Source organism: Ascaphus truei, chromosome 4, assembly GCF_040206685.1.
Source record: "Ascaphus truei isolate aAscTru1 chromosome 4, aAscTru1.hap1, whole genome shotgun sequence".
Classification (NCBI taxonomy): Eukaryota; Metazoa; Chordata; class Amphibia; order Anura; family Ascaphidae; genus Ascaphus; species Ascaphus truei.
This window is the reverse complement of record NC_134486.1, coordinates 28,089,833-28,209,437: the sequence shown is the minus strand read 5'-3', so window position 1 is coordinate 28,209,437 and position 119,605 is coordinate 28,089,833. Positions and strand designations below refer to the sequence as shown.

Genomic DNA, 119,605 nt, shown 5'->3' with positions numbered 1-119,605 from the left:
GCTTCCCATTTAGACTAATGGTGCAGCGCAATGGAAAGATGCTCACAATTAAACATCAAGAAGATATGGAGCACTTTGCTAAAGCACTAAACCTCACCCCTCCTGCCAGCTGGAGAAACGAAGGACCCAGACAAGAAGAGCCCCCAACCAGAGCCTCGGAAAGGCTGGCGGGACAGAGGGGTCAGAGGATTAAGTAGAAGAACTCAACCCCACACTCTCAGCACATACAAAGGCACCATCCTCAAGAATGACACAAAGACCCCATATTACCAGCACTGCAGGGAGAGGATGAGCACTGCCGGAGATGACTACACCGACCCACCGGGAGAGGAGAGACAGCTGACGAGGGAACAGCACCGCTCTCAAATCTTCACAACCGCTTGCAACACCCACTTCACTTACCTGAGAAGTGAGACGGGGCTCCGATCGGCGGGAGATGGAGGGACCAGCATTCTGCGGTGGAGGGGAGGGGGGGGGCGCCGCCCCCCCCCCCCCCTTTTTTCCCCTTTTTTATTTTTTACTATATTTTTTTTCCTCCCTCTTTCTCGCCATGTCCCCGTCCTCTTGTTGGCTACCTGCGGCCTTTCGGCTTCTTTTGGCCCCCGACCCTCCCCGTGTGGGGTCCCTGGAGGTGGAGAGCCGGACCTTCCCGGCCTTATGATCCCCCGAGCCCAGGGCGAACTGCTCCGGCAACCGTGAGTAATCCCTAAAAAATCCCTGCAGAGATTGACGGTGCCGGACGGGTTGGGGGGGCGACGCACAGAGGCTACGCCTCACTGGCTGGATGTTAGCGGGTGGCCCAGCCCCGCGGCCTGGAAGACCCTTGGTCTGGCCTTGCGGCTGGGAGATGGGGTCGGGGATCTCCGTGGACTGGTTCTGCTGAGGAGAGCGGATCCCCCCCCCCTCTCCCTATCCACCCCCCCTTTACCCCCCTCCCCCTCCTCCCCCCCTACCCCCCCCTCCCTCCCCCCCTCTACCTCCTCCCCCTCCCTCCCCCCCCCCTCCCTCCCCCTCCCTCCCCCCCCCTCCCTCCCCCCCCTCCCCCCCCCCTCCCTCCCCCCCCTCCCTCCCCCCTCCCTCCCCCCTCCCCCTCCCCCTCTCTCCCTCCCCCCCCTCCCTCCCCCCCTCTACCCTCCTCCCCCTCCCCTCCCTCCCCCCCTCTACCCTCCTCCCCCCCTCTCCCCCCTCTCTCCCCCCTCCCCCCCCCCCTCTCCCCCCCTTCCCCCTCTCCCCCCCCCTCCCCCCTCTCCCCCCCCCCTCCCCCCTCCCCCCCCCCCTCCCCCCCCTCTCCCCCCCCCTCCCCCCCCCCTCCCCCCCCTCCCCCCTCCCCATAGTCCCGCCTGTCCCCCCCTCCCTCCGCCCCCACACGGAGACCCCCTTCCCTCACACCGCCCCGGCACACTACCGGCCATCCCATCGACCCCCCCCCCCTCTCCCTACCTCTAAGAAGCGCCCAGCCACCCCTAGGACAGACTAAGAGAACTTCCCCCCACCACACACTTAGACACAACTACAACACCCCACCCAAAGAGCACATAGTACACAACCTAGAAAAAGAGCTAACATAAATTACACTCTGTTTACACAAGGCGGTGAGGCAAAACAAAACATCAGGACAATGTTAAAGTCTGCTTCAAACTGGTTTAGAATGTTATCTAGCACTAGATGATGCTATGTTGCGTGAAATGTTGTTGAGTTATGTTATGATAAGTTAAATTATGTTATATTATGCCAAAAATGTAAGATCCACTAGGGGAGTGTCTCTCCCAGACAAAAATGTGATGATACCCTGGATATATGATATATGACTGCTCATGTAACAGGTACTTAATAAAACTAACACCATAGACTCCCCCCCCCTCCCTTTTCCCTCCCTCGCCCCCCCTCCCCCCCCTCCCTTCCCCTCCCTCCCCCTCACCCCCCCTCCCTTCCCTTCCGTGCTTACATCCTTCACCCCACCAACCCCCCCCCCCTAGACAGCCATATAACGCTTTCCCCCCCCCCTCCTCTCGCCCCCCCCCTCCCCCCCCTCCCCGCCCCCCCTCTCCCCCCCTAAAGTCCGGTCTTTCCCCCCCCTTCCCCCCCTCCCTCCGCCCCCACACGGAGACCCCCTTCCCTCACACCACCCCGGCACACTACCGGCCAGCCCCTCGACCCCCCCCCCTCTCCCTACCTCTAAGAAGCGCCCAGCCACCCATAGGACAGACTAAGAGAACCTCCCCCCACCACACACTTAGACACAACTACAACCCCCCACCCAAAGAGCACATAGTACACAACCTAGAAAAAGAGCTAACATATAAAATACACTCTGTTTACACAAGGCGTGAGGCAAAACAAAACATCAGGACAATGTTAAAGTCTGCTTCAAACTGGTCTAGAATGTTATCTAGCACTAGATGATGCTATGTTATGTGAAATGTTGTTGAGTTATGTTAGGATAAGTTAAATTATGTTATATTAAGCCAAAAATGTGAGATCCACTAGGGGAGCCTCTCTCCTAGACAAAAATGTGATGATACCCTGGATATATGATATATGACTGCTCATGTAACAGGTACTTAATAAAACCAACACCATAGACTCCCCCCCCCTCTCTTTTTTCCTCCCTCCCACCCCCCCCCCCTCCCTTTTCCCTCCCTCCCCCTCACCCCCCCCTCCCTTCCCCTCCCTCCCCCTCACCCCCCCTCCCTCCCCCTCCCTTCCCTTCCGTGCTTACATCCTTCCCCCCACCAGCCCCCCCCCCCTAGACAGCCATATAATGCTTCCCCCGGCCCCCCCCCCTGTGTCCCCTCCCCCCCTCCCCCATCTAGTTACCAGCAAATATAATAATTGGCGGGGTTCTAAAATTGAATAAAGGTGACGAATGGGAAAGGAGCCACACAACAGTAGCTAAGGGTCTGGCCCCCCTCTGTTGCGACCCAACCGTCGGATCCAGACACACCCCAGAAGGGCGCCCAAGCCCAAACGCCGGTCGTCCAAAGACCAGGCGAAACCATTTCAGGACCAAAACTGGCCCTACTTCTATCTTTTCTCCACCTGCTGGTCCTGTCCCAGCAGATCTTTACCCCCCCTCCCCCTCCTCTCCACCCCTCTCCCCCTCCCCAAAGGCAAACCCAGCACACCCCCCCTAGAAGGAGGCCCAGCCCAATAGGCGACCTCAATCATACAGGGTCTTTAGAATATAAAAACAAGGTCTCCCCTAGTGGGAAAGGAGGGACCCCAAGACCCCGAACAACTAGAAACCAACAATGGCCACTAAGGCCCCAATTAAAATCCGTTCCTTGAACGTTAAAGGACTACAGAATAATCGAAAAAGAAGGCTAGCTTTCATGGACATGAAAAAATCAGGGGGAGACATTATATTCTTGCAGGAGTCCCACTTCACATCACAAGACCCCCCAAATTTATTCAAAAAATTCTTCCCAATGTGCTTTTTTGCATCATTTAGTAGCAAGAAAAGGGGTGTAGCTATCCTGATCAGACAAGGCACCCCATTTAATCATGTCAAAACAACGGCGGACCCAGAGGGTAGATTTCTAATGGTATATGGCTCCCTTGCGGGCTCAGCAATCGTTCTAATCAATGTGTACGCCCCAAACGAGAACCAAACAGAATTCCTACAAACTGTTCTCGAGGGCGTTGACCCGGGATACCTGTCATCGATAATAGTGGGAGGAGACCTAAACATGGTCTTAAACCCCTCCGAGGACAGATCAACCACAGTGGGCCCCTCCCGTACAACCCACTCCCAGATCAAGGGGAAAAGGTTTAGGGACATCATGAGCGAATTCTCGTTAGTGGACATTTGGAGAACCCAACATCAGGGCCAGAGGGACTATACTTTTTACTCAGCGCCTCACCAGACTTACTCTCGAATAGACCACTTTTTGACCACCAAAAATGTGTTGGCGGCAGCCATAGAATCAGACATTGGCTCAATCACATGGTCAGACCATGCCCCGATCACCCTGACACTGTCAATCCCCTTTGAAAAAACAACAACCTATGCATGGAGACTGAATGATTCACTACTTAATCACCCAGAGATTGAGAGAGAGATAAGATCCTCACTTATGGACTATTTCTCCCTCAACGTGGGAACAGTCTCCTCTCCAGCAATCCTATGGGAAGCCCATAAGGCAACTATCAGAGGGAAATTTATTTCCATCGCATCCCACAGGAAAAAAGCCCGCCAAACGCTAATTAAAGAACTCACAGATAATATAAAAGTAATAGAGCAAGCTCATAAAGCAAATCCATCAAAAAAAGTATACAAAACATTAATAGAAGCTAGAACAAAACTTAGACAAACCCAGCTGGAAGACGTTGAAAAGGCCCTCAAATGGACCAATCAACAATATTATGACAAAGGGAACAAAGCTGACAGACTATTAGCCAGTAAATTAAGAGGGATACAAAAAAGATCCCAGATAACGGCGATCAAGAGTAGGTCTGGTGAAATCCAATATAGTGAAAGCAAAATAGCAGCAGAATTTACTAAATACTACACAGAACTATACAACCTAAGAACTAAAAACGGCCGACCCGAACCGATAGCGTCAGAAATTATAACTCAATATTTAAATAAATGTCAACTCCCCTCACTGACGGAGGAGGAAAACACAGTCCTTAATGCTGAGATTTCAAAAGAGGAACTGGAAGAGGCGGTCAAATCACTAAAGCTCACTAAGTCTCCTGGCCCTGACGGTTTCACAAATGTCTACTATAAAAGATTCTTGCCGACCCTATCCACGCATCTGCTAAAAACATTCAACCATTTCATGGAAGGGAACCAAATCCCTCCAACAATGTCTCTAGCCAATTTGGCAATAATACATAAGGAAGGCAGAGACCCGATGCAATGTGGAAGCTACCGTCCAATCTCCCTCCTCAACAGTGATCTCAAGCTGTATAGCAAAATTTTAGCAAACAGATTAAACCCAATATTACCGAGGTTAATTAACATTGATCAGGTAGGATTTGTTACGGGGAGACAAGCCTCTGACAACACCCGAAAAATAATCGACATTATCGATCATGTCCACCTCACAGGCACCAAAGCACTACTGTTAAGCTTAGACGCAGAGAAGGCGTTCGATAGAATATACTGGCAATTTCTGGACCAGACTATGTGTAAATTTGGCTTTAAAGACACATACCTAGAGGGGGTCCGTAGACTATACCAAAATCCATCAGCAACGGTAAAACTACCAGGGGGGACTAACCAAAGATTCGAGATAACTAATGGGACTCGACAGGGGTGCCCCCTATCTCCTCTCCTCTTTGCGCTAACGATAGAACCACTGGCTTCAGCAATACGACTCAATAAAGACATCCAGGGAATAGATATTGGAAATAGGCAGCATAAAATTTCTCTATTCGCAGATGATGTCATCTTAACCCTCTCCAAACCCCAAACCTCATTACCCAACCTTCAAAAAGAACTCCGAGACTTTGGAAAAATCTCAGGATATAAGATAAATAATGACAAATCAGAAGCCCTGAACTTAAGTCTGCCAGAGCCAGAGGTGAAACTCCTCAAACTAAACTTTAATTACCGTTGGAGTTCCTCTTGTATCAAATACTTGGGAGTTAAGATATCGAGGACCTACCAATCACTATATAAACATAACTATCCGACCTTGTTCCATAAAATCAAACAAGATTTGGAAAAATGGGGAGGATATCAAATATCATGGATCGGGAGAATGATCTCGGTCAAAATGAATATACTCCCTAGATTATTATATTACTTCCAGACTCTCCCGGTCCACATCCCTGGCTCAGAATTGAAAAATATTCAAAAATCAATCTTCCATTTTATTTGGCAAGGTAAAAAACCTAGAGTCCCCAGGTCAGTTCTCTTGGCTTCAAGGGGGAGAGGAGGACTGGGAGTTCCAGACATTACGAAATACTATCTGGCCGCACAATTGAGACAGGTGGTAGTCTGGAACGCAAGCCCAAATCAATATTGCTGGCTGGATATAGAAACGCAATATGCCGGAACGCCTTCACTGCCGGCTTGCCTATGGTCCCTGAGCAGGGAGGACATGCAAAATAACAAATTCAAATTAGGCCCAATGAGACACACTTGGGAGACCTGGACGAAAAGCAAACTCAAGTACAAGCTCACATCGCCACAATCCCAACTCATACCAATCCACAGAAATCCGAAATTTCCACCTGGCTGTGAGCCCAGACAATTTGACCAATTTCAAACCAAAAACATTAAAACGATTGCCGACCTCCTGAGCCTCGGGAAGTTCCTGAGCTACCAAAATCTACAAACCAAGTATGACATACTAGGACTGAACGTGTTCAAGTACCTACAAATTCGGCACTTTCTCCAAACATTATCCCCAACATTGGAATTTCCCCCTCTCACAGGTTTCGAGCGACTTTGCAGCGAAACAGATCACCAGAAAGGTCTAATAACACAAATTTGCACAGAGCTAGGAGGGACTACAGAAGTCCCCACGCATGACTACATGCTGCATTGGGCAGCAGAATTGGATATAGTTATAGACCGAGAGGACTGGGAAAGTATTTGGGAAAATGCCTCAGGAACTTCCATATGTACCACAATCAAAGAAAACATCTACAAAATACTGTTCCGCTGGTATCTCACTCCAGTCAGAATAAATCAAATTTACCCTCTGGCATCCGATCTATGTTGGAGAGGCTGCGGTCAAAAGGGGGACATGGCCCACATTTGGTGGACATGTCCGGAAATTCAGAAATACTGGGAAACAACACAAAAATTAATAGAGGAGGTCACAGACCTCAAAATACCTGTTGAACCGCTGACCTACCTGTTGGCCAGGCCCCTAGACTATCTGGACCGACCAACAGGAAAATTAGTCTCCTTCATCCTCACGGCGGCTAGGTGTGCGGTGGCAGCCGCCTGGAAGAAAGTGTCTCCCCCCTCGAAACAAACAATAATAAGAAGGGTGCAAGAAGTAATGGACATGGAGAGATTGTCTGCTTTCCTTAAGAGGTCTTCTACCTCATTTACAGCAATTTGGGACCCATGGTACACCTATTTGGCGCATATAAGACGAAACGCCCCCTAACAAACTAGAAGCCCAATCCACATTAAAGCCCAAACCAAAATCACCAAGGTTCTGGGGATCATGACCACCCCCCGCTATACCCTTTGTACCCTCTCCACCCTCCCCCCCCCCCCCACACCCTGCCCCCCCTTCTCTACTCCCTCTCTGTTTCCATACTCGCGCCTCCCTGATGGACTTCATGAGATCAGGGAGGCGTTGAGCCTTTTCTTTTCTCTTTTCTCTCAAGAAAAAGAAAAAAATGTACATTAGGCTGACATATTGTTTATACCGTACCTAGCATGTAATTGTTTAACTGCCTAATAAAAATTTTGGAAAAAAAAAAAAAAAAAATCACCAAACCAGATAGGGTGGAAGAATTCTGTATGTATTCGTACTTGTCAATAATATACTCATAGGTCTCTGATAGAGTTGCCTTCTTATCTTTCCCGACTTCAATTGAGAAATATGTCATACTGTATATGCAAAGCTACAAGCTGGTCTTTGACTGCACAGAGATGCCATCATGTGCCCTCCATTACCACACTCAGAAATTAAGTTAATGTAAAATACATACTGGTTTTTAATCAAATTTGAAACACTGACATCACAGTAAATACAGTATTGACAGTACAAGGTAATTTAACAAAGAAACATACACACATTTTATCTGGGCTTTTATATACTTGCTTTCAGACATTGAGCTTTACTGTCCAGTAGCATTCAGAGTCCCAATAGGCAAAGGCATTCAGTTTGCCATCTGCCGGACACACACTGAACTGTAACCACACAAATAATAATTCCGTCTGACCACTAAATAAATTCACTACAGTACACACTACTACCCCCTCAAAATATATATATATATATATATATATATATATATACACACACACACACACACACACACACACACACACACACACACACACACACACACACACACACACACACACACACACACACACACACACACACACACACACACACTACCCACCTAAATACAGACACACTCACTACTACCCCCCTAAATACACACACTCACTACTACCCCCCTAAATACACACAAACACACACTTACCTTGGACCTGCCTCTCTCTTCACTGTCCTGGGTTGCCGTTCCCCAGCTGCTGCTTCTATCCTCACTGTGCTGCTCTTGACTGCGGGGATCCTGGCCGGCGTAGGTTGGGCCTCTTGTATCCACCGCCCGGCATTTCCCCAGCTGCTGGCATGCCTCCTACACTGTTCCACGCCAGGCCACTCTGTGACATCAGCGCGTGCTGGAAGTTGCGATGCGCACTTCCGGTATGCGCCGGCCTCAGAGAGGCCCAGCGTGGAATAGTGCAGGAGGTATGCTAGCAGCTGGGGAAATGCCAGGTGGGCGGACACAAGAGGCCCAACCAGCGCCGGCCGGGCCCCCCAGCAGCCAAGCCCAGCACAGTGAGGGAGAGAGGCAGCAGCGGGGGAGCGGCAACCTGCAAACGGAGGAGAGCAGTCTGTAGGTGCTGAAAGAGCCGCAGGTTGCCGACCCCTGGTATAGGGGATGGGTCTTTGATGTGTTTTATCAGACTTGGGTTATAAAGGTAAACATGTTGCAATAGTCTTAACTTCAGGGAAGGTCAATTGTTTATAGACCTTATTCAAATCAAATCAAATCAGCTTAATTGGCATGACGGAAGAACATTTCCATATTGGCCAAGCAATAGCTCCCTGCAGCTGTATTTGTCTGTAGCTTGTTAATATAATCTTGCTGACCTTCTTCAAACTAACACTATTCTGCATTCAACCTTCAACCCATCCCTTGCTGGTTCATGCTTGCACAGTTTCATCATATTAATCAGTCTTCTGGTGGTCTGTTTTGGGGGTCCTATAGTTCAAAATCCAACACCGCGGAACCCCGGTTGAAAAACACTGCATTAGACACCCTCCTCCCACCCTCCTCTACTTACAATCACCCTCCTAATCTCTGCTCACTACGGATTAAAAAAAGAAGCAGCTAGACATGTTTCATTCTCTTCCAGGGCCACTCACACCCAGAATGGACAACATGGTTCCCTTAAAATACATGACACCATTAGAAGATTGAAGCCGTCTGCATTACTAAACTTCAAATATTTCTATAGCTAAGAGAAAAAGAACCCAACTTAGGCACTCAGGCTCACCCTCTGGTGATTTGTGTATGAATTAAAACTTAATCTTTATTATGAGCAACCAATTAAAATAAAGGGTGTTAAAATGACAGACTGAAGGTACATTAATGATCCCAATGCTGACAGCCGTATAGGTTCAGGATCTAGAAGTATATGTGTGCTAATAGAGAAATGCTACAACATACTAGATACCGTCCTCGTAAGGATCTACATAGGGGTGGATACGTACAGAAATTACATATGCAAGATAGCCAACACGGTATATCACTAAAGCAAAGGACCTCAAAGAAGGATATTAGGATATACAGTTGCCGGTGGGTAATATTGGTGTTACAATTATGTTAAAAGATACACCATAGAACTGCCGGCCGGAATGAAGAGTGATCATAGTGGACTGAGTGCTTTCTGTAAAGCTGGACGGAATGGTTGGATAATTCTATACCATTGCTGTAAAGGACTTGACCTCAGGTAACCCCTAGTGGTTCTGCAGCAGTGCTCAAGAGGGTGTACACAAGTTGTGCAGGTGAGTACTTAAGGTCAATATTGCTATACAAGGTCCCTATAGTAGCAGAAACCTAAGTGTAGATTGATGTATCAGTATGACTGACATCAGTACTGCAGCTATAAATGAGCTTAATAGTGGACCATATATAGATAGAGACCATATATAGAGGATGACCTCTATTAACCCTGGTAGTATGGAGTCATAGAGGTAGGGGTGCTTGAGAGTCAGAATCAGCTTGGTAACACACAGTAAGTGGAAGATTCACTGCTCACACAACTAGTTCAAGATGTGCTGATGTGTGATCAAGAGATACCACTGACAGGAGGGACTCTTGTATCAGGGACGTGATGTGAGGATATGTTGTCAGATGAGACTCTATTAGTCATGTACAGGCACAGTCAGTAAACCTGACTATTAGAGGTGACACTGATCATCAGCACAAATATGTATCTTGTTCAGGAGGGTATAGTAACCCTGTACGTTATAAAGGAGGTTCGTGGTGTCCGTCGGGGCACACACAGAACCTGTATAGTGCATGTACACAGAGCCGCACCGGCTCGCGATGCGAGATAGTCTGATGCGGTTGAAGTCAGAACTGTGCACGTCTGTAAACGGAGCCGACGCGCGCGTTTCGCGAGAGACGCTTTCTCAAGGCGAAGTGGTGAGTACTGGTAAGGGACCCTGCATGCTGGCAGGTATATAAAGGCCCTTCAGAAAATGACGTCATAGTTAACCCTTATGTTGCCAGCGCATGTACTGGATTCTGTGCTTGCATGCACAGCTATGGAATCCTGTATATGTGTACACGCCTGCACACAAGGAAAAGGGGAATAAATGTCTGACTGTTACAGAAATAAAGAATTGTTATGCAAAGTCTGGTGTATTTATTAAGTCAGATGACACAGAGTGGAATAAATTAATTCATTTCCTGTGATCCTTTTAGGGGTAACATGAATCAATGTTGCTACATAATGCCAATTAAGCACATCTTGGTCCCATGGTATATTAACATTGGGAATAGGGTCCAGAGATGCCCTAAAGTGGACTCATGTCCAAATTTGAGAAAAAGGGGTTTGAATGTCTTAGCATATGGTTAGTCACTGACAACAAGGTGACATAGGAGATGGTAGGGGGGGGGATGTTTAAAATGAAACATTCAGTGGAGAATGATAAAACATGATAAAGGGGAGGTAATCACACTGCCCTAAATGGAGGGCTAGAGGGGTCACAGAAATTGAGTGAACATGTATCCCTCATTGAGACCCCTAGGTGCTAAATTTCCAAGTGTATAAATCCACTTGGATTCTTTTTGGAGGAGGACTTGGTCCCAGTCCCCCTTCCTTTGGCCTCTTGTGAACTGGTCAATCTCACAGAATTTTACAGCTTTAATATCTCCTCCATGACACAGATTCACGTGTCTGGACAGAGGTTTATCAGCCGTATTTCTTATTGTGCCTATATGCTCCAGGACTCTCTGTTTAAGGCACCGTTTGGTCTTCCCAACGTAGATTTTTCTGCACACGCAGATGCCTTGGTAGATGACGCCTGTGCTGAGGCAGTTGATGAAGGTACGGATCTGATATGTCTTTGTGTTGTTCCAATTGGTGAATTGTTTGGTGATCCTCATATGTTGGCATGCCTTGCATCTCTGGCATGTGTACGATCCTGTGGGTTTGGGTGGTAGTCATGTCCTAGGCGTCTTTTCTGTGAAATGGCTGTGAACAAGTAGATCACGTAAATTACGTGCCCGTCTACTGGTCATAGATGGATAGTCCTTGGTAACCCCTGTTAGTAATTCATCTGCTCTCAAGATATGCCAATGTTTTTGGAGAATGGCTCGTGCCTGTGGCCATGCTCTGTTGAATGTGCCTATAAAGCGTATCACTTTATCTTGGTGGTCGGATGGTTTATCCATTAAAAGTGATCTGCGGGTGGTGTATTTAGCCCTTTTGTATGCCATCTTGATGCTCTTTTTGCTCTATCCTCTCTGCAGAAAGCGTTCGGTCATGCTCCGTGATTGTGTTTCAAATTCCCAATATCCCAAGAAGAGAGGGAAGCCCCCGAGGTATTAAATAACTGCAAAATGCAGATTGTCAATCTGTCTGATATTGTCCTGAATGAACAGCACTATAAACTCCTCAGTAAAGGCCTATCATACTCACCCACAGCTAGTATGGACTTATTTGAATGGGTAAAGGACACTAATTTGTTCGGCAGAAAACTCAAACTCCATAAGTTTTTCCGTATGAGGGAAATTAGAACTGCCAACTCCCTTGAAGTCCCACCTATGGATACCCAAGACTTGGAGATATACCAGAATTTAGAAGCCCTACTAGAGGAGAGCACCAGGGGAAGGCCCTTACACTCTCTGTACATGACTTTTTTCTCTCTCACTCTCTGCTCCTATTTGCTATAACTGAGACCTGGCTCACTCAGTCTGACTCTGCTATGGAAGCTGCCCTCTCCTATGGTGGCCTTTCCTTCTCCCACACTGCGCGCACTGATGGCAGGGGTGGAGGTGGGGCTCCTGCTCTCCTCTCTCTGTCGTTACCGAACCCTTCCTATTCCTCCCTCTCTTGCTTTTCCCTCCTTTGAGGCTCACACTGTCCAGATTTGCTCTCCTCTCCCTGTGCATGTGGCGGTCATCTATCGCCCACCTAACTCTACTCATCCCCCTTCTGCCTTTCTCTCTCACTTTGAATCATGACTCTCTTTCTTCCTCTCCTCAGACTCCCTTGTTCTTTTCCTTGGGGACTTCAATTGCCACATTGATGACCCCTCTCTCCCTTGGGCTTCCCGCTTTCTTTCTCTAACCTCTTCTTTTGGCCTTCAACAGTGAACTGCAGCCAGCACCCACAAGGATGGCCACTACTTAGACCTGGTTTTCACTAAGAACTTCTCTCTCTCTGATTTCTCCATTTCCCCTTTTCCTCTCTCTGACCATCATCTCATCTCATTCTCTCTATCTCGCTTCTTTCCTTCTCCACCTCCATCTACCCCCCGGTTCTGCAGAAACCTGCGCTCTATTCACTTAACTGACTTTGAGTCCACTTTACGCTCCTCCCTCTCCTCTCTCAGCTCTGCTACAGACCCTGACAACCTGGTCAGGAACTACAACTCTGTCTTGTCCTCGTCTCTTGATCTACATGCTCTGCTTTCTCTCTGCCACACTCGCCACTCTAACCCTAGACCCTGGCTAAATTCCCACACACGCATGCTGCGTTCCTCCACTCGTTCCTCTGAATGCCTCTGGAGGAAGTCTCACACTCTCGCAGACTTCCTTCGCTACAAATTTATGCTGTCCTGTTTCAACTCTGCCCTCTCGCAAGCTAAACAAGCCTACTTTTCTGCACTAATCAACATGCACAAGTCTAACCCACGCCGACTGTTCTCTGTCTTTGATACTCTACTCAAACCACCCTCAGCTGCCTCTCCTTCCTCCATCTCTACTCAGGACTTTGCTGACTATTTTAAGGAAAAAGTGGAATCCATACGGCAGAACATCCCCTCAGTTTCTTCCTCCCATCCTACACCTCTTCCTAACTCTCCTCCTGCCTTCCTTGACTCTTTTTCCACTGTCTCAGAGGAGTATGTGTCACTGTTGATCGCCTCTTCTCCCTCTACCACTTGCCCTCTTGACCCCATTCCCTCCCATCTCCTAAAACCTCTTGCTCCTACTATAATCCCTACGCTCACACACATTTTTAACTCCTCCCTCTGCTCTGGAACCTTTCCATCCTCCTTCAAACATGCAACAGTCATACCATTACTCAAAAACAGCAAGCTTGACCCTACCTGTCTTTCTAACTATCGACCTGTCTCCCTCCTGCTTTTTGCCTCTAAACTCCTTGAACGTGTTGTATTCTCCCGCTTGCTCCATTTTCTCAACACCTATTCTCTCCTAGACCCTCTACAATCTGGCTTCCGCACTGCTCACTCCACGGAAACAGCCCTCACTAAAATAACTGACGACCTCCATGCTGCCAAAGACAGAGGTCATTACACTCTGCTCATATTACTCGACCTCTCTGCAGCATTTGACACCGTGGACCACCCTCTTCTCCTTCATATTCTCCATACTCTTAGTATTCGAAACAAAGCTCTATCCTGGATCTCATCCTACCTCTCCCATCGTACTTTCAGTGTCTCTTCTGCTAACATCTCCTCCTCCTCTATTGATCTCTCTGTGGGGGTACACCAGGGCTCTGTCCTGGGACCTCTTCTCTTTTCTCTGTACACACTCTCTCTAGGTGACCTAATAACATCATTTGGGTTTAAATATCACCTCTATGCTGACGACACACAAATGTACTTTTCAACACCTGACCTTACACCTGCTGTACAAACCAAAGTTTCTGAATGTCTCTCTGCTATATCATCCTGGATGGCCCTCCACCGCCTTAAACTCAACATGGCTAAAACAGAGCTCCTCATACTTCCTCCCAAACCTGGCCCTACTACCTCCTTCCACATTACTGTTAGAGCTACGATCATTCACCCAGTAGCCCAAGCATGCTGCCTAGGGGTCACACTCGACTCCTCTCTCACATTCGCCCCTCACATTCAAAACATTTCTAAAACTTGTCGCTTTTTCCTCCGCAATATAACAAAGAACGCCCATTCCTCTGTTGCTCGACTGCTAAAACTCTAACTCAGGCCCTCATTCTCTCCCGTCTTGATTACTGTAACCTCCTGCTGTCCGGCCTTCCTGCCTCTCACCTGTCTCCCCTAATATCTATCCTAAATGCTGCTGCCAGAATCACTCTACTCTTTCCTAGATCTGTCTCGGCATCTCCCCTCTTGAAATCCCTCTCCTGGCTTCCGATCAAATCCCGCATCTCACACTCCATTCTTCTCCTCACTTTTAAAGCTTTACACTCTTCTGCCGCTCCTTACATCTCAGCCCTAATTTCTCGCTGTGCACCATCCCGACTCTTGCGTTCTGTTCAAGGATGTCTTCTTTCTACCCCCTTTGTATCTAAAGCCCTCTCCCACCTTAAACCTTTTTCACTGACTGCCCCACACCTCTGGAATGCCCTTCCCCTCAGTACCCGACTAGCACCCTCTCTATCCACCTTTAAGACCCACCTTAAGACACACTTGCTTAAAGAAGCATATGAATAGCATTGTGAATATTCTGAACACATGATACATAAAGCTTGGCCCCCTGCAGATGCACTTACCAGAACTCCCTCCTACTATCTCTGTGCGTTCTCCCTACCTACCAATTAGACTGTAAGCTCCTCGGGGCAGGGACTCCTCTTCCTTAATGTTACGTTTATGTCTAAAGCACTTATTCCCATGATCTGTTATTTATATTATCTGTTATTTATTTGATTACCACGTGTATTACTGCTGTGACGCGCTATGTACATTAATGGCGCTATATAAATAAAGACATACAATACAATAAAATACACTGATTTACACCCTAAATCCAAATTCATACCATTCAGTGAACAGTTTGCCAACATTGATGTGTTCATAGACTTGGTCACAAAAGACCTGGAATACGTACATTTTGGCCACATACCAGACAATCTATCAGTATCTGAAAGAAAAGCTCTCAAAGAATTAGTTACAAATGAAGACATAGTTATCAACCTTCAGATAAAGGAGGGAATCTAATGATTCAACGTAGCTGTGACTACAAAAGAGAAAATTTGAGATTGCTGGCAGACCCTAGCTGCTATGAAACACTGGAAGGAGACCCTACTTTGACCTATAACAACGAACTGAACATCATCCTTCAGAGAGGACTTTCAGAAAAGGTCATAAGTTAAAATGAGTGTGACTAAAGCTGGGTGAAAACCCCCAAGATTGCCACATTTTACAGTTTGCCAAAGCTTCATAAGAATAAGTTTCCAGCCCCCCCCCCCCCCTCGGCAGACCAATTGTGTCGGGGATAGGGAACCTTACTGAACGGGCGAGCTCTTACATTGATAAGGTACTCAGACCTTATGTTACATCATTACCCTCGCATCTTAAAGATATGAAAGACATTCTCAAAAGGTTAGAGGATGTCCACATTAGTGAAGATACCATCCTTGTAAGTTTAGATGTTGAGGGACAGTACACTAGTATAGACCACGAATATGGTCTGAAAGCAATCTCTCATTTCTTAAACACAAGAGGCAGATGCCATGCGAAACATAACATCTTCACTATGGATTTGCTCAAATTCATGCTAACAAGAAACTATTTCCTCTTCAACAATAAGCTATACCATCAGTTTAGGGGCACTGCGATGGGCACCAAATGTGCCCCTACATATGCGAATCTCTACCTGGGATGGTGGGAATCCCAGGTAGCCTTTACAGAAGAGATGGAGGAATACACAGAGCACATTGACCTCTGGGTCCGCTACATCGACGATGTGTTCGTTCTGTGGCGGGGCCCGGAGGGAACTCTTAAAAAATTCATTGGAATACTGAACACCAATGTGTTTAACCTTCATCTCACTCTGGAATTTGACACATATTTCATGTGTTTGTCCCTGGAGAAGCTCCTTTGCTGGAGGGAAACGCGCGTTGGACGCGCAATGTTGTCAGTCTCCTACTTGGAGCTGTTTTAATGTAGTGTCTGTAGTCTCCTGGTTCTAACTTTGCAGACCCTAGCAGCTAGTCGTTTATTTATTCAATTCCACTGTTTGTGTGCCTGCCTTCCTTGCACTCTATGAGAGGTGTTTTCCCAGTTATTTCTGTGCTATTCACCCCAGCACTGCTGTGTCTGGTGGATTTAAGTTGCAGTGTTTGTATTTTTACTACACTGTATGTGCTAGCTTTACTGCCCAGGCACTTTGTACTTTAACACACTATAGCCTCTTTGCAGTGTGCAGTGCTGGTCCATCTAGCAAGGAAGCTCAATTTGTTGGCCACTTACTTATGAACAACTATATATATTCTCACTACTGGGTCTCATCGTTGCTCCAGAGGGGTTAACACCCTGACTCCTAGCATCCCCTGTCTTTTGTATCACTCTAATATCAAGTGGACATCTGGGATAGCACGATTCAATAATTAAAGACATGGATGCCAGATATTTCTGATTGAATACATTTTTAATCCACATTACACATTACTTTGGTAATATATGTTTTAAGTAATTTATTAAAAGTTAATTTTTACACTAGTTTGGTGTGCATATAAGTGAATTCTTTTAGGGTACACATTCACTTTGTGTTTCCCTTCCCCCCTTTCTGATATTTCATGTGTTTCCTAGATTTACGCATCTCAAGGGGTTTAGATGGCATACTCAACACCACGGTGTACAGAAAAGCCACCGCCACTAATAATCTCTTGGAAGCCAGTAGCCACCATCCGCGAACACAGGTGAACGGCATACCTATCGGCCAATTCGTGAGAATACGGCGTAACTGTAGCACTGACACCGAATTTGAAGCACAATCACATCTGAAGGGCCTTTATATACCTGCCAGCATGCAGGGTTCCCTTACCAGTACTCACCACTTCGCCTTGAGAAAGCGTCTCTCGCGAAACGTGCGCGTCGGCTCCGTTTACAGACGTGCACGTGGACAGTTCTGACTTAAACCGCATCAGACTATCTCGCATCGCGAGCCGGTGCGGCTCTGTGTACATGCACTATACAGGTTCTGTGTGTGCCCCGACGGACACCACGAACCTCCTTTATAACGTACAGGGTTACTATACCCTCCTGAACAAGATACATATTTGTGCTGATGATCAGTGTCACCTCTAATAGTCAGGTTTACTGACTGTGCCTGTACATGACTAATAGAGTCTCATCTGACAACATATCCTCACATCACGTCCCTGATACAAGCGTCCCTCCTGTCAGTGGTATCTCTTGATCACACATCAGCACATCTTGAACTAGTTGTGTGAACAGTGAATCTTCCACTTACAGTGTGTTACCAAGCTGATTCTGACTCTCAAGCACCCCTACCGCTATGACTCCATACTACCAGGGTTAATAGAGGTCATCCTCTATATATGGTCTCTATCTATATATGGTCCACTATTAAGCTCATTTATAGCTGCAGTACTGATGTCAGTCATACTGATACATCAATCTACACTTAGGTTTCTGCTCCTATAGGGACCTTGTATAGCAATATTGACCTTAAGTACTCACCTGCACAACTTGTGTACACCCTCTTGAGCACTGCTGCAGAACCACTAGGGGTTACCTGAGGTCAAGCCCTTTACAGCAATGGTATAGAATTATCCTACCATTCCGTCCAGCTTTACAGAAAGCACTCAGTCCACTATGATCACACTTCATTCCGGCCGGCAGTTCTATGGTGTACAGTATCTTTATAACATAACTAGCTGATATACTAGGGAGGGGGGGCGTGAAAGGCAGGGGGGCGTGAAAGGCAGGGGGGGCGTGAAAGGCAGGGGGGGGCGTGAAAGGCAGGGGGGGGCGGGGGCGGGGCGTGAAAAGGCAGGGGGTGGCGGTGTGAAAGGCAGGGGGGGGCGGGGTGTGAAAGGCAGGGGAGGGGCGGGGGTGTGAAAGGCAGGGGGGGCGTGAAAGGCAGGGGGGGGCGACAAAAACACACACATACACCGTGTCACACACACACACAGTGTCACACACACACAGAGTCACACACACACACACAGTGACACACACACACACACACAGTGTCACACACACACACACACACACACAGTGTCACACACACACACACACACACACACACACACACACACACACACACACACACACACACACACACACACACACACACACACACACACACAGTGTCACACACACAGTGTCACACACACACACACACACACACGCACGCACGCACACACACACACACACACACACACACATACACACACACACATCACCTAGAGCAACACACACGCGACACCTAACTCTACTTCCGGCAGGGGGGGCGACACACACACACAGTGTCACACACACACAGTGTCACACACACAGTGTCACACACACAGTGACACACACACAGTGTCACACACACACACACATCACCTAGAGCGACACACACGCGACATCTACCTCTACTTCCGGCCGCTGCCATCTTCTCACTCGGCGCCGCGAGGGAGGAAGGGGGTCCTTCCGGGCGCCGCCATCTTAGGCGCCGCGAGGCAGCAGCAGCCTGCCTGGCCACTGCTTGTTCCCCCGCTGGGGAGGGAGATGAGCGGTGTGCCGGGAGGGAGAGATGAGCGGAGCGCCGGGAGGGAGAGGTGAGTGGAGCGCCGGGAGGTAGAGGTGAGTGGAGCGCCGGGAGGGAGAGGTGAGTGGAGCGTCGGGAGGGAGAGGTGAGTGGAGCGCCGGGAGGGAGAGATGAGCGGAGTGCCGGGAGGGAGAGATGAGCGCAGGGAGGGAGGGAGAGATGAGCGCCGGGAGGGAGGGATAGATGAGCGCCGGGAGGGAGAGGTGAGTGGAGCGCCGGGAGGGAGAGATGAGTGGAGCGCCGGGAGGGAGAGGAGTGGAGCGCCGGGAGGGAGAGATGAGCGGAGCGCCGGGAGGGAGGGAGAGATGAGCGGAGCGCCGGGAGGGAGAGATGAGCGGAGCACCGGGAGGGAGAGATGAGCGCCGGGAGGGAGGGAAAGATGAGCGGAGCACCGGGAGGGAGAGAGGAGCGCCGGGAGGGAGAGATGAGCAGAGCGCCGGGAGGGAGAGATGAGCGCCGGGAGGGAGAGATGAGCGCCAGGAGGGAGAGATGAGCGCCGGGAGGGGAGAGATGAGCGCCGGGAGGGAGGGAGAGATGAGCGCCGGGAGAGAGAGAGGTGTGTGTGTGTGTATGTGTGTGTTTGGGGCGCCAAGGGGGAAGAGAGTGGCAGTTGGGTGACGTCAGACCCACCAATCTGATTGGCCAGAGGCTGAGGACCAATCAGATTCACCGCAGATAGCACTAACCATTCAATTTTATATATTAAGATTGTAACACCAATATTACCCACCAGCAACTGTATATCCTAATATCCTTCTTTGAGGTCCTTTGCTTTAGTGATATACAGTGTTGGCTATCTTGCATATGTAATCTCTGTACATATCCACCCCTATATAGATCCTTATGAGGACTGTATCTAGTATGCTAGTAGCATGTCTCTATTAGCACACATATACTTCTAGATCCTGAACCTATACGGCTGTCAGCATTGGGATCATTAATGTACCTTCAGTCTGTCATTTTAACACCCTTTATTTTAATTGGTTGCTCATAATAAAGATTAAGTTTTAATTCATACACAAATCACCAGAGGGCGAGCCTGAGTGCCTAAGTTGGGTTCTTTTTCTCTTAGCTATATACTCATTATTACCCAACAGCACCGCTCACCATTACTACTATCATGGCAGTAGCAGGGGCTCCCCTTTTGTCTCCTTCAAATATTTCTGTAATTTTCTATTCTGGCATTAAATTCTTTTTCTCTGATTTCTACATCTTCTATACTGTAAGGCACCTTATGATCCATTCATTTGAATTGGGCCTAGATCATCTATCCTTTAATTTCTAAATTGGTTAGCATCATTTTCTATCCTGAACCAATTACCGGAGGATTTGTAGTCCATATTAAATGTAGTGATTGAAACACTTTGGTTTAGTTAATTATGCAGACAAAAGATGTCATGCTCAGAGGCATCTAGGCATATTATTTCTGAGACCCTACATATAGAAGTTGGAGGGGCAATTTAAACCAACCTCTGTAGAAATTTGGTATAAAATCTAGTGCAGATCGCTTACCAGAGTCTGATCAGCGGGGCTGAGGTACAGTGTAAAACCACAACTCTACCACATTTTCAGCACGTTTCGTGAGAAGGAGGATGCAGAGATGCTCTGTAATAAGGGTCTTCAAGTTTGTTGCTTATTTTATGGTACAGCTGCTACTCATAAAACCCCAGCAGCCAGGGCAAATGTAAATAGCAGGTTTGGACAGGGGATCCCTGCAAGCTTGTGCGAGTTTGTAGGTTCCCCAGTGTGACTCGTAATAACCCTTACAAATATTGGGGTTTATTGGATGAATCCATTTTTTGTAGTAATAAATATAAAATGGTTAATGATATTGTAATGCAGGCTTTATCCAGCCTTTGAATAGAATGTACACTGGCGACACACTTTATTCGAGCTCGGCTAGTCCCACGAATTCGGGTATACCCGGGTGTATTGAGGTTTGTGACTGTTTTCTGCCCGAGTGCATTGAGGTATTTTCCAGGCAGGGATTTAAGCATTTTATTCCTGCTGGCTGCAATACTGCACAGTATATATATATATACTGCATTACAATTCATGAATTTATGCCATCTGGTAGACACGCGAAGCATTGCAGCCTATTAAATCCTAATCATTATCATTTAACAGATCAGCCGCCCGTCAGCCAGGCATGAACCCAGGCTGGGAAGGCAAACGCAACGGGGCTTGTCAGAGGTGAGGAGCGGCGCATTCCAGGTATCTGCCAGGTACATACCGGGTATTTGCTCGAATAAAGTGTGTCGGTGCAGTAGGTATAATATACGAAAGGCTTAATTGATTGATTAAGTGTAAGACACTTTGGGATGTAGAGATGTGTATTGGTATTAATAAATATATATATATATATATTTATATATATATATATAATCAAAAAATAAATAGATGACACCGTTCTGTGGCTAACGAAATGCTTTTATTTGTGCGAGCTTTCGAGATACACTGATCTCTTCTTCCGGCGATGTTACAATGAATGATGCTTCATTCATTGTAACATCGCCGGAAGAAGAGATCAGTGTATCTCGAAAGCTCGCACAAATAAAAGCATTTCGTTAGCCACAGAATGGTATCATCTATTTATTTTTTGATTATTGAAGCTCGGCTAACACGGTACTGATACCTCTACATGTATATATATATATATATACATATATATATATATATATATATATATATAATCAAAAAATAAATAGATGACACCGTTCTGTGGCTAACGAATATATATATATATATATATATATATATATATATATATATAAACGTTTGCTCTTATAGATCCGACCAACAGCACGCCCTCAAAAATTGATGAGGTTGACACTAGTACAAGATGAGCTTGCCAAAATATGCAAGTTTCTAGCTTTGTCGACAAAACTCTGCCCTGTAAATGCAAATACAGAACTGATTTCCATCACATCATTGGCTGTGAACGGGAGTTGTTATTCCTCCCCACGTACTTGTTTACATCATGTCGGAGTTTTGGAAGGTTACTGATTTATTGATGACCCCAAACGGAGTCCGAGAGTTCATATTAATGCTTATATCTTCTACTTACTGTAGTGCAGGGGGAATTTGGAGCAGTAGTTACTGGAAAGCTGAATCAAGCAACAATGAATTCAGAAAAGTCTACTGATCAATTGATTTTTTTCGTGAATGGGAAGAAGGTATAGTAATACAGACCATGTCTTTTTATTTATGTTTTTTTTTTGTAACTTCAATCTTATTGAAATTTGAGATATACATAATAGATGGTGTCAAGTCATACATACAATTTCTCCTGAATATTGATCTTGAATAACACGTATAACGTCCGGAATAGAGATTTATCTAACACAGCACCTGTATATCTTGTCACACTAAAAGAATACCAGTAAATTAAAATCAATTAGGTGAATTAACTTAACCAAGGAATAAGGGGGACGGGAAAGGAAAGGCGAGGGGGGGAGGGAGGGGCGCGTGTTTTATTTATGTTATTGGATAATCGTATAACTTGCATTGCTGATGGTTGATTTATCCTGAATGCCATGTTTTTCAATCTCATTAGATAAAATTAATGGACCTTTAATACCTTTATGCAATAATTCAACACAAGTTTAATACAGCATACGTCATCTGTTTGAAACAGTTGTAGCTTGTTAATAATAATAATAATAATAATAATAATAATAATAATAATAATAATAATATAATATAGGAGTTGCCATGTATATGACCATTTCAAGAATGTGCTTGTGGTAGGGGGTATCTGGTTTGCTTTATTCTTGACTAATGCCATTGTTTAATGGTATCCCCTGAGCTGATGTATGCCCCCCACTCCTGGAGTGTAAAGTAAAGCATTGCAGAACAATGCTGCTGGACTTTAGTATTAAAGAAAAATAGAAAGTGTATACAAATTAAACATAGAAACGGATGATAAAGTAGAAAAGGGCCATTTGGTGTACATACGGTGCCCTCTTTTATACATGGATGCTAAAGTATGGATTCTATTAGTTAAACCACCTTAATAAATTAGTTTTTAACTCTGTGTGTGATATTGAAATCTTGGGCTGTCTACTTGTTCTTTTTTAGTGAAATATCATGGTTAAAGTTTACTAATTGACGTACTGTACTTGTAAAGTTTACTAATTTATTTATTTATTTATAAAATATTTTACCAGGAGGTAATACATTGAGAGTTACCTCTCGTTTTCAAGTATGTCCTGGGACGTACCATCACACATAGTCATGATATCTTATGACTATATTATGCGGAATCTTCATGTATTCAAGAACGATGGTCACTGTGAAGCATGATCTGAGTTACTTCAAGAAATTATATAGGGGCTGGTTGTAAAGAATATTAGAAGAAGTTAGATAAGGGGCTTCCTAGCATATGGTATTGTGACAGAAACCAGGAAGAGGTGTTAAATAGGATATATAGGGCTTCCTAGATAGATTTTGTCTGGTTTGGACGATACAGCCCCAGGGAAATGTTCTCTGTTTATGAGCTTATGCTACATTTACTTGTGTGACAGGTTTCCCCCACCCTCTGAGAGATTACTCGATTACACGTTGTCATGTGCTGGGTTCCTGCTGGTTCACAGAAGCTATGATGTTCCACTGATGTTATTGGGAAAAACAGGACAGGCTTTTGGAGAGATAGCTGGTGCTCTCACTTGTGCGGTGCCTCCATCTCTTGCAGGCCCTGGGAGTGCTGGAGACCATCCCTGCATGAAAACCCTCTGATACTCCCCTTGATTGATTGCAGACTCAGGCAGGAGTATATTATAAAACAGGAACGGGTTATTGTATAACTGTACACAGAATACAGTCTTGAACTGATTCCCTGGCCTCTTACTTCCTCCAGACGGTCCCTGGAATTAACCCCCAGGCAAGGGCCTAGCTCTTCCTCTACTCCTTGGTGGAGTAGGAGGTACATAGTCCTCATTCCCACTCACTTAAAGGAGGGGATGGAAGGTGGCCAGAGCCCTGCACACACACTTTCGTGGGACAGTCTCTCTCAGGGGAAAGACACTGACTAAATTTGGGGTTGCAGCCCCTTGATGTACCCAGAAGGAGGGTTCAAGGTCTGAGCCCAGGATTGGGCAGAACACAGGCCTCGTCCGGCCCACCTGTCACTCAGGGGAGCTGCTTACTGCAGAGGAAAACCCGGATTGGGCCTAACACTGCCTGTACTGATAACAGGGCATATGTGTAAGGGAGGGTAGATTAGTAGTCAAAAAGGAATACTTGGCTACACTTGCACAGTGTGTGTTAAGGTGTCCCTGGGCTGGAGTATACAGTGAGCAGGGTGGGCCGATGCTCCAGTCCGCAGTTTCAGGATAAGTGAAACTAGTGGATAAGAAATCCAGGCCAAGGTTTAAGATGCGCTCTGGTTTCGCTCTGATTCTAGAGCCTGGTGATTGGGCTGAGTTCAGAGACATAGATGGAGAGCCTGAATGAAGTTTGTTATGTGTGACTGCATAAGGGTGACTTGTTTGTTGGTGTAAATAGGCAATGTAATATAGTCAGGAACAATTTACATTACTAAGGAAGGGCCTATCTTTTTCACCCACATCTGATTTTAATCTCTTTGAGTGGGTGAAATCTTTTTGGACAGCGACTACTGTTGCATAAATATCATTTGAAAAAAAGAAATGAGAATCCAGATGAGCTGGATGCAGCAGATAGATGCCATCTGGCAAACCTAGAAGCATTGCTAGAACAAACTGAAGACACAGGGAGTTACAATCAAAGCCCCTTCACAGACCTTAAGAATAAAAGTAATTTCACACCCCTTATGTCCATATGCCCGGCTGTTGATCTATTTGTCACTTGTGTAACCAGAGATCTGGAAGCACAACCGGCTAGAGTACAGTCTAGTGACAACTTGACACGTTCAGAGAGGATAGGGCTCAAGAAATTAATGTCTAATACACTATGCGCTATCAAACCTTCAGATAAAGGAGGCAACGTAGTGATTCAAGATACCATTAAATATGTTGCTGAGAATAAATGACTGTTGAGTGATAAGAAAGGTTACCAGCTACTTGAAAGTAGCCCTACAGTTCAATATAAAAACAAACTTATGATCATACTTCAGAAAGGCTTGGACATGAAACTGCCAAACAAAAACGAGTATGACTTTGTCTCCGAAGGCACCCACTGTAGCTACTTTCTACACTCTCCCAAAAATCCATAAAAACAGCCTAAATCCACCGGGAAGACCGATTGTGTCTGGGAACAACAGTCTTACAGAACATTCGAGTATTTATTTGGATAACGTCCTTCAGACTTTTGTGACGAGTTTACATCATTCGTCCAAGATACGACATATACTCTAAATAGATTGAATGGAATCGATGTCACCACAGACACATTCCTTGCGACCCTGGACGTGGAATAGCTTTAAATGACCATCAGACATAATGACAGACTTAACGCCTGAACCCATTTTTTGAGTACACGAGACAGTAGATTTTCCACACACCAGTTCATTATAGATCTTTTAAGATTTGTACTCACCCATAACTACTTTGTATTCGATGGACGTTATTACCACCAGAGCCAGGGATCGGCTATGGGCATCTTCTGTGCCCCAGACATATGCCAACCTTTACCTGGGCTGGTGGGAAGATGTGCATGTCTTCAACCCTAAGTCATCAAGGTATACTGACCATATTGAATTATGGATCAGATATATAGATGATATTCTGGCCCTATGGAATGGCAGTTTGCCATTATTTCATCAATTTGTAGCTAGCCTCAATGATAACAACTTGAATTTAAACTCACTGCCGAAATCAGCCGACAAGCAATCACATTTTTAGACCTACAGATTGATAAAGATGTGTCAGGCAATATAGTGAGTAAGGTCTTTAGAAAAAAGATGGTAACCAACAGACTTTTACAAGCACAGAACCAACATCCAACTAGCCTCATCCAGGGGATACCAACTGGCCAATACCTTAGATTACGGTGTAATTGCTCGACACAGTCTGACTTCATACTACAAGCTAAAGACCTTCAACAGATGTTTTTACAAGAGGCTACAGCTCTAAAAATCTATACAGAGCCTACAATAGGGCACTTCATAGTGACCATGACACATTGTTATCTACCAAGCATGTTTAGGCAAGGACATACAAACCAATAAGATGTTTTGGTACCAACAATATAAGGTGGTGGCACATTAAATGTGTCTTCAACAGACATTGACATCTGCTATAGGCTGATGCTGACTTGAAGGAAGTTGTGGGACCTACAACCTCAATAACTATTAGACAATCTAAAAATGTGAAGGTCCATCATGTGTGAAGTCACTGTTCCAGAGCTAAACCATCAAGCTGGCTATCAACACCCACGATAGGCATGTTCAAATGCCATGGGTGTAAAGCCTGTGAATTTGTCAACCCTTTGAAAACATTCCCTAATCAAGATAATAGTACTGTACACACTATCGACAGTTTCATTAACTGCAGAACTCCCAATGTTATATATCGTTATCATTTGACGATGTGGCACCACCCACCAGAGAGCTGCGTCGATGCATACTGGAATATGTCAACTCAGTCAGACATGAGTTGGACACACCAGTGGCACGACAAGTTAATTCACATCACCATGGTGATATTAAATGCCTATCATTTATTGACATCTATCATTTACGTGGGATGATAAGAGTAGGGGATGTTGACAGCCGACTTCTACAAATAGAGGCCAAATGGATCTATAAACCGAATGGCCTCAATGTGGGATTTACTTTCACTCCCTTTATTTGAGCTACATCCCGTACATTGGAGGAATATCAGTATTTCCCTGCTAACACTGTGTTTGGTTATCTCCGCAATCTGTCTAGAATTTGAGTAGTATTTGCTGCATTAATCTCTGCATTATTTACAGTAACTATTTATGAACCCTTTTCAAACTGTGTTCTTTTAATACAACTCGTATTCTTAGAAAAAAAAAAGAGAGAAAAAGTCCTTGGCTCACTACCAGGTATAATTAACCTGATGGGTAAGTTCCCAGTTCTCTAAATGAAGGAACAGTTCGTACATTTCACAGATGATCTTCCAGAAATTCTTTGCTGGTGAATGTGTATCTGAAATCAGACAAAACAAAAGGACCATTGCGCAATACTCTCTGATACTGGAGATCACACCCACGCAGCTGCTAACTACTTACATGAAAGTAGATAGCAAAAAGGCCTTGAAAGGTATCTTGAGCTGGTGCTCTGGTGTATGAGACTGGATAGCAGTGGGTCTTCAGGTGGTTATAATTACCCTCTCCACATGGATCAATCACAGTCACGGAAGATACATAAAAATAATAAAAAATGCCAATGGTGTAGTACCGTAACAAAATTTAATAAAACAATTAAGATCAACAGCAAATGCACTCACATGCTATACGACCTTGCAAGTGGATTACAACGTGCCTCCGAAGGCTTGAGAAGATGGCTGTGCGGTGTGTATAGAGGCTTGGTCCCGCGTCTATCTCCTACTCGTGGCCGCGACTCGGAGCTCCAGGTCTACCTCAGATGACGTCACTAATACACCGCCGCTCCTCTCCTCAGCCGGCTCACTCACGCAGTACCACGTACAGTCTAAGCTCCACCCTACTCGTGTTTCGTGACTACTGACGTCACTTCCTCAGGGGTAATCAGGTTTATTATACCTGGTAGTGCGCCAAGGACTTTTTCTCTCGTTTTTTGCTAATTTGTCTCTAGCCTCATGGATAGGCTTGTTGTATATTCCTAGGCAGCCACCCCCCCATTCACTCTTGGTGGCTGTGGGGTCTCTTTGCATTATTGGTTTATACTTGCACCATTAGGGTTAATCAATCGCACGATTTATCTGTTATCATTACACTGATCTGCATTTATTTTTGTTGAGTATCACATATATGTAAATAGGTTGAGCGCTTAGTATATGTTTTAGGTTCTCCTTTCTTTCGTATTCTTAGGTTTATTGACGTTGCCCGCTCATGGACTTTTCAATTTTTAAATTGAGTACTTTACCACTCTAAATTGTACTATAGGGACCAGCTAGCTTATGCTAGTCAGTCTAGCGTTGAGGCATTAGCATTATTGTGTATCGGCAACTTGTATCTCCATTCCGTGATCGCATGGTCACATGACTCAATGTTCTAAACACAGAATTAGTCTTCGCAAACCAGCGTGTGTACCAGCTAGCGGGGATTATATACGATCACCTCGCACAGTAATTGCTGGCACCGTTGTGTGTACTTGAAGGCAGAACCGCCCTAAATTTAATAGTGTCCTTCCCCAACTAAGGAAAGCAGGTCACACAACTGGAAGCCTGGGATTGGGGCCTTTCCTTGTGCTCTTCCCTCCGAGGAAGAGTGATTGTGGACCATACCTCTGCCTCTATTAGGGAGGTGGGGAAGAGCTAAGATGGCTGTGGGTGCCCTTGTCCTGTAGTGATGGTCCAGGGACCATCCTTCAGTGAGAGCTGAGAGCACTGCATCGGGCAGAAGCCTGCCGTGTAACTGTGCTGTACTGAAGACAATAAACCGTTCCTGTTATGTATTTTAAATGTATATTGCTTCTTTGATTTTAAATTTGTATGCTATTTATATTGCATATTGATGTAGTGTTCAAGAATTTTTGCTGGTGTTTTAAATAGTTTATTTCTGGCTTTTGATTGGTGTTTGCTTTTTAATGTTGGATTATTTTTTGACTTTTGATTTTGAATGATGCAGTTTATTTAGATATTTATTTTATTTATTCATGGTTTTGTTTTGGTGTGTTAATTATTTATTCTTGTCTTTATTTTGGATTTGATAATTGATTGGTGGTAATTTTGTTCGGTTTACTTCTTTATTTGTTTTTAGTTTGAGATTGTTTTGAATGCATTGGATCTTCTTTTTGATTGTTTAGGTTGACCATTGACTGGCATAGTGTGAAATCATGCCCATATTATATGGGCATGATGAACCCACTGTGCATTCAATTGTTTGATTGGCATTAGTAATATGTTCATTTTGCAATGTAATGTTTTATTTGGGCCTGTTTTTTTATTCCTTCCCCATTTCTTGCTATAGTGGTAAATAATGCCCATATTATATGAGCATGATGTACCCACTGTACCAATGAATGGTGGGGGTAGTTGCCTGGGGATGGCAGTTAAGCCTCCTGGGTGGGTAGTGGGGGAGGGTGGGTTAACCCAGGGGAGCACAAACTTTTCCTGCTGTGCCCCCTATCTGGCCTGCTCCGGATTCACGCCCCCCCCGCTACCTGCCGCCGTGTCAGATGATCCTCCGGGGTCACGTGACATCAGGTCACGTGACCCGCGGGTCATTTGACGCCTGTGACATCACATGACCCCACACAGTGGTTTCCCACACAGAGGACAGTGTTTCATAATCAGTGTAATACACCCTAACTGAAGTAATGCAGGCTTCTTAATTGTTCTAAAAACAACAAATAAATGATATATAAAGACATTTTTAATGAGACATACAGATTGTCTCTGCATGTTCTCCCTGGGGAAATACAGGTTAAATTGCGCAATGTTTGGATCACACATACACGCACAGGCTGGTCATACTACAGTATGTGCTCGTATAGCCAATGTTGATGTTCAGACACTGTACGACTCTCAGACCAAACTATTGGCTGGCCATGTCACCTGACCTTATAGCCTGCAATTAGTTTAGTTGCTATAGCAACATAGACGCTATATAATGTCTGAGAATTGAGATCCATGTACTCACCTACCCTGATGAAGCTCCGGCTGGAGAGAAATGCGTAGGGCATAGTGACGCAGTGACGTCACATCACATGGTGCATGCAGATCCAGTCTGCTGCTGTGTGAAGAGATCTCTGCCTCCAGACCTCCAGATACTACATTGTAGTCAAGTATACCGCTGTTATACATGCACACTGACACTAATGTTGCTGGTGGGATAACTTTGATCATTCTATGAGTATATGGTAAAGTTATGCAGTGATGCTAGAGCAGCCCTGTTTAAAGAAACAGCATTTATATGGTAGTGTAGACAATTTTTGTGTTGTCCCACTATACACACGTGCACATTGGTATAATTGATGCTGCAATCGAGTAAGCAATTCAAAAGAAAAACTTGATGCTGTGGGCAAAAGTAAAGGCAGGAGACTCTATGATCAAAAACTGCAGCGTTCTATGTGATAAGTCATCAGTGTTCAAACTATGTATAGGATACAGAGCGAACTTCATGCGGCTCATCTGATCTATGATACAGCATTATCAAACACTATGGGGCCTATGCACTAAGCGTTCATAAGCCACTTATCGAGCACATATCGCCCCAAATGCCTATTCTGTAAGCTTTAAGAACTATATACAGAATAATATGTCCAATATGCCCCAGTTTCATGAACTTGTGCACAAGCACATTTCTATTCATAAGCAACAGAGGAATGTATAATGCTGCAGAGCAATTAACCTTCCCAGACGGGGTACATACACTAACACGTCACACGTGCACATTCTGGTTTAACAAAGAGGGGAACGATTTGACCACAAAGCAAAATCTCTTATGTCCAGCTGCTGTTTTTGTTACTTTTTATTTTTTTTCTGTGGCTCTCTTTGATAACCAATGGTATAAATATAACCTTCCTATTTTCCTTGTGTTTAATTGAAGCAAAAAGTAATAAATATCAAACATAACAAATATATACAATGCAAAAAGCAATGGTCTGCTGCTCCATTTGAGTAATGTATTTTGCCAGTTGGAGATCTAGAACTTTAGTAAGAGGCCAGTGAAAGTTGTAATATAATTCCTGTATAGTTATGTGCTATCACAGGGGTGCGCAAACGTCTTGAGCTGCGTCCCCCTGCCAGGGAGCCACAGCGTTCGCGCTCCCCCTCCCAATGACTCTGTGTCAAATGACGTTGCGGGTCATGTGATGTCACGTGACCCCGCCGCATCATTTGACGTGTGTTGCCATCGTCACATGACCCGTGGCATCATTTGATGCCGCGTTGACGTGTCGCCGAAGACCCGGCAGAGAGCAGGTAAGTGAGTTACAGAGGCCTCACACTTCCCCCAGCATTTAATTTAAATGTCGTGGGGGAGAGTGTGGAGCCTCTGTAACCGCCGCGCCCCCCAAAAAATTCTCCCGCCCCCCACTGGGGGACGCGCCCACTAGTTTTCGTACCGCTGTACTATCACACAAGTGAATTCTCTGTAGCTTGTCATGGAGAAGGATAATTGTCTCTCCTCTACGACTGAACTGAAATGATTTGCTGCCTCCAAGGTCAGTATGGTGTAGCTGGGGTGCCCCAGTTGACTGAATTATTTACACAATTGCTGGAAGTATTTTATCTTGAAATAGTTTACTAATAAGCAATTAATATGCAGGGTTCCCTGTGACGGTCAAAATCAAACTGCAGATATTGTTTAGAGAACAATTTCAAGTCCTATAATATTTGTATTTTTATTTTGTTTGCAGGTCACGGAGAAAAATGCAGATCCTGAAATGACTCTGTTGACCTATCTTCGAAGGAAATGTATCCAATGTGTGGTGTCTGTAGTGTTGAGGTGCAGAGTGTCTGAAAAATCATATCTAATGTAACACCCCTATCCATTCGGGCAGGATATATATGGTTAGGAGATGTTATTGGTGCTCACCTGTTGGTAAATCTGGAGCCTGAACCTCCGCGTATAGAGAGCTGGTGCACAGCGCCTCCTCCTGTATAGCTAGGTCCCCAGTGCAGCCGGCAGCGCGTGCGGCCATGCACATGCCTCTCACCAGCCCCTTACCTGCTCCCTGGTTGTCCCCAGTCCCTCCTCGCTCCCAGGCTCACTGCGCACTGTGACGCGTCAGCCAGCAGGGGCTACAACCAGTCTGTGTTCCCAAGCGGCAAAGCGTCACATGGGGTGGCAGGGAGCCAATCAGAGAGGCGGGGGAGTGGGAGCAAGGGGGGGAGAGCGAGAGGTGGGGGGGAGGAGTCTGCTGAGCTCCTTATATGTCACAGTAGCCTGTGTGTGTGTGTGTAGGGGGGCATGCTTTTTTATTTTTCTGTTTTGACCATGCCCCCCACGCCTTAGAATGCCGCCTTCAGATCGCGGTATAGCGCTCTGCACGTGCCGCCAGGTCGCAAGGCGGGCGTGCAGGCGCGTGCAGTGGGGCCTCAGCCTAAGGCCCAGCCAGATGCAGGAACCCACCCTCACAGGAACTTGCAGTAAAAGGAATCACCTCAGAGTGCCAGGAACGGTAAAACTGAACATGTTTATTGGTTTGCAATATCATCAGCAGGTAGTACTCACATAAAGCTTCCTTCTGGCAAGAGAAATATCCACCTTCCCTGGTCCCTACATAACCCAGTGAGAGAATACCTCGTAACTTAATTCAGGAAACTATTATTGCCTGGGTCTCTTACCCTTCTTTTGCCAAAAGAACATCTACTCCTACCTGGGAAGATGCAAGGTTCAGCAGGAACTGGTACCTAAGGTAATTATCCTCACCCTTCCCTTGGGCAGGTAGGCCTCTGCTGGAACTGGATAGCCTCAGTCTGTAGTGTCCTCACCAAGGGATCTCATCCACCCCCTAGGTAGGACAGGACTCAGGAGAAGTCACACTTGCCCCATACTCATCTGGAGTCAGGACAGCACCAGCTCCCATCCAAGGGACTGCTAGCACACACGCCATGCCAATTTGCATGGGATCCCACTTTTATACCGGGGGAGTGGCTAGCTTCTCTGGCCAAGTAACTGGGCAGACTTTTCTGTTGCAAGCCCTCACCCAGGCATGTGACTCCAACTGTTTTCAGGCATGCTGCCTGAAAACTGAAACAAAGTATACCTCTAGAGGAACTAACTCACATGCAGGGCCATGTGCTAGGGGTTTAACTCTAGCACTGCCTGGTATTACTAGGCCATGGCAATATAGCAGGGTGCTACAGTAACAATTGCACAATCGGGGCTAGGTTTCGGGAATAAGTTAGGATGAGGCGAATTTCTGGCAAAATGACAAAATTACCTAGTTTCAATGCCTTAGAAAAATCTTGTAATCTATAATCTTAGCACTATATGATTGAGACCATATTTGTGCGGATAATATGGGAAATAAAAAAACTATACAAAACTTGATCATGTCCCAAAATATTATTTTATATGAATATTTCACCAAAATTATACTGGAGGATTTCACAAAAAAAGGACAAGTTAAAAATTAAGACGGAAATCACACCTTTAAAATAAGAATATGAATTGATTACTTGTTCCATATCTACTTCTTCTTTTTCTTAGCACCAAAATGCCAGTGATGCTCCATTAAGGATGTAGGGCAATATTTACTAAACAGTGCTAAGTTTTAAGACACCTACTGTAATGCTGCCTGACGACAACTTACAGTCCATTCACATGAATCTGCAAATATGGGCCGTGTGGTTTGTCAACTACAACACAGCATTGTTGTCAACAGTGTTTTGACCAAATGGAACTTTCAGACTATAAAATATAGTGCCATGCTGTTAATCATTGTTGTACACTTGGGACAAGGTACAGAAGTCTGCTTAATTTAACATTGCATCGTTGCTTTGTTTCACTGCCTTGAATGTTCTCATATTTTCCCTAACACTCACTCCTTCAGTGGGTTTACCTGGAACCAAGCTGGGCTGTGGAGAAGGAGGCTGCGGTGCATGCACTGTGATGATCTCCAGGGTTGACCCCTTCCAGGAGAAGATCGTGTATCCTTTTAAAAGGCCACGTGGACAATGCAAAATGACCCATTTCTCAAGGATCTGTCACATGGTGCATTGATTTGACCACCTCAATGCTGCAGTGACTAGCTTTCTAGATCTCTCCAACAAAACTACTTTCTAATATACAGTAACCGGAGACGGCCAATATAGAACCAAGAGGCGATAAACAAAGACCCTTCTTTAGTGCACTCGATACCCGAGTTTAAATGATGTTAGGGGTACATCTAGAAAGCAGAGTTTTTAACAATATTATTTTGTTCTAAGTATTTTCCCTTGAGTGCACCTGTTTTCCGTAGGTTGAGCGAGAAGCTTCTAATTTTACGATTTACTATAGAAGCAAGAGCAGTAGATTACACACAGGGGCAGTTGAACAAAAACAGGGATACTGTATGTGTGTTAAAAATCTGTCTTATCTATCAATTAAATTACTATTTCTGTGCGTCAATTTCATTAACATTACGTTATTTAACACATAATTAATAAGTTAAATCTGGGATATATATGGGATGGGAACACAAAGGGACCCCTCAGGGCCTTAATTAAATACTATATTTACAAAAGGGTTCCCCACACTCACTTTATAAACAGATTGAAGTAATAAATTCAAAATTATCATTACAGAAAAATATATAATCTTTACTTGAACTAGTGAAATTTTTTGGAACATAAATACAGACAGAATATACAAACCGTATGTAAACAGACTCTGTGGGTCACAGGGACCAATTGTCTATTAAAGATGCATGGTCTCAGTGATGGTAGCAGTGAGCTGCTGTATCGCACTTGAAATATTAAAGACGAGCAAAACTGCGTGGTAATGAAAAAGCAAAATACTTATCCGATATAGTAAAGAAACAGACAAAGTGATGGTCCGGTGTGTCTGCAGGATTCACAAGAACTATAGTGTGTCTGTTACAAGATCTACAACACATCAAACGAAAAATAATGCTGCCAGAGCACTCATATAGGGAAATGTCAAATATCTGCGCTAAATGGTTAAAGAAAGGGGGGCAACGTTTTGGGGGTAAGTACCCCCTTCAGGCCCGTTCCCACCCTAGATAAACGTGGTACTTCCCTTATGTGCTCAAGCAACAAGGCATAACATAGAAAACAGCTGGTTTGGAATATAAAAAGTGACTTGGCGTGTATCCTTGGTGGCTGACGGGTGGTTCTTTAACCATTTAGCTCAGACATTTGTCATTTCCGTAAATGAGTCAGTTCCATATATGGTAGTTTACTCGGTGCCACAACACACCAACTGTAAATTCCCTGCATTTATCTGCAATCTACTGTTCCTCCGCGGCCACCGAGTATCATGGGCGAAGAAATTCAGTGCGCCACCTGCTGGCCACACTTACTGGACTGTACTTGCCTGTCATGGGAGACCACTACTTTTAACACCTTTACCATCTGGGATCATTCACTAGACAAAACAAGGTAGTGGAATAAAATGATGTTTTTTCTGGTGAGACCAGCAGACATACAAATGGTACACAAAAGACAGAGAATATACACGTACTGGGTGTCTTGGGGGAGACACTAGCCTAACTAGGTGCAGGGCGCCTGCTTCAGAAGGTTTACCCTGTCTGCTCCTGGTCCAGAAACTTCACGGTACCTTCCTCCAGGAAGATACCAGGCCATATCCACTAGCCACGAGCAAAGCGGAAAATAGAACTTGGCCGCAAAATGCAGGACTTGGTCTAAGCTAGGCCCTCCCGCACCTCCCCGACCTAAGCCTGAAATGGTCTGGTTCTCGGATTGGCCAGTCCTCTTACATAGACCTCTGTGTTCTATGTCTAACATGGAGCAGGGGCTGGCGACCAATCAGAGAACGGATCGTAATTCAGCCAATCAGAATGGGAGCTCATCTGGCTGCTGACGACAGAGGAGGGGGTGTGTCGAGCTGGCTCAAAAAAAAACAGGTGAGCGTGAAATATAAATTGGCCAATGGGAATCATGCCTACGAGCAGCAGCTTCCCCCAGCCAACCCATTGCTTCCCATTAGGCAGGCTACACCAGGTCTGGCAGTCCAAGTGTCTTCCCTGTGGGAAGCCCTTGTTCTCTGGACCCAGTACACTGCCTTTCCCCGCTCATCAAACTGTTCTGACACCTCTGGATTTCCCTTCTCCCCTTTGATCCACGATCTCTATGCACACATCCCGGCACCTATGTAGATGCCCAGGCTGACTGTATCGAGATTAATACATACAGTATAAAACATAATACACTGTTTTATTAAACTTATTACTCTTGGGGAATATTATACATATGGGGGAAATGGGTCTAGGATACTTGGGGCCAAAAACCAGGATTCTGGGAGACAATGTGTAGTCCCGGTGCAATTCACCTCCCGTACCCGCAAATCCTGCCTGCACGTCGGGGGGAATTATGGGACTACCGGTAACTGTCGCCCCCGAACTTCTACACAGAATCTAAACACACTTTGACCCAAATATCCCCCTTGAAACTCCCACTCCCGAAATCCCATGTTTTTTGTACAACAGGAACAGGTAAAACACATAACAGGACAGGGTTTAAGTATACATACAGTGTCCCTGGCTTTTGGTGCTACTTAGCTACCAGGGACCTACGGTTTTCAGGGGTAACCAGTCAGGCTTCACCTTTATTATGAAGACTGGCTACCCCCTACCGTGACATGCCTAATTATAATTATTACAGATAACCGCAGCCAAGCCTCAAACCAGATGCGGACCAAGTTTTCAGGCATTTGTCATCTCACACCTTCTCACAGTCACGGGAAGTGCAAGTCTTGCTACAGATGCAAATGCCGGTTTTGACCCAGCGTGAGGAAAATTCACAAGCATCCCGCAAACACTCTGCAGCATAGTCCATAGACGCTGTAATGGCCCATCGGATTAACACTGCGGGGATCCCTGTCTTTGAATGGGACTCATCGCTCGGTAGGATTCACACAGCATGAGTCCCATTCATACGCAGGGACCCCCGCTGTGTTAATCCGATGGGCCATTACAACATCTATGGACTATGCTGAGGATTTCCCCCGACATGTTCATGGAATTCCTCAGAATCTGGGCCAAAACCATATGCAGAGAGACAATGCATCAAACCAATACGGAAATCTGAACATTTTCAGAATTCAAATATCTTCGTATCCGAGGCATTGAAATATCGTGTAAATGATGTGAAACAAAAGTAATATGGTGGCATGTTTGTATTTCCCATGATAATAGTCTTGTCAAAGCAAACATTCTCAATCCAAATATATAGTATGCCTCCCTTCTATTGCTTACCTTATTAATAATTTGAGTCTTGTTTGGATTATCAATGTAATAATATAGAAAAAAAACACTGCAGCACACACAATTGCAGATAAGGGAATGTTGATCAAGTGACTAGTGAATATAAATCAATAACTATGTGAAACAGTGAAACAACAACCACATATGAAACCATATACAAGTGCCATAACGCTCAGCATAGCAATGCCTTTATCTCTGTATTTTTCCAAGTTCTGCCCCTGCGATCTGCTTGCAGTCTGTAAGAGCTGAACTGATGAAAAGGAGGTCCAAAGCACTGCGGATTTGCTGGATAGGAAATGGCGCAATACATTTTCCTATTCAGCAAATCCGCAGTGCGTTGGATCTCCTTTTCATCAGTTCCGTTTTGGATTACCATGACAGGTACCTATTGAACCAGCAGCACTGGTAATATTGAATGTATTATTATTCTCATGGTGTGCAGCACATCGCTCTTGTTTAGTTTGTAAGAGCTGCACAGAGAGAACTGCACAGAGAGAGCTGCATATTCCTGCACAGCTCTTACAGGCGATCACACTGTTTTTATTTTATTTTAATAACACATTATTGAAGCCGGGGGTCTCGGGAGTTGAACCGCATTCATTTCAGCCTCGGGAACCCCCTCCTTCCTGAGTTACAGGCCTTGCTTTGGGGAACCGATGTCTCTGCAAAGTTTAAATGTCCCGGTCACGTGACGTGAGATTTAAACAATGCAGGGAGATGCCAGCACCCCATACCTGGGCCTGTAACTCGGGGAGCAGGGGGTCCCCGGAGACCCCCTGCTTAAATACTGTGTTTTTTAAATCAAATAAAAACAGCATCATTACATTTAGCGGCTAGCCGCTAAGGTAATGAAGGGGTTAAACCAGAGTACCTGGTTTGTTGGGGGTAGGGGAGGTGGGTGAAGAGGGTAGTGGCCCCAGAGTGGGTGGTTAGACCTACCAGGTCTGTGGGAGGGGTTAAGCCCTTCATTACTTTAGCAGATACTACCGCTAAGGTAATGAAGGGGTTAACCCCTCCCGCTACCCACCTGAGAGTAAAACAAAAATATGGAAGCACAGATAAAATCAACAATAAGTGAATTCTACTCAGTGCTGCTATTGTGAAATGGTCTCGAGAACTGTGCAAATACAGTGAAAAAACAAACAAAGTGCAAATGGGTGAATATCGCACAGTCAAAATAAATTGAACTTAGAATTGTGTTAAACAAAGTGTGTTACCATGAAGTGTAACAATGGAAGTGCGTGACAGCCTCTCCTTGCTGTGCCTCTGTCAGCCGCAGATGCCTCCGATGTCGGCGCCGGGGTCTTAGGCATGTGCGCGTGCACTTCAACGGTGTCTCACTGGAGTCAGGATGGCTTCTACGGTGTCCAGGAACGATTAAGAATCCTGACGCATTTCGCCTTGAACTTGGCAAAATGGCTTCCTCAGGGTTACCCCCAGATTGGAGTGTTGCCTTGTCCTGAGAGGTCTTAGTGTGCCTAAACACACTTACTGCTTGACAAAACTGGGAATATGTGTGTTTGTCACTAATGGTTTTTTCCCCATATCTTAATGTATTAAAACGTTATTATGCTACAGTATGTTACTTCTTTTTTCCTTTTCCACTTTCAGGATTTCTCTTGGTTGAATAACCTTCCTAGGACATCCTCCAGTGAGTTGATTACTTCCATTGTTACACTTCATGGTAGCACACTTTGTTTAACAGAATTCTACGTTCAGTTTATTTTGACTGTTCAATATTCACCGATTTGCGCTTTGTTTTTTCACCTACCCGAGAGGCCTAAAAATCCACCAAGGGGCAACTACTGCCCTTTACACCCCCCCTCTACCCGCAAAAAAACATAAAAATACAATACAACAACAAATACTATCCAATACACAAATTTATTGCAGTGTGCCCCAATGGCAATGAATTGGCACCCTACTACGCTCCTCCTCTACCCCCAACAACACCCCCCCCCCAACACATATAGTACAGTCATGTGCAAAATCCCTATTATCCAGATCTGGATAATAGCGCATTTGCCCATTAAAAATAAAACAGAACCCAGCCAACATATAGTAAATTAAAGTTGTACTTACCCCTGGCCGGATGAAGGCTGCCTCGTCCTCTTCTCCGTCCTCCGCCAACCGCTATAGAAATTAAGGGGGTTTACCCTGCCCGCTACCCACACGGGAGGCCTACCCACCCTCCCCAGGGAAACTACCTCCTCTACCCCCATCACCACACACATATATGGACAAAAGCACTAGTAGCCAAAATTGGCTAATAGCCCATTTGCCCATTTGTTTGCAAAACAAAGGAAATGCACAATTAAATAACATTGACGTAACGGTACAATATATTACACAGTAGCCAATAAATCCATTGATTGTGATTGTGGTAAACAATGCCCACAAAATGGGCATGGATTCCCACAATGTCAATTAATGGTCAACCAAAAAAAACCACACCAAATAAAATACATGCCATTTAAATAAAAACAAACATTTGCCAAAAAATGCATTGATTGTCAATGTGTTAATCTGTTCCATGAAAGGGGCATAGATAGACACATTGCAAGTCAATGGGCATCCTAAAAAAATACACAATGAAACAAAATACAATCAATGCGTTTCTTACCTTTGCCGGGATAAACATTCATCCTCCTCATCCAACTGCAGCACCAACTTTTGCCCCACGACGCAATGATCCTCATCAGCATGATGTTAAGAAGGCCATGATCCTCAGTTGCTTGAAGATGAGGCCTGTTCTTCTGCAACAGGTCTAGGAGATGTTGTTCTGATGTCTTCTTGGGCTCAAACGAGACATGACAGACCTTATATAAGGCCTGTGATGTCCTATTTGACAGACAAATGGTACATCCACCAATCACATTGGTGGATGTACCATGTATCGGCTTCTATTTTTTAATGATGTGACATCATCTTAAAGGAGGGAAGCCAGCCCATCATGTAGCATATGCTTCCCTCCTTTTAAGATGACATCACTATAGCTAAATAAAAATGGATGCAATCACATGGTACACCCACTAATCGGATTTAATTGTGTATTTTTTTTAGGATGTCCATTGACTGGCAATGTGTTTATCTATGCCCCTTCAGGTTATACATAACCACATTGACAATCAATGCATTTTTTGGCGAATGTTTGTTTTTATTTAAATGTCATGTATTTTATTTGGTATATTGTTTTTTTTTAGGTTGCCCATTCATTGCCATTGTTGCAATCCCTGCCCATAATATGGGCATGGTTTACCACAGTCACAATCAATGGGTTTATTGGCTACTGTGTAATGTATTGTACTGTTATGTAAATGTTATTTTATTCTGTATGTATTTTGTTTTTAAAACAAATGGGCAATTAGCCATTTTGGGCTACTAGTGGTTTTGGCCTTTTGTATATGTTGTGAAGGTGGTAGAGGGGGTTGGGTGTGGGGGGTAGAGGGTGTTGGGTGTGGGGGTAGAGGGGGTTGGATATGGGGATAGTTTCCCTGGGAAAGGTGGTTAGGCCTCCTGGGGGAAGGGGGGGGGAAGGAAATCAGGGGGGTAACCCTTTAATTACCATTGATTAAGGAGTTAGTGGCCAGTATTTCGATTTAAAAAAAACTTATGTTGCTGCCCACGAGGACGAGGAGGACGAAGATTAGGATGAGGGCGGCCTTCATACTGGCGGGGTTAAGTACAACTTTAATTTACTATATTCTAGCTGGGTAATGTTTTATTTATAATGGGCAAATTGGGATATTATGCCCGATACTGTACTGTATGTGTTGGGGGGGGGGTTGTTGGGGGTAATGTGGGTGGGTACTAGGGTGCCCAGTCATTGCCATTGGGGTTATCTTTGCTCCCATTGAGAGCATAACTAACCACACTGGCAAGCAATGGGTGTATTGGATAGTATTGATTGTTGTATTGTATTTTAATGTTTATTGGGGGTAGAGGGGGTGTTTGAAGCTGGTATTTGGCCTGTGGTGGGTGTTTAGGCATACCAGGTGGGTAGCAGGAGGGTTTAACCCCTTCCTTACTTTAGCAGGGGTAACCACTAAGGTAATGAAGCGGTTAACTCCTTCCGCAACCCTCCCGGTAGGCCTAAAGACCCACCCTGGGCAACTCCAACTTTGACCCAACCCCCTCTACCCCCCAAAAAATGGACAATGGTATTTAATGCCTTCATTACCCTAGCGGTTAGCCCCTAAGGTAATGAACCTGCCTTTAGATTTATTTTTATTACATAAGATTGAAGCAGAGGGTCTCCTGAGCTGATATTATTGAGTGTCAGTTCCGGAGACACCCGGCTGCAATCCGATGTAGTAAAAATAATTTTTTTCTTCGGAGTCACATCACGGATCCCATCTCGCCAACCCTTCAGGTGACGAGATGAGAATGTGGAAGTTGCAGCGGCAGTGTCAATCTCGCAGCTACCTGAATAGCTCGATTTCTCAAAAATGGGAGTTTGAGCATTTTTTGAGCTCCCACTCGGTTTTTCTGGGTGGGAGAGCTATCGATCGGGAAAAAGCGGGTCTCGAGCGAGTTTGCCATATTATCGGAGCTTTCTGAATAGCTACACATGAAAACTCGTATGAGACGTGCCCTGTAACTCACTTATCGAAGCTACTAGAATAGGCCCCAAAGAGTGAAACGTGAAAGGATACAAATATATATATATATATGTGTGTATGTATGTATATATACACACACACATACATATATACACACACACACACATACATATATACACACATACATATATACACAAACACACAAAGTATTAAGTAAAAAATGCTTCCCTTGTCAGCTGGGGACTGAACACAACCCGAGAGGTCTCTGCTCAAAATACGCAAAGGCTCAACTCCACAACATTGGAAACAAGTACAAACACAGAAGAGCGCACAACTCTCATAGTGTATTACTGTATTACAGATAAAAACCTCAAAACGCACGTACAAAATAAATGATATGCCTATTTTTATCGCATATACTGATCACTGTAGCACTGGAAACTGTTGCCTCTCCCCATATCGATGTCTGCATGACTGTGGAGACATACATCATCGATGTATCGAAGGTAGCAGGACACGTCTGCCCTAGATGTTTGTGAGACACGCTGCATGCCTCTTCAACTCCACTGACGCTTCGTTCTCATACCGAACAGCAGACCGGGACACTCACCGATAACGACAGCTCCAGCCACAGTGGACAGCCCAGCAAATGTCTTCAAGATTTCAGCAAAAACTGCAGCATGCCTCTGACACTGCTGGTATTCAGTCCTCGCCTTCCTCAAATAGTGAATGGGGGAGCTCACTTATGACATCAGCTCCAGCGTGTCTCACAGACATCTAGGAGAGACACGTCCTGGTACCTTGTGTATCTTGGCAGTTGTGCAGACATCGACACGAGGTGAGTTTATAGTTTCCAGTGCTACAGTGATCAGTATATATACGATAAGCCTATTTTTTATAATTTATTCTTTAAGTGCGTTTTTTTAACTTTTCATGTTTTTATCAATAATCTAATATGTTGCATTAATTTACTGCAATATAGTTTGAGAGTGCTATTGAAATAGCTTATCCAGAATAATTGAGTATCCCAGAACCTTCATTGCTATAAGATTTTCAATGTTATCCAAGTACAAAATCATAGAAAACCAAGTCATTTATATGTTCTTGTTACTATGTGGACTTGTCATTATTTTGGCGTTCCCTGGCCAAATGTTAAGGGTTAAAATATGCAGAATAAGGGGCTGCACACAAGGTAGTTTGCTTTCCTCAATTATGCAGTGGATTTCTCCACCATCTTAATATTACTGTTTAGAGATATGACTGCTCTGCTAAGACTAGCAACCCCCTCAACACAGAATAATCAGTACGCCATTGCATAGCTTATCTAAGCACAAATATTCTGAAGTAGGAATCCCCAAAAGCCAACATGGAAACCACGGCTGTTCATAACCAAATAAGTGCTTCTACTCAGCTGCATACACTTGATTTGGCTCTGGCTTCTTTGTGCTACTCCTCCACACACCCTGACCCAGACACCATAAACCTTGACACAGACACCAGACACCCTGACACACATACCTTGATTTGGGTGTTGGTGATGGTGCAAAGCCTCTCTGGTTCCAAGATGCTGATCCAGTCCAGTGGATGGATGCAGAATGTTGGGCCCGACTACCGGGTGGGCTTAGCTTCCAACGTGCACCGTCGTGGGCCGGGTCCAAGGAACCGGGCCTGACCTGTCCCGGAGGAGCCCGGGGTAGACAGCGGTGTGGCCAAAACCTGTTAGTCCGGTAACCACCTCCTGTCGGCAACCTGCCTGCTGCTGACCTGGAGAAATCTTAATGAAGCCCGGAGTTGGCATACGCATACTTCAGGTCAAACCCAAAGAGATGGTAGGTCTAGTCACAATAGGCACACAAAAAAACCCTACAAATATCTTGTGAACTGGGGGAAAGGAGTATTGGCTGCTTTAAAACAAGTTTTTTTTTTTTTATGTCATTTAACATTTCTGGGTAAACACTTTCAATGAGCATACTGCGCATAGAGTGAATTTCTAATTTACTTGTATGTTACCTTAATATCTGGCTCTAGACACTATTCTGCAAATGCGTGCTTGGCCCCTATATGCTCTTTGCACCACACTGCAGTGACAACAGTTGAAGGCATCGGGAGCACAAAGACAAGACTTCACCCTGTCCAAGTAAGTAGATCTATATGTAGTGGTAACATTGCTGCCTTGAAGCAGAGAACCTGGTTTGAACCCCATCTTCCCTTGGGCAAGTCACTTTGTCTCCACAGAATCAGACGGTATTTTGAAGAGGGTCTCTGGTTCTTAAAATACGATATAACTCCTTCCCTAAATGCAAAGAGATTATTTGGAAGAAACCCCCCTCCCACAAACGCAAATAATTTATGAAATGCCCAAGGAAGAGACTTAAGTGGTCCTGATATCATGCGACCAGATGTATGGGTTTGCCAACAAAGGTATCTTCTTTGGGGGTAAAAACCCCAACAAACCCATCACATACTGATCAGAGCGGCGATCAGGGGTTAAAATGAATTCTATCAGCGGAGTGCACAGAGCTTCCTTAGCTCGCGTGCATCCGCGATGACGTCACGCGCGCGCCTTGGTGAAATACAGTTTAAAGTTTTTTGAATGAATACCTGTAGATTACACAATTTGGCCATTTTTTCCATTCAATGTTTCCAAACCAGAAAAACACTTTTTTTTTTTTAAGAGCTAATTTTGGACTTGCAATAAAGGTTAATGAACATGACAAGATGGATCAGAATTTAATTATTAGGTCCACAGGACTGTAAATAGAAAAAAAGTACAGGTATTCCATATACCCCAGTATACCACACTTTGACCATTGTTTTTAGTAAAGCGATTTAATCATGTCTCCAAAAGATAACTGGCACCGCACTGATTAGCAATGCAGTGCAAGCCACTCTTGACGATTGCTGTACAGTGCCACCTGGATTCGTGACACAAACAAACAGTGCTAAGGGCCAGATTTGAGGTCCGTGAACCTTGAGATTGTTCTTTCATTCCAAGGTTATTCTTTGGATTAAAAATTAAAATCTTGTTAAGAATTTCAGTACTGTTTTTTTATGTCCTCAAACTTTATGCTACATTTTACCTCTTCATTTGCCTGAGTACAATATATTTACAACGTAAAGTAGAACAAAGACGTCAGTTTTGCTAAATGGAAACATGCTTTGACCCCTGTAAAAACAGAAAATGAAGGCATAGTGGCTTGTTCAATAAAGTGCGATTATGCCAATTAGGCCTTGCCGCACGAAAAGTCCCATTGACTTAAATAAGCCCTCACTGTAAATATATATTAATTTGCAAAATCAGTGGCGAGCCACCAAATAAAAGCTGTGCATTTTAATTTAATTTTAATTGCAGGATTTCATGTGTAGCAGTGGCAATGTAAAATACAGTACATGAGTTTTTTTGATGATTGCAGGAAAGAATTGCAAAAAGTCACGGATCTCAGTGTGGCTTCTGTACTCCGGGCATCGTAATGTCAATGTACACCTTACTGCGGAATAAACTTGAGCCCACAATGGAGGAAATTGAAAATGCTTTTCAAGGTATAACTGTGTCCATAAGATGGCTAAACGCGTGCATTGAGGATATCATACCTGTATCTGCCATGTCTCTTTCTTGTTAAGCATATGCTACAAATTATTTGGAAGGTACTGTCAAACATATCAAAAAGAAAACAAAATCATTGTAAACTATTTTTAACACATATAAATGTATCATAGGCTACACTTGAGTTCTATTATGGTTCTGACTCAAGCTTCACTGTGGTAAGTGAGTAGGATCAGGCAGTTTAACTCATTCCCTTTAAATGCACACAGAGTCCTTCTATTTTCTGCAACTTTATTGGAAGGGGTATACAGGAACATAGAATAACTTGGGGTGGCACTTGTGAGAGGAAGGTAAAAATTCAATGCCTTGTTCTGGGAGAAGCAGGGAGAAGGGGATGTTTACTCACACGCTGTTGGTTCCAAAACAGAGCATGCTTTCCTGTACAAGCAGGAACAAGTAATGGGGTGAACCAACTAGCAGGGGAGGGATGGGAACAGTTCAACTAATTGAGAAGTGCAGGGGGGTTGCCAAGGCAACAGTCTGGAAGCTATGGGAAGGTTACATTTGTAGCAATCTCAGACTGAGGAGTGCTGGCCGCCTCAGAACAGAGAAAATATGCTACCTGGTTCCAGGACAATTATAATACCCATAATTGGGGTTTTCCTAAAAGACGACAAGTCTGGAAATGTGGAGTTGTAATTTTGCTTATCTTGTGTTTAGAAATCATAATAGCTCACTGCTATAGAATCCTCGCTTGATCTGATCTACTGATTGCTCTGCTGATCGTAGTTGTATCTTAAATCTTAATCCCTTATTGCAAACAGGGAACCTGTGTCGCTGCACGGGATATCGCCCTATTCTCGAGGGATTCAGGACATTTTCTAAAGTAAGTACTATGACCTCCCAAACAGCTTATAAATCAAGGCTGACACATCTGTAGCGAATCTTAAAGGCAGACAATTGAAGGTGGTGTATCAATGCAAACATCATTTGCTTTATTTGTTTTCTTGCATTACATCTAAAGCAGAGATGTCCCTACATTTGATTGTTAGCCAGGGCAGTTTGTCACCTCAGACCTGATGCATTTTTGTGACTCGAGTAAAAGGTGAAAAAGTGGCGCACAGAATGTGATCACTCCCGTTGCATGTGCATCTTATACCTCTTCCAAAACTCTTCCCCATAATGGTCTTTAAAGCGAGGCAGATGCACACGACAATAATTGGATCAGACCTTCATATATTGATGCAAACAAATTGAAGATGAAAATAACACTATTTACGTTCTGCTCCAAAATTGCCTCAAATCACCCCAAAGTGTCTCTGTAAGGGCAAAGGGCACCCATAAGTTGTAATGCAATCCAAGTATTGCAAAATATGAAGAACATGCAGCACACCAAAAAATGATAACATACACGTATGATACTATTAGTGGTGCTCCTGAGACCAGGGAAACCCCGTTTTGTAATCGGTAGATATATCCAGGTAAGAGAAACAAATCAGGGCACTGAGGATTTTTCAAAAGAATTTATTGAGTCAATTGATTGGCCAAAATAAAAATGACATCGTTTTTTGGCAAGCAATGGAGATTGATGCTGTTAACTCAGTAGGGCCCAATTGGGACATTATTGGCTGAAAACTCCCATTGACTTCTGCGTTTGGCAGCTTTGGGTTATATTTAATTACTTTCAAAGTGTTATATTTTGGTAAATGCACACGTGTTAACATTCATACATGGAGGTAATAATAAGCTGGTCTTATCTTATTGAAGGGGGAAGGAGGATGTTGTGGCAAACGGACAGACAACAGCTGCTGCATGAATAATAAAGATGAAAATGCGGTATGAGACAATTTCTCCCTATCTGAAAGCCACTTTTGTGTATTTACTCAATTTCTGTTAATTTTGTGAAATGTACAATAAACAGGTCAATACTAATGATAGCTAGATTCACTAAGCTTTGTTAGTCTATTTACATAACCGTAACTCAAGTTAAAGGACGTTAATCATAACACAGTATTTACTACAGCAAATAATGGTCAATTTACTCTCTCAACCCGTTGGGTACCCAAGGACATACCTTCTACATCATGGACTCTTCCTCTTCCGTTCCGGGGCGATGACGTGATCGCGTCTGCCACAGGGGCTGTTCCACTCTAGTGCCACGGCCCCTTGGGCACTCAAAGGGTTAATAAGCATGGAGTCATTTGTAATGGCCGTTATTGTAAATGACATGCAAATGAGCTAATTACAGCATATACTCATCCCTATTCACTGAGCTCTGTTTAGATTTACACCAGGAAATAACGTAGCGTTATTTAAATCGCACCTAACTAGCGTTACTCCCATCCAGACCCTGAAAAAGGGCTCTCCCCCTCTCACTTCTCCTACTAAAGCCTTATTTCAGGGTCTGCCTGGGAGTCATGCCGAGTATATCAGAAAATAATATGAGGTTCACCCTATGTTAAGAAGCTCAATTATGGACGTTGTTTTTCATAAGATTACCTTACTGAATAAGACACGAATTCAGGGAAAATAACGTCCGTTCCTGCTTTTGTCAATGTAATGTTACGTTATTTGGCCTGATTTAACAGAGCTTAGTGAATACCCTTTCGGCTTTGCCTCTAAACAGTTTCCGTGTTTTGGTTTTGACTAAAATAGGTCTGTTTTGCATTGAGGAAAAATGAAAATTTGAGGAAAAACATCGTAAAATCCTGTCATTCATGTCAATGGCAGTTAACACCCAATCAGGGTGTGACACCCCCCATTGGCACTTAGAATTCCCAACTTAGATGGAGGACATTTAGATAGTAAACACAGAAGCTACAATGCACATCCAATATGGCATATTATTTGATTAATTTCTATATGTTTTGTCTTCTCCTTTTTTCTTCTAATATGTACGGGACATTTAGTGCAATAATAAGGCCAAAACATGTTAAGCCTGTAAAGGTAACTCCTTCCAGCAGGTTTGTACACTAACAATTCTATATTGTGTCCTTTGTATTTCCTCCACTGCAATGAGAAAAGCCTGGGATGTGTGTCGTTATCAGTCAGTGCCTTTACTCACTGAGCCACTCCTTCCAAACATATCCATGTATAATACTGTGAGACTGGGGTGTGAGCTGGCTAAGATTGTATATGTCTAGCTGGACATTTAGAAAGCACACCATTCAAAGTTATTATCAAATATAATCTGTGTCTAATTTGTGATCACACAAAATCTGTAACTTGCCCTGGAATTGTGTGTTCTTATTCTTAACTCATGACATTAGATGGAGGAGACTCAGGGGCTGATCCTACAGAAGAAATTAGTGTATATTGGCTAGAATGGTAGTTTTCGGCTTCTTTCAGCTTTGGATCTTATAGAATCGGTCCCTTAGAACAGGGGTTTTCAACTTTTTTTTGGTTAAGGAACCCTATAATTATATTGTGAAATTCAGCGGAACCCCAATTCTCTAATAGCGCGTCTGAGATCAAATGCATTGTAAGGAACCCCAACCCTCTCTAATAGCACATCTGAGATCAGATGCATTGTAAGGAACCCCAACCCTCTCAAATAGCACATCTGAGATCAGATGCATTGTACTGCACCGACACACTTTATTCGAGCAAATACCCGGTATGTACCTGGCAGATACCTGGAATGCGCCGCTCCTCACCTCTGACAAGCCCCGTTGCATTTGCCTTCCCAGCCTGGGTTCATGCCTGGCTGATGGGCGGCTGATCTGTTAAATGATAATGATTAGGATTTAATAGGCTGCAATGCTTCGCGTGTCTACCAGATGGCATAAATTCATGAATTGTAATGCAGTATATATATATGTAGTGTGCAGTATTGCAGCCAACGGGAATAAAATGCTTCAATCCCTGCCGGAAAATAACTCAATGCACTCGGGCAGAAAACAGTCACAAACCTCAATACACCCGGGTATACCCGAATTCGTGGGACTAGCCGAGCTCGAATAAAGTGTGTCGCCAGTGTAAGGAACCCCAACCCTCTCTAATAGCACATCTGAGATCAGATGCATTGTAAGGAACCCCAACCCTCTCTAATAGTGCGTGATCAGATCCATTGAAAGGAACCCCAACCCTCTCTAATAGCGCATTTGAGATCAGGTGCATTGTAAGGAACCCCAACCCTCTATAATAGTGCGTCTGAGATCAGATGCATTGTAAGGAACCCCAACCCTCTCTAATAGCGCGTCTAAGATCAGATGCATTGTAAGGAACCCCAACCCTCTCTAATAGCGCGTCTGGGATCAGATGGAGGGACTCGAATGATGCCCCTCCAGACTCGCCCATTTCTATTAGCAACAAGCTCCCCTTACCATTTTCCCATGGTTTATTATCAATAAATTACAAAAAGGAAACAGCGCACAGCCAAAGGGAGTTAGGGTCAGTGATAATAGTAAAAAATTATTTATTAAAAAACCATGACTAAAAAATGAGATACAGGGACCCTCCAAGGTGTTTCATACCAACAGGATCCTTTATCCTTGATAAAGTTCCCTGTTGGTATGAAACGCATTGGGTGGTCCCTGTACCTCCTTTTTTGTCATGTTTTTTTAATAAATCTTTTTTTAATAAATCATTTTTTACTATTATCACTGACCCTGACTCCCTTTGGCTGTGCGCTGTTTCTACTCAACTGAATCTTACAACCAGCGGATGTCACTCCTCTTCAGAGACTCCTGGAGTGGGTGAGGATTATACATCATTCATGAAGGAATTGGGAGTACTTTAGTCTGCTGAAGGTATATTTTGGACACTCCCAATGAGGTCTTAAGGGGTCTAGATGTTTGTCCACTCACCTTGATTTTCAGGGAATATTTGTCACATATATATTCAGGATAACTCAGTGACTCCTCACTCTCCTGGGAATACATTTGTGAACGCTGTCACCCACTTCTCTACGGAGTACTCTGTTTATCTCATTTTATTTTTTGAACATTTGTTTCACTCTTATCCAGTTACTTGAGCACCCTGACCCCCTATTGTGAATTTATTATCAATAAAGCCTTCACTCACTGACTGCCAGAAAAGACAGCACCACACTTAATCCACAAAGGGAAGAGGAATCCTGGAGTGCAAGGACCCAGGACATAGTGGTTACGTAACCCATATGGTTAATGGAAAAATAAACTGATTTTTATTAGTGAGCCTATTGAAGTCTAAGAGATTGTGACAAAAAAGAAAGAAAAAAAAACAGTGAGACACAGAAAATCAGTGAGCGTTTACAGGTCTGACAGTAGTATATAAAATTACAATGGTATTCCAATAGTACTGTATATGTTTTCTTAAAATACAAAGTGTTTTTATCCACAGATGGTAATGTCCTCAGCATTGTTTAATCCAGCCGAATTTCAACCTTTGGATCCTACACAGGAGCCCATTTTCCCGCCGGAATTATTGGTAAGCGCAGTCCTTCATTACGCAGTGTAACATACAGGATAATTATTAACCTGGTGTGAGGAATTAAAGTACGTGCATGCTGTTTATTGTTGGGTTATAAAAAAGGGTTCAAGCATATGTATATATCTCTTTGTTATTATTAGCTATTGCATTTGTGTATGTCTCCGTGCTTATCTCCTATTTTGTTTGCACTGTGGAATATTTTGGACCTTCTAGTTTAATGATGATAACAACAACAAATCCCAATTTAAGATGTGAGTGAAAAATACAATTTACTAAAGACAATTTCTGGCTCGTGACAGAGGCCATCAAGTCATTTATTTATTTATTGTTTAAACTCAGTATTTTTATGTTCAATAATTTTAACTGGGGTACAGAAAAGGAAAATCAGGAGCGCAAGGGGGAAGTTATATCAGTGAATGACCAGAAAAGTCATTTGGTACAGTGTGTGATACAAAAAATGTAATTATTGTTGAGAAATAGGTATTGTAGGTACAGTTCAAAGTTGGAGCACATCATTATTAATTGTTTCATTGCCATGCGATCAAATGGATTTACATCCAATCCCCAATTACAATTAGTTTAGCGCTATTTGCAAAGACAAAATATTTAACTTGTCATTTGCTATAAAGTCTAAAGAGAGCGTACAATTTTTTGGACCGCTTTCTTTGCTGATCCAGGGGTCCCAAATCTCAGAAAATTACTTGAGAGTCCTTTAGAAAACCTGTAAGCTTTTCTGAATAGATTTGTAGCACCCCCTGTGGGAGTCTGCTCAGTTTCACGGGTAAGGCTGCGTCCAGGGTTACAGCAGCCCGTGCGGCAGCGCGCTGCTGCTGAGGGAAAGCGGGTGCTTTCCCTGGCCTTGGTTCGCGCGCCGTCCGGGGGCATGTCGGGGGCGGGCCAGTGACGTCACTGAGCTGGTTCGCCCTCATTGGGCGAACCACTCACATGACCGGCTCTGCGCTCCCGTGAGAGCTTGAAACTACATTTTTTTAAAGACCTACGCTTCCGCACACTTGCGGAAGCGTGCGCGACCCCCTGCTAAAGCCGCTCTCATTGCGGCTGCAGGGGCTCACTGGTAAGCGAGAGCGTGTCTCAGCGCGGGTCAGTGGGCAAGCACTGACCCTGGACGCAGCTTAATAGAGAGGTAAGAGTTAACTTCCTGCTGTACCCCTCTCTGCTACAATGTTGCAGAATAGTCAGACAAGGGGCCTGTTTGCTTCCAAATTCTGGAATAATCACATGTCCGAGATGACTCAGCAGCTCATTCTATTCTGCCCAGTGATAAGGAAGGGGAGTAGGGTATAAACAAGAGGAACCTAGTGCCCCACCCTCAAATCTCATGTGGACCCAGAGGCTGCAGATCTCAAGTGTCCATAGTTGTTCCTGTGATAGGGTAAGAAGCCCCTTCTTTGTTTTCCAGTATAAAGGGGTCCTTTTATATGGTCCTGGCCAGGTTACCCACATTAGGAGATTATTGACCACCTTATTATAGGTTCTCCAAGGATACCTGAAGGTATCTGCTGTGGAATTACACAGGGGAAGTATGTCCCTTAGTTCTGATCTCAGTAATAGGGTTGAAGGTCTGGGAAAGAGATGGCCCAAGCTTAAAGATCTCAGTGGTTGAGGAAACGCCTGTTCAACTGTATGCTAGTTCTGGAACCAGAGAAACAGGAGGTAGCTATAATATACCAAATAGATAAAGGGGTAGCCTAAAAAGAGGACACCTGAAGTTATGTACAGGGTATGATCTTGCAACTCACAGTAACCAGATAAGAAGAAATGTGCCTTCTTGGGGAATGCCGAGTGAGCACCCCAAGGAAGATCTGTTTATGGGACTGTTCCTGCTTTGTTCAGTTGTTATGTTCAAATAAATGATATAAAAGTTCCTGGTGCCCTTTGCTTCTAACCTGCATGGATATTAGCCCCTCGAGAATCAAGGTAAAAAGTGAATTGCACTTGGCACAACATCCAATAGACATTGGGACACTTTGGTTTGGCTCCTCTTCTGTTAGCCGGGGGAAGAGGTGTAACATTATGTACAGGAGACGTGCGTTGGGCAGATAAACGTAGGCTTTTATTTAGCCAAAGTGCAGGAGCATCTCAGTGAGCAAAGGCACGAACTAATAAACCAACGGCATTGAGTTTGAACTAGGGGAGTCTGGTTCAAATCTCAGGCACCAAAGAAAAAATAGATTGTAAGCTCTACGGGGAAGGGACTCGTGCCTGGAAAAATATATATGCACACTGTGCTATACACGGAAAAATATTATTATTATAAAGTCCAGGCTTTTCTTAGGCCAATGTCCTGGTTTCGCAGCGGATGAAAGTCAATCGACGTCTATATAGTAACTGGGTGTCACTATGCATCTGGGAGATGCACAAGTGGCCGGCACACTGCTCTGGTGTCCCTTGTTTGATAATGCAGGTCTTAGTAGTGAGACCTACAGTAGTACGGTAGTGGCAATTTAAGCAAAACAATAAGCAACGAACGAAGCCTGTATATTTATATTTGCAGAACAAAAGACGGCGGATTTAGAGCTTGTTCGATAATGCAGATTGAAAATTCAAAATGCGTTAAATCACAGGTTGGCTTCTTCAGAGGTGCAGTCACCTTGAAAGAGACCCTGTCCACTCAAATAGACAGGCACATGGAAGGGATTTAATGTCCCCTGTACGTTCTATATAAAAGAGATTGTTACTTTGTGCTTGAAGTGCTTTCAAGGTTACAGTCAACAAAATAGATATCCCTCGGAGGTATGCTAATAGTAGACATTGTGCACAGCTAGGGTTAGCTCACACTGCTAGAGCTGTATCTCTATTTTGTATCCTACTTTGAGAGCAAACAAATCAAGCAGTAGATGTAGCATACCTAGATTTTAGTAAGACCTTTGACACATAGTCCCACATAGAAGACCAATGAAGGTAGATTTGAGGAATGATCAAGAGTGGGGCAACTACAAATTAATGACATACTGTAGTGCAACATAATGCACCTATCTGGGTCAAAAAAAAAAATCCCCAAGCACAATACAGGATTAATGGCTCTATAATGTCAATTACTATAGAGGAAAGGAACCTGAGAGTCTTTATTTCGGCTGACTTTAAAAATAGGCAAGCAATGTAACAAAGCAATAGGGAAAGGCAGCAGTCTTTTAGGTTGTGTATGGAGAGGTATTAGCAGAAAATGAGAGGTGGTGATACCACTTTATAGATCATTAGTAAGACTTCAGCTAGAGTTCTGTGTTCAATTCTGGAGACCAAATAAAATGCAGATTTCGAAGACATAAAGGGTTCCAAAAAGTACTGGAGGGAAGTACATTTCAGACAAACAGAAGTGCAAACAGAAAAACCTAGGCGCTAACCTGCACAGTCAAATCCAGGGAATGAATGGAAAAAGGTGTATATTACCAATGATGAAAGGTGCCCCTAGGCAGTGATGAGGGGAAGCCTAGGTAAATGTGAATCCCTTCTGCCACAACCCCAATGGGGATTATCCAAATCCCTGGACAGGAGAAAACAAAGAACAAGGGGGAGAAAGGGTTTGAAGAACAAAGGCAATCAGGATTCTAATCAGGAAAAACACACAAACCTAACCTACAATGAGGTTAGGTGAACCGGGGGGGGGGGAAATAAAAATTATAATCCACGATACTTAAACGGGCAAGTGTAAGTACAGGTGTATTAGAGAAAGAAGGGGAAAGTTTGCGCCAAAAAAGAATTTTGCCTACTATTCAATATGTGGTTCCAGTCCTTTCCACAAAGTGATTTCGCTGCCTGAGTCTTTCAGAGGTTATTCACCAACCTCTGTATGGATATGAGTAGAAAAAGGGTGAAATGTCCTCAGGCGCGTCACTCTGCTTACGGCTCCACGACGTATATTATATGCAAAGCAAAGGAGAGAGAGAAGGGCCACAGTGAAAAATGACAGCTCAAAGTTTTGCACACTTTTTCATCAGGGTAGGGAGAGGGGGGGGGGGGGGTTAAAAGGGGTGAGAGATGAAGACAAGGGATGACTTATATTAAATCAAACTTGTTGACTGGAGACACACTCACATTAAATCTCTAAAAACTTGATTTGATGTCTCCTCCTCTTTTTGTAATTATATAGACTGTAGGCGAGGAAGTACTCTCTGGTATATCAAGATTTCTGGTATCTTGAACAGATGTCTTCTCCTCTATGTATAGTTGAATGGATTGAGGCCGAGGAGATGCCTCCTGATATCTTCCTTAGTAAAAGAATAAAAGGGAAAAAATAGTGCAATACAGTTTATTAATGAGTGAAAAATAGAGATTTAAAACTTACAAGCGACCGATAAATTCGAGCATAGGAAGGAGATGCCGCCAGACTCCACAGCTTGTCCCTTTCTGGGTTGTGGTGTCCCGTCTCGGCTGATTCCCTCTTGGCAGGTGTTTCTTGTCTGTGTTAGGTTATAGGTGGCTGCAGTGCGGATGTCCAGAGCCCGTGCACAGGCTATGTCCTCCTCCTCCGGCCGCCTATCTCCCCTGTACAGACAGTTCTCGGCTTCCCTGCTCCGCTGCGCATGCGCATGCGCAGACGGCGAGATGCTGGGCCAGGGAAAACAAACTCCTCGCTATGGTGGCTTGTAGAGACCAAAAAACGTCAGACGCGTTTCGCCAATGCTTCCTCAGTGACGTCAGCAAGTTCGGGGTAGCAGCAGTCTTTTATACCTTGTGGATTCTCCGATCTTAACCTTAACAATGCTGGTTTTGCTCTGACTGTATATGATTTCATTTTCAGCCAATATACTAGTACATCAATTAAACATACACAAAAATACATTAAAATTTTGGTGTTGCACATTACATAATTTTAAGAACAGGTGGCATATTTAGAAAACCTTTATTAATCATATGCCTCCTGTAGGAGTTAAAAAGGAAGTCTAAAAATAGAGATCAAATGAGCAGTTCAGATAGAAAAAGGTAGTTAAAACCTATAAAATATATATTTGAAATTTTAAAATGTACTTGTATGAGTTTATAAATTGAATTGGAAGTCTTAAAAGAGGGAATTGTTAAAAGACATTATTTAAATAAACTTATTTGAGTTAGATGGCTAATATATGATATTTAAAACCATGGATTTCTGAAGATGCCGTCTGCTTCACATAAATATTTTTAACACGACGTTTGCAATAAATACTTTTTAATAAAACTATTGTTATTTTGACATGCTAAATGACTAATATAATATGCGTAATTAATCAGAGTCTTTGTTTATTTGAAAAGGGTTTTTTAACAATAAGGGAGAAATGCGGTGATTTCCATATCCAAATTTAACCCCTTAGGTGCCAAGGTTTGGAGTGTGAAAATCCAGAAGGATTCTCTTCTATTAATTTTCTTAATGTAGTCTCCTCCCCTCCAGTCGGGTTTAACAATTTCAATCCCAAAGAATTTTAGACAAGATGGGTTTTGGTTATGTTTAATTTTGTAGTGGTTTGAGACACAATGCGTCTCTAAACCATTGCATATATTTCTAATATGTTCTCCCAATCTTGTTTTAAGTTTCCTTATTGTTCTACCCACATACTGTAGGTTACAGCCATACTGTAGCACATAGATCACCCCTTTACTGTCACAGGTGATATGTGATTTAATATTATAATTTAAATTGGACACGATGCTGTTAAAGGAAGTTACCCTACTGTTAGTTAATGTATTATTCCTGCAGGCCTTGCAGTTTAAGCATTTTTTAAAGCCCTTTGTTAGTTGATCTAACCAACAGCTTTTGGTTTTAGGGGGTAAAAAGCTGGGCACCAATTTCTGCTTGATATTTGGTGCTCTTGAAAAAATTGCAGTAGGCTTGTCTCCAATTATTCCTTTTAAAAGGTCATCTTGTTTTAAAATAGGCCAATGTTTCTTTAAAATCCCTTCAATTTCTTATGAGTTTGTGCTGTAGGTTGTGGTAAAAGGAATAAAAACATCTGATTGGTTTTGTGTCTTTTTATTGTTGTACACTAGCATGTCTTTTCTGTCAACCTCCCCTACTTTTTGTAACGCTTTGTTAATAGTTTCTATATTGTAGTCCTTCTCTAGGAACTTATTTTTCATAGGGATCATCTGTTCCTCAAAATCTCTTGTTTTAGTACAGTTGCGTTTTAAGCGCCGGAATTCCCCGTAGGGGACATTCTCCAACCAATTTCGCTTATGGCAACTATTGGCTTTGATAAAATTATTGCAGTTTACTGTTTTAAAATGTGTTTTCGTGTTAATGGCTCCTTGTTCAATAAAAAATTCTAAGTCTAAAAATATCACTTTGGATATACTGGAATCATGAGTAAAAATCAAATTTAAATTGTTGATGTTTAAAGTGGTAAAAAAGGTCTGTATTGATTCGAGGTCGCCTTTCCATATGATGATAATATCATCTATATAGCGTTTGTAGAGCACCAGGTTTGCCTCCCATGTCTCCCATGTCTTGTTGGGCCAGATTACTTGATCTACCCACCATCCAAGAAACAAATTAGCATAACTGGGGGCAAACCTGGTGCCCATTGCGGTCCCTCGTTTCTGCAAAAAATATTCCCCCTCAAACCAAAAAACGTTATGATGTAGAATAAAACCAATCCCCTCTATTAAAAAACTCTTCTGTGTGTCTTCTAATTCTAAGTATTTATCTAGACAATACCTCGTGGCATCACACCCCTGCACATGATCTATACATGTGTAGAGTGATGTGACGTCACAAGTAGCAAGTATATAGTCAGACTGCCATTGAATCTTCTCTAGTGATTGTATCACCTGTGTTGTGTCTTAAATGTATGAAGGTAACTTTTTAACTGCAGGTTGCAGGATGATGTCTATATAGGCAGAGAAGTTCTGAGTTAGGGAGCCGATCCCAGATATTATGGGTCTTCCTGGGGGGTTGGTTAAAGATTTATGCATCTTTGGCAGGTAATAAAAGACTGGTATTCTCGGATTCTGAGTTGTTATAAATTCATGTTCTTTTTTTTAGAGAATCCCTTTCTCAAGGCCATCATCTAACAGTTTTGAAAGTTCTTTTGTGTAAGATGTAATTGGGTTCGATCTTAATTTTACATATGTATTAGTATCCCCCAAAAGTCTTTCTGCCTCTTTTATGTAGTCTGAAGTATCTAAAATCACCACTCCACCTCCTTTGTCGGCTGGTTTAATTACCAGCTCTTTATTATCGGCTAATTTATCCAAGACTTCTCGTTCCTTCTTAGTAAAGTTCGGTCTTATTTTACTTTTTCTAGTTCCTATTTTTCTTAAATCTTCTTCCACCAGCTTCTGAAAGGTTTCCAAATATGGGCCCCTACAGAAGCTTGGGTAGAATGTGGAGGTTTTTTTTAATGACGTATGTGTAAAGAGATTATTTGTATCTCCTCCACCCGTCAGGCCTATATCTCCCTGGTCAATCTTAGTTTTTTCAAAGTACCTTTTCACGGTCAGTCTTCTTACATATTTCTGAGCATCCATGAATGTTTGTAATGCTGACGCTCTATTAGATGGGGCGAAATTGAGCCCTCTACTTAAGTACAGGTGCATCGGGGGGTTTCTGTGTTACTCCAACTCTCCTGCCCCGGTCCAAACAGCAGGGAACCGTGGTTGCTGGCAGACAGTGATGTAACGTTGGAGACTCTCACTCTGCAAATCTTTCTCAAAGGCTCCCGCATGTGGTGGTGTACAGATGGTGAGGCAGACGTGTTAACAATGAATCAATCAATTTATTGAAAAGTTGAACATATAACAATGCACTCACATCAGAAACAGACTCCCAGGTCAGCGCCCGTAGTAAGGTAGCAAGCCCTGCAACGGAGGTCCCTGCCGCGGCGTCTGGAAGCCAGGGAAGCGTGGTGATGATGTGCGGCTGCTTGCGACTGCTACGGAGGCCCCTCTGGGACAAAAAAGATCAGCTGGTCGGAGCTACGCGTTTCGCAGAGTTCGGCTTCATCAGGCTCAGGGATATTCATTGAGTGGTCTATTCATCTTATATAGACCCATATATTAATTAAAAACCGCCCCCACCTGTCTCAAAATGGGAGGGATGGAGGCTGGCTATGCCTCCATCGCTGCATCTTGCTGAATAAACTTGCAGCTTTAGCTACTTAGCCTAAATGAGGCATACAGCTCTATTAACAACACATGATGGATCTGTGTTCATATTAACCCTTTTGGCCTAACAGAAGTGCTAGAACAAGGAGCCATGCTCTGCAGCGGGAGGGTGGCAGGCTGAGGGGAAATGTGCGGAGGTACAGGAGGGGGATTTGTAGAATCGCCTCCTGACAGAGGTGGAAATGCAGTAAGGGAATGAAAACATTCTATGTAGAGTAAATCCTGGGCAAGTTCTTTCCGATCTCCATTTGCCTCAAACACATTGCGGGGGTCAGGGATTTGTAGCATCCTCCTTTCAGCACTGCACACACTGTCAGTATTACAAAGAATAAATAATCACACATTCTTATTCCTTGGCTTCTGATGGGAGTGCGTTTTAATCTCTTTTGCTGCCTGTTAACCCAAAAACATTGCGTTCTACATTATCTTCTACGAGAAAAAAAAAACATTTGAAAACGCGGCAAATTATTCTTCCTTTTTCCATAGGTTGAAAAATGTAAGCTTCTGAAGCCGCTTCAATTTGAAGGGGAGCGTGTGAAGTGGATTCAGCCAAATACTCTAAGTGAACTGCTGGCCCTGAAATCTCAGTACCCAGAAGCTAAGCTTGTGATAGGGAACACGGAAGTGGGTGAGTGAGTCAGCAGGAGAGTGGTGTGTTCTCTGCTATTCTATTCAACTTGTTGCTATATAATTGTGTTATCTTTTCCACTACAAGGGCTGTACAATCTGCCCCTTTCTAAAGCACAAGGTATATACAATATTGTCTATTGCAGCCACAAAATAAGATGTATATTTTGAAGCGGTGTGAACAGAAGGAAGGCTCCTGTTCGGTCGGGATACGTAGCCAAATAAAGTTGCTCACACAGAAATCAATGGAACTGATTAGGTAGGCAGACGCACTCCCAGCCATGGCTGGAAAGGGTAGAGGACCTCGCTGCAAAATCCCAAAAGTTATTGGTTGAGGGGGTGCTACCAGGGAAATATCCTAGGATAATGGGTGGTTGTACCAGAGGGTACAAGAAATAAAGAGATCCCCAAACGATGGTGCACACCTACTCATAAAGTAGTAAAGGTGATCGTAAAACAAAAACAATACTTTAATGGGTATAATTAAAATAAGGCACACAATAATTTGTGTAGTGTTGGCGAAATTAAAAAGGGGGGGGGGGTTTACCCTCCTGTTGGTCGGTAGCACTGATAGTGTGCTCTGTCACTATCCTTTCATCAAAATAGAGAGATAGGTAGGCATAAATAGCTCTGTTCACTCTTATTTATGCAGCCATAATGGCGTATTGTCTCAGGATATCTGCCATTAAACCGTGCGATACTGTCGCAGTTGATAATATACTGCACTGTATATCAGGAAGCTGGATAATAAGTAACTCGTTTTCTGAACCACAGAGGTGGATTAATCTACCCAGTATAATAGCAGCAACAATGTTTATTTTTGTATGTTCACAGAGTTTAAGCAAAAGGCTGTGCCACGGGCAGGTTTAATTGTCACATACAGTAATTCTAACAGATAGTGTGATTGCTATAGAACGGTGGTCTCTAAACTTTTCAGTACGAGGGACACATCGTATATTCTACAGACACACCGAGCAATATACTGCTCACAATCCGGTGAACCAGAGTACTCCTCACTAGTATAGTTGATAAATGTCATGTAATAAAGTTCCTTTTGCCACATCAATAGGAGAAACAGTCCATACACATGACTAGCGGTATTATATTAACCCCGTTGGGGTTAAATTTCGTACTCACGGCTTGGTGAAGGGTGGCACGCATGCAGTCCCACAGATCCGCAACTCCGCACATCCCCGTTTAACCGGTATACGTTGTCTTTGAAGTGCAGCAAACAACTGGCATATTAGAAAGCACAATGATGTTGAGCAGGATAACACTTACAAACTGCTGAACAGTCTCCTATTTGGGCGTGCTCCCAGGCGAAATCAATGTAGAAGATAGACGTTCCAATCCAGGAAAAATGCCGGTGGACAGCTTGCTCGCAAAAGGAAATGATGGGATGTCATGATCAAAAAGGATTTATTGATTAAAAAACATAGAAAAAAGTACAGACACAAACACTTACGCGTTTCACACGCAGCTTATCCCTAATCCCTAAAGCAGCGGAGGTGGCACCCATTTTCTGCTATCCAAGTAGAGGCAGGTTGCCCATGTTCTGGTCATCTTTTCTTTAATCTCACCTGGTGTCAGTAACTCATAACCCTCAGTACATATTATTACTTTGTGCTTGAAGTGCTTTCAACAAAATAGATATCCCATGGAGGTATGCTAATAGTAGACATTGTGCACAGCTAGGTTTAGCTCACACTGCTAGAGCAGTGGTATAGAAAAGCAATGGTTGTGGGTTCTAGTCCTATCGGGTTTGGCACCATTCCAGTCATTAGATTGGTGGCCTATTGTTATCAACTCGATATAGTTGGTATCTAAATCCTTTTAGGAAGTGTGGGATGGGACTTATTTAAAATATAGTTTGAATGTCCATTAGCATATCTCCCAGCCAGGTACTACAGGTGTGTGCTCCTTTATCAGCACTGGGATGTTTCCCTAATTTATTTGGAAGGACATTTGAGGGGATATATACTGTATATATAACTGGAGACACTTAATACATTTGAATCTCTTGCTCAATAATCCGAAATTGCGCATTCACCTTTTTTTTTTTTAGAGTTATTCACAGACCAAACGAACCAGCTGCTCAGAGGCAAATCCAGATCTGCAACAACAAAAAACTCTATTCTTGAGAATAAAATAATAAAAAAAATCAGAAACTAATAGATATAATGTATTTTAAAGGTATTGAAACAAAGTTCAAAAACATGCTGTACCCAGTGATAATTGCACCTGGCTGGATTTCAGAATTAAATGCAATCCGGCACACCCAGGAAGGTAAGTAATTCACCTTTCTAATATTGTCAAACAATGTTTTCAATCATTTACTTAATTGCAAAGCCGTGAGTCCTGGTCTTATTTCCCCTGCCAGGCTAGATGATTGCATTTGTGATCCTCCTACATAAAACTACATGTAATCCTTTCTTTTCCTACCTAAATATGTTTGTTTGTTTGTTTTTACTATGGCAGAGAATAGAAAGGGCAAAACGATATAAATTCACAAACTATTTTCCAAATTATGCTCCACTGTCTACACGCACGCACACATATGCATGCACGCACACACACACACACACAAACGCACGCACACACATGCATGCACGCACACACACACACACGCACACACACTATAGACTGTATGAAGGAGTAGCTCAGTGAGTAAAGACCCCGACTCTGCAAAACATGAACCGAGATCAATTCCTGGTGTCAGTTCCTTGGGACCTTGGGCAAGTCACTTGATCTCCCTGTGCCCCACGCTTGAAAAACATTGATTGTAATCTCATATGGGTAGGGACTGTCTGTAAAAGAATCCTATGTTCTGTGCCCTATCCTGTAATTGTGAAGTGCTTTGAGTCCCATTGGGAGAAAAGCACTAAATTTAAAAAAGTTATTGGTTATTTTTTTTGTAAATAAATGTCTTTTACATCTTTGACCTTTTTCTTTTTTTTTCAAACGTTTCCTTTCCAGGTATCTGCTTTGGAGCTGCCTGCAGTTTGACCAGTATGGGTGAAGTCTTAAACAAAGCAGTGGCTGACCTCCCATCTCACAAAACAGAAGTGTTCCAGGGAGTTCTGGAGCAGTTGAGATGGTTTGCAGGACAGCAGATCCGGAACGTTGCGGTAGGAACACCCATCACACAGAAAACTAACTGCATCCAAAGGAACACTCACTGAATCAGAAATACTCGTTTCCAAATATCCTGGGAGCATCTGGGAAACTACGTCATGTGCAACCTCTGGATGCTGGAAATACCTGATATTAGAAAATTTGTTTTTTAAATTTATGCTAATAGCTATTATAAGTGTTATTTGTTCCAAACTTTGTAAATACTTTCAGTTAATCCAGTCCCTTAAATTAGAATTTAGGTCCACAATTCCTACTGGGAAAAGCTCTTAATCAAGATTCATCTTCCATATGTGTCAGCTTTCTGGCTCCCAGTAATTTCCCTTTGAGGATCTCTGTTTCCTCAGTAGCTAATTTTTATTTTTTTTATTTTGTAATAATGACTTTGTCTCGAAACAAACCTAAAACAGCTATTCCCCCTAAACAACCCCTATTTCCTTTTTTACGGGATTGGAATGGGGTTAGGGTGGGTCCTCTGGTGCTGAGTATCTCCTGAGATACTTACCAGTGAAGTTACTGGTGTTTCTTCCTGTTTTTTAAAGGAGATGTTAAAGGTCATCCAATAGGAAGCCACAAGCGATGATTGTCCTTAGATTTGGTAGCCATTTGGTTCCTCCTGGATGGTGGCAGAAACCATGTAACATTCCCAGTAAGTACAGATGTAGCAAACCTTATTGTCTCTGGTGCCACTGCCATCTGCGGTCATGCGACCGCGGTGGTCACGGCGCTCTGGGATTAACACTGCGGGGGGAATCCCATTCGGAAGCATGAATCCCCCAGAGTACGACCCTGTCTCCGGCTCTATGGACTTTTGCTTCTTCGACTGCGGCAACAGGAACAGTGAGTCTTGCTACATCTGTAGCTCGGAAACTGGAGTAGCCCAGGAGCTAACAAAATAGCACAGTAGTTACAAAAAAAAAATGAGGGGTAACAAAAAGTGCGGGGGGGTTGTTGATGTTTTAAGAGCCACATTAAAATGCCACATACACATAATCTGAATATGTTCTAAAGACTAAATACATTTTCAATATCAAACCATTGCAAAGCATTGAACAGAACACCATGGTTGGCAAAGGAAAGGAACCCCATTGAAAGCAATTCGAGATTTTCCTTTGATATACAGTATGTGGTATAATTCTTTTGCCCAAGTTTTGTAGCTGGGAGACTTCATTAAATAACCTCTATATACCTTTCTGAAACACTAGTGCCGTCGATAACCTTTAACTACTTGAATATACAACCCAGTTAACATCTGGAGTGGGCGTACAGTAGCAAACTAAAGAGAACCTTGTCGGGACACATTGCATCAGATGTAGGAAACGTGCTGGTATAGGTTTAGGCAAAAGCAGAATCTGCAGAGGCACAACAATTCTAATACACCCCATTATAAAATCATCCCCATGTAATTCCACTCAATCCGGTTTCTTACACTGGAATGAACGGTGTGACTCTAAAGACGTGAGCCATATTTAAAATATAAAATATGCTGTATTGAGCATATAGAAATTAAGAGAAGACAAAGTTATTTTGGCCGACAGCGCTCAAAAAGAACAAATATATAACAAATAGGGATTAGAGCACTGAATATTGGTGGGCTTCACACTACCACATTAACATTATATATAACATTATATGAGAGTAGAACATGTATAACAGCACTAGGAGAAAATAATAATGCACGTGCTGGAATACACGTTCTATTCCCATACAAATAAATAAAGCCTGAATGACTAGGCCAGAAGATGCATTGTTCAGCATATGATAATACCAATCGTTGGGGGTCATTTATGAAAGTGCATTGTGCCGATACAGCACTGCAACACGAAAACACCCTTTGACACAAATTGGGGATTCCGGGGACCCTAATGACCCCCATTGACTTGTGTTAGTAAACCGGACTAATTACAGTTCTGCATTGTATTTTGTACGGTTATGCAACTAGTAATATTTTGGTGTCTGGCAAAGGGAGACTCGCAAGCTTGTAAACACTTCAGGGAAAAAAACAGGAAAAGGCTTCCGTTTTTTAAATTTAAACAATGATTGCTATATATGCTATATATTTAATGTTACTGTGCTTGGTATATAGGTATATATGTATATAGCCAAAAATACCTGACCTACTCAAATATTTGCACCATAACAAATAAGGGAATGATGTTTTGTTTCCTCCCCCCCCCCCCCTGTGTCTCAGTACTGTTTTTCTGAGGCACAGATTAGTTTTTCCCCGCAGTACATTTTGTGATCATTTGTTTGCAGGCCGTTGGAGGAAATATAATGACAGCAAGTCCAATATCTGATCTGAACCCCGTATTCATGGCAAGTAGATGCAAACTGCACCTGATCTCGAAAGGTAACATTGCTTTTCAAAGTACAAAAGAACGAATTGTGCAGCGCCACCAATAATAACTACAATTGACTGACCTCAATTGGTGTAGTGTATTATAATGGCTGCCAAACTACCTTTGGTCAGATAGAAAAATGCTATGCTAATATAAATACTGTATGGCGCCCAATATTAATATGTACAATGTGACAATTCACATACAATGAATTACAAATGTTGCTAATGCAACCATAATAATACAACCATGTGAAAAACTCTGATCAAACAAAAAGCGGTGGCTGCTAGGGGGGGGGGGGGGGGTATTTGCTTTTTGTTTGATCAGAGTTTTTCACATGGTTGATTTATTATGGTTGCATTAGCAACATTTGTAATTCATTGTATGTGAATTGTCACATTGTATATATTAATATTGGGCGTCGTACAGTATTTGTATTCAGCATTGCTTTCCATAGTGCTATACCAGGCTACAGTAGAGGTCTTAATGATGGAGAAATATAAAGTGACATGTTCCTGGAGAAGTGAAATTTGTATATTAAGAAATAAACCTCTACAGTACATGCTCTGGAGATGAACTGCATCAGATTAACTTGTTTTGCTGCCAGACGAGCATTCAAACAACCTTGAGAGGAGATTCATGGTGGAGTAGAGCTGCTGCCATTCCAGGACAGTTCTAGATTTATGGCTGATAGTTTGAACATGTTATTTGATATTCGATATTTATTCGAGAATTAGAGGCTCAGTGAGTAAAGACACTGACTGTGACCAATGACACTGAGTTTGGATCCTGGTTTAATTCCCAGTGTCAGCTCCCTGTTACCTTGGGCAAAACACTTTATCTCCCTGTGCCTCGGGTACCAAAATCATAGATTTTAAGCTCAATCCTGTTTAAAGGTCCCACATCAACTACACTCTTGCTAGCCATGCTTCAAGTTGTATTTATATTAGTTTAATCAACTAAGAGATCAGTAAGAGGATGTTGATGGTGTAGTTGTGCATATATTCTTTTAAACTCTCAGTTCAAAGCATAGTTCCAATAATAAATACATTAGTTTGGCACATAGGAAAAATGTCCACCGGATTAGCAATATACAGTACCCGTATATTGTATATATCAGCTAGCTATGCCAACTGTCTGGTCCCACAGATAATGTTTGGGCACCCATAAATTGGCTGTAATCAAAAGGTTGCGTTTATAGTACTGGCTACAGTGACGGCGACGCTACCCGTGATGTCATACGTCGCTGTAGCGAAAGTTGCACACTGGCGTGCGATGTCGCTGGCGGTAAAGAGGCTATGTGATTGGCGGCTGCCAGTCACATGGTGTGGCTGTGTCTGGAAATCTCAAATTCTTTTGACTACAGCGATTTTGGTCGCTGTGACGTCACACGTCGCCGTCGCGCCCACTATGGACGGTCGCTACGGACTGCATTAAATTGCTTTGCGGATGCACGCCGTCGCCATCTTTGCAGCCAGTACTATAAAAACGCAGCCTAAGGATTAGATATGAATTGGATTGAAGATATTATTGTTATTATTATCTACAACAAAAGTAAAGGATACGAGGGCCTATTATAATAGTGTATGCAAAAGTATTTGGAGGATGGAGAAGAAACTACTCCCAAATTGGCGAGGTCCACTTCAGAGTAAACCTGGATGGTAAAACTCTACGCTTTAAGACTCTTTTGTAGTTGTGCTGACATTTGGTCCCATGTTAAAATGGATAAGAAGTACAGAGTGACGCACTGTGCTCATTTGCATGTCATTACCCAGAATTCCTGACTGCAGTGGAAGCATTGTTTGCTAAGCGACAATGGGGACAGACAGGGTTACAGACCTCTCTGAGACATGCACATGCACCAAAAGTGGTATTTTTATTCAGTGGGTTTATGTCACTTTTTATTACCCACCATAACTTGTTTAATGTCTGGTTATACCCATGTACCAGCTTCACATTGCATAGCCAGCAACCAACCTCGCACTGAGACCCAAATGGTTGAAACAGCCACCTGGAAGTAGGCTTACTGGCTATGTACTTCTTTAAACCACGCTGTGCTCAAAGGTCCTGTAATACGGCAGGTATAACGTTATACGGGTCCATATTAAAATGGATAAGAAGTAAAGAGTGACTCGCTGTGCTCATTTGCATGTCATTACCTGGGCAGGGGGGTTGTAGAGGCTACTCGCCTGGGGAGGGGTAAAAGGGGCTACTGGGCATGTAAGGGGTACTGGGCCAGGGGAGGGGGGAATGGAGGGGGTACTTGACCTTTGCAGGGGGTACAGGACCTGGGGCTAAAAGGGGGTAATGGGGAAGGAGTTAAAGGGGTATTGGTACTGGGCATGGGGAAGGGGGTAATGGATATGAGCATAGTGGGCTTACCTGGGGCCCACGGATGGGCCTGCAGGCCCCATGGAGGCCCCACAGAGAGAGAGAGCCTGTGGAATCCCTCCTTCCAGGTGGGTGTTGCCCAGAAAAGGGAGGACCCTGCAGGGGGTGCCTGGGGAAAGGGAAAACACTGCAGAGGGGGCCTGGGGAAAGGGAAAACACTGCAGAGGGGGCCTGGGGAAAGGGAAAACACTGCAGAGGGGGCCTGGGGAAAGCCCTTTTTGTCTGTGCAGGTGCAGGCAATAAACTCATGGGGGTGGGGGGGGGGCTTGACTGACCGGGCCTGGGTCGGCAGCCCTGATTGCAATTTCAGTAAAGAGCCCTCAATATGACTCCATACCATATTAATTTACAGAAGGCAAAAGGACTGTACAGATGGACGAAAAGTTTTTTACTGGATACAGGAGAACTGCATTACAGCCACAGGAAATACTACTGTCTATTGAGATCCCCTATTCAAAAAAGGTGAGGGTCAGCTCGAACCCAATAGATTAAAGAGGAGAAAATAAATACTGCAGGGTTGTTCTCTCTCTTTCTAGCGAAACCTCAAACGCGCAGCCCTGAGGGAAGCGAGGCGTCTGCCTGTCATTTTTCATTTAAATTATTGAATGGCAACAAAATACCCAATTCTGAGTGTTTGCTTCATTTACGTTCCAAATGTGCATGTTGTACAATGTTAAATTGCATCTTGAAAGGCGTTATTGACCTACAGTATTTATAATGCAATTACAATGAAATGCAATTATTGTAGTTCAATGAATAGCCCCTAGTGTCAATTGTCAATTTTATTGCAAAATCTGTTTTTTAACAACATGCATTGGGCGGGGGCTGTGTATAATCATTGCAAAGGTAATTGAGAATGAATGAAGATCATTTCATGTTTCCGTAGTGGGAGTACTTCTCAGCCTTCAAACAAGCTTCGCGACGGGAGGATGACATAGCCATCGTCACGAGCGGGATGAAGGTTCTATTTAAAGAAGAGAGCTATCAGGTGGAGGACATACAGCTGAGCTATGGGGGGATGGCTCCCCTCACTGTCCTGGCACAAAATACTTCCAAGGCGCTTATTGGAAGGTAAAATATCCCAGGCTAATAAACGTAAACATTTAGAAAACATTAGTCATGAAGTTTTAGGTACTTGTGGAAAATATAATCCATTGAACATACAAATGTAGCAGTCTTGTGCCTAAGGAACACACACTAAAATGCAGAATATCGGAGAAATTACACTATAAATCTCTTCTCTCCTCCTTTTATTCTACAGCAAAAGCCTATTTCAGAGTCTGGATGGGAGAACTTTCTGAACATCACAGGTGGTAGTTGTGGTGAAGGAAGCACACAGGAATCAGGATGGCAAGAAACGTACTCTGTGTTTAGTTCATAAGCAGAGCAGGGCGAGACGTGTGACGTTTCGCGACACAAGACCCCCTTTCCTCAGACACCAGCTACTTGCCAAAGAGATGACGCTGTCTCCATGTGCCCCAGGGGGGGGGGGTGGAATCCTGACACACTCTGACACTCAGTATTTTCTTTGTTTTACTTTACTGTGCTTAAGAAACTAGTATTGTCATCTAAATGGGAATGTGAGTATTTCATAACAAACCTGAGGAAAGGGCGCTTGAAACACCACGTGCCCTGAAACGTCACACGTCTGTACCTGCTCTGCTTATGAATTAAACACGGAGTAAGATTATTACCATCCTGATTCCCATCTGCTTCCTTCACCAGAACTACTACCTGCAAATTGTGGATCCCGCTTGAGACCCCGGGATTAATGGAGGGTGAGCACCAGTGAGAGAACCATTTATTTAGTTATTTACGTGTAGCGCATCATATTATTGGCAGATAACACAAAGTTGCGTTACAATAACGTGACATTAAGCCCGTGCTAATGATTTTTGCCTGTTTTATAATTATCTTTGTGAATATGCATTAATCTCGGGGGAAATAACGTCCATTACTGTTTCAGGTAATGTGATGTCATGAGCCCTCAGTTAATGGAGCTTTGTGGAAATGGTTTTAAGGTTGAAATGCTCCTTTCTACAAAGATACATTCTTGGAAAGGGGAGGATGAGGTTTGCTGGAACTGTAGTCACTGTATGGAGGATTGTAGGGGCGGGACAGAGAGGGCATATGGAAAGAAAATGTTTTGTTTTCAAGAGTTGGTACATAATGTTGACGTACAGTATCTACATACATTTGTTTGTGGGATGCAGAGTGGGTGAAAGATGATGGAGAAGGTGTAGCGGTGCTTGAGGAGGAGGACTATAATATGGTGGTCGAAGTGGGCTGGTGGGTAGTTGCTTCTACATCCTGTATACGAAGTACCCAATGTTCAGCCTGCCTGAAACAAAAAGGAATCGAGATAACAAATGCCATTGACACATCATGCAGCAAACACCATATTACACTATCCTGCTCAGTGTTGGACACATTGGTCATGACGATCTCCTCTGCCTCTCCTTGGTCTCCTGAAGAGGAGAATTGTCTCTCTGTAACATGGTCTCTGGAGAATAGGAAAGGAGAGCAGACATTACTACTACAATAAAGACGCCTACATTATCAGGGGTTAACGTTAAAAATGAGCATGGGTATAGTTGTGCTTAACATTAAGACTGTTGGTATTAACCAGTGAACATCTTTTCCCGTGTTCTCGTGTATGCAGAGATTGGAATGACCGCTTGCTTCAGGATGCATGCCAGCTACTTGCCAAAGAGATGACGCTGTCTCCAAGTGCTCCAGGGGGGATGGTGGAGTTCCGGAAAACTCTGACACTCAGTTTTTTCTTTAAGTTTTACCTTACTGTGCTTAAGAAACTAGTATGGGATCTAAATGGGAATGTAAGTATTTCATAACACCCACTCACCTGCAGGAATAATGACATCCGGTATAGTGGTTGAGGAAAGTCCAGATAAATGCAAAAGAAGACAACAATATATCAATAAAGGTTATATACCTACTAACGTACTTATAATAAAGTACTTGCACTTACAAATTAAATGCGGCTTGTACTAATCATTTTCACCCCATCCGGAATAGCAGGGGTTAATCAGAAAAGGCCAGGTAAACTAGATATGGCCTGTACTGATGATTTTCTTCCCATCCGGAATAGCAGGGGTTAATCAGGAAAGGCTAGGTCTCCAAGGTATTCAGAGTATGCAATGGAAAGAAGAGAAAAAGAGCGAAAAAATAGTGGCACAATAACATTTATTAACAAGAGATTGGTTAGAACAATATTGCACTTCCATCCAATATGAATTAAAAGAGCGTTTTGGATAGCTTCGTGCGTGTGCTAGTTGGCTTCTCCGCTGTGATGGTAGACCTGCTCACACCAGATCTCACGGAGTCCACAACCCCCTTCAGTGATGTGTCAGTTGTGTCCGTCACCTCAGTTTTTAATGAGGGGAGATACTGCACCTCTCTTGCTCCCCTGTGCCTTGCGCACGGTCAGGAGTGCCTGGAGATGTTACAGCAATGTCTCCGCAGCATCCGCATCCACACACGGGGGTATCCACGGATCAAACAGCCGGCAGCTTCAGCAAAGGGGAATCCACACGTCATACAGTACGTGTCACGTCACAAATCTAACTAGTTTCGCCACTCTGATGAAGCAGTGGCGAAACTAGTTAGATTTGGACTTGCAAGCCACCGTAGCTCCCTGTGACTTGTGACGTGTGGATTCCCCTTTAGTGAACCTGCCGGCTGTTTGATACGGGGATAACCCCGTGTGTGGATGCGGATGCTGTCGAGACACTCCTGGCTGTGCGCAAGGCACAGAGGGGAGCAAGAGAGGTGCAGTATCTCCCCTCATTAAAAACTGAGGTGACGGACACAGCTGAAGAAAAAGCTGAAGAAAATCATCAGTACAGGCCATACTGTATGTAGTTTACCTGGCCCTTTCTGATTAACCCCTGCTATTCCGGATGGGATGAAAATTATCAGTACAAGCCACATTTAAGTGCAAGTACTTTATGATAAGTACTTTAGTAGGTATATAGCCATTATTGATATATTGTCTTATTTTCCATTTATCTGGATTATTCGGAACACCTATACCTGAGTCACAGCCAGGGGACATTTTTTTCTTCTCTGCTCACATTTGGAGGGGGGTGGAACTCCCTCCTGCACTCTGGCTGCTGGACTTAATTATATTTATATTGGACTCTTCAACCTTCCTCTATTTACACATTTGTGTTGTATTTACACTTTATTGTTTATTTAATGATATTAGGATAGTGAGTAGCGCTACTTTTTTTTTTTTTTTTTTTTAATCTTTTCATAAGTACCTGTATGTATTTTGGATTTCCACTGTGGTGTGCTGACATATAATAGGGGAGACTCAAAAGATAAACTATTCTAAAATAAAAAAAACCCTGCAATGTACCAAAAGTGAAATAATAATGCACAAACCCTTTATAGTGCTGATTATTGTCGTATGTATGTATGTATCTTCTGGATTACCAGGAGACATTCATATAGAATTTTTGTAGTTTAATAAATCATGATAACGGTGTGATAGATAATTATACTGTATATTTGCCCCCTCCCCCTCATGGTTGTACGTTTTGCATCCAGTTTTTAAAGTATGAAAATAAATCCCCTACGTATAAGTAATATGTTCCTGAATTTTCTTGTTTAGAATAATCTTGGTGAGACAATCCCTGTTAAGTATGAAAGTGCTACTGAGCTGTTCCATAAGCCTCATCCATCCGGCGTGCAGCTCTTTCAGGTCAGTAGTTCCATACATCAACATCAATGGTTTGATCATTTTCTAAGAATGTAGAAGAGAAAGTTAGCCCTTATTTTCTAGCACAAAGGGCAGACAGGCTTACTTTTGAGGGGATCTATCTATGGGCAGATAGAGGTTGTTTATAAACACACCTCTTTGAATGTGCAGTTCCCCAAGACCAAAATTAATTCTTGGCAGAGACATGTTAAGACACGTTTCCTTATCATTTGAAAGTCTTTGGACCGAGTCCCTTTTAAAATCCCCGTTGTCTGGGATAGAACAATATGGCAGAATCGGATGAATCTTACTTGTTTGATGTCATGGCCCTGATTTGGCAGGGAAAACCAATGAACCGTGAGGATGATAGATGTAAGGGATTTTGAGTACGAATAGCAACCAAACAGTCTTCCTGATACAGAGCCAATCCGTAAAAGTAAATGGCTAGGACAAAAAGGTTCCCCAAAACACACACTGCTAATCCTTGCCTACTCTGCAAGGATGGCTGCATCCCCAACTACGAGCACGAGGGGGAACAAACCCAAGAGCGGCGCTCTTGTACCTTCCACCCAATCCCGGTGACCACAAGCTCTCACTTGTAGCCACACATTTACTCTTCCACCCTGGTGGTTTCTGTGGGTAATGGAACCTGTGCTAACTCAGAGGGTTTCACGGCTCCCAAAAGTCACACAGCTAATCTAAACAATCACAGTGCATACAAAGTAACAATCCTAGCCTAACTCACTTAGAGGTAGTGTACAACCAACCAGGCAAAGAGGGAACCCACCAAGCGCATTGATCCTACACAGGGTACACTTCCACCCACTCCCGATAATCCCTGACTCACAAGTAGTCAGTCTCACTTCAATGACTAGTGTCCCTGTCTATAGTTACCTAGAAATTACTGGGGATGATGGGGCTCTGGCAGGGTCACAGAATTCCCAGTAAGCTCCCATACCAAGTAAAGCAACCCACAGTATATAACAAGTTCCTGAAAACCATGGGAGCTAGCACAAAGTTCAGACAATAGAACTAATAAACAATAGATTTTATAGAGAAGGCTACAGTACAGAATCAACAGCAGTAAATAAAAAGGGAGGGCAGTGGAAAAGTTCCTACAACTTACAGTATGTTCAGTTAAAGTTCATGGGTGCAGAAGGGTTCCTTGGGCTGGCCAGATGCAGCGGGGATTGCTGCATGCTCCAATGTATTCTAAGGGAGACAACACCACATCGAAATGTCTTCCTGGGTGAGCCTCACTCTAGGGGCAGTGCGTGCCCCTATAAGGGATTCTTGCTTCACTCACGTATATGGGCCGAAGCTGCACTAATCAGGGAGCTTACCAGCAGTAGTAGGAGCCAATGGGGATTGGCAACATCAGGGTGATGTCATAGCGCCCCCATGCCAATCAGAGACATGGTGGGCGACGCTTAGCAACTGGTCAATGGATAGGCCACATTTTACAGAAAAGAACCCTCTCCCTGGGCTTGAAAACCAGTGCCTGCGAGGATGAGGAAGGTCCTGGGTCCAGACATACTTGTCCTGGTCCAGACATCTGCTCTGGCCGAATGGACCCCAGGAAGACCCCCAGACAGAGTGGCACTAGCTCCAGGAACAAAGAGTCCCCACATAGCTGTGTTTCAAGATGGAGGGGAAACTTGTATAATTAGGTAAGGCAGAGGGGAATGGAGGACAGGCTGAGAAGTAGGAGGGAGCCTTGGGGCTTCAGACAAGCTCCCCTCTATCACACTAAAATTGTTTTGAGTTAGATTTTTGGGGGAAATATAGGGTTGGCAGAGGAAAGAGACAGGCTGGGAGGGGAGAGGAGAGACAGGCTGGGGAGGAGAGCAGAAAGGGAGACAGGCTGGGGTCAACATATGAGAGAGAGGCTGAGGGGGAAGAGATGAGAGAGAGAGAGAGAGAGAGAGAGAGAGAGAGAGAGAGAGAGAGAGAGAGAGGCTGAGGGGGGAGAGGAGAGAGGCAGGCTGGGGGAGGAGAGGAGATAGACAGGCTGGAGGGGGTAGAGATTTGCTGGGGGGGAGAAAAAGACATGCTGGAGGGGCTGAGGAGTGAGATGCTGTGGTGGGGGAGAGGATAGAGAAAAACATGCTGGGGTGGGAGAGAGGAATGAGAGAGACATGCTTTTGGGAGAGGGGAGAGAAAGACATGCCAGGAGGGAGGAGACAGAGACCTGCTGGGTGGGGTGGGGGAGAGGAAAGAAATTAGAAAATTGAATGTTAAAGAGAATTACTGTACATGAAGAGGAAGAGAAAGACAATGGAGGAAAGAAACAGTTAAGTGTGAAACAAAATTGAGAAACACATTAGCGGAAGGAACATAGAAAAAGGAAAATAATTAAAGACATGCTGGAGGGGGGATAGGAGAGAGACATGCTAGAGGTGGGATAGGAGAGAGACATGCTGGAGGGGGGATAGGAGAGAGACATGCTTTTGTGGGTATAAGAGAGAGACATGCTAGAGGGGGGATAGGAGATAGACATGCTGGAGGGGGGATAGGAGACTGACATGCTGGAGGGGGAGAGAAGAGAGACATGCTGGAGGGGGGGGAGGAGAGAGACATGATGGAGGGGGGAGAGGAGAGAGACATGATGGAGGGGGGAGAGGAGAGAGGCATGATGGAGGGGGGAGAGGAGAGAGGCATGCTGGAGGGGGGATAGGAGAGAGACATGCTGGAGGGGGGAGAGGAGAGAGACATGCTTGAGGGGGGATATAGACATGCTGGAGGGGGGAGAGGAGAGAGACATGCTGGAGGGGGGATATAGACATGCTGGAGGGGGGATAAGAGAGAGACATGCTGGAGGGGGGAGAGGAGAGAGAGACATGCTGGAGGGGGGAGAGGAGAGAGACATGCTGGAGGTTGGAGAGGAGAGAGACATGCTGGAGGGGGGAGAGGAGAGAGACATGCTGGAGGTGGGAGAGGAGAGAGACATGATGTAGGGGGAGAGGAGAGAGACATGATGGAGGGGGGAGAGAAGATAGACATGCTTTTGGGGGGATAAGAGAGAGGTGCTGGAGGAGGGATAAGAGAGAGACATGCTGGAGGGGGTTAGGAGGGAGAGATGCTGGAGGGGGGATAGGAGAGAGACATGCTGGAGGAGGGATAAGAGAGACATGCTGGAAGGGGATAGGAGGGAGAGATGCTGGAGGGGGGATAAGAGAGACATGCTGGAGGAGGGGTAGGAGAGAGACATGTTGAAGGGGGAAGAGGAGAGAAAGACATAAGAGGGGGGGAAGGAACAGAGAGGCATGATGGGACAAAGAAGACCACCAAATGTGATTGTGGTAACATTTGCAGGGGCCCCATTCTTCAAATTTGTCCGGGGCTCCAAAAATTTTGTTGGCGACCCTGGTTGTACCTGTAAATGCCAACTATTCCATGTAAAATGTTTCAATTAAAGGTTATTTTGAGCACCCCGAATGAGATTATTAAGATCATTTTAATGGTAGCAGGGAGGAGGTTTTCCAAATCTGCATGTAACATACAGTACCATTGGTTAGTAAAATAAAATGAAAAGGACAATCTGCGATCAACTATTTTCAAAACCACTTCTTATGTGGATGTCATCTTTCAATAAACAAAAATTCTGATCTCAACAGTCTTGCCTCTCCCAGGGCAGATAAACCTGCCTCTCCCGGGGCAGATAAATCTGCCTCTCTGTCATAGCTCTCCCGGGGAAGATAAGTCTGATTATATGGTTGATTTTTTTGGGGTGTACAACCCCCCCTGCTGAATACAATATAATTGTTGGTACATTATGCCCAGGGTAATAATGAGACTAGATCAAAGTCATAAGTACCTGGGTCTTGAGCACGAAATTGTCATTTTAAGACTAAATTAGAAATTAGGACACTCCTTATTTTTTGTTAGGGTAGCAGACGTGCTTATTACCCCCATCCACGCAAAATAGCAGACAAAATAATGTGTCAAATAATGCATGTGTTATCTGGTTTCAGCAGCGCTATTCTATAATAAAGCACATTAATGGGAGTGATAACACGGTCTGCTACATCTGTATACAGCAGTGCTCCAAAATCACAGTTCCCACACCTACAGTATACTTGCAGGATACAGCATGCACAGTAAAAAGGCTGATAAATATATTTTCTATATAATTTTCTATTATAGGAGGTCCCAGAAGGACAGGCGCCTGAAGATTTGGTGGGACGGCCCCTGATGCATCTTTCAGCGGCGAAACAAGCAACTGGAGAGGCGGTGTACTGTGACGATATCCCGTATTATGAGAATGAACTCTGCTTAGCACTAATAACCAGCACCAAGGCACACGCTAAAATAACGTAAGAATAGTGACTAAAGTGCGTTAAAATAGGTTGTGGTGATGGTGGCGCTAAAGCTAAGTTTGCTTTTAACATTAACTAAAAACGGTTAAATATTGAGCTATTCAATGAGGTTTCTATATGCATCACCCTTTGACTGCTGCGCAATGATAACCACTGGCTTAAGCCTCTGAAAACAAATACATTAACTCAGGGGTTCTAATTAAGGTGGGTTATCGTTATACTCTCCGTGTAGTTTCCGTTTTTAAAGCATAGCAGGTTCTCCGCAAGCTTCATGTGAGCTGCCTGGGTGACAGTAGATATGACTATAGATGAATGTATACGTGGTAGTGGACGTGGATCTACCAGTACAGCTCATATACAAACGACATCTATGAAAATGATCATGTCCATGTGTTGAAAGTCATTACAGGTGCGCCGATGAGTATTCTAAAACTTGCCTTAAACTTGCCTTGGAAAATCTGGGGCTATCACCGACAAAACCCAGGTACATGCTGGGTACATGCTGGGCACATGCTGCAACATTTCAGTGACATTTCTGCAGAGACTAATGGCCCATAGGATTAACACAGCAGGGGTCCCTGGCAGTCCCGTTCAGTTTGAATGGGACTGCCAGGGCCCCCCGCTGTTAATCTGATGGGCCATTAGTCTGTCTGCAGAAATGTCACTGAAATGTTGCAGCATGTACCCAGCATGTACCTGGGTCTTGTTGGTGATTGCCCCAGATTTGTTTTAGAGTACTTGTCGGCACTACATACAGTACTGCAACAAACCTACTCTTTTCCATGACCAATACAACCGCTGCCCAAACACCCGCATAATTATGTATTTTATGTTTTAGAAAGAAGGCAAACATAATTACGGATTAAAGAAATAGGAGCCGCTTCCTTCATTCTTCTCCATGTCATAAAGAAATCCCACTGTTTGTTCCATCACTTCTTTCTCTTCCATTAGAGATCAGCTGGTTTCTATCGAAGGGAAGATGCACCGGGGGATGACATTTTGAATAATTTGTGTTCAGTCAGTTGGCCACATCCTGTGATTCCTGCCTTTCTTATTTCTCCACAGTGCAATTAATACATTGGATGCTCAGCTTATCCCGGGAATTGTATGTTTCCTGTTTGCTAACGATGTTCCAGGGAATAATATAACTGGAATAGGACATGATGAGACAGTATTGGCTGAGAACATGGTATGTACATACTGTAGGGTGTGAAAAGAAATATACAAAATACGGCAATTATTTCAGGAGGACATTACAGTACTTTTTCTGGGTTTCTTGATCTGCAGAATACGTTGAATAATGCTGTACAGGCTTTATTATCAATTATATAGAAACTCTGATATGTTTGCAAATGATTTACAATAAACTGTTACAGGTGTTAGAAATGTTGGCTTCTGAACTCATCTCGTCATCTCACAGAATGATGGGATTTTACAGGACAAATTTGTAGTCCCTGGATGATGTACACCTGCACTATGGGGGGGGGGGGGATACAATCAACAAAATAGAATTCGGACGCGTAAGGGGTTATGGTGGCAAAAAGGAGTGTTTATATCTTCATTAATAGCTTATTGCATGAACTCAGTGCTGGGCAACTCTAAAAACAAAATACAGTTATTTTGAGATACAGTCTGAACTAATTTTCAGACCCATTTTGAAGCTCCGTACCATGGCTGAGTAACAACCTTTAAGGGTATTGGTATTTATATGTTGTTTCAAAGTTTTTCACTGGATGGCAGCTGACTGCTGTCCTTTTTTTTAACTCTTTACGCTTGTCCTTTGTCATGCAGGTTACTTGCGTTGGACACATTATCGGGGGAGTTGTTGCTGACACAAAAGAAAATGCGCAAAGAGCGGCAAAAGCTGTGACGATCTCATACGAAGACCTCACACCTATTATCACCATCCAGGTGTTTCTTTTATATTTGTTTTGTGCAATCTTTTCAGATTCTATACACAGTTTGCTAAATATATATTGGTATATTGATACATGAGACCACACGGGGTCCTGTTTATAGAAGAGGAGAGATGTTTTGTTTTTTTTAGAAAATATTTTATAGTATAGAATTGCAGATTTTATTCCAGAATATAATCTCACAGCTGCCATACTCCAGTTTCAACCTACGCCATAAGATATTATATATATATATATATATATATATATATATATATATATATATTTATATATATATATATAGCCAGTGGTCGACAAATCACCAAAAAATCTACTCGCCGAACAAAAAAATCTACTCGCCACCTAGTACCAGACGTGTGCTGCTTGGGCCAATAGGAGCTCGCCACAATGTTTAATCCACTCGCCCGGGGCATGCAAATGTATAGGTTTGTCGAACACTGTATATAGCTATATAGATATAGATATATTGATATATAGATATATCCACTGTTGGAAATAATGGCTTGGTATCCGTACAATGACTATATTTGATTAACTATATCTTGCTACGTTGAATTGCAGTGATAAAATGTTTTTATGTTTGGCATTGTTAATATATGAATATGTTTTTGCTATTAACCAAGGAAGAACAAAAAATAAGACCCGTAAGTATGCTAATGATTGGTCTTGTTGACTTTTGTCCTTAGTAACTAAAGGGTCGGCGGTGCTGTACTTTCAGCCCTGAATCTCAATGAGTTGCTTTGTATTTGTTCGTAGTAATGTTTCCACTGACCCTCCCGTTTACCATATTTCTCCAATACTCTAGGAAGCAATAGAACAAAAATCATTTTATCCACCGGTCAAGAAGATAGAGAAAGGAAATATCCAACAAGGGTTTGATGAAGCAGATCACACCATAGAAGGTGAGATTAAGTCACTGGGGGACATATTGTGCACATTTTACAATTATTGGCGCTATTCTTTTTAGGACATTTCTTTAGTATATTTCCCAACTTGTTTGAATTATTCTCCCTGAATTCTTATTCTGGGTTCTGTTTGACTCTGTTCTCCAGTTTTCCTGCACGATCACTTCATTACTTAATTCTTCCTCCCAAGACTGTGCATGTTAAGATTCTGTAGTCTATTGACTGTGGTCTTCTACTTAACTCCTTTCTATGCGTATGAGCACCACAGAACATTCTATGCACATCCACATTCAGCAAGCATGGTCTGTTGCTTATGTGGTTGTGTGCTGTTTGGCTCCACAGGAGAGATTCATATTGGTGGACAAGAGCATTTCTATCTGGAGACTAATTGTACCATCGCAGTGCCAAAGGGGGAGGATGGAGAGATGGAGCTCTTTGTCTCCACACAGAATACAACTAAGACGCAGGTAACGGTGACATCTTCTTTATACGTAAACATGGACTTGATAGTGGATTCAAAAAAGGAAAATGACTGCAAAGAGGTCTAACACACACAGCAAACAGATATTACTGCATATAATACTAGTAATCATATGGTTCTTCGTACTGAGAGCCAATGTTCCTATTTAACCCTTTGGGTGCCACGGGCCATAGTACGCCCTATGATGATGTAGTGACTATGTCATGCCCAGGGAAGGGTTTTTTTTTTTTTAAAAGCTTAGATCACATCCTGCGTTCTCAGGACGCAATTTAACCAGTAAGGAAATGGAGGAGGATCCCTCCTCTTACGTTTTCTTCAAAATGGCTGCCGTGGTCACGTGACTGCACTGTGCCGGAGGCACCACAACCCCTTTGGCACTCAAAGGGTTCAATTGAAAAAAAATTCTGATGATGAGAAAAATAAATAGGTTGTAGGTAACAAGAGCATGAGGTGTGGAGGTGCATGCTGTTAAAGCTGCCGACCAAGCAATATCCTACATGTGTGTTTTTTTATAAATCAGTTCTGTACCATGAGAAAATACTGTTACCACTTTTCTTTTTTTCAAAACAACTCTGAATGATATTTTTAATGTATTATAATGTAACAAGCATTTTTTGTTTCTATAGCAACCATTTACAAAGTCACATCCCCTTCCTCTTCTGAAACAGACTCTGGCACACCCTTTTTTGAGCCCTGTCCTCTCTCTAGCAGTGCACCAATTCTAGCTAATGACTGCCTGGTCACATGATCTTCCCCACAGAATGTTACATCTTTGGTCCTCTTCTGCTGCACTGACGGCCATTTAGTGAATCACTGAGCCAAATCTTCACCGATCAATCACAGGAGAACGAATCGATTGGCAACTTAGCAAATGACATAATTGTGTTGATTGTATTGATGCACTTATTAAAGGGGGGGGAAATGGCAACTGGGTCTGCTACTTTAAGAGAGATCAGAACTTTACGCATCTGCCCCCTGCTTCGTGCCTATCAGACCCAACTGATGTGTGCTGGCGCTCCAAATGACTCGGACACGAGCAGCCCGCTCAAAACACGGACCCACATGTCACGGCTATTCACTAGTGCCTCCCTCCAAACCCAACCCAGCTCGCCTAGCCTGACGGCCGTTTCACTTTACTCAGCAGTCTTCTGCCTAGCATTCATAAGATGTGTGGTTTATAATACAATGTATAGTGATGTAAATAGGGATACCCATAGCCGTGCATCTTTTATATTCCTTCTATTAGGGATCATTGGTGAGTGTTTCACAAAAATGCCTCGTATTTCTGATGCCCTTTTGTTATACGTGCCCAGATATCTGATCCATCCCTTGGTGTCATTTTTCGAACAACTGCTTAGTAAAAAGCCTTTCTTTATTTATAGTTCTTTCATGAGCCTTTTTAAGATTATTTAGGCTACAGCCACATTTGAAGAATCTTTGTTTGAGGTCCTCAGCTTGTATTGCAAATTAACTTTGAGTAGAACATATACTGTACGTCGCAATCATAGGTACTGCCCAGTGGGGATACCAACTAAGACCGATCTTGGGTGTTTACTGCTACCTGTAAGTAGGCTATTGGTGGAGGCTTTATTGCGAAACACTGTTGTCTATATGTTACCATCTGTGTCTTTTGTATTGGTTAGGTCTAGGATCGTTATCTAGTCTTTATTAAATTCATATGTGAGTTTGAAATTGAGATTATGGGTATGACAAATCTATATGAATTCCAATAGTTTCTCTTGATTGCTACTGCAAATTTAAAAATATGTCGTCGATAAATCTAATCCAATTGGAGACATCAGATATATAGGTACGTACAACAAAAAGGGGCATTTTTGATAAACACTGATAAAGATCTGAAGGAAGTACTGGAGAAACGACCAAAGGACTAGGAATATAAAAGATACACACAGCCCCTGTAAGCTCAGAACCCAACTCCACCACATCATATCTATTTGTGTCAAAAACATTAAATACTTTGACCAAAGAATGGAAATAATTGACCCTTGCTTGTGAGAAGATAAACAGATAAGTATTTAACTATATCATTTGTCAAGTTAGATGTAGCTCTGGGGCTTTTTGTCTTTTGTTACTGTATATACACAAGGTCACAATCCCAGTAGCACTCCTTTTGACGCAGATATATATGGTGTGGTGGGTTTGGGTTCTGAACTTACAGGGGCCGTGTGTGTTTGTAAATTTCTATTGGTAAACGACTTGGCGGTTTATGACCCCTCCCTGTTTTCAAGCTCGCCCATCCCACCTTTTTAATGGCAGTTTTTGCTAAGCACCTGTGAATGACCTGTCTATTAAAGATAGCTCTCCCCTCAGAGAGGCTGTGAGAGCTTTTTGCTTGTGCAGCAGTGTTAGGACCTACAGATGATGCATACTGTGACAGGGCTATATAATTGCCCTTTCTTATGAGAAGATAAACAGATAAATACCACTGTTTTGGACACGGAGTAAGACTTATTTCTTCTTTGTGGCTTTTCCTGTCTAACAAAATTAATTGTGTAAAATTTTAGTTTAGTGGAGGCGTGCTTTTACTTAAAAAATACATGATGATGAACTATATAATTTGTCATGTTGTATGTAGCACTAGGGCTTTTTGTCTTTTGGAATATAAAAGATACACTGGTTCATAGTCACTAACAGGAAAACAAACCAACCAACTGGCTACAAGACAGAAATAAAGGCTCCTATTGCTGTAACTCATGCAAAGCTTGTCCTATCAGGAACTCTTGCAAATCATTCTGGGATTCCAATCACACTCAGGAATATCAAATTAAAGATTTCCTCAACTGCAAGACTGCAGGTGGGGTGTATCTCATGACATATAAATGTGGCATGAGACACATAAGTAAAACTTTCAGACAACTGAGGAGAATTGTAAGGACTCAATCAGAAATGAAATGAACAAGACACCAATAGCCTGACACATAAAGCAATTTTACAGTGGGGGCAGCAATTGTTTGAAAATCATTGGTATAGAGCTGGTCCCCATCTCAGCTAGACAAGATGACTCCACCAAAAACTACTGCAAAGGGAGGCACAGTGGATACATAGGATATATAGGGGCCTATTCAAGTAACTTCGATAAGTGAAATAACGCTTGTAAAGTGCACTTTACAAGTGCCTTTGCATGTGTAGCTATTCACAAAGCTGTGGTAACATGTGAAAATCACCTGTAAACGTTTTTTTTTTACCAGCGTTATCACTCTTGCAAAAACAAACCGAGCAGTAGGTCAAAAAATGCTGAAACTCACATTTTTTGGTAAGTCACTGTCATTCAAGTGACTCCGAGATAAAAATCGTGGCTCAAATACTCACTATTTTTAACATCATCTAAAGGGCGTTTTTACTACATCGGATTGAAGAGGGGGGGGGGGGGGTCTCTGGAACGAACCCGCTTTAATATCAGCTCTGGAGACCCCCTACTTCAATCCTATGCAATAAAAATAAAATAACAGCCAAGCTTCATTACCTTAGTGGCTAACCGCTAAGGAAGTAAAGGGGTTAAATAGCCGTGCCCAGTTTGTTGGTGGTAGAGGGAGTGGGTGAAGGTTGTACTTGCCCCAGATTGGGTGGTTAGGCCTCCCGGGAGGGTTGTGGGAGGGGTTAACCCCTTTATTACCATATCTGTTACTAAACTATCCCGCTATCCCCTAGGGAGACTTAACCACCCACACCGGGGCAACTACCCCCTTCACCCACCCCCTCTATGTCCAACAAACCTGGTACTGGTGTTTAACACCTTCATTACCTTAGCGGTTAGCCACTAAGATAAAGAAGCTCGCCTTTCATTTTTTTTTTTTTTGCACATAGGATTGAAGCAGGGGGTCTCCAGAGCTGAATACCATTCATTTGAGGTCCGGGGACCCCTGCTTCCTAAGTAATTTTTGTGTGTTTAATTTTTAAAGGCATCAATTAACTCCAGGTTTTCTACTGTGAAGCAGATTATGGAACTGATCAGAATTTCCTTTGTCCCTTCTGGGACAAGAATTTGTCCATGTAACACTATTCCATGCTGTCGAATCCAACCGTCGCCTTGTCTGTCTCTACTTCAGCTATGAAGTCCCCTTTGCTCATTTTATCTCCTTCCTTCTTCTCCCAGCGAGCGATGGTCCCGCTCTGCATTGTGGGAGACAGCACAGGCAAAGGCACCTTCTGATGGGGTGGCAGACTGTACCACCTCCTTCCTATGGGGGTTCACCAGCTGCCCACTCTCGTTGCAGGCCCGGCTGGGGTCCCTGTCAGAGCCATCAGTCTGCTCCCTGGCTCTCCTGCCATGTGGTACATCTGGAGCCGTGCAGGTGCTGTTCCCCTTCCCCCGAGGTTCAGTGCGGAGCAGGCCAGGCCTCGGAGCCTCAGGCACAGATGAAGCATGGCTGCAGAGCAAACACTTAGAGCCTCGGTCTGTTACTCTTGCTCCGCCGGCCTCTCCTTCCTCAATGACCACCCCGGCGATGCAGTGACACTTACGGCAGCAGCTCCCGGTAACTAGAGGGCGCTACTCCTCTACCAAGAGGTGGCGGCGGCAATTCTGCCACCTTGGAACACCCGGAAGAAGCATACCGAGAGCCTACCCCTTCCACCCATACAACTACTTTAGCGTCAAAATGTGGTCTCATGCGCTAACACCTCATTCATTTTGTGACGCTTTGTCGGCTACCCCCACTGCAACCCACAAACATCCCTTCTCTAATAGTATATTTCTAACTACAGGATCTTCCTGCCATTATCAGCTGAATCCTTTCTGATTAGCTCCATCATTGCCTACAATTGGGACTTTAACCCCATATGTACTATCACCTCACCTTTAGCCTCCTCACAGAAATCGCTGTTGGGTAACATTTTTAAATATTCATGAATTCTTATTGCTCTACTATTAGTTCATTATCGTAATTGATGTATTCAAAGTCAAGTTTTTAGAACTCTATTCACTTATCTTTCCCATCCAATCAGACAATTACTCACTCGACTACATCATACCCAACCCCTTTGAGTGCATCTCCAAAAATAGGTGCTTTTCTTTCTCTAGTACCTGCGTGTAAAAAAATGTATACTACTTGCTCCTTTGTGAAAATTAGTGATACTAAGCAGTACATTCGTAGTTGCCGATTTTTGGCAGGCTTTCATATCTGTGCAACTTGTTTTTCAAGCCTCATGCACATCCAAAACTCGCCAAACGACGCAAACTTGCGCAAAGATTTTCTCCACCTGCACTCACAAATAAGTCATATTGAAATTGCCTTCTGAAGTGCTGGAACTACATTCTGCAGCCGTAATACACAACTTTTATAGAGCCAATTAGTGCACCTTTTTAAATAGATTAGAAAACTGAGCACAAGTTTACAAAGTCAAATAGATAAATCACTAGGAGACGTACTGTGTGCCAGGATTACAACAACATATCCCTGTTATAGGTTGTGGTAATAAAATATGTACATAATAAATACAAAAATAGATGATTCTCGAATTTAAGTTAAAAAAATGACTGTTAAAATGTCAAAGTAAACCACTACCATCAAACAGTCTGAAGCAAGTGTTACCCCTTTCGGTGCAAGAACTGGCCCCAGTGGCGTGACCGAAGTTTTACTCACAATCTCCCCCCTAGAAAATGAGCTGAAACGGCATCCTGTAGGTATCATGCATATAAAGACCCTTTAGTATGAGTCTTAAGGGTTATGACAGTAGGATGAGATGACCGCTAAAATAAGTAATACTGTTGCTGCAAGGCCTGCCGAGGCCTGAAGAAAGTCAGGTCAACAATACAATCTGGGGTTAGGAGTCAGGACGTCTGTCCTAAAGATTAAACATCAGGAACAAGGAGGAACGGGTCAAACAGGAACAACAGGAGCAGACAGGATACAGGAGGAAAGGTTGCAGGAAAAACATGTGCTGGGAACAGTGACTAGGAGCAGAGCCCAAGGAGTCATACACAAAGCTTACGCAAGATGACTAGGAAGTATATATAGTGCCGGTTGGCTCAGTAGAACTGTGTGTGAGCAAACAACTCGGGTTAAAAGCCTGTGAGTTTTAATAGTATCCAAAATGACTCAAGCCAATAAAAAAACCAGAATATAATTAACTAAGTTAACTTCCTCAATGAAAGCTACTTACTAACTTACGTACTGGAAGAACACTTTTAAACTGTGCCGTAGAAAAACATTATAAACAATAAAAAGTGATTACAAAAGTTACCCCGGAAAAAAATAAATCACAATGCATAACAGTAGTCTGTGCTCTGTGACTATTGAATTACGGATGTTTTTAATAGTTACCCATCTCGTATCCGTTACATAATCATTTTTGTTTCGTGTGCTTTCTTCTGCATCTCTCAACAAAAGTTTCTCCAATTGTCAGGAGTTTGCTGCCACGGCTTTGGGTGTCCCATCAAACAGGATTGTGGTTCGAGTAAAGAGAATGGGAGGTGGATTTGGAGGAAAGGAATCCAGAAGCATCATTGTATCTACAGTGGTGGCAGTGGCTGCACATAAGTAAGTCGCTCCTGGTTACCATATTTAAAGCCTCAGTCTAGCTCAGGATGGTAGTGTTATATGGATGTACTAAACACAACTGTAAAATGTCCAGGGAGATAAGGTCCTGGCCACTCCGACATTCGTGGTACAACGGATGATGGTCTCAGCATATGAAAGGAAACAAGAAAAACATAGCATAATACTGTATGGTGATTAGAATGTCACCATTTGATGTTTTAAAACATAGATGCCTCAGAGGTATTGGTATTTAATTGGAAAATAATATAACAACACAATTGGTGATCGGGTGTCCGTCCATTATGTAAAATTGAAATCCTACTTACAGGAAGGTATAATATGCGCATTTGAATATAGATGTGGAATCAGGAGATGTCATCTCTTGTCTCAGGCTGCTACCAAAGCGAAATCCCCGGTGATGTGCCGCATCCCGGACCAGCTGGTGCCTCCGAACACTCACCACGGAGATCGAGTGGTTTGCTATGCCGGCATCCGAAAGGCCTGCTTGTGTCTCCCTGACTTGTTGTATTCTCGCTTGAAGTCTTGCGCGCTTAGTTGGTAGAGAAAGACGGTTCCAGCATATGGAAAGTCTGCTGAAGTTTGTATCCGAATGATCACTGTCAATACTCGTACGTGTCCTGTCGTAGGCTCACTTGGGATAGAAGCCCTTTGACCCTATGCGTTTCGTGATCGCCGTCGCTTCTTAAGGGGTATGTGACCTGGACATTTTCACCCAGGACATTTTACGGTTGTATTTAGTACAGCCATATAATACTACCATCCTGTGACTATATTTTGTTAGGCGCAGTTACAGTATCCCTCTGTTGCAAAGTCTCCTTAACTGACTAGGATAGTCAGGTCATCTGTTAGGCAGCCACCAGGTATTAAATGTGTTAATCAATTATTTTTGTGTGTATTTCACAGTTACTTTGTATTCAATTCGTAGTAGCGTGCAGCCACCCTTTTTCATCTCAGTCTAACTCATTAACAGAAGATGGTTTTGTAAAAAAACAATCAAAAGCACATTGACATTGTACGTTTCATTTTCTTTCACGCTATATACACATACTGTTTTCATTAAGAGCCATACTGTACCTAAGTGTTTTAAAAATGCTTTTGTGATTCAGAGATGCGAGTAAATTTTTTTGAAGATTCACAATCTTTTAAAAGACCCCTAAGATGATTGTACATCAGTCATTTCTTAAGAATGTAAGATGATTAGAGAATGACGCATTATTTTTGTTGGGCTGTAGAGAGAGTTGGATGGACAAGGAACATTTAGTTAGAAGCAGGTTTGAACCATATAACTGGGTCCTCATTGGGCTATTGCACAGTCGTTTTCTAGCAGTAGTTTTATAGTATAGTTCTGTTGTTTTGCAGTCGTTGGTTTTTTATAGCATAGTTCTGCTGTTTTGTAGTAGTTGTTTTATAGTATACAGTGAAATACAGGGAAGTTCCCTGAACTCAGTAAGAACAAGGTAAATGTGGAATAAGCCAAATTGGTTTTTAAAGTGTGTACATATAAGCACACTAGGTCTAATGGGAAGTGGAATCTGTCACAACTGTGTCAAGAAGTCTAAAGGGGATGCAACATGAGGAGAGGGAGGAAACAGGGTAAGGGAATGAGTTGGTGGGTGGGGGGGGGGGTGTAATAAAGGCAAGGAAAAGTGGAGGGAAAAAGTGTGGGGGGGAAACAAGGAAAATAAGGGGGGCAATGTTTCGGGGAGTGAGCCCCTTCTTCAGGCCCGTTCCCAGAAATCAAAGGACAAAAATTTGAGCTCTGCACTATGAGATCAGTACTCAGGCAACAGCAAACATTCAGCTTGTCACTAGAGACGAGCAGGCACAGTTCTACTGATGATTGAGCAAAAAATGCCAGCGCGTGCAATCTTTCAAAAGAGTCCAAGTTCATCAGCAGTGGGTAACACTGTGAAAAAGCTGCCAGCGCATACAATACAACCAGAGAATCCAAGTTAATCAATGTACAGCAACACTGTAAGGGTGACGGATGGCCAACGCCAGAATTCCAAATGAACAATAAACCGTAATAACGTTACGAACATGGAGCGTATCCTGTTCCCCTGAGTGTCACCAAATGGCATCTGGTCAGCCACTCAACCTCCCGGTATTTCACCTTATATCTGTGGAGGGTATAGGGCCCCTCCATGTTCCCATATACATATATCCTTATATTGCATTTATCGAGTGCTGTCTATTCACTATACTTGTTAGTTTTATATTGTAGCTCTGTCATTTTGTAGTAGTTGTTTTAGCGTAGTTATGTTGCTCTTGCAGAAAATTACGCCATTTGTGTTCAATCTCATCAGACCAGCACATAAGTTCTTCATTCATTTATTAAAAAGTAAACTTTTAAAGGTGCAACCTTGAGTCCCTTAATCCATGATATGTTAATGTTTGAGTTACTGCATGGCAAGGGAAAGAAACAGTGGCACTATATCGCTATAGTTTTGTTTGTTTAGAACGTGTGATTATTTTACATAGAACTGGACGTCCTGTGCGATGCATGCTGGATCGAGATGAAGACATGCTTTTAACTGGTGGAAGACACCCCTTTCTGGGACGCTACAAGGTACAATATGAGGAAATGGTAGAAAAAAACGGGGCACTACCAAGAGTCAAAAAAAAGATATCCAGAGGGAGCTCACACATTAAAATATGAAGGTAGCTTTATTGGATCATACAAGACCCCATACGAGATGGATGAACACACAACGCGTTTCGCGCTTGTTGAGCTTCAACCTGGACTGTTATTGCTTAATGGGGGGAGATTTATATTTGTGCCAACTCTGGCTACTTGTGTTGTTCATATGGGAGACCCTAGGCACTATTCTCCCCGTTATACATAAAGGACATTATCAGCTTTTTGAGGCATTTAGTAGGAGGTTTCTGATCTTTATTACTGTTTATTATACCTTATTGGACAGAAGTTTGTCGGAGCAACAGACCCACATTCCTAAGGTACAATATGACCCTAATTTTAGCACTGATGTTTTTGGCATATTTAATACTTTCAGATAACACAGATGCATTACATGAACACATTAATATCCGTGTGATATCTTTATAATCATAGGTAGGATTCACAAGAAGTGGAAAAGTAACCGCTGTCGATGTTTCTTATTATGGGAATGCTGGTAACAGTCAAGATTTATCCCACGGGGTAAGCATCACCACACCACATACAGTACTAATATTGTTAAAATTGCTCTGTAAAAATTGCCACCCTCTGGAATGTTAATGCCTTGGAACACAAAACAAAAATCACAGCTGCATTCATTCTGAACCCCTTCAGTCTATATCTGCGTCGCCCCAAAGGCGCACAGCTGAAGGGCAGCCAAAGGGTGTGAGCCGTTTGCTGATGTTTCTGGCTGTTAAAATTACTGTATTTCATTCTGAAACGTTCCAACCCTTCTATCCCCTGCATCCAATTTTCCAACTCTAACTGTCCATCAAATGCCTGTGAATTGACTGTACAACCGCTGTTCTTTTAATAGCCATGTATTGTTATAACTCTGTGCCCAGGACACACTTGAAAACGAGAGGTCACTCTCAACGTATTACTTCCTGGTAAAACATTTTTAAAAGTAAAAAACTACTTTCTGCGGTGAAATTGTATGTAACGGCCGCTGATACTTATTTTGTAATACACAACAATCTTAATGAATTGCTGATCCCTTCTGGTAGTGAATGACTAGAAATGTAGGGTGCATTATATCATATTATATTGGTTTGCAAAACCAAAATAAAATAAGATATAAAACATATTTTATATCCCAACTAATTAAAAGTATATTTTTAGTCTAAAAATATGGTTGTGTTTTATGCTGCTCATACTGTAAGAAGCTCTGTGAGTACCAGAATGTACCCATATCTTACCATTATCCTCTACTATGTATTACATACAGTAGAACAACGAGGAAAGGCAACAGATAATAAAAGTTTTAGAGTAAAAACATGGTATCAGAGCTTTTTTTTTTTAAATTTTTTTTATTGGGTTTCCAAACATTAAACAACATTACAATACAGGGAAAAAAAAAAAAAAACAATAAAATACACAGAAAAAACATACTTTTACGCAAAATTATATTTTAGTATTGCGCATCATACTTATAACTTCAAAATTCAACCCATTGACACAAATAATAATAAAAAGAAAAAAACAGATAATGGCATTTTCGAAGATTAATATCAAAGCTATCACCACACCGCCTCCTAACAGAATCTGGTATTCTGTAAGATTCCCCAGTTACTATCTCCCTCACCTGCCCCGTACTGGGATCTGTGCTTTTTAAAAGTGTTTTACATTTATTCTGAGATTAATTAAAATTACTACTTTAAATATTGTTCTTAAAATTTAAACATATTAATGCCTATTATAACATTTGTGCCAAGTTTTCTCTCTCACCATATATTTTGGAGAGAAAAAAAATGTAGATATATATATTGACATTGTGTTCACATTTTAAAGTGGATGTCATTGTGCTAATGGATGGTGTTTCCTTGCCATTCACCAGATTATTGATAGGGTGTTATTCCATATGGACAACACCTACAAAATTCCCAACATAAGAGGTTTTGGATACCTGTGTAAGACTAACCTGCCTTCCAACACTGCATTCCGTGGCTTTGGCGGTCCCCAGGGGATGTTCGTCACAGAGGCTTGGATGACTGATGTAGCCCAAACGTGTAGCTTGCCACCAGAACAGGTATGTGCGATACACCTTCCACATGACTAATACAAATGTCAAAAAGAACAATAGTAATCGGAAATAATTAACAAGGCTACCAGAGTACTAGGCTGGTAACCTGCTTGTTCCAGGTTGTACATCATTTTCTGCTGAATCTCAATATACGGGAGTACTTGCTTGTGTTTATGACCCCGATAAAGGTAATTTTTTGGACACAACTTTGGCTATTATGTAAGTTAATAAAGGTTATCATTGATTTCTGGTATTCCATGTTATGTACACACGATGGGAAAGTCAGGGGAGTTAAATACAAGACCCCTCTTCCACAAAGTCCTGTTATTCGGAGAGGTCCAGCCGGTGCTTGGCCATTGGTATGGCTGAACTGAAAACCAGGCAAAACCTTGGGCTCAGAGGGAATGCATTGAGAACAAGCATTATCACAACAAGTGAAAGATGGGTGGGAGTGAGTGGGCACAGAGAGTGACACACTGGGGCAAAGAGAGAAAGACAGAAGAGCAGAGATAGATGCACAGATAAGCAGAGAGAGAGAGAGAGAGATACAGAGGCAGTCAGAAAAAGACAAATGCAGCAAGAGAGAGAAGCAGCCACGGAGAGAAACAAGAAAGAAAAAAAGAGTTGTGTGTGTGTGTATATATATGTGTATATATATATATATATATCTGTCTGTCTGTGTGTGTGTGTGTGTGTGTGTGTGTGTGTGTATGTATGTATATGTATATGTATATATATATATACAGTTAGGTCCGGAAATAATTGGACACTGATACAAGTTTTGTTATTTCGGCTGTGTACCAAAATAAATTCAAGTTACAGTTAAATAATGAATATGGGCTTAAGGTGAAGTCTATCAGCTTTAATTTGAGGGTATTCACATCCAAATTGGAGGAAGGGTTTAGGAATTACATCTCTTTAATATGTAACCACCTCTTTTTCAAGGGACCAAAAGTAATTGGATAATTGACTCAAAAGCTAGTTTCATGGACAGTTCCTTCGTTATCTCATCATCAATTAAGCAGGTAAAAGGTCTGGAGTTGATTCCAGGTGTGGCATTCGCATTTGGAAGCTGTTGCTGTGAACCCACAACATGCGGTCAAAGGAGCTCTCAATGCAAGTGAAACAGGGCATCCTTAGGCTGCAAAAAAAAAAGAAAATCCATCAGAGAGATAGCAGGAACATTAGGAGTGGCCAAATCAACCGTTTGGTATATTCTGAGAAAAAAGAACGCACTGGTGAGCTCTGCAACACAAAAATCCCTGGATGTGCACAGAAGACAACAGTGGTGGATGATCGTAGGATCCTTTCCATGGTAAAGAAAACCCCTTGATCATGATCCAAAGCATACCACTTCATCTGTAAAACATAGTGGAGGCAGTGTGATGGCATGGGCATGCATGGCTTCCAATGGCACTGTGTCACTAGTGTTTATTGGTGATGTGACAGAAGACAGAAGCAGCCAGATGAATTCTGAAGTGTATAGGGATATATTGTCTGCTCAGATTCAGCCAAATTCAACGAAGTTGATTGGACGGTGCGTCACTTTACAGATGGACAATGACCTAAAACATACTGCGAAAGCAACCCAGGAGTTTTTTAAGGCAAAGAAGTGGAATATTCTGCAATGGCCGAGTCAATCACCTGATCTCAACCCGATCGAGCATGCATTTCACTTGCTGAAGACAAAACTTAAGGCAGAAAGACCCACGAACAAACAACAACTGAAGACAGCTGCAGCAAAGGCCTGGCAAAGCATCATAAAGGAGGAAACACAGCGTTTGGTGATGTCCATGCGTTCCAGACTTCAAGCAGTCATTGCTTGCAAAGGATTCTCGACAAACTATTAAAAATGAACATTTTATTTATGATTGTGTTAATTTGTACAATTACATTTGAGCCCCTGAAATAAGGGGACTGTGTATGAAAATGGTTGCACTTCCTAAACGTTTCATATGATATTTTTGTTCAACCCCTTGAATTAAAGCTGAAAGTCTGCACTTCTATTGCATCTCGGTTGTTTCATTTCAAATCCATTGTGGTGGCGTACAGAGCCAAAATTATGAAAATTGAGTCAGTGTCCAATTTTTCCGGACGTATATATATATACACACACAAATATACACACATATATATGTATGTATGTTGTATAAGTATATGTATATATATATATACAGTGTTCGACAAACCTATACATTTGCACGCCTCGGGCGAGTGGATTTAACATCGTGGCGAGCTCCTATTGGCCCAAGCAGCACACGTGTGGTACTAGGTGGCGAGTAGATTTTTTTGTTTGGCGAGTAGATTTTTTGGTGATTTGTCGACCACTGTATATATATATAAGGTTAAAAAAATCTGCAGCACTCACCTGTAATTGCCATATAAACAGTTTAATTCTTCTACCAAGCATCAGGGGTAAGTACAAGAGTAGTGGAGCGACGTTTCGGACCTCCCGGTCCTTTATCAAGCCCCTAGGGTGCTTTACATAAATATCAGGCTTAATACAGGGAAATATGGAACACATGGGGGAAAGATTATGAAATAGAAAAAAACATCGAGAGAAAGGAATCATTACCTCAAAGATCTTACAATTTTGCTGTATATCTAGGACGTAAGAATGAAGGGAGTGCCAGTATATATACTGTATATTGAGGTTTTTGTTCCTATTTTGCACAGTGTGACAGCTCAGGATTTGGGGAGTGTTAACCGGAACTGTTAAAGGCAGAGTCACAGCATATAATAAGATGTATAAAGAAAGTTTATTTGGTCTGTACCTACTGTAAATGTACTAATGCTGGAAATCTGCTCATTATGTAAGAAGAACATATTGGCACTGTCAGTGTTACTGTTTTTTTTTTTTAAATAAAAATAAGCTACTCAAGTTTTTTTTCTAAAAAAAATCAAATAAAAAACCCCCCAGAGAATAATTGTGTGATTTGCGTTGGACAGGTCAGGAGGTTGAACTTGTACAGTGAAGGAGATTTGACTCACTTCAACCAGAAGCTGGAAGGATTCACTGTGCAAAGGTGCTGGGAGCAATGCCTAGTAACCTCCAACTATCAGGAGAGAAGGCTTTCTATAGAGGACTTCAACAGGTAACCCGCTACCACAACAGTTACAGATGAGCAAACTTACTACCAATATTCGGTTCGCAGATTCTCGCACGTAAAGTCTGAACATTTGTGAAAAGTTCTTTTAACCCGAACATTTTCAATTTGGCACCATAATCTATTTTTGAAAATAATTTGAGGACTTTTTCACTTTTTTCAAACGTTTGGGGGTTTGATTGTTTTTTAAACTCTTTTAGAACTTTTCCGTATCTCATAACTTTCATTACGGTTAGAACTTTTGGGCGCTTTTTAAGCAAAGAGATGGATGACATTTGTTCAAACTTCGGTAAGTTTGAAGATGCGAAACAAAAAAGTTGTTTTCGTAGCAAACTTTGGTGAAATATTCCCCTCTATTCAGAGTATAAATAAGAAAAGACTTCTGAAAAGGCTCTGGACACCAATGAATATTATATAGTTATTACTTGTGCCTCTCTGCCCCTCTCTCATTTTGATATTTAGAACTGAGTTAAAGGACCTTTGTGGATTATTATTGCAGTTTATTTGTAAAGCAACAGCATATTCCGCAGTGCGGTACAATGGGGTTACAGAGTGATATCAATTACATAAACAGAATGACAAACAAATACAAATAAGCCAGACACAAAACAGATACAGTAGGTAAGGGGGGACAATGTTGAAACAAAAGGTAAAGTGGATGCTCATTGTGGGCCTCAGGAAGGGGTATGGTCCAGCCACACAGCAGGACCTATTAAAATTATGGGGTGTGGATGCTAGGGGGTGTTAGATAACATGGAGTTTGGTCCAGCCGCACAGCTGGTCCCAATAAGGTTGGAGAGGAGGAGGTGGGTGTTAGGGTATGCCAGATAGGCTTCCTTAAAAAGGTGAGTTTTGAGAGAGTTGTGGAATATCTGAAAGTTGGGGAGAGTCTGATGGTGCATGGTGGGGAATTCCATGAGAGAGGGTACCACACAGGAAAAGTCTTGTAGGCAGGAGTGAGAGGAGGTAATAAGGCAGGTGACGCAAATATCGTGGGCAAAATGGAGGGGGCGCTTAGGAATATATTTGGGGATGAGGGCTGAGATATAAGAGGGGGAGTAGGAATTTAGACAGGGGTAATACAGTGGATGGTTCTACTTAGATTTTGCAAAGGCTTTTGATACGGTTCCACGCAAGAGGTTAGTGTACAAAATAAAGCTAATTGGACTCAGTAAAAAATTTTGGATTGAAAACTGGTCGAAGGATAGACAACAGAGTTGTCATGAATGGAAACCTTTTCAGGTTGGGTTAAAGTTGTGTCAAGTACCTCAAGGATCGGTACTGGGACCCCTGCTTTTTAACTTGTTTATTAATGACATGGAGGTTGGCATAAAGAGCAAAGTCTCCATCTTTGCTGATGATACTAAATTGTGTAAGGTAATAGAATCAGAGCAGGATGTAATTTCTCTTCAGAAGAACTTGGAGAGACTGGAAACTTGTGCAGGAAAATGGCATATGAGGTTTAATACAGGTAAATGTAAGGTTATGCATTTGGGAAACAAGAATAAACAGACGACTTACAAATTAAACGGGGTAAAAGGAGATGAATCCTTGATGGAGAAGGATTTAGGAGTGTTTGTAGACAGCAGGCTTGGCAATAGTGATCAAAGTCATGCAGTAGATGCAAAGGCAAACAAGATCTTATCTTGCATTAAACGGCAATGGATGGAAGGGAAGTAAACATAATTATGCCCCTTTACCAGCATTAGTAAGACCACATCTTGAGTATGGAGTACAATTTTGGGCACCACTCCATAAAAAAATACATTATGGTACAAGAATAAGTGCAGAGAAGAGCAGCCAAATGAATAAATGAGATCGAAAATCTGACTTATGAGGAGAGGCTAGCTAAATTAGATTTCTTCACATGAGAAAAGAGGCATCTAAAGGGGATATGATAACAATGTACAAATATATTAGGGGTCGGTGCATGCAGCTTTAAAAAGAACGTTTCCACCCAAGGGCAGTACTAATGTCACGGGGTCATACGTTAAGGTTGGAGGAAAGGAAATTTCACTAGCAACAAAGGAAAGGGTTATATACAGTAAGTTTCAATTAAGAACAGAATACTGTGTCACTCATTAACTCAATGACCAGAGTCAAATAGACATTTCAAGTCCTTTTAATAATGCTGACATAGTGCACAATGTTTCGGGAAAAATTCCTTCTTCAGGTGAAAACACATACAGGTTCATGACCTGATCTTGATGGACTTATGTCTTTTTTCAACCTCATCTACTATCTAACCATGTTAAACATGTTAACAATTAAATCATTAATCATTAAATCATTAATTAAATCAGGGGGTCAAAATTGAGAAGAGAGGAGAGGGTGGGCAATTCCTCTAAATCCACATTTAAATAATACAATTTATTTATTAATTTATAAAAATGTTTTACCAGGAAGTAATACATTGACAGTTACCTCTCATTTCCAAGTATGTCCTGGGCACAGAGTTATAAAAAATACATGGTTACATTAAAGAACAGGGGTTATACAGTCAAATCACGGACAGATAGAGTTGGAAAAAATCGGTACAGGGGGTAAAGGCTTGTGAGTTTTAGATTGAAATAGAGCAGCTTTAACATCACTTTTACATCAACAGACATCAGCGAACGGCAGCAACCGGCTCACACCCTTTGGCTGCCCTTCAACTGCGCCAAAGGCTGTGCACCTTTGGGGCAACGCAGATGCACAGTGGGGTGGGTGGCTGAGATGCAATGCAGCTGTGAACAAAAGCTCTTTCTGTCCTCAGGGCTCGTTAACACTCCAGTGGGTGGGGTTGACGTTCTACAGAGAACAAGCAAATGTTAACCCTTAGCACGCTGATCCTTTGCAGAGGGGTGCCGCTCTTGGGGAGCCCCATCAGGCTCTGCACCTTTGGGGCAATGCAGATGCACAGTGGGGTGGGTGGCTGAGATGCAATGCAGCTGTGAACCAAAGCTCTTTGTGTCCTCATGGCTCGTTAACATTCTAGTGGGTGGGGTTGACGTTACACAGAGAACAAGCAAATGTTCCAATAGGGTTGGTCTTGCAGTGGGAACCACCCAACTCTGCATAAAATTGAAATAAATGTAAAAATACTGACCTTGTTTTTTATGGCGCATGAGTTTAAATAATGAGCCCACAGAAGCTTATTGCTAGTTAATCTGAAGCAGGTACTGCTGTGACTATCTATGTACAATTGCATTTACCTAGAGTACTAGTAAAACTATACTGTACACCTTCTTTTGGTTAATCTTGCATATGTGTTTGAAATGACTACAATATATATTTCATGATGTGTACCACACAGGATGCGTGCTGGTACTGTATTTCCTGTTACTTATATCAAGAGATGTGTATTATTTCATTCCAGGCAGCACTGCTGGAAGAAGAGGGGAATTTCCATCATACCAACAAAGTTTGGAATCAGTTTTACTCTTCCCTTTCTAAATCAGGTTTGCAAATGTTTCTTTTCCAAAAAAATCCTGGCCGAGAAATGGACAATGTTTGCGGTTTACAATGAGTCTTAATCTAAAATGTACTGTACTGCTGCGGCCGAGTTTATTCGAGCATTTGCCCGTTCTCGGCCGCAGCAGTAACCTGGCGCGCGCCGGAGGGTGCCGGGCGCGCGCCGAAGCAGCGGAAGAGCGCCCTCCGATCGGGGCGCTCTCCCTCCCGCTGCCGGGTCCGCCGGGTCCCCCGGAACCCCCTGCCGCCGTCCCCCACATCGCGGGACACCAGGGCTCCCTCGGGGAGCCCTGGACGCGCGTGCAGGGGGCGCAGGCACCCGATGACGTGTGACCGCGCATCAGTGACGCGCGGCACGCTGAGGGAGTGCGGCTAGCACGCCGGGGCATCCCCCGGCTTGCGGTGCTAGCCGTGCTCGAATTAAACGTGTCGGTAGTGTATGCTGTGACGTGAATTTACACATTCTGTATGTTACATACATAGTAAGCAGCTACATCAAAGAAGTGTGTGTATACTTCAGTATTAGGTGATACCTTTTAAATTTGGACTAACAATTATTTATGGCATAGGACAAGCTTTCGAGAGTTCTCCTCTCTTCCTCAGGTCAGCAATACTGGTTTACAAACAAATCTATAGCTAAAACAGAGGTTAGTAAAGCAGGAGGGCGGATATATATATATATATATATATATATATATATATATATATATATATCAAATTGAAATGTTACTGTGTGCTCATTTGCATGTCTTAGACAGGTCTGCAACCCTGCATTTCACCAGTATCACCCAGCACACAGTGCTTCCACTGCAGCAAAGGATTCTGGGAAATGACATGCAAAGGAGCACACAGTGTCACCTTTTGCTTCAAAACCATATGACATGGTCCCCTGTAAGCTAATGCTTGCTGCATATCACAGCTTTGATCACTACCTGGGTTAAGATGCATAGCCAGTAAACCCACCCACTGGCTCAGGAACAAGTCTCCTATCCAGAAGAGGCAGACTAAGGGCCCCAGAGCCGTGCCAAGAGTAGTTCACCTACAGTATAAGGAGGACTGGGAATCACAAGACCAGTGAGCACAGACTGGACCTGAAGGAAGGAGTCCCTGATCCCTCACCTGTAAGGATGTCCACCAACCCAAGTCAGTCTCTCATCTATTCTCTCAAACACCCCCAAGTCAGTGCCCTCTGTCAGGTGGAAACCCAGGAACTCCTGTGATTGGAGAAATTGCTACCAGAGGCTGTTATTGAATTTTAAGAGACTATTTTGATATAAGTCTCAGTTATCTATCAGTATTTCCTTGTGACGCCCTGCCCAACTCGCTAGAAGGGTACAGGCAATTTGGCTTGTGAGCACACCCCAATGCACTTGCCACCTCTTCACTGGCCTGGTGAGTGACTGCACATAGCACTTCTTTCTAAGGCCACATAAGCACATTATATCTGTCGTCTCTAAGGGGCCGAGTCAATATTTTCCAAAGGGGCCACTTCGGAGGATATTGAATCAGTCCCTTACTCTTTTCTTTCCTGATTTATACTGTAACAGCCTCTTAGCTAATATAAGGGGAAGAAAATCAAGGGCTTTAACGGCGTCATTAAGCATTTTATTGTATTGCATAGCATGCAACAAATGACAATGTTATGCGAGCATTCCAGAGGTTAACATGGTTCTGCTTAAGAAAAATGGTTTTGATCATTTCAGATCAGTGATTAATGTTAACAGTAAGTAAGTGTTCTTTTTCTCTGATACCTTTTATAGGCCGGAGCCTTGATTCATATATTCATAGACGGGTCGGTGCTGCTAACGCATGGTGGGACGGAAATGGGTCAAGGACTTCACACCAAGATGGTCCAGGTACTATGTAACAATGACCAAGTCAATATTTAGTGATTGGCAAAGTCAATTTAACAATGACTTGAATGACAGTACTGATCATGTAGTGTAGCTGCATCAGTGAGCTGCTTCTAAAGTGTTGTATTTGTTTACCAATGTTGAAATTAAATACGGAGAATTAACAATTTAAGCAGGTTATTACTTTGCTTTGCATTTGTCTAGCTGTGTCTGGAATGAATTAGAAGCTTCAAATACAGGAACTGTCCCACTTGTACAAAAGAACATACAGATGTAGCAGCCATTATTGGACCTGTAAACGCGTTGGGGCAGGAAATAAATAAAGTGATTTTTCAGAGCGACTCCATTCAAAAAGCTACAACGAGCGGCAAAAGCCTTGCAGAAAAATGTGTTATGATCTCCCAAAGCATTAACTGGTGCAATAATGGCTGATCTGTAACAAATAAGCCACTTTTTGCACTTGACAAAGACCCATTAGGTCAAAACATTGTGTATGCTTTAATAAATCTCTTTATTTTTTGGAAATCCGTGTGCCCCATCTTCATTCCTTTTTGATCTGTAACAAACCCACTGTAAGAAGGTAAATGTAATAAAATGGAAGAATTGTATTGGAGTAGTAAGGAAGAACTCTGCCTTGAGCCTTATTCTAGACCTGCCGAAGCGACCCTTTTGACCGTATTCAGCTAAAAATCGATATTGAAGCTTATGCGGAGATTCGCCTTGGTAGTTATTGAATTACCCCCGTAGTATTCAAACTGGGAAGGAAATAGGCAAATAGAGTTCCACCTGAAAAACTGGATGGGAACATGTTACCATGAGAAGGAAGAAGAAATGCAATTATAAAGATTTAGAAGTGAGCAACAGGTTTATAGATCTTATAGATAAATCTAAGAACCAATTACACCTATTTATCAATTACATGGGCAAACAGATAAACTTTTATTATGAGCTGGGAATCATTGGCTACACAGAAAAGAGAAAATACCTGTGACTTCTAGTTTACCTTACGGTGGCTATTCACAGACTATAATGGCCTGGGTCAGACATACGTGTAAATACCAGTCTTGGCTTTAAGTACAGTTTTCCCACCAGTAGAGTACAAAAATAAGCTCAATCTAAAATATATAACATGGGGGGAGTTCCCAGCACTCTAATAATGATACAATGGCAACGATGTTTGTCAAAAAAGGGTAGAATTTTTATAGTTAAAATTTCGTAGAACAAACATACACGTGTAAATATAGATAAATAATATTATAAGCTAATTATCACAACAAGAGATGCAAAAAATAGCAATGCCCAGTTATATAACTCAACTAACTAAGTAGCTTACAGAAATCAAACATATACAAACGAGGTGTGAACAATATAATCAACACAGGAGACACTATTAAGGAGACAAGGTAAAGAGGGAAGGTGGGGGGAAAAGTAAAAGGAAAAAACAGGGGAATAAGGGGGGCAACGTTTCGAGGCTCCTAGCCTCTTCTTCTGGCCTGTTCCCTAGCATCAGTTAAATCTAGGTACTTCCCTTTTCCCTGTAGAAAAACAAGTGCTCCCAGACAAATCAAAAACACATCAGAGATGCATTTAAGAATAAAGAACTGTATGTTGAAAGAAATCCCAAAATGGGAGATAAAGCACAAAATAGCTCAAATTACTGAAGTGTTAATGGCATATAGATAGGCTGTCACATATAAAGCAGCTGTCCTAAAATTATTCTAGAAAATAATATACCAGAGAACTAGTCTGCTCCTAACAATAAGGTATACACTATGCTATATCAGAACCTTATAGGCAATAAGGATATAAATAACTGTAGTACACGAAATGGATCAAACCAACTGGTGCCACGGACTGCCAGACGATACTCTAAAATATGATCCATTGTTGTAGATTTTTAATTAATTGACATAGAAAAGTATTGAATGTAATACCACAATAACTAGAAAAGCTTGACTTAGCGTGACAAAGTACAAGCGGAAGGGGATCTCATAGCTTTTTGTAAACACAGTAGGAACAACACCCAGCTTTTTACTTTAAGGTAGATAATAATGATTATACAATAAAAGTACACGACTGCAGACTACATGGGAATAACGTTGTTTTATCATTTAGGTTGCCAGCAAAGCTTTAGGAATACCAACCTGTAAAATACATATTAGCGAGACAAGCACCAGCACTGTCCCCAACACTTCTCCAACGGCCGCTTCCGCCAGCTCGGACCTCAACGGAATGGCCATTTACGTAAGGACTTTTTATACAGAATTTGAATGTGTGTTTTGCAAACTAGATATCAAGGCAGGGAACACAAACTATAGTAATCTTGACATGAATTGGGATTTATAGATGATCGTTTATAGATTGCTACAGTCCTCTAGATTGTAAACTCTCACCCACATCACCGTCTGTATGTGTTTGCGCTTGTGTCTCCTTATTTTTACGTTATTCTGTTTATAATTCTATAACCCCCATTGTACCTGCAGAATATGATGGCGCTTTACAAATAAATGATAATAATAATAATAATAATCCAGGAATAGACTGACAGAAGCAAAACATATTATTATTCCCGTGATTTGTGTTTCTATAAACCAATAAATCAACTGCATAAAATTCTATGCAGAGAAACCCAAAATATGAGTTGGATTTTACAATGCCACAAGATGTGAATCTGTAATAACATTTAACATATTTAAGGGTCAGTTAGTTGCTGTTATTTGTGGTGAAGACAGAAGACAGAAGACTGTTAGAATAATTCCAATTTATTGACCGTTTGTCTAAAATAAATGTATAATTATGCATATTTTTGCTTGTGCTAAAAAGCCGGTATATAGAGATAGAAATTCGCCCTTATTTGTCATTGCATGTCATTTTACTATGCAAGTGTAAAACACTTTCCCAATGTACTTTGCTTGTGTGCAAAGATCATCTCGTTATAACAACTAAAAGCAACTGAGAGCTGCTTGAAGCAGCAGGAAATGAACACGATGTTTAGTATACCCATATTGGAGCTGCTTCTCTTTTACAAGTTACCGGTATAAAAATGAATATTCGAGATAATATATAAACAATACCACACATTACTATTATGGCGCAAAGGGAAAATGCTGTGAATGAATTTAACTTCATCCTGTTAAAAAGGCTTCATTTAATTCAGCGTGGATGTGTCATACTATTCTGTAGCCACAGGGTATATGCTCGATATAAGTATAGCTTAACTCAGCCCCTTTTCCAAAGCACTCCAAGTCCTGTGATATTTTCTTAACTTTATTGGAAAGGCAACAAATGTATACAGGCACTTGTAGGTGGTATGATGTGGTGAGAGAGTGCTTATCTGTGTGGGTGATTTGTAACCAGAGGCAGGTAAAAACAGAATGGCCTTGCCAAGATGTGTGTAGGATAAGATGTTCTCACTCAGCCAGTACAGGATGGAAAAGGAAGTGAGGGGTTCCTGGGAGACAGGAATAGTCTCAGGACTAAACTATCTTGTCAACAGAGACAGGGACATGTAACAAATGTATCATTAACACAGGCACTGTGAGTTTTCAGAGCAGAGAAGCATGCAACTTAAATATAGAAAGCTAGCAGGCAGAGCTGCAAGGGGGGGGGGGGGGCGGAACAGAAATTAACAATCCTGCTCCAGAACACATACATACTTCACTAATTCCATTTTTTAAATTCGTAAGAACCAATCAGGCTTGCAGCGTTTTATTGAATAAAAAAACTATAAAAATAGGGGATAGAAGAGCCAGATATGTAAACATTGGGAGAAACCTGAGTGAGATGATTCTAGCAGCGGCGTATAGGATAGGAGAGAAAGCTGTGAGCTACAGAGCCGTAGAAGGCCACCACAGTAATGAAGATGGGAGAATGGGTTACTGAAATAAAATGTTCCCGTAATTGAGACATTGGAGAATAACGGCATTGATTATAGTGTTACTGGTGTAGTGATTAAGAAAAGGCACTGTGAACTATCTGCCAAATAAGTTAATTAAGTCAACCAATTAAACTGTATACAAAGATAAATGAACCCAGAGGACCCCTTGTGGGCAGATTTACTAGAGAATTAAGGCACAAGAGATACTGAAGTAATAGCAACTCATAAAGACCTAGCATCATGACTCAAAGGTTATTTTGCCATTAAACTGCAATAGTGCCGATCAGGATACTATCAAACAGACACTCACTTTAACTTCAGTTTGGAGTTTCCATGCAATACGCAGTCTAATGAATTACCCCCAAGTGTACTTAATCCCTATTACTGAGAGGATGTTGCATAAAATGTTTTTCAACCCACATAACTTTAGTAAATAAAGAGAAATATGGGCACATTACAGCAAAGGTGTTCTCTACACGTATACATAACTCTGACTTATACAAAAATAGATGTTGTAATTTTTTGTAAAAAAATTAAAAATGAAAGAGCTCGTGCTAGCCCTGTTGCATTATTGGTATGTTCTGCGGAAGGCACAGGGCAAATTACAGAGGGATCATTTGTCTTTTTTTTTTTATAACATACTATAGTAGAACAATGGAGAAATTAAAGTATCCTAAAATAATGTGCTTTTCCGTCTCTCAGAATGCTTGTCAGACAATCTTGCAAAGGCTGGAGCCTTACAAAACTTCTAACCCTAAAGGATCTTGGGACAACTGGGTATGTACCATCTGTATCATATCTACATCCAAACGGCAAATCATTTCATGTAACAAATCATTTCAGCCCTTATAAACTGTTTATTTTAAGTAATGAAATATATTTATTTGCCCAGTACTACAATTACAGTATAGCAGTATAGTATGGATGATATTGCCCATAATAGAATACGAAAGGAATATTGTCCCCAATGAGCTTTCAAACTGATTGTAGTCCTGAAACACATGGAGATAGGTAGTGAGATGCACCACTTCAGAAATGAGTTCTTTTAATAAAGGTTCTGCTCTCCTTTACATCCAACATCTTCCATATTTGTGTTCTTATTTTTCAGTTTTGTTGCTGTAATAGTTGAGCTGACATATTGCCTCCAATGATTATCCCAAAATATACTATATATTTTTTTGATTTTTTTTTTTTTAGATTACAGCTGCGTACTTGGACAGAGTGAGTCTATCAGCCACAGGATTTTACAAGTATGTCACTTCATATTGGTGTGAGGAGACAAAGGGGTGCGCTCTAAACCAAATGTGGTAATGTTCTAAGTATTAATTGGTACAGAGACCTTGAGATGTACAGTAAGTAGTGAAGTTAGGACCAACAAATGCTGCAATTGGAACTAAATTCCAATGTGTGAGAATATGCAGCTGGTCAAAAAGATGGCTCAGCACATCAGAAAGTCGTGAGGATAGAAAAAAACAAGCTCAAGATTCTCATAACAAGATGTATTTGTATATAAATAAATATAGAAAATATATAGAACCACATAAGGGTATAAAACATTTGCTGAATATATGAAAAGTGCCAGTGATACAGAGTTACCAGGCTCCCTTGGCCATCATAGGGTTAATGCAGGGTCCTGTGAATGAAGCCGCCCATATAGCAATGTTTGAATGAGCAATCAGGGGTCCAGATACACATGAACATTAACCCCGGTAGGGACAGCACCCGCTCCCGGTTGTAAGAGCAGTAACAGTCCCGTTCTAAATGAAGAAACCGGCTCTGCTAGAAACGGCACTCGCTCCTGGTCTCAAATAGGGAAATACTTGCAGTGCAGCAGACGAGGAAAGGCTCCGGTTAGGGACGGCATCCGCTCCGGGTCCCAGGTGTAGACTGCACTCGCGGAGCCTTTCCTCGTCTGCTGCACTGCAAGTATTTGCCTATTTGAGACCAGGAGCGAGTGCCGTTTCTAGCAGAGCCGGTTTGTTCATTTAGAACGGGACTGTTTCTGCTCTTACAACCGGGAGCGGGTGCTGTCCCTACCGGGGTTAATGTTCATGTGTATCTGGACCCCCGCTTGCTCATTCAAATATCGCTACATGGGCGGCTTCATTCACAGGACCCTGCATTAACCCTATGATGATCAAGGGAGCCTGGTAACTCTGTATCACTGGCACTTTTCATATATTCAGCAAATGTTTTAAACCCTTATGTGGTTCTATATATTTTCTATATTTCTAATTTACAAAATATATTTTGTTATGAGAATCTTGTACTTCCTATTGGTGATGCAAAAGCACAGCAGCGTTGAGAAGACGAAACTGGATGAGGGCTTTGGTCTACATTGCACAACTGTGTTGATTTGGAAGTAATAATTGAACCTGTTGTCAATGCAGCCCCAAACTTCTCTATAGGTTTAAGTCAATGTTGCTCTAACTTTGGGTCAGCGTGGTACTATACAGAAATTCAGGCGTATAAAAATGATCACAGCACTTTACAAAGTCTCATTGTGGACTCCAGGATTGCCAGATTGCAGAAGGTTGTGAATTGAAAGGGGTGGAGGCTGAGGGTTCAGTTAACTGCTTGAGTGCCTCATGATGTACAGTAGCTACTTCGTCGTGATGTCTGGCACTCCAGAGGCTACATGATGTTGTAGCTACATACTGGGCCGCTGACCAGAGGGGACAGCTGTGACTGCTGTGACTACTGTCCTTGGCCCGGTGAGCCAGTGGGCCCAGGCCCTTCTGCCGGCGACACTGTGTTCGCAGGTTTATACGGCACTACCCTCCACTGGCTGCTGCCCCTCCTCGGGCCCCTGAGGCCACCTCCACAGGCTCCCACTGGCAAGGGCCTACATGGGCCAATACCTCCTCCTCCCTCTGTCTCCCACGCCCATATCTGAACGCAATGTGACCGAACGTGGAACGGAAGAGGAGACTCCTCTTTTGTACACGCCATCATTAAACATCGCTCACATGATCGCAATGTGCCGGAAGGGATGCAGCACTCTGGCTACGTTTTACATTTTATTTTTCTACCCAACCCCCCAATGTGAAACTTGGACCGTGACATAAGATCTCTGATTGAGAATGATGTTATAAACCACCTGTAGGTTTGGATATGTAACTAACACTTTTTCATTCAGTTTTGACGAAACTCGATAGCCTTATGAGGGCTGTTCTAATGTAATCTGCACCGATCTGTATTGTAAATGTTATCACACGATGCTTCAGGGGCATACAATAAAAAAATCGGTTTGATACATAGATGCAGTTCAAGATTGTAAGTGTCTGCATCAAATCAGGTCCAAATATTAGTTATGCCCCACTTGATACTGAGATCCCTTTGTCTTTGCTGTATCCTGTGGAGTTAGTTACCTGGTAAAATAGTGACAATTATTTAGGTTTTTATCAGTACCCACACATGGCTGTGAAAGGGTTAAAGTCATGGATATTGCACAGGAAGTTCTTTTATTTTGTTTCTGAATTCCTCTTCCTCAGAATGCCTGGTATTGGATACAACGCTGAGAAGAATGAGGGAAATCCACACTGCTACTTTTCTTATGGGGTGGCCTGCTCTGAAGTGGAGATTGACTGCTTAACTGGTGATCATAGGGTATGAGTAACCAGTATGTTATAGGTCAGGGGTGCGCAAACGTTTCCCTGTGCGCACCCCTGCCTGCTATCGTCGGTGCCTTGCCCCCTCCCCCCCCCTGCTCGGCCCCGGCGTCAAATGGCACGCGGGGCATGTGATGTCATGTTCCCATGGTAACGTGAGGTTGACGCCGGGTTACCATGACGACGTGTCGCTGGAAGGTAAGGTAAGTGTGTTTACAGAAGTCTGGTGCGGTCCCCCGGCATTTAATTTAAATGCCTGGGGGGAGAGCGTGGGACCTCTATAACTGCCGCGCCCCCCCCCAGAAAATTTAGCACACCCCTGTTATAGATGATGAGTAGGACTATATAGATTGGGGTGGTATTTATAACGCACAGCACTTGATTATGAAAATACTTGGCAAAGTGGTCATCCTTTGTCACTTGTGTGTGCCCTGGTTATAGTCTCTGCATGAAACAAATTTAGTCATTTTAGAGAATTTAGTAAATTAGGCAAAATTGTAATGCACGTGGACTTAATGCTTGTGAGCCCTGATGAAGCCACAAGCAAAAAAAAAAGGCAAATTTTTGCATGGTTCACAAAATATGTAAAATAAAGCCATGTGTAGACATTTTTACAAATCATATAAATGAAGCCGTACATTAGTGGAAGTTAAAACAGTTGATCCCATTATACCTTTCTCTGAGGTTTTGGTTCTCTCCAGTCCATGTTTTCAATAGCTGCTTCATGTTACTGAAATTCTGCAGAACAGTAAAGCAAGACCAATATATGGCTGATAGAAACCAATTGCATTTACATGACATATACACAGACGTGGACGCGCACAAGTAATAATCAACTAAATATTCTCAGCATGATTCGAATTGTGGTTCCCCAAAAATACCATCATACTTTGGTTTTCAGTGGGTCTGCTTAATACACATTGTGGAACTTATAGGTCTGCTTAGGGAAGAACATATTTGCAAGTAGCATACTCTATACAAACAAAAGTATCTATGAAGAATATCCTGTGTCCAGTGAGTTTTTACCAACTGCAGCCAAGCCTCCAACACTTTCTCCTGCTAAGGGTCTGTAGTGTCCTGGTTCTGTTGTGGAGTTTTGGACTCCCACGTTTCCATTGGCTGCCCTGAATGTAATTCTTCTTCTTAAATTGCACGGTTGAAGGTGTGTATGTGTCAAGTAATATTGTGCATATGGACTCTGGTTTTCCAATACAATGTTTAAGAATCCTCCTGTAAACTGTGTTTTTCCAGAACCTACGTACGGATATAGTGATGGATGTTGGCACCAGCCTAAACCCTGCTATCGATATAGGACAGGTGAGTGAAATATAAAATGTTGGTAATCAGGAATAAATAGGTTTAGTATTTCATATTATGAAAGTGCATTGATGGAAGTGAAATGAGAGAAATAGCATCATAAAAGTGTTAATCTATATCAGAATATTTTTTTGCAGCCTAGTTTTGGGATACACACACAGTCCCTGTAAGTTCAGAACCCAGATCCACTACTATTCCCAATGTTTCCATGTTTCTATATTCTTGTATAGTTTTATTAAGGTGTGGTGCAATATAACATGACCTTATATATTTTCATTTTAGAAATGCGAAAAAATAATCACAAAACACAAACTTGTGACGCCCACAAATTTGCATATAATTATAAAACAATGTAAGAGCATAGAATATATAACTGCAGATCTGCATAATTGTTAAAAATGCATTTGCTACATTTTAAGTGTTTTTTTTTTTTACAAAATGTGATCGCCTGCGAAATGCATTGCCAAATCTCAAAGGGTTAATAATGATGCCAAATTAGTAAACTGTCAGCAAAATATCACCAAGCAGTCAGCAAAACATGGTATATGTGCTCTGTTTATAGTCTTGGCATTAAGTATTAAGGGATTTCAGAGAATTTCTGTAACTCGGAAAGGGAAAATTATGCATGGTTTGTAACCTCGTGTGAACTTTTTGCACATCTCTATATATAGTGTAATCGCCAACATCAGATGATTTTATTTTCTTTAAAAAGTCGAAAATGCTTTTTTTAAATTTATTTATAAAGAATCTAGAATAAAATGTGCATGAAGTATCTTCTTTTTGTGCAGATTGAAGGAGCGTTTGTACAAGGCCTCGGGCTTTTCACTTTAGAGGAGCTGCGATATTCTCCAGATGGTTTTCTGTACACGCGCGGTCCTGGAATGTACAAGATCCCGGCTTTTGGTGACATCCCTACAGAATTTAATGTGTCCCTTTTACGCAACTGTCCAAACAGCAAAGCAATCTATTCCTCCAAGGTATCAGAGTGCCTGTCGTACTTATACAATGCTTCTGTACACCATGCTTCACAGCGTGGCACAATGCTAAGGTGTCTTCGTCTCCTGTTGATCTGTCTGTTGGTATACCTACGGGGCTCTGTCCTGGGACCTCTCATTTTCTGTCTCGACACACAGTATCACTTGTTGACCTCATCAACTCCTTTGGCTTTCGGTATCACTTCTATGCAGATAATACACAAATATATCTGTCTGCTATTAACCTCACACCTGCAATGCAGTCCAAAGTCTTTGATTGCCTCCTGGCTGTATCCTCGTGGATGTTGCTCCGTCGCCTTAAAACATACTAGATCTAAAACTGAGCTCATATTTCCTCCTAAACCTGGCCTAATAGACCCCTTTCCATCAAAGTAAAAGGTATTACCATCTCTCCTGTTACCAAAGCCCTATGTGTGACATTTGACTCCCCTCTTTTCTTCTCCATTCACATTCACAACATGGCTAAAGTTTGACGCTTCTTCTTAACATTGCCAAGATCTGCCCTTTCCTCTGTCAATTTACTGCTAAAACTCAAATGCATGCTGCTCTCTCTCGCCTTACACCTTTTCCCCTCACTGCCCCGTAGCTGTGGAACTCCATCAGACTCGGTATACTGTGCGCCAAGCACCTTCTCACCACCTTTAAATCTAACCTTAAAACTCACCTCTTAAATAAAGCATTTCAATAGCTTGGACTCATGGCTGCTGTCCCACAGCCACTGTCACCGCTACCAACCGTTGTGGCCAAGCCCCTGCCATCTACTGCACTTACTCCCTCTCCTTACCTTTTAAGAACAAGTGGTTTACACTACATTGTCAGTATCTGGTGCTACGGTTACTTCTTCTGCCTTGAATGTTAAATGAAGCTTGGTGAAGTAAATAGCATTTATAAATGCAAACCACACAAGCCAGCTATCTGGAGACATACTACTGTAAACTATTATACAACTGTGTGACTCCAGCCAATTGCAAAGTGGGTCCGAGTGAGGTATTTCGCTAGATGCAAAAATGATGAAATAGTTACATATTACATGAAGGTAATAAAATGCATTAAAAAAAATAGATCTCTTACCATGAACACATAATGTGGAATTTCACCAATGATATTTAGACATTTCAAGGAGTGTCCTAGGACCTATAGGTTTCTTACACAAACAATATTTCATATTTATTTTTTTGTTTGTTGAGTAACGTGAAGGAGCGACTTTGAGTAGAGGCAAGGAGTTTGAAGCAGAGGAGCCTGGTTAAAATCCTAGGGCCACCTGGTTATGACCTTGGGCAAGTCACTTTATCTGCCTGTGCCTCAAGAACCCAAAACCTATAGATTGTAAGATCATCGGGCTAGGAACTGTGCCTGTAACATTATATATACAGTATCGTGACCTACATATTGTGAAGTGCTTTGAGTTCTATTTGGAGAAAAACGCTACAGGAAATAAAGCTATTACAAGCAATACATTAATTCAGTTTTACCCTTCACAGCATAAATGACAAAAAAGAAAATCGAATGCACACATCTTAAAACAGTATAACAATTAATGCCGGTTTAATGTAAAACGATATGGCTTTAATAGGATTATTCCTTTATTTTAATTGAGCCACCAGTGGAAACAAACAAACTTTTACATTAAAAATAAATGAGGTTAGGTTAGGAAACAGATTCATATTTGACATACTCCAGCTTTCTTACGAAAAACTATCCCTCCTGTATTATAACAATTTAGTATAAGCAGTTCATTATATTCTCTTCATTCTGTTTCAGTCGTATGTAAATGACTATTGCAGATGTATACTGTATGTATATTGTAATGATTCGTTTTATTTAGGCTGTTGGGGAGCCTCCACTTTTCTTGTCTGCCTCCATATTTTATGCCATAAAGGAAGCCATCACATCAGCAAGGTCAGAGACTGGCATTACCGGGTCATTTCGCCTGGACAGCCCTGCCACGCCAGAGAGAATACGAAATGCTTGCATTGATAACTTCACCAAGCTGGTACTGTATGAGCTTTTGGCTTATTGCATCATAGACAAATATACAGTGTGTGTATATATTATATTAATATTATATTTCCCCAATAGCATTGTATATCAATCATTGAGCTGCACTGGGGGGGTAAGTTCGATATAGTCTGAAGCAGCTTCTTCAGACTTGGGTACTGTATATAGAATTTACCCCCAAGGCCCATTTTTACTAAGCAATCTGCTGCAATAAGACACCTTCAAGACTATTGAATATGCTCAAAGGCAGAGGTGGCCAACTCCAGTCTTCAAGGGTCACCCACCAGCAGGTCAGGGTTTCAGGATATCCATGCTTCAGAACAGGTGGGTCAATCAGTGGCTCAGTCACTATGTGCTGAAGCAGGGATATCCTGCACACTTGACCTTTTGGTGGCCCTTGAGGACTGGAGTCAGCCACCCCTGATCTAAGGCGTCTTCCAGCACTAGGTGTCTAACAGCAGAAGGCTGCTTAGTAAATATATGGCTCTAAACCTCACGAGTCCTCATTACCAAACACGTAATGTGAACACGGGTTGGATTATAGTAGTTTGGCTATCAGCACACAGATCGTTGCTTCAACTCAATATAATGTGCCTTATAGTGGGAAAGGCTGCAATCTTACCAACACATAGGTTGGCAAGGTAGAAACTTCACTTAGAATGAGGATGTTATTAGCCTTACTTCATCGTACAGGAAAGAAAGGAAACGAAAGAAAGGATTCGAGTCACTGTACAGAGCATATAATGGTTTATTGGAAGCTGATTTACAAAAAATGTTTTCTGAAGTTAAATGTCACATATTCCAGAGACAGAGAAGATACATTTATCCTTAATGTATCTTAGCCATTATTCATTCTTCATGGCTTTGGAATTAATTATGGCTAAACTGTGATGGAGAGAAGAAAACAACGGCATTCTGGTGGACTTCGTTTATAACAGGCACTATGAAGCCCCGATCAGCGTTTCGGCCCTGACGTGGATCTTTGTCAAAGAGGTCCACGTTAGAACCGAAATATCGATCCATGCTTTATATCGCCTGTTAGAAAAATGTTTCTAAGCCCCCCGCAGTGCCGCTGATCTCTTCTCTGCATGCTATGCCTCGCTTTGTTGTGGCCTCTGTGTGAGAGTTTTTCCATTGAGTATATGTGAGTTCACTCTTGGATATCCACTATCCTTAAACTATGATGGAGTCAGGTAAAAATCAGTCAAAGATCACACACAACACACACACACACACAACACACACACACAACACACACCAAAAAGGTTGGGAAGTCCCGCTGGGTGCATGCCTTTTAATATTTTACATTTTTCATCTTGCAAGACACCCCATGTTTTTCTGTTCTCTTGCAGTGTCCAGTTGCAGAACCAGGAACATTTAAGCCGTGGGCAGTGGAAGTATAATACCACAAGTCCTTGTATTTGAGCAACTGAAACCATATCGTCAAGACAACTTGTGCATATGAATTGAATATAGATCATGTGGTAAAAGCTACAGTATATCATTCATCACATCTCAAGTCTTCGGGAATAAAATGCAAATATAATTCTATTTACCCGAACAAGATATGTTAGTCGCACTGGTGTTAGTCAAGGTCATGTTTCTTAAATAATGACTATGACGAGAAACAACCGGGGTTATTTAATGCACTGAGCTAACAATGGCTAAGTAGTGCGGCTGACTCAGGGGACCTCCTAAAGGGGGGGCGTTCACTAAACTCTGTAGGCCACTTAACGTGACATAAAACAAAGTTGTATCCACTAAGGACAGTAACACAACCTTCAGTTCTCTCCCGTAAAGATCATATAATTATCTAAAGCTGACGCTGGTATAATGAGGTGCACATGCAGTGTTGTCCTATCACCCCCTAATCCAGGGGTTCTCAACCCCAGTCTGCAAGACCCACCCCCCTCCCCTCCAGCAGGTCAGGTTTTCCAGATATCCCTGCTTCAGCACAGGTGGCTCAGTCAGTGGTTCAGTCAAAGACTAAGCCACCTGTGCAGAAGCTGGGATATCCTGAAAACCTGACCTGTTGGGGGGCTCTTGAGGAATGGAGTTGGCTACCCCTGTCCTAGCTCAACTATAGTGGCATATAATCAACTTGGAATACAACATTAACATAATGTCCAGTCCTGTTTTCGGTAATGTCACGTTATGTGCCCTGATTTTATTGAGTTTAGTGAATCCCCACCCAGAAACGTTTGTGATGAAGAATGGAATACAGCAAGTCTTGTTCTGCAATAGCCTTTTGATGAGGCAGTATTATTTACAAGGATCAAATGAAAGAATAAGAAGAGACTATTAGGACATTTCTGCATGTGAGAAACAAATGGCTGTATCCAAATGAACAGAAAAACAAATAAAATTAATTTTAACACAATCGACGTTGACTTTAAATGTCTTCCACACAGTGTATATACGATGAGATATTCCTTCAAACTTATGTAAAGCAAGCTATGAAATAAATGAAAACATTTTGCGCTGGTGTGAATGCACCAAAGTGCTTGGGGGGGGGGGGGGGGGGGGTTGGGAGGGGGGAGAGGGGCGGGGGTGAAACCTCAGAAAGAAACAAGAGAACAAAATAACTTTATAAAGCAAATTAATATTAAAAAGTCACTGAACAGTGATAACTATGCACTGACACAATTAATTGAATGCAATTAAATAAATGAGGTTATATTCACCTGTGAGGACTCTCCTGCTCTCAGCTGAGCTGTTGTGTCTTTTGGTAGAGATACATATGTAGCCCCCTGTAAACAGCACGGGCTATATATCTTTCTCCTACTGGGGTAAGTCCTGTTAAGGGCAGGCACCAGTAGTAATCATGGGTTTCCCCCCTGCAAAGCCCTGCCTGGAGTGATAGATACACGTTTCAAGTTTTTTAGGGCGATTTCTAGTTATTCCTGATGGAGGTGTTGGTTTCATTTGCTCAATGTGCCCTTCGTAGTGTCAAAAGCAAATCACTAGGGTATGAGTCAGATACATATAACCAGGAAAAACAAAACTGTCTTGCGCTTCAGTTATGCAGCAGAAGCACCGCACGGTGTCAATACCGTCATGTGTGCTGGGTGTGAGGAAGCTGAAAATGACCCTAGAGTGACCGGAGTGTTGGAGAGGTAATAACGTATAGTAAAACTCTTACCTTAGTCTCCACTCCGGTCTGGGTCCTGCTTGCCTCTGACTTCCCGCTCCCGCGTGCTGCCTTCAAGGAGTATAGATGTATAGGAGAAAAATCCGGCGCCACTGCGCATGGCAAATCCACGAGGTCCCGGATGTGATCAAAAAAACTTTATTGGCACAAGAACAGTACAAGGGCTACACCACGATCTCCCCCTCTACGCGTTTCACCCTGTAGAATAGGGCTTCGTCCAAGACGGATTTTTCTCCTATACAGATACATATAACCACTGTAAAATAAGCTAAAAAGGTAAATAAACGGTAAATAATTTATATTGATGGCAACAAAATGTAAAATCATAAAGCTATGAAATAACCCTTTATGATGATAATAAATAGGCACAACATTACAAATGAAAAGCTAGTCTATACTGGAAATACAGTACCATCATGTACTATCACACTAAATGACCACATGTTCTTTAGGGTTGAAAACTCTGGGAAGAGTTGAGTTTTCCAGACTGCACAAGTAAAGGATCACTCCTGGGTAAGAAGAGTTGAGAAGAAGGTGGTTAGACCACAATAACAGACTACAACAATTGGACTTTTATGAGCTGAGTAGGTCCCACCTGTGGATTATATAGCTTTTATATGAATATGAACATATGAATGTAAAGTATTGAACTGGAGACCTCAGTTAAGGAGTTAGCATGATAGTTGGTGGTCAGCACAACAAAATACTCTTTAATGTCAAAATATTACATGAGAAATCATAAGTATTGTAAAGTTTTGGTTTATTTCTGAATTTCCCTTGTGGTGGCTCTATTTATGTAGTTATGGGTGAGGTGCCACACAATACCTTTATTAAGAAGCCCACCTACTAAAGAAACGCTCATATCTCGTGATGGCTGAATTGATTTGCACAATATTTCGGTACATTGAGGTAGGAGATGGTATGTGCTAAAATCTGATAAAATACAACAACAACAAAAACAGATTTTCTTTTAATAATTGTAATTGGTGCTAATGTCCAGTACCTGAAATCCAGTTCAGCGATATTATTATATTCTACAATAATTAATATGTATGAATCTGGTATGAAGACAACATGCCAAGTATACAGTATATTGTCAGATTTGCAACAGTTCCTTCTTTAATTTGTATTACTGTATATTGCAAATTATATTAATCTAGTGGTTAATTGATATCTTCTGATAGATTCAGTTACATTGGGATAGTATTTTTAGTTACAGTATAGTGGGAGTGCAGCTGTGCTGAGTTCTCTGTAGGGAGGTCCTGTGGGTGACATTTGAGTGACCCTAGACAACTGTGATTACAGCTGATGCAACCGGAAGAGGCCATGACATCAGGTTGGATTAACAAGGAGTTCTAGGATCTTTCCAGAAGACATGTCATATTAGGTTATTCTCTGTATGGAGGCATGGGCAGTTCCTTATTAGATATGACATCAGTTTCAAGCTGTAGGACCTTATCTGGTAATAGAATTAGTAGAAGCAAGAGCTGACTAAGGGATATTATCTAGCAGGGGTAGCTAGTGGTAAAACAAAGGGATTACACAAGGAGGAGGATGGATGGATTACACCAGGAGGAGCACAGAGGGATTACACCAGAAGGATGTGAATTGGATAACACCAGGATAAAGAAGGAGAGAAGCTTTAACATCATGATATTAAGATCAAATACAAGGATTCCACTCAGGAACAGAATATTATGCTACCATCTTTGAGGAGATTATGATTTATTTGAACGTCACCGCCATTTTGTACTGTTTTTGTATATGAGTATTTATCTTCAAAATAAACAAACATTTCTTTTTATGTGCTGAGACCAGAATGCTGAGTACGGTTATGCTGGGTTAATCGATTTAAAGAGAAATTTGGAGATTTGACAAATAGCAAGTATAAAAATAAGAGGTACATAGTCACCACATGGATCTCTAAAGCAACACCACTGTTTCATGGCTTCCTTGCCATTTACACAGACTTGAAGCTTGTAAATGCAGCCCCTTTCCCAGAGAGCAAAGCAACTCTTGACCAATCCCCTACAGCATGTCTCCCCCTACCTGCAGCACATCTCCCCCTCCCGGCAGCACGTCTCCCCTTCCCTGCAGGATGTCTTCTCCCCTGCAGCACGTCTCCCCCTCCGCAGGACATCTCCCCCCTGCAGCATGTCACCCCACCCTGCAGCTCTTCACCCTCTGTGTTTACCAGGGAAGAATCAAGTTCAATAGTAGCGCCACAGGAGGAAGCCACAACCTCCATATTAATGACCAATTGGTTAACTGAGGAAGAAGTTCATAAGCGACTAGAAAAAATCAAAGTAAATAAGGCACCTGGCCCCGATGGCATACATCCAAGAGTTCTCAAGGAGTTAAGCTCAGTAATAGCAAAACCATTATATTTAATATTCAAGGACTCCATTTCCACAGGCTCAGTACCACAAGATTGTCGTAAAGCAGATGTGATGCCTATATTTAAAAAGGGAGCTAGATCACACCCGGGGAATTACAGACCTGTAAGCCTGACTTCAATAGTAGGGAAACTACTTGAAGGTTTAATACGGGATAATATTCAGGAATACCTAATGGAAAACAAAATTATTAGTAATAGTCAGCATGGATTTATGAAGGATAGATATTGCCAAAGTAACCCTATTTGTTTCTTTGAGGAGGTAAGTAGGAATTTAGACCAGGGTAATGCAGTTGATGTGGTCTACTTAGATTTTGCAAAGGCTTTTGATACGGTTTCACACAAGAGGTTGGTGTACAAAATAAAGAAAATTGGACTCAGTAATAATATATGCACCTGGATTGAAAACTGGTTAAAGGACAGACAACAGAGGGTTGTCATAAATGGAACTTTTTCAGGTTGGGCTAAAGTCGTGAGTGGAGTACCTTAAGGATCGGTACTGGGACCCCTGCCTTTTAACTTGTTTATTAATGACCTTGATGTTGGGATCGAGAGCAAAGTCTCCATCTTTGCTGATGATACTAAATTGTGTAAGGTAATAGAATCAGAGCAGGATGTAATTTCTCTTCAGAAGGACTTGGAGAGACTGGAAACGTGGGCAGGTAAATGGCAAATGAGGTTTAATACAGATAAATGTAAGGTTATGCATTTGGGATGCAAGAATAAAAAGGTGAGTTACAAATTAAATGGAGATATATTGGGGGAATCCTTGATGGAGAAGGATTCAGGAGTGCTTGTAGACAGCAGGCTTAGCAATAGTGCCCAATGTCATGCAGTAGCTGCAAAGGCAAACAAGATCTTATCTTGCATCAAACGGGCAATGGATGGAAGGGAAGTAAACATAATTATGCCCCTTTACAAAGCATTAGTAAGACCACACCTTGAATATGGAGTACAATTTTGGGCACCAATCCTAAGAAAAGACATTATGGAACTAGAGAGAGTGCAGAGAAGAGCCACCAAATTAATAAAGGGGATGGACATTCTAACTTATGAGGAGAGGCTAGCTAAATTAGATTTATTTACATTAGAAAAGAGGCGTCTAAGAGGGGATATGATAACTATATACAAATATATTCAGGGACAATACAAAGAGCTTTCAAAAGAACTATTCATCCCACGGGCAGTACAAAGGACTCGGGGCCATCCCTTAAGGTTGGAGGAAAGGAAATTTCACCAGCAACAAAGGAAAGGGTTCTTTACAGTAAGGGCAGTTAAAATGTGGAATTCATTACCCATGGAGACTGTGATGGCAGATAGAATAGATTTGTTCAAAAAAAGGTTGGACATCTTTTTAGATGGGAAAGGTATACAGGGATATACCAAATAAATATACATGGGAAGGATGTTGATCCAGGGATTAATCCGATTGCCAATTCTTGGAGTCAGGAAGGAATTAATTTTTCCCCTTAATGGGGTTTTTTGTTTGCCATCCTCTGGATCAATAAGTAAGTATAGATATAGAATAAAGTATCTGTTGTCTAAATTTAGCATAGGTTGAACTTGATGGACGTACGTCTTTTTTCAACCTCATCTACTATGTAACTATGTAACCCCACCCTGCAGCACGTCTCCCCCCACAGCAAGTCTCTTCCCCCTGCAGCACGTCTCCCCCCACACTGCACGTCTCTACCCCCTGCAGCACGTCTCCCCCCACACTGCACGTCTCTACCCCCTGCAGCACGTCTCCCCCCGCACTGCACGTCTCCCCCCTCCCACACAACACATCGCCCTGCAGCAAGTTTTCACCCCCTGCAGCATGTCTCCACCCCTACAGCACCTCACCCAACGCAACACGTCTCCCTCCCACAGCACATCTCCCCCCCCCCGTAGCGTGTCTTTCCCCCTGCCAAGAAGTCGTGCTATTCAAAGTGAGCAGCTATTTTCGGCCCCTGCACAGTGGCCTCCCGCACCTTGAGAGGCACAGAGACCCACTCGAGCCCCACGAGCACAGAGACCCACCCCAACCCCCACCAGCACAGAGACCCACCCCGATCCCACCAGCACAGAGACCCACCCGACCCCACCAGCACAGAGACCGGATTGAGCCCCACCAGCACAAAGACACGCCCGAGCCCCACCAGCACAGACACCCACCCGAGCCCCACCAGCACAGAGACCACCCAGCCCCACCAGCACAGAGACCACCCAGCTCCAGCAGAAAGACCCACCCAAGCCCCACCAGCACAGAGACCCGCCCCAGCAGCACAGAGACCCACCTGAGCCCACTAGCACAGAGACCCGCTCGGCCCCACCAGCACAAAGAAACACCTGAGTCCCACCAACACAGAGACCCACCTGAGCCCACCAGCACAGAGACCCGTCCGAGCCCCACCAGCACAGAGACCCACCCCGACCCCACCAGCACAGACCCCGGCTTGAGCCCCACCAGCACAGAGACCCGCTTGAACCTCACCAGCACAGAGACCTGTCCGAGCCCCACCAGCACAGAGACCCATCCGAGCCCCACCAACACAGAGACCCACCCCGACCCCCACCAGCACAGAGACCGGCTTGACCCCCACCAGCACAGAGACCCACCCGAGCCCCACCAGCACAGAGACCCACCCGAGCCCCACCAGCACAGAGATCCCCCCACGACCCCCACCAGCACAGAGACCTGTCCGAGCCCCACCAGCACAAAGACACGCCCGAGCCCCACCAGCACAGAAACCCACCTGAGCCCCACCAGCACAGAGACCCACCCGAGCCCCACCAGCACAGAGACCCACCCAAGCCCCACCAGCACAGAGACCCCCCCGACCCCCACCAGCACAGAGACCTGTCCGAGCCCCACCAGCACAGACACGCCCGAGCCCCACCAGCACAGAGACCCACCTGAGCCCCACCAGCACAGAGACCCACCCGAGCCCCACCAGCACAGAGACCCACCCTGGCCCCGCCAGCAAAGAGACCCCCCGAGCCCTACCAGCACAGAGACCCCCCCCCGGAGCCCCACCAGCACAGAAACTCGCCCGAGCCCCACCAGCACAGAGACCCGCTCGCCTCACCAGCACAGAGACCCACCCTGGCCCCACCAGCAAAGCGACCCCCCGAGCCCCACCAGCACAGAGACTCACCCGAGCCCCACCAGCACAGAGACCCACCCTTGTCCCATGAGCAAAGAGACCCCCCAAGCCCCACCAGCACAGATACCCCCCCGAGCCCCACCAGCACAGAGACTCGCCCGAGCCCCACCAGCACAGAGACCCCCCCCGAGCCCCTCCAGCACAGAGACT

At 42.9% G+C, this 119,605-nt stretch overlaps 1 protein-coding gene across 3 annotated transcripts; it reads left to right on the top strand.

The window, feature by feature from the left end:
- Positions 1-21,883: 21,883 nt before the first annotated feature.
- Positions 21,884-113,142, top strand: XDH (xanthine dehydrogenase). 3 transcript variants are annotated; one of them, XM_075595471.1, is made up of 36 exons: positions 21,884-22,076; positions 31,349-31,406; positions 33,491-33,587; positions 43,474-43,582; positions 44,859-44,985; positions 45,814-45,875; positions 46,754-46,825; positions 50,312-50,398; positions 58,982-59,123; positions 61,316-61,408; positions 62,099-62,250; positions 64,511-64,604; positions 67,337-67,446; positions 67,871-68,055; positions 69,647-69,821; positions 71,621-71,710; positions 75,854-76,023; positions 77,092-77,215; positions 77,818-77,937; positions 78,748-78,844; positions 79,190-79,314; positions 85,695-85,828; positions 88,331-88,418; positions 88,923-89,009; positions 90,364-90,555; positions 93,499-93,644; positions 97,015-97,096; positions 98,870-98,965; positions 101,078-101,206; positions 103,542-103,616; positions 104,037-104,089; positions 106,334-106,448; positions 107,702-107,767; positions 108,556-108,744; positions 110,588-110,755; positions 112,113-113,142. In XM_075595471.1, exons 1-36 carry the CDS (start codon positions 22,023-22,025, stop codon positions 112,161-112,163), a joined length of 4,014 nt encoding a protein of 1,337 aa, XP_075451586.1. In that variant the 5' UTR covers positions 21,884-22,022; the 3' UTR covers positions 112,164-113,142. The 3 variants fall into 3 exon arrangements, with proteins under 3 accessions (XP_075451586.1, XP_075451587.1, XP_075451588.1); XM_075595472.1 differs by having other exon boundaries at positions 21,885-22,076; positions 46,757-46,825; XM_075595473.1 differs by lacking the exons at positions 21,884-22,076; positions 31,349-31,406; positions 33,491-33,587 and adding an exon at positions 41,625-42,283.
- Positions 113,143-119,605: the final 6,463 nt, after the last annotated feature.

Excerpts from the sequence above, each read along its gene's own strand:
- XDH (XM_075595471.1), top strand. The coding sequence starts at position 22,023 with ATGAATTCAGAAAAGTCTACTGATCAATTGATTTTTTTCGTGAATGGG. Across the intron at positions 69,822-71,620 it reads TATGGGATCTAAATGGGAAT|AATAATCTTGGTGAGACAAT; the intron begins GTAAGTATTTCA and ends TTTCTTGTTTAG. Across the intron at positions 101,207-103,541 it reads TCAACGGAATGGCCATTTAC|AATGCTTGTCAGACAATCTT; the intron begins GTAAGGACTTTT and ends TCCGTCTCTCAG.